At 31.2% G+C, this 143706-nt stretch overlaps 2 protein-coding genes, 1 long non-coding RNA gene and 1 pseudogene across 3 annotated transcripts; 1 reads left to right on the forward strand and 3 right to left on the reverse strand.

The window, feature by feature from the left end:
- Positions 1 to 9375: 9375 nt before the first annotated feature.
- Positions 9376 to 24431, reverse strand: LOC142332881 (protein takeout-like). Its single transcript, XM_075379572.1, has 6 exons — positions 24225 to 24431; positions 16650 to 16745; positions 15142 to 15289; positions 13633 to 13766; positions 11905 to 12054; positions 9376 to 9771 (listed from the first exon to the last, which is right to left on the reverse strand). The coding sequence occupies exons 1-6, from the start codon at positions 24310 to 24312 to the stop codon at positions 9614 to 9616; spliced, it is 774 nt and encodes a 257-aa protein (XP_075235687.1). The 5' UTR covers positions 24313 to 24431; the 3' UTR covers positions 9376 to 9613.
- Positions 24432 to 30137: 5706 nt separating this feature from the next.
- Positions 30138 to 30281, forward strand: LOC142333525 (U2 spliceosomal RNA; annotated as a pseudogene).
- A 1716-nt stretch (positions 30282 to 31997) lies between these two features.
- Positions 31998 to 47427, reverse strand: LOC142332883 (uncharacterized). Its single transcript, XR_012758430.1, has 6 exons — positions 47191 to 47427; positions 45528 to 45756; positions 43475 to 43805; positions 36617 to 37011; positions 33574 to 33739; positions 31998 to 32660 (listed from the first exon to the last, which is right to left on the reverse strand). It is a non-coding gene; the product is annotated as an uncharacterized LOC142332883 (long non-coding RNA).
- A 13084-nt stretch (positions 47428 to 60511) lies between these two features.
- LOC142332882 (protein takeout-like) lies at positions 60512 to 87829 on the reverse strand. The gene is made up of 6 exons (XM_075379573.1): positions 87661 to 87829; positions 81126 to 81218; positions 76425 to 76572; positions 74188 to 74321; positions 63832 to 63981; positions 60512 to 60878 (listed from the first exon to the last, which is right to left on the reverse strand). The coding sequence occupies exons 1-6, from the start codon at positions 87743 to 87745 to the stop codon at positions 60727 to 60729; spliced, it is 762 nt and encodes a 253-aa protein (XP_075235688.1). The 5' UTR covers positions 87746 to 87829; the 3' UTR covers positions 60512 to 60726.
- Between the last annotated feature and the right edge of the window lie 55877 nt (positions 87830 to 143706).

The raw sequence follows: 143706 nt of genomic DNA on the forward strand, positions 1-143706 counted from the left end.
TTATCTACTAAAGGAACAAAAGTCTGATGGCCAATTACATTTTTTTGATGTTAAATGAATTCTGTATTATATGAAAAACGTTAAGCCTGACTGGAATTTAAACTCAGAACATTCTAAATAAAAGCCAAAGATGCTACTATTATCCACCAGATACAGGTCAATGGAGTTCATATATATATACACATATATATAAAACAACATTATCACTTTAAAATTAAAAAAAACATATGTACTTTCTTCGCTATACTGCGTAGCTTTACTTTATATTATAAAAGTGAAAGTATGCTAATTGGCTTACCCCTCTATTTTACTTTTTATTTCATGACTTTTAATTTTTTTAAGTTTCATTTTTCTGATTATGAGGTACTATTATAAGTACCTTACAATGATTACAGTACCTGATTATAAGGTATTATTTAACATGACAATGAGAACATTGTCATGTTAAATAATTTAAAAAATGCTTTTTTTAAATATTATTCAAAATTTTGAGCAGGGATTCTGTTCCTTCATGACAATTTTTTATTTTACAACTTAAAGTTGCAGATATATTGTGGATGCATTTAACATTTCCTATTAAGGAAACAAAATTAAGACAAATAACTTATATTTAAAACATTTTCTTAGCTCTGCTGAGAGGTACCTTTCATAATAATAACAAATAAGAACTGATAGCAGGAGTAATATCAAGAAATTCAGCTAGTTATCCGACAATTCATTCTTTATTATGTAACAAAAGACATACTAAACACAATATAATAGCGCTTTAAATATACTTAGCTGTATAAATGTACTGCATAAAAAACCCACATAGACCTACACGTATTTTATAATTTGATTAACTTGAAAACTATCTCATGATTTTTATCTAAAAAAATAGTTAATAAAACAGCCAAGAATTTTATTATTTTACAGTTACCATCACTTCCAATCAACATAACGGTGATTATTCTACAAGACTTTAGCTTACATGCAAAAATATTTGATTACATATAAAAAATTATTTTTTAAAAAAGCTTTTATTTAACTAATATTAATATTAACATTAATAAAAAAAGTAAAAAAATTAGTAAAACCCTCTAAAAAGTAAAAAAATAAGAATTAAATCAAATTGAGAATTTTAAACAAAAAAATATAATATTAAAATAATTTTTGTTTCAACTCCTGTAATTGATACTAGCATAAGTTCCTCGTGAAAAAAAATTATTTGCAAAAACTGAAGAATTTGAAGTACAAGAATGTAGTAATAACAATGAATAAAATGAATAACAAAATGAATAAAGTTACATTTAAAACTTTATTCATTTTAAACTGCTACATGACTACATAATACGTACATAAATACAGAAATGATATAATGCAATGCATTATATAAAAAATAAAGCACTTAGTTAACTGATTTAGCATGCACTGATATCAACTGATAATCGATTTATTATGTCAATAAATTCAGTCCCCAGAAATTTATAGAGATAATACTATAGTTTCATATGAAAATATAGTACCTTCAAAGCAATATCTTGACTGTAGGTAACAGTATTAGATCAACAATTATATTTAGAAAAAAACATTAAAATAGAAAACTGTGATTCTCACACACATTCATTCATCACAACACAATATTTACACTGATCAGGTATGAACATAAGTAAATTAAAATCCCATTTAAATTAAAAAATTGACAACTGTTTCATTTAGACTAAATCACCATTGAATACAATGCTTTCATCTCATCAATTGTTAAGTAAAAACACCACCCTAAGTTAAATTTAAAATGATTCAGATTACAAGCACTTCTTTCACTACCAGGCAAGCAGTTAAAGAATTTAGGTACTAGAAAACAAAAAGTTCCTTGAAACAATATACAATAAGGCCTTCAAACAGTACTTTCTCTAAAAGTCTGCCTAATTATATAATAGCTTTCACTCTTAGCTATCATCATTCCAGCCTTACCATTTCTTTTGTAAAAAATTTGAAGCAACTTATAAATAAAAGAGATCTAAGGGAAACACAGACATTTTCTGAAAAAAGGGAAAGAATGAGTTCTCCTACTCAAACCACACATTACCTGTACAGTACCTTTTTGTAAAATTATAATCAGATGAAGATCTGATATAGATTGATCCCAGCAATGCAATAATTTAATTTCGAATGAACTAGAGAAATGTAGATTTAACAAAGAACATCTACTGGAAAAATCAATGGTTCTAATATATCATTGAAAAGCACTCAATGAGGGCTATTACTAGAGTTAAGAAAAAATCCAAAATTGTTTGGATTTTGGGCTTTTTTGGACAGTTTTCATCCAGTTGACTGCAATCAAAAAGAGAGATGCACAACTTGATGATACAGCAGTCCTAAATCAAAAATTTCAACATCCTAAGACTAATTATTTTTGAGTTATGTGAGATACACACATACGTATAGATGTCACGCCGAAACTAGTCAAAATGGATATTTCCATTAAAATATGAAAACCGAAATATTTTGCAATTATACCTCCTTTATTTCATACAAGGAAGTAAAAATGTGATCATTATAGAATGGTCTATCATTTTCAGTAACTCTAGTATCAATACTAACTAAGGAAAGCAAACTTTAAAAAAAATATAATAATAATAATTCTATTGCAATAATAAAATAATCATAGCTGTACCTATTCATACTAAGTACTTCTAGGTATTGTACACTATTACTATTTATTCTTTCATTAATTTTTATGTTAATATCTCCTATTGAAAAACTATTGCATGTTAAAATCTTAGGAAGAAGACCTTTCAAAATCAAAGCCTTATTTTGCTTATTCCAGCCACAAAACACTGAGAACATAAAAATGTATAAAAAACCACTGTCATTTCAGAAAAATAACATCTGCATTCAGTAACTCACAATCTAATCTTCTCAAACAGGTAAGACTCTCTACAACAGCTACAAATATAATAATCCTGGTTGGTAGCTTTAGAAAAATCACTGCACACACAAAAAGATACATATCCACAGATTATAAGAAAGAAACCTCATGAACTGATATCAATCATATCCTAGGTAGACTGATAATATTTGGTGTACTCTTCTCCAGCATTATCAACAACAAAAAAGTATCAAAATGCTTATTTAAAATCTTAATATTTTGGTGAATGATTGTTATTTTGGTTGTTGTTTTGTTGTGGTCTGATTCATTAAGAAGTTATCATTAACACTCACATCATTAATATTCTCACACAATATATTATAATTATCCCCCATTGTCAAAGCAGAATTTAAAAATACGTATCCCTGACCAATAAAAATGATTCAGCATAACACATAACACTACAAACACCTTTTTTTCACACCGACCCACACTCATAAATGCAGAATGTGTTGAGATTTAATCTTCAATAAATACAAATTGTGGAAAAAGCAAAATTATAACCAGCTCCTTTATGTTTCTACCTCATAAATAACCAAATAAGAACCAGTGAAATAACAAAAAATAAGAGGTCCGTAGAAATACATGTACAGTGATGATGTTCCCACTGAAAAGCTGGAATGCATTTAGGACATTCAAAAGTAAATGGGGTCATGTTTGAAATGGTTGCATAAAGATTGCAAAGGGAAAAACTTGATGATGGAAACTTCTATCTGTTACTGGGAGGTTGAATGATAAGGAATAAATAGCTTGCAAAATTGTTACAGTCTTGCTGATTGACGAAACCCAAACAATTTAGAAAAAATGAGAATAGATGTTCAAGCAATATTTTTACATAAAATATTCATAGATCCATAAAATATCCACAAAATTTTGATTTTAACAAAATTTCTTATCGATTTTATTGAGAAAGCCGTTATCAAGACTCCTATCATTCCCAGCCAACAAATGGCATTTTAGGTCATTAATGAATGTCTTGCTCTGCTTCTGAGAAAGATTACGTTCAAGGTTTTATTTAATTATTTTCCTTTTTCTAGATTTACTATTCATCTGACTGCATTTATATTATTAGTAGTTTATGGGAAATCATGTAAAAATTATGGAAATGCAAGGGCATTCATAAATGATTTTATTTTAATAATTGTCTATAATTAACAAGGGTACTTAGAAATACCAACAGGAATATGTATTTGTACTAACATGACAGACCTTCATATTTAATAGTAAGGTTCTGACTCCCTACGTATACTTTGAAGCATGAATGTCATAGTCTGAGAAAGGACTAGATGCTGATAACAGCTAGAAAAATGTCAGCCCATTTAAAACACTCTAACAAAGTTTTGACAGAAATTTCATCATCTTAAAAGTAGTTTTTAAGAAAAGTGTACCAAATATTAAACAATAATAATTTCTGGAAAACACAAATTAAAATTTACTTACTGTAAAATAAGCCAGGCCTATATACTGGATCATCACTGGGAAAAATTTCTGGTGCAAACGCAATAAATCCAAAATCACAGGTGAACAATACACTCTTCACCACCAGCTGTAGTTAAATTTATCAAACCAATCTTTAAGAGCTTTCAGATAGAAACTTTTTATGGAACTGTTTAAATGACAATACCCTAAATCACAATGAGTAATTCAATAGTATAATCATGAACAGACTTCTCAAAACATTTTCACTGGACTCAATGCGTTCAAAGTATGAATAATAATGCTGTCTTGTTTTTCAGTGATGGTTGTTTAAGAAGAGTATGTGTATTTAAACACCTAGGAATTGAACCTGGTCATAATGTACTAAATATCTTCAAAGAAATTGATAGAACAAGAGTAAATAAGGGTGTCTATTTCATGCAGTTAAATAAAAAATTTAATACAGTGAAAAGAAAGAGAGATGTTGAAGATGACCTTGACGATCCAGTATATGGGCCTGGCTTATTTTACAGTAAGTAAATTTTAATTTGTGTTTTCCAAAAATTATTATTTATTAATACTTGGTACACGTTTCTCAAAAACTACTTGAGGGGGAGTAAGATGATGAAATTTCTGACAAAACATTGTTACAAGTGTTTTAAATAGGCTGACATTTTTCTAGCTGTTGACCACATAACTAAAAAAGTTGACAACACAGTTGTAGGACTTTCCCGTCACGCAGCTACCGCTGTGTTCCAGAAAAGTCCTACAACTGTGGGTTGTTTCTGATGTACACCTTACACGCACACAACATAATTTAAATATTTATCATTTTATTTAAATATAATATTTTTTTGTTTATTTAATTCAATGATTCTAAGTAAAGCACGCGCATGTACCGTATTTAATTAATGCCGGTGTGGTGGTACTAGCAGTGGCAGTCGTCACTACCTAAACTAATGTAATTTCACAACTTACATAGAACAAATTTCACTTGTAAGGTCAGCAGGTTGGTGTAGCACAAGGCATAACGCATCAGGTACCGAGTCGACCAGGTAATTGAATTCGAGACCCAGCCAGACCGAGTTACTTTTTTACACTTTAAATATTATTCATTATTCATTTAATTCTTCCGCTCACCTGTGACATCATAACGTAGCAGTAGTTAAAAGCTATTTTTGAAGTCGGGGTGCAATTTTACTAAACACTTTTTTTTGCAGATATTGTTATTTTTTAATTGTTAACAAATGTGGGTAAGAAAAATATGACCTTAATTAGGCAAAATCTCGAGATACTGAGGGTGACCTTGCTCTTCAACCTTACCATCTTGACTTTTTAAGTTGAAAAAATCTGACCAAGTTTGGTCAAAATCGGTCCAGTAGTTCTGAAGGTATAAGGTGATTTAGAGGACAACACCAAACACACATGGAAATATTTTATGTTTAAAAAAAAATAAATAAAAAAAAAAACTTAATTTAATGTACAAATTAATTTTAAAATAATTATAAAATATAAATGATACAGTAATTCTGTATTAGTTTATGATATATAGATTTTTTTTTATTATACAATATATCACCTCGTTGAAATGATTCTCATTATTTTAATCCACCTGCAAATACTATTGACATAGAAACTATGTAATAGGTTTGAGTAGATAGTCTGTTATCGCAGCCTTATGTAATTTAAATTATAAATATAAATAATAAATCATAATTATTATTAATAGAATTACAGCATACATAATGTATTACAATAAAATTTTAAGTTTTAAGATGGCACATTTGTGACAAGAGATGACATCCATATTTTGTCATAATATGGCCTTGGATAAAAAAAATATAAAACAACTATTAATTTCAAATTGAGCTCTCTACGTTTGTAACTTACGTTAAAGAAAAAACAGAACTTAGTAAATGATTATATTAAAATTGATTTTTCTACCTAATAAACTATCAAATTTTCATAACGCAAAAGAATTACTTCATTATAAAAGTAGTTTCTCATTTCATAATATTGAAATTAAAAATTATACAATTATGCATTTTATAAACTTTTTTTATATAATTTGAGTAAAAAGAATGTGGGAGCATGTTTGTAAATAACAGGATAATGCAATAATCGATATTAAAGAGGAAAACCCATTTTTTTCATAGTATACTTGGTACATTTGTATCCTCTGTCAAATAATATCCACAGAATAATAAACGCATGAATTTGCATAAAATTTTTAAAAATTGTATCTATAAACAAAATAATATAATTCTGCTTAAGAAGAAAATGGAAAGAGTCTTGGGCTATGGTAAATTCAGATGAATTCTTTTTCTTAATAAAAAATATTTAAAAGAATGCTTCAAATTTAAGACAATCAATACTTTTTTATCTTTATATTCCAGCTCATTGAATGTCCGTCAAAATAAAATTACAGTAAACTTATCGTGTACATTTTAAAATAAATTTTAGAACAGCATTTTCAGAACAGTATGTTAGTGTGTTTTATCTATTATTTTATTCATCAATTATTATAAAACATGCTACATTAAGTAACTTTTATGTGAAAAATACAAAAAAAGTGGGAAGTGTAAAACGAAAAAGTAGCACATTTTTTTCTGCTAGTCATTATTTGATGTACAGATATTCTATATGCAACTAAAAACTATTTTTAAACATATGACAGTAGAAATAATTTTTTTTATTCAACCTTAGACACAAAATTGTTTCATTTAATCAGAAATTTAAAAAAAAATCGAGGCCATAAGTTTTTGATTTTAAAAATTATATAAAAAAAATAGTAATGTTACTGTAAAAGTGAAATAAGTTAATGAAGTCAAAAAAGTTTTCATTTTTCAATCAAATTCTTATTGTTTTATAAATTTTCAAGGTGTATTTTTCTTTTTTACCGTCCTACTATTACTTCTAATAGAAAATTAAATTTTAAAAATATTTAATAAAATTCAAAAATAATTTATTTCCAGTTTTAAAAATCACCGACAAAAAAATGGAATTGCATTTTTCAAAAATAGTAAATGCATTCAGAAATTATTATTTTACTGTTAACTAATCTTATATAACAATATCACAGAGTTCGTTGGAACTTATTCAGTAAGATGCGACGAAGTCAAAGAACTACATTTAAAGTTCTAAATATGATCTAACCTAACTGTGAAATGAAAATGGGAAAAAAATAATGCGTGATGGAAAAATGGGAAAACATTATATTTCATTTTAATTAAATTAGTAATAAAGAATATTTTCAAAAAATACCTTGAATTCTGTTAGACAATGGTTTTTTCCATTTGATGAACTGCGGGACTTGAATATGTCATTTTATTCATTTTTTTAATGTACCTTTATGAATCGCACCGCTAGATAGCAGTACTTTATAGTACTAGGTATCATACAAAAACTTGATAATGTACTTGAAATAATAAAATTAAAAATACACTACAGCTTGTTTTAATAGTAAATGCTGTTATGTAAATGAAAGTTCCGAAGGTGAAAAATTTTTTTTAATTCCCATCACTTCTTTAAAAAAAATAAAAGTATTAGTTTACAAGAGATTATACTAGTTTTTTAAAAAGCTCAAATTTTTTGAGCGGAAATTTATATTATAAAATAAAATATAGTATACTCCTTACTAAGAAGTTAAGCATTTTTACAACTTATATTAAAAATGTTATAGACTTTTTAACAATTACTATCATCACAAATACACAATAAACTTTAGTTATTTTATTTTGTGTGTTAACACAGTACAACAGTAACATAATAAATAATCACCACATTATTGATCATTGAGCACTGCTCACCGATCTTTGTATATAATTATCATCATCAATAAAACAATAAACAAAATGAATTACAAATCCTGTTAAAAAAAAAAATTACGTACAATTCATGTAATACGGCAATATGGAGTCACTGCTGTAGAACCACAAATTCTTGGTCCAACTTTAACATTTTTTTTTTAATGTCTGAAGATAAAAACACATTAATAAAATCTATGTATTGTGATATCCAACCTTTTGATGTCTTCACGACCATCTTGTAACTATTTGTACCCTCATAAATCCTTGGCATGAATATATGATTCTCCTCAAAAGCCTTCGCTAACATCATCACTTCACTGCATGAACTTTTTCCTATTTCTAATGCAAATCCTTTATTCCATCTTTTTCATATGAAATAAATCTCCACTGGTAATAAATTATGTCCTAATTATTTGGTTCCTGAATTTTAATTGCATCTCTACAGAACAGATTACAAGTGTGTCAGGGGAAATTTTATCCCCTACTTATCACTTAATTTGGATATTAGTACCTTGCTGCTAAATTTTTCTCACTAAATGGTGGTTATTTATGTTTATTTGATTTTTAAGGTTGATAGAATTTAGGATTGTATTCAGATCCGTTTTAGATTCTTAGTTTACTAGAATTAATCCTTGGAAGATTTGCAAAATGTATGTCCTTCTCCTGACATGATTCCCTTCCAGTAAATTTTCTGAAGGCTTTTTGGTGCTAGCTCTTTGGTCAAGCAGGAATTCACCTGATGAGGTCCTAGTTTTGTGGAGGGTGTAAGCACTCCACAAAGATAGATTCTTACAAATGGCTGGTGGTTGCCTGCCTAATTTATATTTTAATGTGAAAGAAGGAAGAGGAATTTGGGTTTTTACGCCACTAATGTGGTCGGAAATATTGGTATATATTATAGACAGTGCTGCCACCACATGAAAAAAAGACAAATTCAGATGAAAATAAGCGTGTTATATAAAAAAATTCTCTTTTTTGATCACACTTCAGAGTGATCAACTTAACTCTAATGCTTACAAATAATTCTTATTGCTATATTCTGCAAGATATGTACTGTTACAGAAATATTATAATATTTCTATCACAACAGTACCTTTGACCAGTACAGTTATTAGAAAAAACCTCATATGCCCAAATTGGACCAATTACAATACTTTCCCTTCTAGAGCTATAGCTCTGCCATAGTCCTATCTAGACAGGATAGTAAAAGGAAATTGTGAAACAAGAAGATTAATAATATTGTGTATATAATATTTTCGTTTAATGTAATCATAATAACAGAATCATGAAAATGAAAAATGAATAACAATTTGGAATGTAATGCATATGTAATAAAAATAAATATTATTCTATAAATAATACTGACTAGTTATATAATAATCGCATAAAATAATATACAATTAATTATTTACATAAATACAAAACATAATACAACAAATTCAGTAATTATAAAAAATAATTACTTATATTTGTTGAATTAATCCACATCTGGGAAAAGAGTTTTGTATTCTACTCTACTTAATGCTTTATTTCCTGATTCCATTAAAAGTCGGGCATAATTTGCTTCCATACTTGGTTTCAATATTTGAAATACCTCTTCCCAATTTTCATTCAAAAATGAATTCATTGTGTCACCTAGAAATATAAAATTAATTAAAAAAAAAATACATAAAAATAAATCAATAAAATAACAGTTAATGTAAGCATGCAACATTTTTTTTACTACAGCTGTATAAGTCCTTTATCTTTTTTATACTCTAAAACTGAACCGTATTTTTCTAGATACTTCTGGCGATATGGTTATCAGTATGGAAATTGGTACAATAGACTTTTTCTTTTTTTTTCTTGTTTAGCCTCTGGTAATTATCGTTCAGATATTACTTCAAAGGATGAATGAGGATGATGTGTATGAGTGTAAATGAAGTGTAGTCTTGTACAGTCTCAGTTCGACCATTTCTGAGATGTGTTAATTGAAACCTAATCACCAAAGAACACCGGTATTCATGATCTAGTATTCAAATTCATATAAAAATAACTGACTTTACTAGGACTTGAACGCTGGAACTCTTGACTTCCATATCAGCTGATTTGGAAAGACGCGTTCACCACTAGACCAACCTGGTGGGTTGGTACAATAGACTTAGAAACAGTTTTTCTAACGTATCACAGTATATGGAATATCCTTGTGAAGAAATTCAACTCCAAATAGTATCTGAATGTGGCAAAATGAGTCTTTAGGAATTCTCTCAAACTATGTTCATGAAATTATTTTTTTAGTTCATGTTTTTACGGTGGTTTGAATAAAATCTATAAAAAATATGAACTTTATTTCAGAACAATTTATGCTCTTTAATTTTTTAAGTTGGGAGGAAAATTTTTTAAATGCTACAAAATGTTTATGAGGAAGAATACACAATACAGAATGTTTTATGTTCACAACAAAAAAAAACACTTGAACATTGTTATTCAAAATGTACCGTTTTTATTCAAATAAAGTAAAGTTTTCTGTAACTTTTAACTTAAAGAATAGGTATATCAAAGAAGCTAAATACACTTTTATTCAGATTAAACAAAAAACAATCTTAGAATATAATAATAAAATAACATACACACACCATAAACTAACAATTATAATGAACACTTTGAAAAAAATGTATCATTTTCAGTGAAATCAGGTGATTGTGAAGTGTCAAAGGTGTGAGATTTTAGGAACTTTTTTGGAATTTTTTGAGAAAAGATCCTTAAGATGTAATGCATTGGAAAAAAATCTTTACACAGTAGTTGAAAAAAAAACCATTATTATCAATCAGTAGCTTTCGGGTAGTTTAATGATACCAATTTATTTAAAAAATATCATAACACATGATATGTAAATAAAACAAAGGTGTATGATTGTAATTTGAAAACTAAAACAAAATTACCATATTAGATGGAAAACTATAATCACAATCAAAAATATATTTGTCAAAATTTTTCCAACATTTATCTCAATTGTGGTTTTTTTTTATGGAAAAATATCGCTAATGAGGGTCCTGGTAAGTCAAACAGGTAGATAATTTTATTTATATTAAAATAATATTTGAGAGCATATGAGAAAGAAATGGAAATTTTAGCAAATTATGAAACGACAGCTGTTCCTTAGCCCCCAACTTTCCAGCATTGTTTTGTAAAAAAATTGATTCTAATTGCTGTTTTCAAACAGCAGACAATATTACATTGTTATGAATCAACACGTTATTTGGTAAACAGAATTCCACAGTGTATGGCAACATTTAAACACTGTAAGGAGAGATGCATTAACTGAACAGCAGAGTACTTTAAAAGGAGCAAACCAAGTTAAATTACCGCACACTTTTTTTTTTTAGTTTCTGTATTAATATTTCTTGTAAACTATGTTAAGAATACAATGTATTTTGTACCAGTTATTGAACTAAAACAAAAAAAAATACTAATTGAGTGTTTCAGTTGCATAAAAAAGAAATTAAGTAACATTCGACATAAATTTGAAAATAATGTGACCAACATTTTACACAATATGATTTGATATTAATAAATAATTGTATCAGAAAGAATATTAAATTACAATGTGTCTTTCAAACTATTCTGCCAAAGCTCACAAAGTCCGGGTAAAAATATACTAAAACACACACACACACACGCATGCACACACACACACACACACACACACACACACACACACACACACACACACACACACACACACACACACAAAATAAAATTAATAATTATAAATAAATAAAAACTTACCCAATTGTTTATTTCCATTGAAGAGATTATCTAATTTTACTTGCATTTTTTTAGTAGAAAGTGTTACTTTGAAGTCAGTTAATTTAGCATATTTTTTATTGTTCTTTGCAAATGGTTCACCCTTAAACTTCCATGTACCAGATATGTCATCTTAAAAAAAAACAAAAAAAAAACACGTTAACAGCAGATTTTATATTGCACACTTATTTTTAAATAATAAAAATATATATACAATTATTACAACAAATATGGCTACAGAATATCCTATTGTTCATAATTTACAGTGTCTTTGTGTATTTCACTATAAATGTTGTACATCTTCAGTACATAAAATGGGAATATTTTGGAGGAAAATTAAAATTCAAGGTTGTAATGCAAGAAGCAGAATGAATATAAAATAAAAGTGAAAATGTACTAATTCTAACAACCAAATTAAATGTTTTGAGTAATGTATAAAACAGTGCATATGTTTTTAAATAAGATTTTACGTTGTTTTATGTTAAGTTTTTTATGCTGATTAGGCCCAACCAAAGGAGGTATTATTGCTTTTCAATGAGTAGTTCAGTCTTTCTTACAGATATGACATATATAAAGCACCTAAGGTACAAGCAGCACCAGTCAATGTTGCTATCTCTGAAAGTAATGATGTTCATTATTCAGCCAGTCCCTCCAGTAAACAGAATGAAGATGCCACTAGTAATGTAACCTACATTTCAGGTGGGCTAGGCACACTATTACATAACTACATATTTGCCCTCAGTAAAAAAGAGGAACCAATAACCAAAAAAATGGAATACCACTTTATTCCCAATTTTCCCTGGTAAACCTAGCATGGAAAGCTTCTCATTCTTAAAAATGACTATGTTATTTTTGGGAAGAATTGTCTCATGTCAGATCACCTACAATCTTTAACCTTTAATGGTTTTGGGACGAAACATGCACACAAAGAGAGTGAGAGGGCTGGGGGTGACACATGTATATATATATATATATATATATATATATATACATGAGGGTTATTTTTTTTCAAGCTCGATGTCTGTGCCAAAATGTTGTCCTCCTAGCCAGCGTTTCATGTGAGCAAAGAGGTGAAAATCGTATGGAGCCAAGTCCAGGCTGTATGGTGGGTGATCAAAATACTTCCCAACGAAAATGCTGCAGGAGCTTCTTTGTTACAGCTGCAGTGTGCAGCCGAGCATTGTCATGGAGAAAGACAATGCCTGATGACAACATTCCTCTCTACTTATTCTGAATTGCCCTTCGTAGATGTTGAAGAGTCACGCAGTATGAGGCTACAGTGATGGTCGTGCTGCGTTCCATGAATTCCACCAAGAGCTGCAGACCAGCGTAGAAACATGGCTGAAAACACAGGCGGCTCCATTCTATGACGAGGGTATTGGAAAGTTGGTACCACGCTACAACAAATGTCTAAATCGGAGTGGCGACTATGTAAAGAAATAGCATAACTATGTAAATACTTGTTACAAATAAAAAATTTTTTATTTTCACTGTGGTTTTGATTTCGTGACCGATCGGACCTTGAAAAAAAAATAACCCTCGTATATAAAATATACATTCATACATCTCTTTGCCTGTAATTATAGTTAAATCTATAGTTTAATCTAATGTAGCACATATTAAAAAAAAACTGTTTTCATGAATATTCAAAGAAAATTTATTTTAAAAATTATTTTAAATTTTATTTTAAAAAAATAAATAATTACTTACTGAATCTTATATGACATGGTCCAGTACCAGCTATTGGTAACATAATAATTTTCCCAGATACATTGTACTGTCCAGTAATTTCATAATTCGGTACCAAAAGGGTCACTTCAAATTCGTATTTTTCTGGGTGAGCACTAAAAAAAAAAGGATAAATTACTACATAATTGATTTATTTTAAGTAGAATTAAGATAATTAATTCAGTGATTTGGCCGAAAAATATTTTCTTTTTTTCCATATCATCCAACTTGCGGATATGTTGAATCAATCACTGTTTGATGTTCTGTGGTTTTCTTTTAGTCTAGTATTTTTGCACTCTTTCCGATCATACTTTCTTTTTTTCTTTGAAAAATTGGATCTTACGTTTGGTTTTGACTTGGAATCTTGTTTTCTTACCCTTAGTTTTTTTTTTTTTGGCGGTTCTGTACAGGAGCATGCTTTCTGTAATTTAAGTATTATATCTTTTCTGTTTAAAACTATTCTATTATTATAAATATTGTTTTTATATTTTAAAATTACATAAAAACACAATTTTAATAAATAAAATTTGTATATTTTAAATAAATAAAATCGCATTAGTTTTACACTACCAAAATCCTCCATTGGCAGAATGATTTACAGCACCGCTGGATTTTGTTTTTATATTCTATAAAAAAATGTAAGCTTGCTTTACCAGCTTAGTGTGAACCAACCATCACACAAAGCAGAGTAGCTGGGTCAGTTTACAGGCAGCACCTCTTGCCCTAATATTCACATATACTTAGCAAAGTTTGATCTACATACGGGAAAAAGGGATCAACAATTTGAAAAAGAATAGGTGGTGACAAAGGATTCTGTGGAAGAGTTGTAGTATGAGTCAAACATCCTCTCCCAGAAGAAAGCGTAAAACCTTTCCAAGCTGACCTTATTTCTCATTCCACCATCCCTTATTTCTCAAGATATTGGAGAATTTTTTATATAGACTGGAAAAATGCAAACTTATCAACAATTTTATATTGGTGAAATACAATATATACTTAACAAAAATTGTTTTTCCTACTAAAATTAAAGATCTTTCCAAAAATCAGGTACAAGCTCCTGTAAAATCTAACTGGTCCATTCCAGAATTATGTGATATGTGAAAATACCCAACTGGACTATAAATTGTTTGGCAAGAGACCTTTACTAGAAGAGATGATCAGTTGATTACTTTTGTAAACCGTACGTTTCCACTTTGTTTATCTATCAAACAGACAAAAGGCTGGCAAAATCTATAAAAAACCAATTCTCCATGAAACCGCAAGAAAAAAACAGAAATTTGTCTTTTAAAAATCAACTACCAAAAAAATATGACACTAGTACACAGTCATTTCCCACCCCTCCCTGAAGATCAGATAAAAATCATACAGCATTATCAGCAAGCCACAAAAAAAATTATTGATATTCAAATATAAATGGGAAACCAATCAGAAAATAATGATGCATTACATAAGAATCAAAATGTTAAAATAAATTAATGAATAATTACTTACTTGACTTGTGTAATTTGTGATTTTGAAAATCCAGTATGTTTACCATCTATAATTTCCAGATTTAAACTTACTGCGCCATTACCATTATGTAAAGTCATTTTTGGTATTGTCCATGGATCCATTAATGGTATCCCAAGATTTTTATGTTCTTAAATAAAAAAAAGAAATTTTAAAAATAATATAAAAATCCCAAGATTTTTATGTTCTTAGATAAAAAAAAGAATTTTAAAAATAATATAAACTCAATTTTTTGTTTAATAAAAAAAAGACATATTGTACTGTTGTGAATGCCTATGACATTATGACATACTCAAGTGATTTTTTTTTTTATATGGGATTTAACACGTAAAAATAATATGGTGAATTCTGATAAACTACACACGCACATGCACGCATGCATATATATATATATATATATTTTTTTTATATATTCCATTCCTAATGTAGTTTATCTTAAGCTTTACTTTGAAGCTGTATTGAATCAGATTTGTTCAATATGTTTCAGTTAATGGAGAAGTAATAAATAAGCTTTTCTCTTTCTTCTTTTAGTAAAAATTTGTATTTACTGCATTTGACATTAGGTAGGTTGTGAACTTAGCAAGTCTATGAGTAAACATGATCTTATTTACAAATAGCACAAAATAAATTTTCACCAACAAAGCAGAGTTATTTATAAACAGAGAATATATATATATATATATATATATGTATGTGTGTGTGTGTGTGTGTGTGTGTGTGTGTGTGTGTGTGTGTGTGTGTGTGTGTGTGTGTGTGTGTGTGTGTGTGTGTGTGTGTGTGTGTGCATGTGTGTGTGTGTGTATTATATAATATATTTATAATAGTATTTATTTGTAAGTCAATTTTATTATTTGTATTTGTTATTTTTCTAAAATATTTATTCTTTTGTTTATGTAATTTTGTTTAAAATCTGCCACATTTCGATTTGTTTTGTTTTGAATAAACTTTGAAATTAAATTCTTATATCTGAATTTAGTTTCTGTGGACTATATTCATAACATTCTACTCAGAATCAAATTTTCTACAAGTTTTGTTTAAAACTTTTATGTGTTTATTACCTACCTATTTAACAAAGCTATTTTACGCCAAACAAAATGGTGTTTTTCGACCAAATCTTTTGTCTTTTATCCTTGATTTCTCGAAAACTAATAAAAATACAGTTCTGAGTCTTACCTACTTTTTTTCTATTTTTCAAGTTATTTTTACACAAAATTGTTAAATTTACCTTTTTGGTTTAATATCCAAAAGTATTAAACAAGGATATTAAAGAGTAATTTACAGTTTGTTTTACCAAAGGCACAGAAATCGAGGGAAAATCTTTCGCCAGCTGACACTCTCTTAACAACGCATTTCTAAATCTATGTTTATATTGTTTGTTTTCTTTATTTTCTCCAGTAAAACATGTCCTGAATGTATCGTGATGTTTAAAATTGTAAGCCCATAATATTATTTTTTTGATATTTTATGCTAAATAAATAAATAAGATTTACCTTTATTTGCTTTCTTTAATAATGCTTCACCGGCTTTCTTAACACATTCATTAATAGATGCATCTTTAGCAAGGCAGTTTGATATTTTGTTGGAATCTGAAAATAAAAACAAAATTAATATGTGCATTTTACAAAAAAGTATAGAGATTTGAGAAAGGATGTACATAGAGTCTTACACACTCTCAACAGATAATGGCAGAGGAGAGAATGTAAATGAGGGCGAAAGGTGTTAATGTACACCTACAGCCCTTACATTTATTCTGATATACACATTCTTATACTGCCTTAACAAGATGTTACATACATTTACCCAAATCTATTCTGTTTGTGTATTCTTGCACAATTTTTTAGACTGAGAATCTTGGAATATCATTATGGATGCTCTAATGTTTTCCTATTGGAGTACCGAAGGTAGGTAACCTTGGGTATTGCTGTCATAAGGAATAGTACTTTGACTTTTGCAACTTCCAACAACTGCCAACATTTTTCTACTTCCATTGTAAATGTTATAGTCATAAATATTAATTGTCCTTTTGCTCAGTAAAAGAGAACATATTGCCCTTTTATTCTAAAATAGATAGAGCAAAGAAAAAAACCTGGCTCAATTTTGTTTTAGTTTTGTAAAACGAATAAATTTTAATTGTCTTTAACTGTAATAATCATTAGCAATCAATAAATACCAATAACTTGTAATTAACTTCACTCAACATTTTTTTTAACTTCAGTGATCCATGTAAATCAGTTTATATAATATATATGGCTTTGATCAATGGCATTTTACCTTACTTGGCCGTTTTCAATTTTAACTATGTTACTCTGAAATATTTCAAATGTTCTAAAACCAAAAGGTGAAAGAAATTCAATTTTCCATTAATTATTATTGCAAACACAGCTTAAATTAAATTTTTTTCACTATTCACCTAGCAGTAACCATAAACAAGGCCCAACAGTCAGCAGTTATCCAAATAGCTGTATTAATCACTTTTTTGAAATTAATTCTTTTTTTTTTTTAATTTTTAATTATCATTGTATTAATTCAGTTTTGAACCGAATAAAAATCAAATTATTTGTTTAAATATTAGGCAAAGGATGGCATAACATTTCTGATTTGCCAATAACAATTTTTTTTATTTTAAATATGCCATAGGTGTTCGGATATTATTGCAAAATATTTATAAATACAATTGCAAAAAATCAAGATGTTCAGTAAAAAAAAAAAAAAATGAGGGTCCAATTTGATCCCTTTGATCGAAAGACATTTTTAACTTAAAAATGATACAGTGTTAAAGATATAATTAAGAACAAAAAGAACAAAATTTTAGTTAAAAGATCTTTTGTCCACAATTAACTCCCTTGACCAAATGACATTTTTATTATCAATTATATTTAAAGTATAATAGCAAAAATAAATAAATAATAAGTAAATAAAAATGTATAGTAAAAACATTTTAGCCAACATGAACTCTTTGCTCTTTATGCTATCTCTCTTTATGCTACCTGCTATCCTGTATAACATTTTTAGTACCAGAAAAGACTTGAAAACAGATAAGTATCACTATTACAAAAAAATATTTAAGATTCTGAACTTGGGTCCCATGGTAATCTTTAAAAAAAAAATGTTCCCATATCATCTACATTCATGTTTGGATTTTCAATATTGAAAATTTAATCTATATAAATGTTAATCTACCAGTTAAGCTATCAGAAAATTTAATCATAGTTAGTATCAGCAGTCAATCTCCTGTTAATCACTGAAAATATCAGAAGTTTTGTTAGCGCTTTTTCTTAACTTGGAAAACACTATAAAATGACAATGAAATGAAAGTATTTCAAGAAATTTAAAATCATTTATCAAAATTGTAAATTTTTATACCATCTGTCTGTCACAAATAACTAAACATTCCAATATATTAGTAATATATAATGACGCTGTGTCTATTACATTGTTTCCCAAATAAAGGATACATTAATTATTACCCCATATCCATACATTAATATGTATATTAAGCAATTAATTAGGCAATTGCTTTTGCTAAGCAATTATATTAGGCAATTAAATCATGTAAATCAGCTGCTAAACAAATGGCACTGGTCAAAGTTATTGCATCTATGGTGAACTGAGTGTAGATATTAATTGTAAAGCTGAATACCACCTACATTATGATGATGGACTTGGCATGCTGATTTAAACAAAAGTATATTCAGCTCAATGAAAAAAGATTTGAGAAACCACTTTATTCCTCACTTCTCTGTCAATTTGATGTGGAATGCTAATTATTCTTCAATAACCAACACAATACAGTACTTGACATATATACGATCTAGAATCTTTGTATAAATCCTAAGTTTTCATGTTCCATTTTAATGATTTAAAATTTTTTTTATTAGCATTTTATAGCTAAATCAAATAAAAACCTCTTATTCGGATCGATGTATATAAAAAGAGGTTAATACAGCATAATAAATATATTTTATAAAAAGTATAACTAGCATCTATTGTATTAAATGTAACAACATATAAAACAGGAATTGTTTATCATTATTGATTATGGAAGGATTTGCCATTCCAAAAAGTAATTTCAATATATTAAGAAAATTATAAGTATTGTTTTCAGGAAAACTGGACATTACTGACTGATGACTATCAAGGAGGCACATCATTACACATCTGTTAATGCTTTGATATATTTTTCGATTTGTTAAAAAATATGAAATGTTCAAAAAAGTTAATATTTATAAAATAATACATATAAAGACCACCTATAAACAAAAACTCAATAAGTCATAGCCAATTAATTGTCACTCTTCCACACCACTATATTTGCTGCCATATTGAAACAAAAATTTTTATCAAAAATTTCTAAATATAAATTCAGTGATTCATCTTATAGCAAGGAATCTTAAAGTAAATTAATTTTTGCCTATAACTGCATCATAAATTGACAGCATCTTAAAAGGTAAAGTTAAACCAGGATCTTTCTTTACTCAGTTAATAATAAATTTACAAAAAAATAAATTGGTTTCATGAACAAATGTTTTTTTCATCATTAAAAAATCTAACAATAAAAAAATAGCTTTTATTTTATGTAATAAACAATAAATCATCAAGTAGAAACACCTACACGTATTTCTTAAAAATTTCACACTTTTGTGTAGTGAAACCAATTTTATTATTCAGATAATAATATGATCGCAACATTACACATAAATAACTAGTATAGGATTAAAAAACAGGTAATTTAAAAAGAAGATTTTGTTTCTTCTTTTTTTATCTCCGTAATAAAATTTTGTCAAACAGCCAAATAAAAGATGCAAATTTACAAACTAATTTACATTTACAAGGAAAAGAATGAGTTTAATAAACAAAATAAAAGAATCTATTATAAAGACTTTTCCTCATTTTCATTATTATTATTATTTTAATAAATTCATAAAATATTATGATTTTTTATGATATATGATTATGATTTATGATATTTTTTATGAAATATCAGATTTTTTTTTCAATTATTACATAATAATTGAAAATCAGAAAAGTTTATTCAGAATAATTTAAAACTTACTTCTTCATTTCAGCAAAGATTGTCCTACCTTCTAACAAAATTTTTTACTTTTATACAGACTGTGTCAGAAGGTGTTAATCAAACATTAGAAACCGATTCAGGACATCTACTTAAAAACATTCATGTCAATAAATGCCTCGCTTTTTTCTCTCTTGTTCTGTTTTGTGTGTTTTCAATAAAAATATATTTCTTAAGAATGGATTGAGATATTGTAATGAAATATTAAGCCATCATTGTTAACAAAATGATACCTCATTGGTTCAAATCGGTTGATAAACAGTATTATTATTTTTAATTCAATTAATAAAAATGTAAAAACAGGAATAAAATTGTCAGACTGCATAAATTTTGCAATCTACTTTAAGTCTTATTTCAACTGATTTGAACAAATGAGATGTATTAGTTCATTTTATTTGTTCATTGTGAGATGTATTGGTTCACAATAAAAAGGCTTACCATTTAATCAAATTAAACTTAATTTGATTAAGTTTAATTTGATAAAAAACCAGTCAAATGCCTGAAGACAAAAAAAAAAAAAATATTATTTACAGAGCTATTAATGATTTAGACTGCCATTTAGAAATATCCAAATGTAAAATTTTTTAACTTATTTATTTTGCTGTAAAAAATAAACAAGAACAAAACAAAAGTAATGAAACATAATAGAAATAACGAAGATGGATCACTAAGTATAAAAATAGGAAGAGAAAAGATTATAGAGATAGAAGAATTTTATTATTTGGGAGGAAGAATTACTAAAGATGGATGAAACAGGAGCGATATAAAATGACGAATAGCACAGGTGAAACGAGCCTTCAGTCAGAAATATAATTTGTTTACATCAAAAATTAATTTAAACGTCAGGAAAAGATTTTTGAAAGTATATGTTTGGAGCATAGCTTTATATGGAAGTGAAACTTGGACGATCGGAGTACCTGAAAAGAAAAGATTAGAAGCTTTTGAAATATGGTGCTGCAGAAGAATGTTAAAAATCAGATGGGTGGATAAAGTGATAAATAAAGAGGTGTTGCGGCAAATTGATGAAGAAATAAGCATTTGGAATAAATATAGTTAAAAGAAGAGACAGATTTATAGGCCACATATTAAGGAAGGCATCCTGGAATAGTCTCTTTAATATTGGAGCGACAGGTAGGAGGGAAAAATTGTGCAGGCAGGCAACGTTTGGAATATGTAAAACAAACTGTTAGGGATGTAGGATGTAGGGGGTATATCGAAATGAAATGACTGGCACTAGGTAGGGAATCTTGGAGAGCTGCATCAAACCAGTCAAATGTCTGAAGATAAAAAAGAAAAAAATTGTGTTAGGTACGTGAACATCAAATTTTGTATATATCGCAATTCATTCTTAAGAAAAACATTTTTATTGGACAGAGGGTAAATGAAACAAATTAAGAACATATTGTCGCATAAACTCTGACATCCTGAGTCAGTCTCTTTAAGTTTGGATGACACTTCTCGGGGCACTTTTGATGTCAGATTTAAAGATCCTCATCCACTATTCAGGAAAAATATCTTTATACCTTAGAAAAATAAATGTTTCCCAAACTGACAACGTACCTAAAGCTTCTTTGAAAGAGGGCATGAAGAGTTTACTGGTGATTGTGAACCTTACTGTATAAACATAATATTTAATTAATTTAGCCTAGAGATAAGAAATCAGATGAGAATAAATTTTAAAATGCTTAGTTTTCTATTAGCATCTGTCTTTTATTCTAAAAAAATTAATAATTTCTAATTTGGGAAAGATATTGAATCCAAATTGTGTTTACATTTTTAAACACTATACTAAAATTAAAAGAAAAAAACCATCCAAAACACTTTATTTCTTAAAAACTGATTATTTAAAAAAAATTATTTAATTGAAAATAAAGAAGTTTTAATTGATAATTAAAAATTAATATTTTTACAAATAACTCAACTGATTTTTCTTATGGTGTAGAAGTAGCATCTTTATCTTTAACCCAGAAGCTTCTGGATTCAAGTCCCGTTCACTTTTCATATTCTACAAATATTTCATATCATAAACCCACCCACAAATAATAATGAATTAATTCATAGTTTTATTTATATCCATATTATGAATTAATGATTTAATAATAAGAAAAAAATTCTATTATCTAAGTGAAAAACAATGAAATAAAAGAAGCCAAACTTCATACTAAAATTTATTTTTACAAATAGACAATCATAAATTCATTTATTTCACATTAACTTATAACTAATTCTGGCTATACTTGTTACAAACAAGTAAATTAAGGTAAATGAGTGACAAGGGCATGACTGTATTATGTATGACATGAGAGATGTTTACTCTTTATGAGCAAAAATTGCAATCTACGTAAAATAAACAAATTCTAAATCAATTTATTCATTTCATTTTAAAAACTAGACTCCCAATTACAACTTCTTATGAGAAATTAAATCTGTAGCATGTGAAAAATGCCAATCCTGGTTCAGGATTCGAACCTAAGATTTTCCCATTGAAAATCACCTTAAAGTCCGACTTATTATATATATATATATATATACATATACATGACATATAAAATTATATATTGTTTTAGGTAACTGAATAAAATATTTTTACATGTTTTTACAATTATTTAAAGAAAGGCACCATTTATTGATGCTGGATTCTTGAAAATATTTTCATTTAAAAACGTCTATTTCTAATGAAAAAACCAATGAATCATGTACTGATTCACAATAAAATTTCATTTTATTGAAAATTAATCAATAAAATGAAATTTTATTGTTTCTGTTACTGCGAACCTTTTATATTCTACTAGATTTAACTGTATCCCAATCCTGTAGGGGAAAGACACCCTTGTGATGTTACCGGTCGCCACACCATCCCTCTGTTCCAAGCCCTGAGGGGCTTTACCAGAGATCATCTGTAGACTCTCTAACTGATTACATGTCAGTCATCAACCAGGCCTCGTTCGGGATGCCACCAATGTAAATTCCATACAGGTTTAACTGTATGGTAACAACAATTAAAAAAAAGAATTTTAACAAAAAAACAATGAAAAAACTTTTAATCCTTTTTTTTAATTTTTGAAGTCGGCGCCCAAAAAAAAAAAAACAATTAACAACACTAATCTAGTACTAACTTCAGAAAGTAAAACCTTTAAGAAATATTTGAAAAATTATTAAATTTATAATAAATTTTGAAGACAATATATTTTTTTTTTTTTTTTCACTGAAAATAAGGATAGGATTTTAAGAAACGCCGACTCAACGAAAAAAAATTCTTCCGTAGTTCTGCGCAAGAAGACAGACTTTTCGTTTCCCAAGTCGATTATGCCCAAGTCGATTGCAATGAAAAGGAAAGGTGCACAACTAGATGTTAAAACTGTCCTAAATCCAAAATTTCAACATTCTACGGATAAACGTTTTTGAATTATGCGTACGTACGAACGTACAGACGTCACGCCGAAACTAGTCAAAATGGATTCAGGGATGCTCAAAATGGATAATTCCGTTGAAATCTAAAAAACCGAAATTTTTCTCGATTATAATACTTCCTTTACTTCGTACAAATGCTACGATTTGAACCCAGAACCTTCTGGATGAAAGTCAGATAGGCTACCATTCTACTATGGAAGTTGTTGACGGGCATAGATAGGTTTATTAATTTTGCCTTATGAAAATGAAAATGTTTAAGGTAACAAAAATGTCACGCATTACCTGGATTTGAACCCAGGATCTCCAGATGAAAGGCCGAGACATTAAAACAAAAAAAAAAATGTATCGTTTCAAATCAAAAACTTTTTAAAAATATTTTTCCGAAGCCACTTAACAAAAAGCGGGAATGCTCAAAGAAAAGAGAAATATTTCGCAACTTGCCCTATTTAAAAAACATATTGTACAGTCAGTTTTTATAACAAATTACCGTACATCATAGATAAAAAAATTCACTTTTTTTTAAAATCCTTTTTATAAATTATATTAATAATTTAAAAAAAAAATTAAATTAAATTTTACTAACCTGCTGGTGCAGCATTGTTTTCAATTAAACAATAAAATATATATAATAAAACATTAAAAAAATATGCGTTAACTCGTATAGACATCATGTTGAGAACAGTCGGTTACAACATAAGTTTCAGTTAAAGCAGTACCATATATATATATACACTGCATATCTGCATATTCAAGTACTTGAGGAAAAAAAAAATATATATATATGAAGAAAAAGCCATTCCTTTCTTGTTAATCCTTTTAATAAAAAATGTTGACCCTCAAGATTCTTTTACGCCAAGTGTATATATATATATATATATATTTATTTATTTATTTATATAATAAAAGAGATAGATGTTATTTTCTGGTTAGCCTTGTATGACCGGAAGCAGATGCTGTTGTGTACGGTAGTAACCGTAAAAATTAATGCAACTCATACCGATAAAACAAGACTGTTTGATGCAGTTAAACAGAAAGGGAAAATATAAAATAAATTACTTCCATGTCTTCTCTGTCTTTTTATTTATAATATTTAAATTAATAATTATATTTCTGCTAACAAATATTTGTTTATATACGCACGTATCCTTGGAGGTGATACAAGACCAATAAGATTTAAACTAAGTGGAACATCGATCATTTTTTAATTACTAAAGGATCGATAATCATAAAAAAAACAAGCCCTTTATCGATTTATCGTTACTGTGTTTTTTAAATTACTTTTCCGTCTAGATAGCGCTATAGCAAAGAAGGAAAAGTATTGTAATCGATTCAATTTGGGCACAAGCGGTTTTCACCGGAAGTTGAAGTTTTGACACCTAGGGGACCACAAAATCCACCGGGTTGATCTAGTGGTGACGCGTCTTTCCAAATCAGCTGATTTGGAAGTCAAAAGTTGCAGCGTTCAAAGTCCTAGTAGTTACTTTTATACGGATTTGAATGCTAGATCGTGGATATCGGTGCTCTTTGGTGGTTGGGTTTCAATTAACCAAGCATCTCAGGGACGGTCGAATTGAGACTGTACATGACTACACTTCATTGATACATATCATCCTCTGAAGTATTATCTGAACGGTAATTACCGGAGGCTAAACAGGAAAAAAAAGAACAGGACCACAAAAAACCAGATGGAAGTTTTCCAGATGTTTCTATATACGTGTGTGTTCAGTGTCTCACAGATTATATCTCCAGAACTGCTGGACTGATTTTGACTAAACTTGGTTAGATTATTTATATATATATGGGCATAGAATTTTCCATTGAATTTTTACGCATGCCGTTGAATTTTCAACTTAAAACTCAAGGGTGGGGGGGGGGGGTGAAACTGTACAGCAAGATCACCCTCAATATCTCGAGATTTCACTTAATTAAGGTCATATTTTTCTTAGGCGCTTTGTTAACGATTGAAAAATTATATTTACAAAAGAACTTTTTTTCAAAATCACAACCCCATCCCAATAAATGCTCTAAACTACCGGCTAAGTGGGAATACTGCGTCAATAGTACCCCTTGTAACTACAAGGAGCACTAATATAGCACTGACGTACACCTGTTGTAGAAAAATATTATATTTAAATAAATTGATAAGTATTTTAAATTAAGTCGCGTGTGTATGCCGTGCATCAAAAAAGCCGTGTGACGGGAAACTGTGTTGACAGCTTTTTTTTATTCCTAATGTGTAGATTGCAATCAACTAGTGAACAATAAGCAACCCTCCTTTGCCCAGTGAGATGAGAACGACATGTAAACGAGGTATAGTCTTGTACAGTCTCAGGCCGACCATTCCTGAGACGTGTGGTTAATTGAACCCCGACCACCAAAGTATACTGGTAACCGCAATCTAGTATTCAAATCCTTTTCAATATAAATGTAATTAAGTTTTACTAGGATTTGAACCTTAGAACCTTCGACTTTGAAAATTAGGAGTTAAACAAGCGATTTGCAACGACGAGTTAACCGCTATAACAAGCGAATGCGCTATTATTGTAATTCGAAATATTTCCTGTAAATCCTGGCACGTGAGTAGAATTTTTTTCTTAATGAAATATAAAGCTATAGCAAAGTTTATCTGTGAGGAATACGTTATGAAAATATTTGTAGCTTATAAAAAATAATATTCCTGACCGAAGGATTTGCACCTAAAATCATTCGAATATAATAAAAACAATTATAAAAATTTTAAAAACACGACTGCCAAAAAATGAACTAAAAAATACGACAAAAAATCAAACTAAAAAAAAAGGTATGCAAATAAAGAACTAAAGATTGTTATGCAGAATTTAATTAAATAAAACAATGAATGTTCAGTCAACTTTCAGACACTTTTTAATTTGTTAAAATATATTTTTCATGTAGTAAAAATAGGCTTTTAAGGTTGTTTAATGATTAAATTCTCACCACGTCTTACATTGATAAAAAAAAAAAAAAAAACATTGGTTTGTGTGGAACTACGTTTCGCACGAGATTTGAGCGTGACAACGTCTTGCAAAGACCGACAATGCAAATCGACCCCAAAGAGCTGAATGCATACTAGACGATTATCAATAAATTTCGTCATAAACATAACGTTGTAGCAAACTTAAGGAGTTCGATAAAATTCACAATAGCGAAATTATAAATTTATAATATTTATTAAAAAAAAATGTTGATTTATTATGTTTTTTAATCAAAGCTATTATTATTTCTAAAACTAACGCTGACAGATTTTAATTTAAACTATTAAAAAGAACGATTTAAAAAAAACTGTAGGTAATTGTTTTTAAACCACACAACACAAATATACTGTAGAAATTTAATAATAAATCAGGCTTTTGTTGAAAAATTACTGAACTGGGACAGAGGTACTGTTTTTTAAACGGAAGTAACATATTTACTTCCGCAATTTTATATAATCACTATCAATAAGCAAATAGAAGGGTTTTTAATTTTGTGATCATCGGAAGTGGGTACTTTTCAAAAAAAGAAAAGAAGCAGTATCGGGAACAAATACTATTATATATATATATATATATATAATGAAAAATTGTTATAAAATCTCGAAATTTCTTTTATAATGTATAAGCCCTAGAATACATATAACGCCAACCGGATAATCTGAAGAACTCTAAACTGAAAGAAAGCAATTTGACCTTAAATACTTTTCTTAAATTTTAACTTCAGATGCTAAACACATTTGAAAAATTTACTTTTTTTCGTATAAAAAATTTTTTAAAATGTTATCAAAATCTTATAAACTTTTTTTAAGACGTTCATTTTAATATTTAGTATTTTCATGGAATGTATTCTGATAATTTTTTTTTTAAATCGTTTACTGGAACTAAAAAATAAGTTTGAAAAAAAACTCTTATATTCAACAAAATTAAAAATTTCTGAACCTTTTACAATATAATCCCTCTATCTACTGGCTTTGACTGTACAACGTATTTGAACTTTTAATCTGACTGACCTGTTTATTGAACTACTAGCTGCAGGGCGTGCCTATGGCACGGTTCCGCAGCTAGGTCCTCTGAGCGGGTTGCCCTGGCGGGCGACATCTAGGAATGGGATTATTAGGTATCCAAAATTGATTACCTCTTGAGTAAATTTTTTTTTTTGGAATGATGAAAATTGGTCGAGGAAAAGCGAAAAAATAGCAGCAAATCTTTCCAATTAAATTTGGTTAAGATCGGTTTAGGCATCTTTTAAAGATTGCATACTCTCAACATTTTCATTAAGATCTATAATATCCATGTATAAATTCACTCGATACGAGAGCTGGAAGCTTAAATAAATTATATTAATTTATTTATTAGTTATATATTATATCCAGTTTACGAAACAAATTATCGTCATATGAAACTAACCTTCCTTGACACAATAACAAAAGTGAAGTTAGTAGCTTCAAAATCAATAAATCGCTAACGAGGAAATATAGGATTCAAAATTCTTCTAATTTTGACCGTTATTGTTTCTTCTAATTTTGACCTTTATTGTTTACCATTTGATTTGACTCACGTGTTTTGCCTATATGTATGTTTAGTTGTAATTACAAGGCCGAAAAAAAATCATGTTTACGATTCTAAATGAAAGCAAGCCTTCAAAAGAATAAATAATGAAAAAAATATAAAAGTAAAGTAATTGAATAATGAAAAGTATAAATAATGAGGATTTTAAACCCTCATTATTTATACTTTTGTTATTTTCTATTGTGTTTTATTTATTATTATTAGGGTATTAGTGAATCCATAGTATTTTCAGTATCGATTTATTTGCATCAAGAATAGTTGTTTTAAGATCTGCTACGATATTGAATCAATGAATTACGATAGTAAAATTTATTAATTTATTTTGCAATTATTATTACTGTTGTTATTTATTGTTTATAAATATTTAAGAAAACCTTTTATGATTTTTTGACAGGCAGTATGTTCAACCATGTAAATATGTTCTTTCTTTTTTCTCATATTTGCTTTTCTTTTTTCCTGTTTAGCCTCCGGTAACTACCGTTTAGATAATACTTCAGAGGATGAATGAGGATGATATGTATGAGTGTGAATGAAGTGTAGTGTTGTACATTCTCAGTTCGACCGTTCCTGAGATGTGTGGTTAATTGAAACCCAACCACCAAAAGAACACCGGTATCCACGATCTAATATTCAAGTCCGTGTAAAAATAGCTGGCTTTACTAGAACTTGAACGCTGGAACTCTCGACTTCCAAATCAGTTGATTTGAGAAGACGCGTTAACCACTAGACCAACCCGGTGGGTTTTCTCTTATTTGCTGGTGTTGCTTCTTCTTACTTATTGTTTATAAACATTTAAGAAAAAAAACATGATTTTTTGACAGGCAGTATGTTCGATAATGAAAGCATGTTCTCAGTTAAGAGGAAAGCATACACAGACAGATACACATACAAGTGCCTTTAGTAGGGTAGGACTTAAATGCAATTTTAAGTAAAACTCATTTTTTTTATATTGTCCATTATCCTTATGACAGATTACATGTGAAATTTTTAAAGAAAGTTAATAATTCGTCGACCTTTGATTGTAATCTCGCAAAAAAAAAACTTATCCTTATGAAGTAAACACATGTTTTTTTGAGAAACTGGCGATGGACTAGATGAAAATACCAATTAATTAAATTCATCCATGATTTGAATGTTTTAAAAAATTACTTGTTTAAACAAACAAATTGAATCGAAGTGATTGTTTAATTAGCTAATGAAACACGTTAATATTCCATTTTTCATTTCATTTAATAATAATAATAATTAATACTAATAATTTTTGCAAGTTTAAATTGAATGATTTTTTCAAAAATAATTATGAACAATTTGTTATAGAAATAAACTTTAATCAAATCAATGTTGATAAAGTGTCAATTTAAAACGATGAAATTGAAATCATAAATCAAATTCATGAAATTGGTGTTTTTGAAAAGCCCGCCAAAACCTACTTGACATGATAGTATATTCCATTGCACGACGGTTCGGCTCAGGCGGAACGAGACTATTTTTCGTGCGTACTGCCGGCGTTCATCGATTTATAAGACGTTGTCACGTCAAAAATTGTTATTCTCTATCGAAAATATATTTAAACACAGTCAGGGAGTTCTGAATAGTAATTGTTTTTATATTAAAGAGCTCTTTTAAATATTAAATAACTGTATTTAAATATTTTCGTTAGATCTGGTGAGAAGTTTTAATAATTAAATGCCTGCTATTTCTACAACAAAAAAAATATATATATTTAAAAATTAAAACTTTCTGAAAGATGATCGGTCACCCATTACTTTATTTAATTAAATACTACAAAAACATGTTTAGTTCTTTATTTCCATACTTTTTTTTTCTTTTTTGGCTGTCGTGTTTTAATTTTTATAACTGTTTTTATTATTTAATACTTTTTACTGATCATCGAGAAAATTCATGATATGAAATCTTATGGATATGACGTATTTATCGCTTCTCGGCCTCTTGGCTAAGATCAAAGTGTAGGTAGATATTACGTATTTAACGTACTGAGCCGAATGAGAAAATTATTTATTTATTTAATCGGCATATATCGATCAAAACTTACAGATTTCTCAAGCGATTGAGTTCCATGAGAGACTTTTTATCGTGCGGATCATACAGCAATTTTCTGGGATCCAATCAACTATTGGGGCTAACTCTACGATTATCTCTCACGCGACTCGGTGCTACGTAGGTCTGTGGCTCTTGGCAAATATGAGACTGCTCAGATCTTCAAACAGCTCTACCTAACATAGTCCCTCTTAGTTTATGCACCGTCACAGCCCAGCGCATTATTAATGGCAGCATACACCGTTCCGCTTTGCCCTGTCCCTCTAAAGCATCAAATTCTATAATAGCGGGTTCGATCCTCAATCCGATATCTACAGCATTACCTCTAATCGTAATATCATCAAATTATACAAAAAACGTTTGTGGGAGTTCACTGGTCTTGGCGTAGCGCAAGCCAGATTTTTCTGAGTATATCAGTTAATTTTTATTTTAGTTTAATCTATCGTGATTTTGTATTATACTAGTAAATACCTCGTTTGAATTTTGAAAATAGGAAGATCGGTTGCTAAGATATAACAGATATCTGATATTATCTGGATAACCGTGATCTCATTTCTTTTTTTTCCTGTTTAGCCTCCGGGAATTACCGTTCAGATACTTCTAGAGGATGATATGTATGAGTGTAGTCTTGTACATTCCCGGTTCGACCGTTCCTGAGATGTGTGGTTAATTGAAACCCAACCACCAAAGAACACTGGTATCCACGATCTAGTATTCAAATCCATGTAAAAATAACTGGCTTTAGAGCTCCCCAATTCACCTCCCAAAACAGCACCGCAGGGGTCCCCGTTTTGTTACCCGTTGATGGTGATAACTGATCTAGCCTCGCACGAGGTTCTCGCTTCACCTTACCTATCTAGCCTTACACACAGTCTCCACAAAAAACTCATTCATTATTATTAAATAGAAATTTTTTAAATTTATTGAATATTATTTTATTTTATTTAACATAAATTTAATTAAATAATTTTTGTAATATTATTTATTCTATTGAGTTGAATAATTCAGTTCAAATCCAGCTAACATAGTGATAGAAGGTTCATTAAGTTTGTGCTTCAACCGACAAATCTTCAAAATTACATATATATATATATATATATATATATATATATATATATATATAAATGTTAAGTTCGTTTGTGTACGGCTTCAAAAACTCAAAATGTTCTGCACCGATTGAGCTCAAATTTTGGCACGATATATAACCCGCATCAAAGATTGTTTTCATCTATTTTTAATAAATCTATCTATCTATTTTTAATTTGGAAATGTAAACAAAGGAAAACCAATAAGATCAATGCAAGATGGCCGCTGTCAAACACAACGACCAAATTTCTTTGAATTATATTTAACAGCTAAAACATCTGTATTCTATTAAAAAAAAAAAAACACGATAAAAAAAATTTAGCACGATATATAACCCGCATCAAAGATTGTTTTCATCTATTTTTAATAAATCTATCTATCTATTTTTAATTAGTACAGTTTTTTAATAAATAAAGAGGCTAATAAATCAGATGGAAATGTAAACAAAGGAAAACCAATCAGATCAATGCAAGATGGCCGCTGTCAAACACAACGACCAATCACAAAGAGCCCGTATGGCCGTTGCCAATGTAAACAAAATCACAACTGATTAAGTAACAAATTTCTTTGAATTATATTTAACAGCTAAAACATCTTACAGCCCAGATAGACTTATATATATATATATATATATATATATAGCCTATGGCATTACCAGTGACGTAAGGATTCCAACGCGGGGTCGTACATCTTAATCGGTTCGGTCGTTGAGCTGCTGCAGTGGAACAAACATACACACGTCCTAAATACACTACACTTCTTTTTGGGCAGTCATGTTCAAAGACTATCATTCTATCATTCAGCCACGTTGTAACAAATCGTAAACTGGAGTTTTATCAGTGGGCGGCTCGCATATAGGCACTGTGGAACTGCAGTGCCCCCTATCTATTTCCACTCGATATTATCGATGACATTTAATATAAGTCCTTTTTTTTCTTTATACTTGTACAATATATAATCCTTAAGTTTAATGTCAGTAGCCATCCCACAGCTTATGAAAAAGATACAAAAATCTTTATATGGAACTGTGCACTTCACAGTTCCAGTGGCGTGGTGTTGGTTGTTGTGTGTATGAGCACATAGGAGGCTGTAAAGGAGAGACAGCACTGTCGTTTCCATAGTGCTGATCCTGGCGTGCTGGTACAAGGTAGTTCTTTTTTACTCCGCGTGTATAAAGAACGTTCCTTGTTCGATCCCGTTTCTACTTTAGTCGGTCCAAGGAATATGAAAACGGTTTAGTTTTTTTTTCAACAGTAATTAAAAGATGGCGGAAAGCAAGGGCTCTTTGATCGCCAAATATGTCCAAAATCACGCTGTAAATGCGAAAGAGAAGGTAATTAGTAAAAAATAATTACGTATTTGTTTCTGTGTACATAGAAATTTAAATTAAGCATCATTTGATTATAGTGTTTTTAACCGGACATTTTATTAAGTTATCTAATAATACTAAAAAATATTATCTGTATTGACATTTTATTACTTATTCGGTTAAACCGAATACGGTTTTTAAGCACAATGTGCTTAAAATCCGTGTACCATATTCTTGAATGTGATAAAGTGTAGAATTAGATTATTATCCTGCTTCCAGATATTCTATTTGATTCATTTCTTGTTTGCGATTCTTTTATTTTACAGAATACTTTAACCATCGCCTTGAAAAGGCCTAGAAAAACAATTTTTGGAGCAGCATCCCCACTAATTTTAGCTATGAGTCGCTACTGGGGTTTTATAGCATTAAAAATAGTTTGCCTTGTAAAACGAGTTCGTAACTTTTATTATGAAATATATATATACATCTAATTGAAGTTTAAAAATAAATATGCTGATAATTAAAGTAAATAATAACAGTTCGCCATTTAATTTGTTGTGGCGTTGAGAATTATTAGTTATTGTATATTATTAGTGTTATTTATTATTGTGAAGGCTATTATTATTCGCATTTAGGCCATTAATTCTAATATTAACTGTTTAAAGGTTTGTTATTAGATGTAATTTTGAAGGTAATAGGAAATAAATAAAGTTACTGCTGGCGTTTCACTTTTTTTTTACGTATTACAACCGCGATTTTTCCATTTTAGCAAATCTGATTACTTATAACTCGAAAACAAAGGCATTTATCCAGAAATTGTTTTTGCCATAGTTTTTTCTCTTAAAAGTTTATGCTTCTATCTTTCTACCTTTTAGTATTCTTAAATTTTTAAATATGAAACCGTTTCCATACATTACCTTGTGTATATATATATTCGAGCCTCCGTAGTGTGAGTGGTAGCGTCTCGGTCTTTCATCCAGAGGTTCCGGGTTCGAGTCCCGGTTAGGCACGGCATTTTCACACACTACAAAATTGCTATTTCATCACATCCTCTAAAGCAATACCCAACAGTGGTCCCGGAGGCTAAAAAAAAACATATATACATATGAAATAATACTGATTACTAATAAAACATATCTGAATTAGCTGTTTTATCAACTTGCTAGCAATCTATAAAATTATAACTAATTTTGATCCTTATTTTTTCTATTTACCCTCCGGTAATTACCTTTCAGATAATACTTCAGAAGATGATATTATATGAGTGTAAATGAAGTGTAGTCTTGTACAGTCTCTCAGTTCGACCATTCCTAAGATGTGTGGTTAATTAAAACCCAACCACAAAAGAACACCGGTATCCACGATCTAGTATTCAAATCCGTGTAAAAATAACTGACTTTACTAAGACTTGAAGGCTGGAACTCTCGACTTCCAAATCAGCTGATTTGGGAATACGCGTTCACCACTAGACCAACCCGGTGGGTTAAATAATTTTAATCTAGATTAACAAAACATGTTGTAATTATTTTTACTTCCTTGAACAAAGTAAAGAAAGTATTGTGATCAAGAAAAATTTCGGTTTTCTTGATTTCCACGAAAATATCCATTTTGACTAGTTTCGGGGTGACGTACTTACGTACATATCTCGCATAACTCAAAAACGATTAGGATGTTGAAATTTTGGATTTAGGATTGTTGTAACATCTAGTTGTGCAGCTCCCCTTTTGATTGCAATCGATTGGACCAAAAGTGTCCAGAAAAGTCCAAAATCCAAATATTTTGGAATAACTGGAATTCTTAACTGCAGTAATAAGCCCTCATTTAGATCTTTTCAACGGTTATCATAAGTGGTAATTATTTTCATTGGTTCCAGAGTTATGGCCAAATAAAGTTTTAATTAATGAAATATTTGGATCTTACAAGGGAAAGGCACATCGGTTCGAATCAGACTTCATTTCCTTTTTCTATCAACTTTTTTTTTTAAATATATTGATTTATTAATAATTATTAACCTCCAATTGTAAAAAAAAATTACAATAAATAATAATTCAATAATAAAAATTAAAAGAAAGATAAAATATCACATAAATTTGAAGTAGTTTTCATTTAAAAACAAATGTGTATATGTAATTTAATAGACGTACAAGGAAGTCATGTGGTGTACACATCAATTTTTTTTAGTCTAACAATGCTATTTTTCTACGAAAAATTTGTACACAATTCATGAAACAACTGATATTCATTTGATGTAAGAAAAATAAATAGATCTCGCTACAGAAGTCTTTTACCACACAAAGATTTTTCACATCGTAGATATCTAACCTAAAATGTTCATCGAAATCTATTGGCGGTTGCATGAGATTTTTCAACTGAGCCTTGACAGATGGTTATGGTAAATCTGTCTTCACAACTAAAATAAAGGAAAAGGTTTTAGACAAAACTGAGGAGGAAAACCGAGTCTGTCATACAGAAGAACGGTCCATGAGGAAGGTATTCGCGGCCAACACAATATATAATATTATTCAAAATCAGTAGCTGTATTCACATCAGCATCAGCGTATAGTAATTCTTATACAGCCTGATTACCAAAGAGCTGACTTCTGTTACTGATTAATGAAGAAACGAGTTTATAATTCTATGTTTCTAAGTTTTTCTTTATGTATGCAACGACACACTTTTGTTTAACCTCCATTGATCTCAATGAGTCTACTGTCAGTGTATTTTAGCTGTCATAGAGTGCGGATACCGACAGTTCATTATTTTTGAGCTTAAAAGTATATTCAAACAGAATATTGCTCTCATACTGGTCCGTGCCGTGACACTGATAATTTATTCAACCGTTCACACACATCAATACATTTGCAATGGAGTATTAAACAGATTGTTTCAAGATTCCTCGTTCAAAACATATTTGATGAAACCGTAACCTGGGCAATGACAAGCGCAATTATCCTTTATATCGCGTTAGAAGAGACGATGAAAATGTTCTCGGAATACTGAGGGAAAAAATTCAAAATTTATAACCACTAAATTCAGTTTAAACCAGAAAATGTGGTCAACGTGTAGGTTTGACAATTTTTTAATGCATTATTTTAGAACACAAGTATTTAGTGGAATCCCACACAAGCCCGAAAAGCTAGCTAATGAAAACAATGATACCAGCAAAAAATAACTCAAAATGTTCCGTTGTAGGGATAATTCATCACTTGATCCTTTTCGTAAACGATAGATTTAAAAAAAATACTTTACTTCATTAGTTTTACGTGTATCGTGGCAAGAACATTATGTTTATAAATCAATTATTTATTAGAGATTGTAAACAAATTACTCTGGAAAATAATCTTACGAACCTGTATTATTCTAAATTAGTTACACTAAGAAAAGACGATGGTTGTGAACCATTTCGCTATCGACACAAACCCTCATAGATGTGGTATTACTGGATATTTACCACACGGTTGTGAATAAAAAAGATTAAAGACGATAAAGAAATGAAAAAGTTAATTAAAAGTGAAATCTGTTCGCTGGCCCATTGATGCGTCCAACCTCCACCGTCGGGCCACTATGATACAACCAGAATCAGCCGTTTTTTAACGGCTAAATTTTTCATGTTTTCAACATTTTTTTACTGTAACATTTCAATCACTATACTTACTTTTCCTCTATTCATAAATAAATTAATATTGCAGTCAACGGGAATTGTTTTTATTTTTATAAAATTTTTAACCAGTCTGTCGCATCAAACTCGAAGTTACATAAACTAAATAGAGAACGGAACGCAAAGACAGCGGGAGAGTTATGTAGCTACCTATTAAACACAGAGCTTGGACAAAAGGCCCTCGCTACTGTGTCATTCTTATTATCGTTATTTATTTGGCGGTTATACATTAGTTTCGTTATTTACGGACAGATTGCGTTCCTGTTCTGCAAGACCAGACTGAAATCATTACTCGGACTGACCTTGACTGCTCAACCGTGTATGTGCTTCGTTCTTCCGGCGATATTCCCCTTTAGGTCCGTCCGGTGAAGGGGGCTGTCGGTGCTACCGTCTTTCGACGTAGCAGGATGCTCCTGTTGGGGGCTCTAGTCGTTGGAGAATGCAATGCACTCTTCACGCTGCGCCGGAAGGAGTCGTATGTGCTGATAATAACCAAAATTTTAACGATTAGGAAATAAAATTATGAATTTTAGTAAACCTTACATCAGTGCATCTGAATCAACTTTATAGCTTAAACCGTTACTGCGTAATGATTATTACAAAATTTTCATTTTATCGGCCATTTTGAGCTGAACCCAACGGCCGATGGTGGTCATTTGCGTATTTTAATAATCCTCTAACGATGATTAATTCGAATCTGAAATCAAAATCATAATTCGTAACAAAAAGTGTTCAAACAAAGATTGATTCCAATAACGAACTGTTCGTTCGTTGAAAATGATTGAAACCGGTTCTCATATAGCAAAGAATATTTTAAAGTACATTAGAAAAAAAAAATACAAACCAGTTCAACTAAAGACCTGTTTAGATTTATTTTTATTTTTTAAATGATTAAATATAAAGGAAAAAATATAAAATATTTAAAATTAAAATAAAGTAACAATTTACATTTAATTAATGTATTTTTCTAAAAAAAATAAAAAATAAAATGGTTATTTGGGTATTACAGTAAACCAACCCATTAAATTTCATCTATCATTGAAACCTGAGAAACCAGTTCAAACTTTTTCATAATAACATAAATAAAAATTTAAAAAAGTGAAGAAAAATAATATTACAAAAGTAAAACATATAAAAGAGATGATAAAATGAACACAAAAATCTCCAATTATAAAAGAAATAATAAATAAATTACTGGAATTGTTTTTTTTTTTTTTGGAGAAAAAAGGAGAACCATAAACAAGAAAGAGGATTGAAGAAAGAGAGAGGATTGTACATAAAACTTGAACAAAGAAAAGAAAAAAATGACTCCTATCACAACAAAGTTAAATGATTCACACAATACAAGCTATATATTAAAATCAATGCTAAAAGTATCGGGTGTCAAAATCTAACCATGCACCTAAAAAAAATTATCGGGATCTCTTTCAATGAAATACAATTTAACTTGTGTTTTGATATTTTCATCACTAAAATTAATATTTCAATCTGTTTACTATTGATTTTCATGTTTAATTGTTGAAAACACTTTTACTTCTCATAACCAATTAAGTTTTGACATATTTTTACTTACATTTTGACATATGTTTATTTACAACACTTAAAACTTACATTTTGACATATGTTTATTTACAACACTTAAAACTCACATTTTTACTTTTTCTTGTACGAAGTAAAGGAAGTATTGTGATCGCGAAAAATTTTGGTTTTCAAATTTCAAAGGAAATATCCATTTTGATCATCCCTGAAACCATTTTGACTAGTTTCAGCATGACCTTTGTACGTATGTATGTACCTCGCATAACTCAAAAATGATTAGCCATAGGATATTGAAATTTTGGATTTAGGACTGTTGTAACATCTAGTTGTGCACTTCCACTTTTGAATGCAATCGACTGAACCAAAAGGTCCAAAAAAAACCAAAATTCAAAAAAATACTTGGATTTTGGACTTCTTAACTACAGTATAATCTCTCGTTCAGAGCTTTTCAACGATGTATAATAACTGGTACTTATTTTCATTGGTTTCAGAGTTATAACCAAATGAAATTTTAATTAAAGAAATATTTAGATTTTTCAAGGAGAAGGCATTCTCCTTATAAGATCCAAATATCAGTTCGAATCATACTTCATCTCACTTTTTTAACTTTTTTTTAATTTAAATATATTGATTTATTAATAATTATTAACCTCTGATTGTAAAAAAGTTTTACGATAAATAATAATTCAATAAAAAAACAAATAAAAAAATACTACAAGTTATTAATGAAATAAAATTTTATGTTCTTTTAAAAATGCGTATATATAATTTAATAGGCGTACAAGGAAGTCATTTAGTGTCCACAACAGATTTTTTTTAGCTTAAAATGTGTTTTATTTTGGCAATGATTATATGGAATACGTGAAGGAAATGTTTCATCGTGGTGTTCCAAAAATCAATGTTCTACATCGCAATACTGAACAAAGTTGATCGCTAAATTTTGTGAAATTGGATTTATACAAAATATGTCCGATTTCATAAGACCATCTATCCTGAGCGAAGAAAAGTCTAATGATATTTCTGATCACATAGCTTAAAGTTTAATAAGATATATCAGATAACTGGTACAAGCAGAAATTTAAAGAAATAGTATATACAGAGCTATGACTAAATTATTTAAAACTACACCAATACAAAATAACTGAAGTGCATCTGTTACACGATATTAGATTTTCTACACTTTTTGAATATTGCATTTTTTTTTTGCCACAACAGACAAGTGTGATTTACGACAAATTGTTTGGTGATCTTCAAACGACCATTACATGACAAAAAAAAACTTTAATGTGCAGTAATGCAAAAACAGTTCAAACCCTAGTAAAAGCAGTTACTTTTATACGGATCTGAATACTACATCGTGGATACCGGTGATTTTTAGTGGTTGGATGTCAATTAACCACGTGTCTCAGGAATAGTCGACCTAAGACTATACAAGACTAGATTTCATTTACATTCATAAATATCATCCTCATTCATCCTCTGAAGTAGTACCTTACGTTGGTTCTGGAGGCTAAACAGAAAAAGAGAGAGAGAGAAAGATAGTCATTCAGTTTTTCCAGAACACAGTAAAACTCCAGAACCTTATTACAATGAAATCATTTTCATCAGCCAACTAAATGAGCAATAAATGATGGAACAATGGCGTACACCACCAATATTTTGCTAAATTTGCTATGGAGATTATATTCATTTCAAAACTCATTTGACTATCCAGATGCTCAGATCTTTTACCTAAATTTTTTTTATTTATAAGGAGCAATTAAAGGATTTATTAACAAGAACAATCATACCCTATTTTTTTCCTTTTTCCTGTTTAGCCTCCAGGAATTACCGTTCAGGTATTACTTCAGAGGATGATATGTGAATGTAAATGAAGTGTAGTCTTGTACAGTCTTAGTTCAACCACTCCTGAGATGTGTGGTTAATTGAAATCCAACCACCAAAGAACATGGGTATCCACGATCTAGTATTGAAATCCGTATAAAAGTAACTGCCTTTACCAGGACTTGAACACTGGAACTCTCGACTTCAAAATCGGCTGATTTTCGAAGACATGTTAACCACTACACCAACATGGTAGGTTAAAAATCATACCCTGGATGAACTGAACAAACAACATAAATGAATTTTTAAATGTGACGCTTCTTTGGTCCTTAAACATGTATTTTCAAACATGTTGAATGTGTTCAGGTATATTACAGGCACATGGTAGCTGTAGAGAGCATTTCCTGGATACAAAAATTCATTATATTAATAACTATTCCTATTTCGGCTTAACTTTAGAGGTGCCCTTCCAGTTTCAAATCTACAAAAAAGTACTTAAAACATTAAAAATTGTTAGAAAAAGCACTTAATGTTAGGTTAGGTTATTGGTTTGCTTGACATTTCTCCCGCTACTTCCCCATTCGGTCGCCCTAAAGCATAAGCCCTAATGTCTGTGCCACAAACAGCTACTGAGCCTAGAAACAGTTTACTAAGCAGTGTCCTAAATAACTCCTACAGCGTGAGCAGACTAAGCGCGGTGCTATACACCATCGTTTTACATGTTCCAGATGCTCACTTGTCATATATTTATTAAAACGGGTAGGCGCACCCTGTCAACTACTAAAAATATATATGACATCCATAAATTAAAAATTTACTTTGTCTAGACAGCAATCTGCTGCCACGCCTAGTTCCCTGAATGCCAGCAAGTACCTGTCCACCATATTATAGTGTTTGGAGCCACGCGGTCTGACAATGCGCTTTAGCCACATTGACTTGCTGCTTGTGAGTGGCTAATTTTCCCCTTGTCCTCAAAGTTCCAGGGTGGCTCGGTCTCTGCCCCCCCCCCCCCCAAGGGCAGGGCAGTCAAACATCAGGTGTTCGTTTGACTGGACCACCCCGTAGATGCAAAAGGACATCATTCATTAGCTGCCACACGGAAGTGAAACAAATATTTATTTTTTTTTTTTTTTGAGGGCGAAAAACGCTTGCGCGTTATTATCGCCCGGAATATTTTTTAATACAAAAACTTAAAGGATTTAAAACTAATCTAAAAGATGAATAAAACTTACAACTTACAACACAGGTAAAAACTAATATAAAACCAAGAGTAAACAGAATTTTACAAAGTCCGAGATGGGTGTAAAGGGCCCATTCTCGGATAACAAAAAGACTAGAAAAAACTAAAAACCATAGAGGATCTAACATAAAACTTAAAACTAGGTTAAAAACTAAAATAACAAAATTAAATAAAACTTAGAACTAACACAAATTATATAATTAAAACTAGGTTAAAAATAAAAATTAAAAAGGTGAAATAAAACTTAAAACTAACATTACTAAAATCTTACAACTAATATCACAGACAGTCTTTAAAACATAAAAAAAAAAAATAACTATATAACATTTAACAAATTCCGATAGGGAGTGTAAAAGGCTCCTTAATCGGATAAAAAAATCAAAAACACAGAACAAAAAAAAATTAAATATAAAAAAAAACAAACAGATATTGGTTCAAATTAATGTGGTAAAATTCAAATTAACATTAGATTAGGTTAGGTCACCTCTCACTCACCTTCAGAACTTTGATACTATTTGCAAGACGGCAAGGTTTCGTTGCTTGAGGAGCATGGTAGTTGTACAGCATGGCGAATTGGTGCATTGGATGTGATATTTCTGCGTTGAGCTTCACTGAATTATATAATAATGAAGAGGATATATTTAATTTCTGTGAGGCAGACAGATTACTGAATTTGAGAACACAGTGTACAAAGGGTGGGAAGAAAGTGAAAATCAACAAGCATAGAGGAACTTATCGTTTCTGTTTCTGCAATGCAAGAGTACGGGGTGTAAAATGTATGTGAAAAAATGTGGCAACAAAGGAAACATTTTTCAAAATGTCAATGTTACCTGTGGAGAAAGTGTTGTTGTTTGTAGTATTATGATGCCTTCTTAATCAAAACAAACATCCATTTATAGAGCATGAATTGAAGTTGACCTCACCAACAGTGATTGATTGGAGTAATTATTGTAGGGAAGTGTATGTTGACCGGGTAATAGGGAAGTCATCGAAAATCGATGGTCCTGGTAAAGTTGTTGAAATAGACGAAGCTAAATTTGGGAATAGGAAGTTCAATAGAAGTAGACGATCAGTGGGTATTTGGTGATGTGGAACGTGGTCCGGAGGGAAAGTTTTTTGTGTTACCAGTATCAAGAAGAGGCAAACAAATGTTACTTAGTGTAAGGAATCAAATATTACTGGGAACAACATCATCTCAGACTGTTTTAAGTCGTATGACTGTCTCAACGATGAAGGTTTCAGGTACCTTAAAGTGAACAACAGTGTGTTTGTACGTACAGAAGCTAGTGGAGAAGTACTCAGGAAAAATCAGGAGATTTTAGATAGGGTACAGCTATCTGTTCACAACCAGGGAATCCAGACTTGTTGGAAAAATATACGGTATTGCATACCTGTGATGGGAAAAAATCTGAATACTTTGAAGGTTATTTGTCAGAATATTTGTTTAAAGAGAGGAGGCCATATCATCAACTAGTACACGATTCCCTCCTGGAAGTAACAGATCTGTACAAGCCAAAGTTCTGAGGGTAGGTAAAAGGTAACCTAACCAACATTTTTTAATGTTTCAAGTGCTTTTTTGTGGGTTTGAAACTGGAGGGACACCTCCTCTAAAGTTAAGTTTCTATCATCGTTATTTGAATATATAAAATTAGATATTTCTAAACACTGGTGCACAGTTTTATTTCAGATGTCTGATATAATAAATGTTCTTGGCTGTAAACTTATCACTGGAACAGATAATAAAACATCATGTATAAAAAACAACAGCAAGTTGCATAAATTAACTCAATTTTATGGAGGAATCCACCACCACCCCACAAAAAGTATTTTTAAATTAGAGATTTATTGGTATCAATGTCTAATGTACAGAAGTCTGTTACTATATTTCAAGTTTCTAAGTCAACAAAGTTTGGAGATAAAAGCAATAACTAAAATCTATTACGTTTTTCACTTCTTTTTGAAATATTCATCAAATTAAGACTTTCACATCCATTAATCATATTTAACCAAATAATTAACTATTAAATTGGAGTAAAATTTATGATAAAAGCCATGAAATATTTGAGAGAACAAGTGGTTTTCAAAAAAAATTTTGATTGACTACTTTGTTTTTAAATAAAGCTGTAGCTGCGGTGGCGTTAATAAGTAAGAACCAAAAATTGTTCCTTTGCGTATTTTTATCAAGTTATGATAATTTCTACCCATGTAGCCCACCACTTCAGAGATTAATTTTTTAAAATTTAATAAAATCAATGTCAAGTATATAAGTCATCCTACAAAATTTTCACTTCGATCTAGTCTTATACTATTAAGTAAAACAGAAGCTGACATACATACACACAATTTTGGAAGTGGTCGTTTTGCCTTATTCCAACATTTCATGATTCCCAACATCAAAAGACAAAATCAATTATATAATATATATTACACAATAATAATACTTCCCCAACTCTATTTTAATCTACAGTTTATTTATTTTACAAAAGGTTGACATCCAACAACACTTACTGATGGATGAAAATAGATTTTTTACCATGTATAAAATGCCATGACTGACCACGATTCAAATCCAGAACCTCCAGATGAAAAACAGAGATGTTACTACTCCACTATAGAGATCTAATAGTCAGGAAAATGATACAGTATACTATCAAATATATTTTCAACTTTATATGTTATGTTAGATTAAGGAGCAAATTCATAAGCCCAGTTTAACCTGATACGCAAATTAACTATACGGGTTATTGTGCAAGCACTGCATAAAAGATATGAGTCTCCAAGTCAGTTCACAGATGGCCTCCTACCATATCACAAGGAAACGTATGTGCTCTTTAGATCTTAGCATCCTCCGCATGTGAAACCAAGAAGTCAGATTTGCACCAATAGATCTAATAAAGAGAAATAAGCAATTAAAGGTAAGGAAAATGGATTTGTTACATAAATGTGTAATGAAATTACATAATATTACCAGTTAATTTTCACTAAGTGTACGTTAGAATGGTTTAGAAGATTGGTTAACAAACATTATGTTGACATGAATGTATAATAAGTATTCTGATCTGACAATTATTTATTAAACTACTTATAACAAATGCGTTTTATTTTTCTTCATAAAAAAAAATTAAAATGATCTTTTATCAAGGTTAACTACCCGCATGAATTTTTTTTATATAACTTAAAACCAGTTCATAAAATCTGCAACGTATTATAATACGATATAATATATGATTATATCGCACCTATAATTTTAAATATAATTTCAAAATATTGAAAATTAAACGTCATGTAAAGATAAATAGACTGATCTAGTTAATAATATACACCTAATAAGCATTTTTACGTAAAATATTTTTATTTTATTTTTTGTATTAATATGACTTCCATGTACTGCTGAAAATATTTTAATTTCTAGGCACTTACCGGTAATCAAACCTGAGACTTATCTGATTTAGAAAATAGTACACCAACTGACCACACAATTGGTAACTATCCAACAAACATAACCTGGCAAATGCTTTCAAGGGAAAGAAAAAATTAAAAAGAAAATGTTTTTTTTTTAAATAAAAAATATTTCTCCATTTATGAATATATTTATGAATAATATATATATATATATATATATATAAATATATTTAAAGCTCAGGGTGCATTTTAACAAAATATTAAAAAAATTCAAAAAACTCAAAAATCCTTGACTTTTTATCCTTGACTAAAGTCAAGGATAAAAAGGATTATAAATTAAGAAAGTGACTCCATAATTAACTGCACATTGCAAAATTTTGTAATCTACCTCGTAAAATAACAAAGGAGGTCAAAATAAGATACAGAACAAAATCAAATTGGACAAGCAAGAAGAGTTATAATTAAAGAAAAGTCTTAATATTACGAAATGTGGATCTAAAGATACCTTTTTAATTTTATGAGCACATTAATTAATTAAATTTATGAGAAAATTGTAACAACTCTAAATAATTTAGGGCTTTAAGGACAAGTAATAATAAAACATAAGATTTTATAATCTCAAAATATGGGTAATAGCAAACGTAGAAAGAAATTAACAGAAGCTTTTAGAGAAATATGATGTTTGTAAATAATGCGAATTGATAAAATTATGAAACAAATTGTGGAAGAATCAAAGAGATAAATTAAATTTGGAACTATACACATTCAGACATCTAGATTTAGTTAGCATATGGGATCAGTGTATCCACTGATTGATCCTGGACCATTAAAGATGGAAGCATGCTAAAAGGAATTCGGCATGCTTTTCCTGGATAACATCATGGGGGAATATGCAACAGACTGAACTGACATGGCATGTGGCATACAAAACTCTTACTGGCCCGATTTCAATTATACGCAATCCGTATAACATTTACAGAAATAATGCATTTCTTACGATTATTTGTTGTTTAATAAATGAAATTGGGCCGATAAAGAGTTTTGTAACAAATTTTCCTATTTTTTGTTTATTATATGGAACACTTAAACGTTGTTTATTATCTGTTATTGTACATCTATTGTCTATTACATATATTTAACATTTATTTTCTTTTAAACAAAATTCTAAATTAATAACAGATTTTGATAATAGAAATATAGTGTCTTACCTTTTTTGATATCAATATCATTTTGTTAAAAACAATTTTATTTATATTACAGAAATCTTTGTTTTTTTCAGCGGAAGAAATGATATCGGCAAGACTCTTACCATACGGTTTACAATTTCATTGTATTTTTTCTGGATATCACTATGTTTTGTTAGATTATTCTTTTATTTTTTTTTTATGAAATACTGACTGTTATCTTATGGATTTATAATTAAAATTTATTGCCTTTCTAGAACAAACAAAAATACATTCTTTGAATTTCATTTTTTTTTGTTGATGGTCATATCATTCACTTCATACCATATTTTTGCTTTTTTAATAAAACTAGTATCATGACCTTCACCAATCGAAGATCTGTGATATAATATTGCAGTTATTACTTTGTAAGTGTAAACCTTGATTTTTATTATATCTGTGGACACACTTTTTATACTGTTATTTGCTGACCCGGCAATGCTTCGGTATTTCTAATTTGAGAATATACATAGCTTAAATGAACACAAATAAAAGTTTGGTAAAACATTAAATAACTGAACATTATGAATATCACAAAATTTAACCATTCCTTTTCCTCCTCTTCATCACTCTTCCTCTTACCCTTTTTGGCAAAAATATTTCTTTTCACGTAATTAATTTATATTCTGAATATGAGCCAATTCGGACCATAAATACAATTTTTTTAAATATCTCGACCCCAGCACCACCTAACAGGTACAAACTAATTCAGAAACCTTTGAGGACGTGGGCACAACTGATGAAAGTTTCATCTCAATCAGATGAATGATATACGAACGCATACTGGCCAAATATACAAACATGTATATATATATATATATATATATTATCATTTACTTTTTTATTAATTAAAAAAGGTCATTCTGAATTCACAGAAAATTGTCAATTTTCAATCATTTCTCTCTCTCTCTCTCTCTCTATATATATATATATATATTGACAATTTTCTGTGAATTCAGAACGACCTTTTTTTAATTAATAAAAAAGTAAATGATAACCAATATTATTTATGTTGATCAAATTAAAAAACAATTTTTACTTGTCATTATAACAAATAATTTTTTTAAAGTAATGCACTACTGTTTTTGGGATGTTTGACGATATCGTCTGGATTTCTAACCGTTCATTGTTTGGTTATTACCAAAACAGAATATCCACTTTATTAACTAAATTAACATTGATTAAAATATGCTCAACTAGAAATAGCTTAAAAATACATCTGCCTTTAAAACCGATTAACATAAATTCATACAGTTAAAAATTAATGTTACCCGCAACAGATTTCATTAAACAAAATAAACAATTTAAAATGTTTTTAGATATTTCAAATTTGTCATTTTAATAGTATGATGCAGGCTGAATCGACTGTATAAATACTGAATATATATATATATATATATATATATGTGTGTGTGTATTTCTTGGAAAGCTAAGTAAAGAAGTACAAATTTTATAAGTTTGTTGATCTAGAAAGAAATATACAGAATTATATATTTATGTAAATAATAAACAGAATCTATGATATGGCTAATAATTTTATAACCAAATGTTCGAATTATTACGTTATTCTTTAAAAACACAACACATCTAAATAAGCCTTCCAGATGGATATTGGCAAAAAGTAAAAAAAAAAATACTTTTCCATTACCTGTCAAAACTCTAAGATCAAAATTATGTACGGATACATTTTCTAATTACAATCAGTATTTTCGTTACATATTTCACAAATACGTTACGTTGAATTATAAGTTTTATTGCATCAGATTTTTCCTTAGTTCAATTTATAATCAACAAAGGTTTACCAAACTATATACCATCATCGCTAACATACTTATCAAAAATCCATTTTTCACCTCTCACAAAGTTACAACCTCAATTAGGCGGTTATTAGACACCATGGCGTGGGTTAATTCCACACGTGTGCTGCCAATTAATTTATGATTTTTCCGATAGATAGCATTAGTTTTTGTTTGTATCAGTATTCAAATAAAAAAATTGTATTTTTTGTTTCAAGTGGAGTATGTAATTTTAAAAAATCGCACAAACTTAACACTTTCCGTACCAAATTTTTAAATTTATTCACGCCCCTTTGTTTTTAAATAAAGCTGTAGCTGCGGTGGCGTTAATACGCAAGTACCTTAAATTTATTTGTAATTTATTTTTTCACTAATAATAAGCGTCTAGATAATGAGATAGCATATTTCATAAAAATAACTAAAATTTCATTAGATGTGAAATAAATTTATATAATTCAAAATTAACAAAAGCTTCCTTAAAAAAATATTTAGGCTAACATAAATGCTTAATTTAGAAATTTGTTATCGGTTTTATGTTAATGTAATGAAGACTTATTTATTAAGTAATAAAACATTTAATTAAACAATCATTTTTATAACAAATGCATAAAAAAATTTTCTTTATTAAAAATTATACCAATATCAATAAATTTTTGTTTTAGAATAATATTATTATTATTTCAAATTTAATGTTAGTTCATAATCTTAAAAAAGGTAAAAGTAATTTTAGGAAATCACTTCAATAAATATAAGTATTTTTTTAATTTTCATCATCTTCAGATTTTTTTGATTTTTTTTTGTCTTCAGTCATTTGACTGGTTTGATGCAGCTCTCCAAGATTCCCTATCTAGTGCTAGTCATATCATTTCAGTATACCCCCTACATCCTACATCCCTAACAATTCGTTTTACATATTCCAAACATTGCCTGCGTGCAACATTTTTTCCTTCTACCTGTCCCTCCAATATTTAAAGCGATTATTCCAGTATGCCTTAATATGTGGCCTATAAGTCTGTCCCTTCTTTTAACTATATTTTTTCAAATGCTTCTTTCTTCATCGACTTGCTGCAACACCTCTTCACTTTATCCACCCATCTGATTTTTAACATTCTCCTTTAGCACCACATTTCAAAAGCTTCTAATTGTTTCTTCTCAGGTACTCTGATCGTCCAAGTTTCACTTCTATATAAAGCTACGCTGCAAACATATACTTTCAAAAATCTTTTCCTGACGTTTAAATTAATTTTTGATGTAAACAAATTATATTTCTGACTGAAGACTTGTTTCACCTGTGCTAATCTGCATTTTATATCGTTCCTGCTTCATCCATATTTAGTAAGTAAATATTAATTACTTAAAATTTAAACCATATATACTTAAAGATACCAAATATAAAAATATAACTACAGAGTAATTCAGAAAGCATTAACGAAAATTGTTTGAGCACATATTTATGTACATGTTGAATGAAATGCAAAAAGTATGTTTTTTGAAATTATATTTTTAAAAATTCATATACAAAGTAATGTTATTTCCATTAAAGAAAATCATTTAATTGCATTTTAAAAACTCAAATACTTAGTGTTTTATTAAGGTGTTTTAAAAAAAAAAACATTACGTTTTGATTTGTTGAAAAATGATACTGATCATAGATTAATAAAAACATTTGATTTGCAACATAACATCTGTGGAATAAGGGTGGACTAAGACCTAAAATATTATTGTTTCTAACTGACAACACTTCATTTGAAAATAATTTTTCTTGTTTTTAATATGAAATAAAAAAACATTGGAAATGGAAACATTTTGTAAAAATAACATCAAAAATGATGTTTTAAAAAAATTTCATTGAGTACAAAAAAAATTATTCATTTTCTGTTACATTGGTTTTATTTTCCCATTTTGTTTTATCAAACTTCTTAATAGTAAATAAAATGTTTTTACCAAAAAAAGTTTAATTTCTTCTTTATATAATAAAATGAACAAACTGAATAGCTCTGAAATAAATACAATATATTTGATAATATTTAAACAAGTGACTTTTTAGTGCAAGATTTACATCATTATAGATGTAGATCAGCATAGACATTTACATCAGTATAGATTCTTTATTATATTATCTTACGTAGCATAATAAGTTTTTGAGTTGTAATGTTGAAAATGAACATTAATTTTTCTTTTGTTACTTATTCAAAAAAATGGAATTATCAGTTAATTTTCTCCTTACACTAACTTGCATTATAAATTAAATGCAATCACAATGCATTATCAAAATGAGTAATAGATAAAAAAAAGAAGAATCAAATCTGCTATTAATACTGGCTTTTTTTAACTATTTTCCATTTTATATGTTAATTAAGAATGTTACTGTTAAAAGTAAGGACATCACAGGAACAGCTAATTCCTTTTTTCATGTTATAGTAACATTGGCCAAGATCAAATATCTTGTATTATTCTTCCCAGTAGGGATAGAGATATATATTACAATTATAAACATAATCTTTACGTAGAAAAAAGCAGTTAATGATGTTAAAGAACAATTTAGATCCAGAGTAACATTACAAGGTGAAAAGATAAAGATGCTACGATTTGCTGATGATATAGTAATTCTAGCTGGGAGTAAAAAAGATTTAGAAGAAACAATGAACAGCATGGATGAAGTCGTACGCAAGATCTACTGCATGAAAATAAACAAGAACAAAACGAAAGAAATGAAATTTAGTAGAAATAATGAAGATGGACCACTGAATGTAAAAAAAGGAAGAGAAAAGATTACGAAGGTAGAAGAATTTTATTATTTAGGAAGTACAATTACTAAAGATAGATGAAGCAGGAGCGATGTAAAATGCCAAATAGTACAAAATTTAGGTGCTCGTTGTAGGTGAAATGAGTCTTCAGTCAGAAATATATTTTTTTTACATCAAAAATTAATTTAAACATCAGTAAAAGATTTTTGAAAGTATATGTTTGCAGCATCACTTTATATGGAAGTGAAACTTGGACGATCGGAGTACCTGAGAAGAAAAGGTTAGAAGCTTTTAAAATACGGTGCTACAGGAGAATGTTAAAAATCAGATGGGTGGATAAAGTGACAAATGAAGAGGTACTGCGGCAAATTGATGAAGAAAGAAGCATTTGGAAAAATATAGTTAAAAGAAGAAACATACTAAAAGGCCACATATTACAGCATCCTGGAATAGTCGTTTTAATATTGGAGGGACTGGTAGAAGGAAAAAATGGTGCAGGCAGGCAACGTTTAGAATATGTAAAACAAATTGTTAGGGATGTAGGATATAGTGGGTATATTTAAATGAAACGACTAGCACTAGATAGGGAATCTTGGAGAGCTGCTACAAATCAGTCAAATGACTGAAGACAAAAAAAAATATGTACTTTACTCACCTAATTTTATTTTTTTTTATTATTAACTGTATGACACTGCTCTGATTAAAGTTTTACCACACTTTCCGTTGATCCATCCAGGCAAATGCTGGAGCAACTCCTTTTTTATCCTTAGAGTAACATATTCCTAGTGGTTTATTATTATGCGTTTATCAGAATAAATTATTTATTTATTTCATTAGTAACAAAATACTTTTATTTATAGCCATTGCTTCCATATACATTTTTTCCTTTGTAAATAATTCAATAGTCAGTCAAATTCAAAGCCAATGAAATAATTTAAAATTGTCATTCCTCTCTACCAAAATTCTGATTGAAATAGATATGTATTTGAACATATATATATATGAAGTATGTTCAAAAAGTAATGTCCCAACATTTTATAAAAATAAAAAATGCAGGTTTAATAAAAAAAACTTATATGACATTACACAATTACACTAACATTTTTCTACATATCTGCGACTCAGTTCTAAGCATTTGGTCAGCCAGGTTATCAATTTTCATAATGCTTAGTCACATATTTCTGCTGCCATCTCCTTTGATCATTCACACACAACATTCTTCACCTCTTCATCAGTAAAAATGTGTTTTCTGCCCATATGATCTTTCAAACGGGTAAAAGGAAAAAATCACTTTGTGCCAGGACAGGAAAATAAGCAGGATGGTTCAGAATATCCCAACCAAAATTGTTGAGGAAATCGACCGTTTTGCGTGCAATGCGGGGCCGAGCATTATCGTGCAATAGACACACTCTCTTTGTTAGCTACCCTTTTCTGTAGTTTTGAATGGCTCGACGAAGCTTTTTAAGGGTCACTGTCGGAATTTATGGACTGACCTAGAGTCAAAAAATCAATAAATAAAATTCCTTTTCGATTCCAGAAAAATGTCATGATTTTTTTCGCAGACTGTTGAAGCTTTGAATTTTTTTACCGACGAGGAACCAGTATGCCGCCACTGTATAGATTCCCTTTTATCCGTCCGTTTTTTTCGGTGTGTAATCAGCCACCCAAATTTCATCCCCAGCTAAAACAGAGTCTAGAAATTCTTCATTCTCGAGTTTATAACAGTCGAGAAACTCCCGAGCATTTTGAGTTTAGATTTTTTTGTGTTCATATGTTAACATTTTAGGTACCAACCGCGCGCGCAGGTTGTTACCGTTTCATAGAGCACAGTTTTACCGATTTTTGCACACATTATATGAAGTTCCTTTTATCCACAGTCAAATGCCGATCTTCGTAATCAGCCATTTAAGTCTGCCAACAAGTTTATCTATCGTAACCGACAATCTTCCATTCCTCTGTTAATCGTAAACATCTCTACACAATATTGTTATTTTATCATGTGTCATCACATAATCGTAAACAGAAACAATTTCGCGGTGAATGTCGGCGGATATTTGATTTAGCGAAAATGAAATATCGGATGAGAGCTCGCATTTCACACTTTGCGGGATCGGGAATCCGGCTTCATGTTAAGACACGATTCTGACGTAACCGATCAAATTACAGACTTCCATCTAGGAATATTCTCTTCACTTTTCTTTTTCCTGTTTATCCTTCGGGATTACTGTTCAGGTATTATTTCAGAGGATGATATGTATGAGTATAAATGAAGTGTAGTCTTGTACAGTCTCAGTTCGACCATTCCTGAGATGTGTGGTTAATTGAAACCCAACCACCAAAGAACACCGGTATCCACGATCTAGTATTCAAATCCGTATAAAAACAACTGCCTTTACTAGGACTTGAATGCTATAACTCTCGACTTCACCACTAGACCAAGCCGGTGGGTTATTCTATTCACTTAAACCTCCCTTTCAAGAAGGAATGCTGACTTTGAAACGAAAAACTTCCCTAGACAGTCACGGTGTAACCTTACTTTCCAAACATACCTCGTGTGTATTGTCGTATTATGTTATGACGATTTTAATAACTATTTATAAAATATATTTTGTCAGCTTGTATAAATTAAAAAAAAAAAAAATCTACTCTAAAACCTTATAATTACATGAAACCTTTAATGGCAAATTTGTAACGTAAACAATTTTTAAATTAAAATTTTTAACTTGAGTCATGCATATTGTTTAAGGCCCTTTAAAAATTAACATGTTTTAGACCTTGATATGTAGAATAGTAATAATAGTGTACAATGGTTACGAATATATAATAGTAATTGATGTTTTGGTACCAGGAAAGAGGATACAGTTATTTTATAAAATACTATTTGTTATTACATTTAAATAAAATGAACATAATATTTAAATTAATAACAGTAATGATGAAGCGGATGGCAAGACAGTGTAGTAATGGTGAAATTTTGTTTTATTAAGTGTAAGTAGCATTTTGTACTTGCTCTCAACCTGCAATAATTATGATATTGCGTAACTACTACACAATTCTAAGCAACATAGATCAGGGCTACTAGTGTTGTGATAAGCAATTCGTTTATAGGATTTATTTCGATAAAAAGGATTCGTAAAAAATAATCGTTTGTTCGATTCAACGATTCTTTTCCTTTCCACCATTACCAGAAATGTAAACTTTATTGTGCATGCTCTATGTCTATTTTTCACCTATAGCGGTTATCTCTCTTCATACTCCAGTTCGACTCAACTAATGCATACCTATAAAATGTATTCGATTCTTCTCTTTTCAACAATTATTCGACTCCTTAAGAAAGACTACTATGAATCGAATTGTAACTTAGAAAGATTTGATTCCTATCGCCTACCCAATTCATTTTTGAGAATCGTAAACAGAATCAGTTTCTCCCTTAAACCGATTCTCTATTCTTTCGTTCAGTATAAAGAATCGAATCGAAGGAATTACTCGTTCACGAAACTTTTCACTACTAAGGGCTACTATCATGACTCATCCACAATAACAGAACAACATGACAATGTTCTGTTATTATCACAATGATGTCATTACAACCCACAACAATTACAATATGTACTATCTATAATACCTATTGCATTTTATTAATCTTCCTGCAAGACACAGTATTTCCCTTGCACAACCCAAAGGAAGATAGCATTCTAATGAAAAATAAACCATTCTTCAAATATCATAAAAAATCATCCATTTATACATAGTTGTACATTTGTATAAAATTATTTAGGTCTCTTGGAAACAAATTTCTATATGTATACATAAAAACTGAATACTTAAATAACTATTCAACAGTTAAACAAAACAATTTAACAACTACTCCTACCTCAAAACAATCTACCTTTTTTCTTCTTCTTTTTTTGGTATGAAACCACCTCAACCCAAGCCCCCTAGGGTAGAATTTGATCATTTTAAATGGAAATAATTATTTCAAAAAATCTTTAAAACAAAAAAATTTGATGTAAAAAACTTCAGCCTATGACAACTCTAACCAGAATGGTGGATATTTAATACTTTTCACACAGCTAATTTCAAAAGTGTAATAATTTAATAATAATTGGTGAAGTACATTTATTTCTCTTACACTTTTGTGCAGTTATAGTATCATTGCCTTGTAGTGTACGAGTTAACTTCTTAGGTCAACAGGATCATCTTAGTTAATAATTTTAATAGAGATGTTAAATAGTGTATAAACTCAATTCTGCAACTTAACATGATTAGATCACATAAGCTGATAAATTTCAAGTACATATAAAGATAGCAGGGATAATATCTCAATGTTTCATCTGGAAGGTTCTGGATTCAAATCCCATTAGGGCTGGCAGTTTTTTACATGCTACAATTTCTTATAGTTAAAAAACGATTGTGTAGGGTTATTGTAATTGGGTATAGACCAATAATTATCAAGAGAAAATAAATAAATATCAAAACACAGGTTCCTGGACAAGACTGTAATTAATTCGATCAGACTGAATCCATTTATGAGTTGATTAACTCTTTATCTTTCCTATTTCATTTATTTTAATTTTATTTTATTTGTTCTGTTTTTATCCATGATGGTCAGCAACAAAGATTACTAAAAACTGTAAAGTTCTTAGATAATAAACTAAACCAAGTTTAATAAATACATTATATTTAAAAAATTATATCAATATGCTTTGTCACTCAAGTGACCATCTTACTATAGCATCTTTTTGTGCATTTTTATAATAGTTGATTTTGTGCATTTTTTCGTTTATAATGTTTGAATGTTTTACAATGTAATCCTTTCTTTTATATTATAAAATATAGAGATTGTAGTAGATGTAAATAAATTTGCGATTTGAATCTGTAAGATTTGCGGTTAGAAAATTAACACTATTTCAGTAAGTAGAACCTTTTAACCACCTAAAAGCCCATCTGATAACAAAGAGCTCATACTGGGAAAAATAGTATTATATAAAAGTATAAGTATCTTAAATATTTAAGCTGGTGCTGATAATATAGAAACCCCACAATTAGTAATATAATTTTTATTAAAGGGATCTTGCAACATTTTTTCATCTTCAGTATAATATTTATAACCTGTACTGAACCAAGGCCTGCAATCCAGTATAAGCAATAATAAAACAATTTATGTTACTTTTATAGGGTTGTATTGTAATCCTAAACCAAGAAAGCATATCTCAATATACAGTACTTTTGAGTTATGCACATTTTTTAAATTCTTTTATCAAACTTTTTAATGATTTTATTTGAATCCTTTCTTATAAAACAATTTATTAATTAATATTTTATTGTTTACATAAACGTTAGATCTTTAAAGAATTCTATTTGAAAAAAAAACTGATATATGTCCATTTGGTTTAAAAAATTCTTAAACTGTTATGCATTTACTTAATTCAGCTCTCTGGTGTTTAGTTTGTTACAAACTTGACAAAAAATTAATGAAATTAAATATGATTGATACCCAGTGTTTTATATTTTATTTTATATACACATTTTTATTTAATAAGATAAGATAAATTATTTAACATTTTTTTTTTTATCTGAGGATAAAACAATTGAATACAACAATTCCAACTCACAAAACCTAATTTCTCAAAAACCTTTGAGGTGGGCTACATGTGGCTCATGGACCACGTATTAATGATCAATACCTTTATTGAACACAGTGTTTGCTAAATCATTTCTACTAAGCAATAGAGTAAGCATTATGTTCAAATGTTTAATAAAAGATTAAATATTAAACACAGTAGTGTGGCCATTCTGACCCTATGGGTAGACAGTTTTGGTTGCAACGCCACCCCCTCCTAGCCCTTATGGGCTTTACTGGAGGCCATCTTCTGTACCTTGGCCATCTTTTACCTTTGACATCTCTCAGTCAAGCCTCGGCCAGGATGTCACCAATGGGAATGCCACAAGCAACATTCCCGTCAGTGTACTACTAACATAAACTCCAAACAAAACACATCTACTAAGTCTCAAACAAGATTGAATAACTTTCTAAGAACAAAGGAACTGAACTCTACCTACCTGAAAGATACAAATGAGTTCAGCACACAATGAATCATAAAACAACACAAAAACGCTAATAAGAGATAACAATAATAATAAATAATGTAACATAATTATAACATAAAACATAACTAACGAAAAACAAACAAATTTATAACCAAACAGAAACAAAAAAAGTAACAAACTATAAAATAAAATAACAACAAAACCAAACATAGACACAAAGAAGAAAAGTCCAAGCAGAACATTACACACCTTCAGCGATCCTTTCTTTTGCCAAATATGCAATAAAACCTTCTAAAATCATCCATTCAGCTCGGCTTTTCCAATTAACATGGAGATCAACTGTCAACTATTTTGTTTTGGTTTTCATGGTATTTCTCCTGCCACTACCCCATTCGGTCACCCTAAAGTATAAGACCGAATGTCTGTGCCACAAACAGTTTCGAGCTACTAAACCTCGAAAGTTTAGCAACCAGTGTACTAAATAGTTCCTAGAGCTTACCTAACAGCATGAGCAGACTAAGCACAGTGCCATACACCATCAGCTTATGTGTCCCAACCACTCATTTGTCATATATTTACAAAAATGGATAGGCACACCCCGTCAACTACTAAAAATATATATGACATCCATAAATTTAAATTTACTTCATCTAGGTCGCAGAATGCCAGCAAGTACCTGTCCACCATATTAAAGCACTTGGAGCCTTAATTGGCTGGTGGTCAACCATACATCTCTAGGTTAGCTTTTCACAGCAGTGCAGTAGGAGTCTTTCCCTTAAGTAAACTACTGATGTCGGTTGAACAAAGCAACCGCATCAAGGAACTCCCACACGGTCCAACAATGCGGCTCTCGCCACATTGACTCGCTACTTGTGAGTGGCCAATTTTCCCTTTGATTTTTAAGTTCCAGGATGGCCCAGTCTCTGGCACCCCCCAAGAGCAGTCCTGCATGCATGAGTGGCTCAGAATTCAATCCACCTCCGTGAACCTCCTTCGACCAGCAGGAGCCCATTGTAAGCATAAGCCACGATGCAACACCTGCTGGGCAACCTCAGCCGCAGAAGTGAATCAAACTACACCACCTACAATAAGGAACCCAACTCACTGACTTGCGAACAACCCTTGGACAGTATCTTCCTCAGTTCATGGCTGCCCTCTCAGAGCAGTACATCCCAAAGACTGAAGTAACTTTGCATAACCTTCTCACTCACACTACAATCTCTCATCTGTAATTGGTATATAGCAGAAGGATACCATAGGTTATTAAATGACCCAGAAATTTCCAGGAAACTTCCAGGGACATATTCCTCCCAACTGGAGGAACGCCACCATACAAAGTATGGCGTCCTCAATACCTTTTCTGGGATGAAACCCATACTGATTATTCATTAATAAACCGCGCAAGGTCAACCCCTCATTAATAACTGGCAGTAATGTCAAAAACCTATATGAAAAAGCAACAGTGGAATTCTTGTCGCTGCCACCTTTAAGCAATAATTTGACAATCCCCTTCTTCGAACACATCAGGAAGAACCCTCCAAACAAGAATTTATTAAAACCTGTGCGATAATTATCACACCCCTACTGAACAAACAAGGAGCTCTGCTTTTATCCCATCAAAGCCAGGAACTTTACCTCTACCTAGACTACAGATAGCTTGATACACCTGGGCCTCAGAAATCTCCAAGGAGACTGCACCCCGTGAAACTAAGCAACCTCGCGCCTCCCCTGCTGATGGTTTCCAAACCCGGAGGGGGAAGAGATCCACCTTGTGACATTACTGGTTGCCACACCACCCCCTCCATTTCAAGTCCTGAGGGGCTTTACTGGAGATCGTCTAACTGATTACATCTCAAAGTCATCAGCCAGCCGCTAACTGTATGCAGTCTCACCTACTTCAGTATCATCAGGCAGTAAATCATCAAGTAGTCTGCAAAATTTCAAATATGTCTGAAATTACACCGAGCCGAGTCGAGAGAGTGGACAGAAAAACATCCATTCGATATTTGTGTCCTAGGACCCTTCACACAACTCCCTACGGATCCTTGTTCAAGAGAATCATAGGATTTTATCCCAGACCTCAAGATCATGATCAACAGGATCTCTATATTGAAAATACGAACTTGCAACATACAGATAGATGTAAGTTCTGAATGTCCACATGGACAACAACATTATGATCGTTAGAGAGCTGTCAAATGAAGACACAGTCAAGTTCCCTTCCTGACACAAGTCGGGTCCATTGACTTCTTAGGACACTGCTCTCGCTTGTGTCCCCCATCCCCACAGAGGGAGCACACTAACACCAGATGTTTTCACAGTTTAGCTGTGCATTCAAATTGGCAGCACTTGAAATGATGTTGAACATCTACGCATTCTTTGACTTTACATGAAAATCAGTCAATAAACAACTTGCCCTCAGATACAAGACCTTTAAATAGTTCAGGACTCACCTTGAAGACACTATGATAATGCTCTGCCTTGCGCCTACCCAATTTGAATAACAACTGACAGTCAGCCTTGAAGGCTGCTTCCGCCATCTAAGTATTATGTTCCTGTATGAGAGTCATTAACTCCTCCTCAGATAAACATTGATGAATATCATACATGATGACCTTAGGACACCTCTTCCTTTTAGGGGCGACTTTCATGTCGGTTTTACCGACCTCGAGGAAGTCAGAAATAACCTTAATTGTCTCTTTGTTGTTGGTAACAACTAGCCCCTTTTTTGTTTCACATATATTTTGAATTCTCAAGCTCGACGTCTTCTGTTGAAAGACTACCTGAAATTCGTCCTTCATTTCCTTGCTAGATTTTGCCGATACCACTTCCTTTAAATTAATGATAACATTAATTTCAATAACCTCAAAAGTAGCTTCAGGCTGCTTTCGAGACAGACTAGCCTCTCATTTCTCCTTCAATACCTGAGAATAAGAATTGAGGCACCACGACTGGAACAGAAACCTTTCCCTTTACAATTACCTCGTGCATCTCTGGAGGCCTTTTAGCCAACTTACCATAGATCCTTCCTAAGGCAGAAATAATTGATTTCATTTTCTCATTCTGGGGATAACCTTTTTGTGTACCTTACCTGAACTGCTCCTGGGACTTTCTAAGAACTGCATAAGTGTTTCATGTTACTCATTAAATTTCCTGAAAGCAGAGCAGAACTCCTCACATGCCCTGTCGCTTGAACAAAATTCTGCACTAAATCCTTAACCCGGGGAGAGATAACTGATACCCCAGCTGGGCTCATCATCTCCTGATGAGGAGGAATCATCAGGGTGCACTTCAACTATTACTTCACCAGAAACACATATTGCCCGCCTCTCTTTTTTCCTGTTTAGCCTCCGGTAACTACTGTTTAAATAATTCTTTAGAGGATGATATGTATGAGTGTAAATGAAGTGTAGTCTTGTACATTCTCAGTTCGACCATTCCTGAGATGTGTGGTTAATTGAAACCCAACCACCAAAGAACACCGGTGTCCACGATCTAGTATTCAAATCAGTGTAAAAATAACTGGCTTTACTAGGACTTGAATGCTGGAACTCTCGAATTCCAAATCAGCTGATTTTAGAAGATGCGTTCACCAGTAGACCAACCTGATGGGTCACATATTGCCCACCTGGACTTACCTTTCTTAACCCTTTATTAGACATACTCAATATTAATTGAATAAAAACAAACAAAGAGCATTAAATTAATTTAAAGTTGTTCACTGTCAATAAAAAGTCCAATAAATCAGATGGCAATGTAAATAAAGCAAAGACCAACAAGATCAATGCAAAATGCCCGCTGCCAAACACAACGAGACCAATCACAAAGAACCAATATGGCTGTTGCCAATGTAAACAAAATCACAACTGCCAGTTACTACTGTACTTAAAAATACAAAAAGAAATTAAATCAGGTGCTGCTGCTTTTTTTTATTCTTTGATTTCCTATTAGAATTAAGCACCCATCTAAAATAAATACCATTTATCCAACCAGGCTTGTTTTCACTGTTCCATTTATGGTTTAATGATGTTATTTCCTAGTAATTCCTTTCAGCACTTTTTTGTGTTTATGAAATCTCTGATTCGTGTATGGGGATTGTACAAATGTCTAAATTAGCGTATGAGATGCCTACTACTAGATAGTCAGGCTTACTCCTCATAAAATTTAATTTTATCTTATGGTAAAAAAATTCAATCTAAAATAAATTTTATAATAGTTTCTTTTCTTTTATGAGAGAATAAAAAAAGTAGAAAAGAAGATTATTAAAATTTTTTTTACAAAAACATTAAAAAAATAAACAACAAAATTATAAAAAAAAAAAAAATATATAAATAAAATGATTCCAAACAAAATACTATTTCAAAAACATTTATATATTTTTAAAATTATTTATATAAAATTATCATTTATCTAATTTATATAACAAATCTTTTTTTCATTTATGAAATGCATCTTTTAAATGTATACATGAAAATATTAATTATAAAACTACAAATTTATAAATAAAATATGATAAGTTTAAATTAATGAAAAGCGATCAATGTAAAAGTATACAGCTGTTATAAGTGCAATTAAAACAGGTTTTTTTTTTTATACTGGAAAAACTGAATCATATGGTATACTATTCAAAACGTTTTTAGTTACTTGTGCAAACACTTCTTCTAAACCTTTAGTTATGGCTGGAGCAACATCATTTGTAACCTCTTTCCAGTTCTCATTAAGAAAAGCATTCATACTGTCACCTGTAATTAAATTAAATAATAAAAAAATAAATGTAAAAAATATTCATCTTCTATATTTATGTCTACGATATTAATTTAAAAATATCAATTTCTGTAATGACAAAACAAATCAAATTTTATAAAACATCTTTAAAAACACAAAATATTTTCAGACTTCTTTGTTGACCATCCTCAGTAGCTAGTGCTACTGTTGTTTTCACTCTGACATAATCTGATGTTACTATGTGTTAAAGTGTATTTAGGATTTTATTTTTTGTGTATGTGTAGAATATCACAGCTGTCAATGTTGATATTTGTGTCTATGAGACAGTTGACAAATGTTGACTCCTATGTTGCTGTGGAGGGCTTTTAAACATTTGTTTAAAACTGAATCTTGTTTGACCAATGTAAAACATCACGCAGCTGAAAGAGTTTAATTTATATATTCCACAGGCATTGTGTTTTTTTGGTGATCGTATTTTATACATAATGACTTTTTTTTTAACATTCTGAAGGTCCCATTATATTTAGTTTTTACTTTCCCATCTAGCGCTATAGCAGAGCTGTAGCTTTATAAGAGAAAGTATTATAATTGGTCCAATTTGGGCATATGTGGTTTCACCGGATTTTGAGGTTATGACATCTAAAAAACACCAAAAAAAAACAACTGGAACACTAAAAAAAAACAAAAACTGGATGGAAATGTTCGCATGTACATGTGGATGATCGGTGTTTCATACATTACATCCCCAGAACTACTCGAACAATTTTGACCAAACTTGGTCAGATTACTTCTATATATCGGGAATTGATGTCATTTATCTTTCAATTTAAAAGGTCAAGGGGGTGAGGCTGTACAGCAAGAACACCGCAGTATCTCGACACTTTACCTAATCAAGGTCTTATTTTTCTTAAGCACAATTGTTTACAATTAAAAAATAATTATGTTTCCAACAAAAAAAACAGGATTGAAATTTTTCAGATGTGTGCGTGTGTGTTTGTGTTTGGTGTTGGCCTTTAAATCACCTTATATCTCCAGAACTACTGGACCGATTTTGACCAAACCTGATTAGATTACTTCTATATATGGGAAATTGATGCCATTAAATTTTTAACGTATTAGGTCAACGGGATGAGGGTGTACAGCAATGTCATCTGTACAAAAAGATCATCATCTTGAGATTTCGCCTAATTAAGGTCTTATTTTTGTTAGGCATATTTGTTAACAATTAAAAAATAATATTTACAAAAAATTTTTCTGCAGAATCGCACCCCCACTCCAAAAAATGCTCAAAATAAACTAGTAGGTATGCTGAGTCAAAAGTACCCCCTCTCCCAAGAAGGAGCACTAGAGTAGCACTAACATACAGCTGCTGTAGTTGTCATCTATTATGTTGTGACATCACAGTTCAGCGACAGAATTAAATAAATGAATAATATTTAAAGCGTAAAAAAGTATCTAAAGAGGCTGGTAGTACCCCGCCACACTTGCACGAATGAATCTCCCACTTTACTTAGAATAATTCAATTAAATAAACAAAAAATATTATATTTAAATAAAATTGATAAATATTTTTAATTTGTATGTGTGTGTCAGGTGTCTTCTTTTACCAAGAAGGTTCTGGATTCAAATTCCACTCTAAAATTGGAATTTTTTTACAAAAGTTATCCAGTAGGAGGTAAGTTTTATAGGTCTAATAAAAAAAATCAAGAACACAGTCATATAATATTGTATTGCTCTTTCAAATTTAAATCTACTCTATCTTTCTATATCGTTTCCACCATTTGTTGAGGGATTTAACACAGTGGGGCTCCAGAAGTTATATTCATTTATCATAAATGATACACTTATGACGCAAGCCATAAGGTTAACGATTTGTTTGTCCTCATCATTACAGAACTGTCGGCCATCTCTTTGGTGGTAAACAGTCCCATGCAGATTTTTGAAACACAAGAATAAATGATACTCACTAGGTGGAAGGTCTAGGCTAAACAGGGGATAATCAAACTGTTTCACAATAAACATCACTATTAATTGTGCAGCATAAAAACAAGAATCTGATGAGCAAAACTTCTTTTTTGTTCCAAAAAATTGAATACATGATCTTTTGAGTCAAAAACTTTGGCTTGCATTCAGTCTTTCTGGATGAAAGGTGTCGCTATTCCATTGATTGTTGATCCATTTCAAATATAACATGCAACATCCATATTTCATCCCCACTAATTGTATGGCTCAAGAAGCTGTTTTCTGTACTGAATAAAAAATTCCAACCCGCTACCCGACAATGTCATTTTATAATTTTCTGTAAGCATCTTGGACACCTAGCGTTCATACAATTTATGATAATTCAATTTTTCAGAAACAATTTCATGTAGGAGCAACTGAATTTCTGGGTAAAACATGGAAATAGATGGGATGGTGAATTATCTGTTCTCTTTAATCTTATCATTAATTGCAAATACCAAATCATCAGTAATAAAAGACCTGCTTCACTCATCATCGTGAATGTTATTGTGTCCATTAAATAATTCCACCTCTCTCTTTATCATATATTTTTCTATAAAATCGCAGATCTAACAGTGAATTTTAACTGGTTTAATTTTCCTTGCATTTAAGAAACAGATCCATCGATCGAATTTCACATGCAGTGGGTATTTCGATTTTCCTAAACGTTATAAACTCAACTAAGAAGCAAACAGACTAGACAAGTGAATAAAAATGACATCAGTCCCTTTCTGACATACCAGACGATTCAGCACACATGATTAGAAGAAACATGATCGCAGTACTGTAGAGGCACTATTTAGAAATTGGATACACTTTTTATATATAAATACTATATATAACATTTCCATTTTCATGAGTTGAGCTTAGATTATAAACTAATAATTTAATAAAAAAATAACTCGTACCTAAATAAATATTACAAATGAATTGAACATTTATAATCTAAAAAAAAAATAAACCACTTACCAAGAGTTTTATCCCCATTGAATAGATTCTCTAACTTAAAGAATGCTTGGCCATTTGTCATTTTAATTTCATACTTAGTAACACTTAAATAATCTTTACCATTTTTCTTGACAATATCCCATCTTTGATCCATTACAATATTTACATCAGCTAAAAGAAAAAAAATATTCAAGATAATTAAAATCAATTGTTAAGATCACATTTTTTGCTTTTAAGGTAATTTAATTATTATTCCATTACTCTTCAGCAACCTACCTATCAACAACTTCCTCAGAAAAATTTCTGATAGTGCTTAAGTTACTTAAAAGAGAATGCTGCTAGTTATTAGGTCTCAAAACCCTTTACAAGAATAATTCCATTAATTGAAATGAATCATTTATATGAGTAATTTTCAATTATTAAATAGTATTGTAACTTGATTGAGTAGTATATGCAGGTTAAGTTTAATGAACAAATGTCAAGTAAGTTACTATTTTAATGCATACAAATAACAGGCAGCACACTGAGCCGGTCTAGTGGTAAACTGATCATCACAAATCCCTTGTACAGCTGATTTTAGAAGTTGAAGTTTCTGAGATTCAAATACTAGTAAACATTAGTTGCTTCTATATGGATTTGAATACTAGACAGTGAATACTGGTGTACTTTAGTGTTAAGAGTTCAAATAATCACATCTCAGGTATGGGCGGTCGGATTCTGTACAAAACTACATCTCATTTACAATGTTTTAATATCCACACACTGGTAAATGGGAGGGGGGTAGCTTACCTCATCAGACTGTGGGGTTGCTTAATGTTTACAAGCTAAAGAAATTACAACATAGATATTAGGAATAGAGAATAAGAATGAATGTATATTTCAATGTGAAATATATCATATTTTGCAGTTCCTTCACAAAACAGAATGAGATTATAAAATTCAAAAGTGGGCTGTTAGGTATAATTGTTTGGTTTTTACAAATATGAATTATATAGACTGATATAATACATCAGAATGATATAATAAGAAAAAATTGTCCTTCATCAACAGCTTGTCAACATCTGGATCAAAGAAGAACTACCAGAACAATGGATACAGCCCTCATCCATCTGCTACACAAAAAAGGGGACAAAACAGACAGTAACAATTACAGGGGAATTTCACTACTAGACACAATATACAAAATTCTTTCAAGAATCATCCATCCTCAACAGGATTGGTTCACAACTCGACAAGGAACTAGGAGAATACCATGGAGGTTTCAGATCCTGGAGGAGCTATCCAAACCAGATCATGAGTCTCAAGCTAACAAGGGATTACAACAGGAAAAGAAACAGAGATATGGTGCTAACATTTGTAGATTTCAAGAAAGCTTACAATTGCATCCACAGAGAATCCCTACTAAAAATTCTTAGACACCTTGGACAACATACCAAATTAATAAACATGATAAAACTGATCCTCACAAACATTAAGTCAAAGGTAAAATTCAGAGGCAAACTCTCAAAACCATTTGAGATCAAAAGACGATTGTGCCAAGGTGATGGATTCGCATTGCTATTATTCGACTGTGCTCCAAAAATGGTAATGAGAGAATGGCTCAAAAAATATCTCCCTCATATAAAAATAGACCGAAAGATCAAAACAAACTGTCTTAGTTTCACTGATGATTTGGCACTGCTAGCAAATGACATCGATGAAGATAAATCACAGATATTAGAACTTCAAAACATCGCAAATAGGCCTCAAACTATCAAAAAGATAGAAATTATGCCCAAAACATGATTAAAAGTAGTAAACATAAACAGTAATAAAATGAAAATAGTAACCCAATTTAATACCTCACAGAAATAATAGCAAACAACCTAAATGAAAAAACCTCAATCCAAATAAGAAGAAATAAACTAGCTGAAGCTCAAAAATTAACCTCGTACACTTACAATAAAAAATGCTTATCAGTAAATGCAAAAATAAAACACTACAACACAGTTATAAAACAAGAAGTTATTTATGCAGAAACACTTTTCCTCTTGAACTATCAATCAAAGACAGACAGACTCCAGAAAATCAAAAGAAGAATTGGAAGAACCTACGTCAATAAAAAGTACCAAAAACACGGGCAATGGTGGATTGTATCCAACAAAGTCGTGTACAAATAATTAAAATCCATCACTGATACTATACACAACAGGAGACTAGGTTTCTTTGGACATATTATAACGATTCAAGATTCTGAAACAACTAGTACAGTACAATTCCAATTCAAAAAACACAGACAGGATGCGGATGGATCAGAGGAATAAGAGAAAATCTGAAGGAAATTGACCTTACAGAAAAAATAAAATTAAACAAGAAAATCAAGAATAAAAACACCTATTTCACACTTACAAAAAAAAACTCACAAGAACATTTTCAACATTAGAAAAGGTACAAAGATCAGAATATATGAAAAAGTACTGGGTGGACTGCAAACAGTCTTTTCAAAGAAATTTGCAAAATGGATGACTAAAGTGATCCTATGTGGTCATAAAAGATAATAATAATAATACTCTGGTATTTAGTAAATTAGAATGGTTAATTTATCTATGCATTTATATTAATGAATATACAATCTTTGCTAAAAAAAAATCACTTATTCCTAAAAAAAATATTAAACAAAGCAACAGGATTTTTTTTTGTAATGTATCATATATTTTGTTTCCATAGAAATTTTTAATAAATTGCCTACTCCTTTAAAGATTTTCCCCTAGTTTAATTAAATTTAAATTAAAAGAATTTGTTTTATATAAACATATATTATCTGAGGAAAATTAAAAATAATAGTAATAAAGAAAAAATTTAATTAAAAAATAGCATTTTCTGCTTCTTCGTCTAGTGTGTACAAATAATTTTCATTATTCCCTCATGAACTGTTATTTACTTTGTATTTATTTTATTTATTTACTACCTTCAGATATTTAATTTACCCCTTATTTCATGGGTTTATTATTTTTAAGCAAAATATTAATGCAAACTTTAACATCATATTTTTTTATTTTATAATTAACGGCATACAGTAATTTATGACACTGATGTGATCAAAGTTTTACTATGGTTCCATAATCCATCAAGGCAATTTTTTTTATTTATGGAGCTGCACACCTACCCATCTTTAACATAATATCTTATTATATAACACTCAGAATAAATAATAATTTATTTATTATAACTAACCAGTCAAGGTTTGTTTGCTTCGCTCACCCTTGCTGTCTAGCCAGGTGGACTTCTACTGTGTACGTTATCCTAAGCTTATGAGAATAATACTGATAAATCACACTCAATAACAGTCAACAATACAGTCTAATATAGCATATTAGTACACACTATGTATATACGAGGGTTATTTGTTTTTCAAGGTCCAATTGGTCACGAAATTACAACCATAGTGAAAATAAAAAATCTTTTATTTGTAAAAGATACATAGTTACGCTATTTCTCTACATAGTCGCCACTCTGATTTATACAATAGTTGTAGCGTGGTACCAACTTTACAATACCCTCGTCACAGAACGGAGCTGCCTGTGTTTTCAGCCATGTTTCTACACTGGTCTGCAGCTCTTGGTGGAATTCATGGAACGTGGCACGACCATCACTGCAGCCTCATACTGCATGACTCTTCAACTTCTACGAAGGGCAATTCAGAATAAGCGGAGAGGAATGTTGTCATTAGGCATCGTCTTTCTCCACGACAATGCTCGGTCGCACACTGTAGCTGTAACAAAGAACTCATGCAGCGTTTTCATTGGGAAGTGTTTGATCACCCATCATACATCTCGATTCCCCCCCCCCCCCCGAGGGGAGAAGATCCCACCTCATAGCGTGTCCGGTCGCTACACCACCCCCTTCGTTCCTAGCCAGTAGTGGCTTTAACGGAGGACATCTTCTCGCCCTCAAACTGATTGCGCACCACAGCTTTCAGTCCAGACCGCACAGAGATGCCACCGATGCAGATGTCCCTCGGGGCATCTGCATCGGTAAAGTTCACCCCGAGATAGTTTTACGTGTTTATGCCTTCAGAAAAAAGACAACGGACACCTGCAGCTACCACGTCGCCCTCAGGAACTAAGCTAGAAGCCTAACCGCGGAATGAAGACCCCGCGCCTAGTCCTAACTATTAAAGAGCCAATCACTGAATGTCTCAGATCCGTACTAACAGCCTCTGTAACAAACTTTCCCACTAAAGTTTAACACAGCGAAATTTAGACCTAGTTCCCTTAAGAACTCCGCTTATTACTCAAAGTGAGTTTCTATCTGACTCCGCTCCGGTCCGCCCGGGAGAGGAGAATAAACGCCTACTCCCGGACAGTTCCATCGCGGAGTACCGCGTGACATTCACCATCTATCGTTACCGCCGCCGACTGTGTCGTTAGCTCACAAAATGCCCTCGTTGAAGCGCGACCGCACCCCCCGGGACAAGGATAACCATGCCCGTTGGCAGCGGCCGCAACTCGGCCGACAGCTTTACTCCACCAAAATAACACCAATTATTCTAACCGAGGCACGCTGCCTTAAGCGCCTACCTTCGGCCAGTCAACTGCCCAGACGGTCCCTAGCCACCCAGGTCCCTATCACCTACTAAATCCTTTCGGCGGTCCTGCTCAGGGCGAGGAAGCCAGCAACTATTGTCCACTCTCTACGAGTCCTCCAGTTGACTTGTACATCCAAAACAGAGTTTACTTTCTCGAGTTTCCTAGAAACTCTGGTACGCTCAGCTTCGTACCGAAGACATATGTGAAGGACATGGTCCACGGTGTCATCGACCCTACAGTCCGGACAGAAGCCGGAATCAACCAACCTAAACCTAGCCAATTTATCCCTAAAGGCACCATGTCCAGAAAGGAACTGTGTCGTGTGCCGATTGGGGGATACCCAGCTAACCGCTCCCAACTCTCTAACATTGGGGAATATACCATGCGTATAACGACCTGTTAAAGAAGTGTTCCACCTATCTTGCCAAGAGTCAAAACCTTGGTCTTCGATCTCACGCATACGCCCAGAAGTGAGAAGGCCTCCCTTCTTTGCAACATACCGCTGGCTACGTTCCGTAGCCGAAATATCCACAGGTTTGATGCCCGCGATCACAGTTACTGCCTCTCGCGAGACAGTCCTGTAACCGCCGACAACCGCTAATAAAAGAAGACGCTGGGCTCGTAATAGAATGTCCCTATAACATTGGTACCGCAAACGATGAGCCCAGACGGGCGCAGCGTACAACATAATGGCCTCGCAAACACCTTTGTAAAGAATCCGCATGGTACGGAAATTCAACCCCCAATCGCGATGGACCACTCTACGGACACCGAAGAAAGCATCAACTGCTTTCTTCGCCACATACTGCAGGTGCTCCTTGAAGAGAAGCCTCTCATCAAGGATAACACCCAGATACTTTTGAAGGGTGACATACCTAATTGAACGACCGTCCATCACAACCCGCGGATGGCGAGTCGCGGCTAGACGGCCCTTCAAAAACATCATAGTGGTTTTCTCCGCACTGAAAACCATCTTATGCTGAAGACTCCACAACCGCAAAACCCTACATGCCTGTGCCGCTCTAAGCTCAATCTCAGCACGCGAACCACCCTCAACCAGCAGCAGCCCGTCGTCGGCATAAGCCACAACACGACAGCCACCGGGCAAACGTAGCCGCATGAGAGAGTCAAACTCGATGGTCCAGACGAGTGGACCTAATACACTGCCCTGTGGACATCCTTTTGACAGGGTCTTTCCTACTTGCGAACTGCCGTCACGAAGGACAACAGTTCTGTTGCTGAAGTAACTCGAGAAAGTCCTAATTTCATCCCACGTGCAACCACACTTCTGCAATTGAAACAAGGCAGAGAGCCACCACAAGTTATTAAATGCCCCGGATATGTCCAAGAAGACACCGAGTACATATTTGTACTCGCTGCCTGAAGCCAGATCCAGGACCCTAAGAATCGCGTACTCTGTACTCTTACCGGGTCTAAAGCCATACTGGTCGTCCATCAGCATGCGATTCGAAGCCAGCCTACCATTGATGCGGGGGTAAAGTACCTTCTCGAAGACTTTTCCAGCAACTGGCAAGAGTGTCAGAGAACGGTAAGAAGAACTGACGGTGGGGTCCTTGTCGCCACCTTTGAACAATAACTTCAAAATACCACACTTCCAGCAAGCCGGGAAATACCCGGCGAATAAACACCTATTGAACACCCTAGTCAATGGGCCAAGAATTACAGGCAGGGTGCGAACAAGGAGCTCCACCGTAATACCATCATATCCGGGGGCTTTGTTCCTAGCCAGGCTACAGATTACTTGGCGGACTTCCACCTCAGTAATCTCCGAAGACACAGAGTCCGTGACGAAATCCACAACCGCCGCTCGAACTCTCCGGTGATACGAGGTCTCACCAACATCGGTATCATCGGGGAGCAGATCGTTCATCAGAAGAGATAGAACACGATCTTTCTCAACTACAACGCCGTCTTGGGTCGAGAGAGCCGACAGAAGACTGTCCTTTTTACGCTTATGACCAAGTACTCGATAAACAACACCCCAAGGGTCCTTATTCCCTTGCTCCTGAACATAAGAGCGCCAGAAATCTCGCTTAGAAGTCTTAATTCTATGAAAATACTCGTTCCTTTTCTGACGATACTCCGCAAACAAGGCCTCGCGCCGGTCAGGATCACGCGCACGCTGTGCGGCTCTCCTGAGTCGGCCCACGGCCTGCTTTATCGCAGTCAAGTCCCGAGACCACCAACCAGCTACTCTCTCTCGACCCGTACTCCGAGGGATTGAGAGTTCTGCGGCTTCAACCACCGCAGAAGAGAAATTCTCTGCCAGGTTATCTAGAGGGATCTCGTCCAGGGTACGAGTGAACACCCGCATCCTGGCCGCAAGAATGTTAGAAAACTTGGGCCAATCCGCCCGCCTGTGCAAGAAGCGCCCCTGCTGAACAGGGGCGTCCGCCCTAAAGACATCACGCAGCCCACCTATCCAATCAAAACCTATGAGCCAATGATCGCTTTCGCAATCATCGACTTCAGACCAGTTCAGAACAACATCAATGTTGGTACCAAGGAAGGTCCTCCGCAATCCCCCCTCACCGGCGAAGGTAGCCAACTCGCCGGCGACATTGAACACCTCAAAACGATGCTGCGCGATGAAGCCTTCTAGCAGGTCATCTGTGATCCCACTGTGCCAAAGAAGCGATTTGGCGTTCGCATCAACTCCTATAAGAATAGGACCACCCGCTATCAGCCTGATAATTCTATCCCATCTTTCCAAGTGTAAATCAGTGGGATCTCGGTACTGAAAGTACGAACTAACCACAACTAGGTCGAAACCATCCACAGCAAGCTTAACAACGACGTGATGCGTGTCAGAGGCTTGCCGTATAAAGACACTATCTATAGACTTCCTGCACAGCACGGCGGATTTACTTTCACCAACATAAAACTTATTCCAGCCTGAAAAACCTGGCAGGTCACCCTTGACAACGTACGGGTGTTGCAGAAGTAAAACATCGAGGCTCCGCTTTTCAACGACGTTACCTAACTCTACTTGGACCGCATAGGCACCCTGGGCATTGAATTGACCGAACCTAACCATCAAGCGAATTGAAGTAGACCTCAACCGCTCTCAAATAACTACCACACTCCCTATTATTGATGGAGTGCCTATGATTCTTGCGTAACCGCTTGCAGTTAACGCAAGTCGGAGCCTCCTTCTTTTGCGGACAATCGTCACGGTTGTGGCCCTCCTCACCACAATGCGCGCAGACCGACGCATACTTACAAAACTTGGCCCTGTGGCCAAACCTACAACATTTGAAGCACCTCTGCACGTCAAGGTATTCCTTGACGCGATAAGAGGCAAAATCAACGAAGACCAAAACTCGGACAAAAACTTCTGGTGGAGACCAGCACCTAATTCGAAAACTCCGTGATACCGAGAGGCAACACGCTTTCCAGTCTTGAAGACTAGCCTACACTGCTCTTTGAACGTGGCCGCATCCAAATCAGTGTTCTGCTCCCGAATGAGAGACAGAACTTCCTTATCAGAGAGACTCCGTTCGATGTCATATATTATGACTCGGGGCTTTCTCAACCGCTTGGGGTCCACCTTAACCTCAAGCTTCTGCACCGCTGGAGAGTCCTTGATGACTTGGACCGTCTCCTTATTATCCGCAACGACGACTAGAACTTTGGTGGTCTCCCGTATATCTCCAATCCTAAGCCGATTCCGGTCACCACGAAGGGCTACCCGGAAATCGCGCTTCAATTCCTGACTCGTGGTCTTAGAGCCCTCTGCCTTGTTTACGAAGATTACCTCCGGCTTCTTCACCGCTTTGCTGGCCTCACGTTTGGTTTTCAGGACCTCAGTGTAGCGCCTGGGCTGCACTGGGGCCTGAACAACCACCTTGGGAGCCTTGACCTCTTGGGGCTTGGAGGCCAAGGCCACGAAACTCTCACTCACCGCCGTAAAAGCTTCCCTCAACTTACCTAGCCGAGGGAGAATAGTTTTCGTCGCACCCGAACTGACCCCGCCGGGAAGCGAAAGAAAATCTACCAAGTAGTCCAGGTCCTCCTGGACCACTTTCAAAAGCGGGGCAGAACTACCAGGTCTGCCCTTGGAATTCTTAAATGCTTCTACTACAGGGGAGGACCGCACCTGGGTGGGTGCCCCTGTATCCATCGCGTCGCTGACCTCGTCCTCTGAGGAGCTAGTCGATGGTACCGGCGCTGGTTTTCTCTTCCGCCTGGACTTCTTTACAACTTGGAATTCTGACATGGCCGAAGATTCCCTAACGCACTGAAAAACTGACGAAATTCTCGCTGTCTCCCTATTAACTGGTTTGGGCAAGCCCACAAAGTGACAACTACCCGCAGCGAGTACGGGCAGCCGGAGACCCTTGCGTTCTCCTGTCACACTTCGTACCTCTTCGCCGCTGCTGGAACGATCGATTGGTGCACTAGACGTACAACAATGAACCACAGATTACGGCCCTCGCTCTGACAAGAGCACGGAAGAACTAAAAGGCAAGGCCTTTTTTCTGTCACGGGGACTAACGACCAGCAGTCGTTGCCACCCTTTCGCCACGTTGAGGCGAGTACGCGTCGCACAAATCCACGCCAAGCACACCGCAGCAAAGCTACAAATGTCGAGTCTAACCTAAAATGCGTAAATAGTGAATACAGCCTTAAGACCAGCTAACCTCGATACTGTCGGAAGGTACACACACGACCGACAGCCAAACACTGATAATACTGATAATAAGATATACCACGCGATACTCTGAGACGCACTAGGGACCAGAGTATCATCACCCATCATACAGCCCGGACTTGGCTCCATCTGATTTTCACCTCTTTGCTCACATGAAATACTGGCTAGGAGGACAACATTTTGGCACAGACATCGAGCTGCAGACCGGCATAGAAATATGGCTGAAAACACAGGCGGCTCGTTCTATGACGAGGGTATTGCAAAGTTGGTACCACGCTACGACAATTGTCTAAATCGGAGTGACAACTATGTAGAGAAATAGCGTAACTATGTAAGTACTTGTAAAAAAAAAAAAAGTTTTTATTTTCACTGTGGTTTTAATTTGGTGACCGAACGGACCTTGAAAAAAAAATAACCCTCGTAGCATACATACAGTTGCTTCGCACACATAGTAACAGTAGTAGTGGCTGAGTTGGTTGAGTCACTACACCATACACCATCACACCTTTAAAGCTACTTTCTTGATAAGTGTAAGAAATAATGCAAAAGACAGACTGTTTTTGCAGAAAATTTAATTTTAAATACAAGTGATCTTAATAAATTTGTTTTAACCAAAGTAAAGTTGAATATCAGCAAGGAATCTGGTTGTTATCACAACCAATAAAATGGCAACCATCTTGAAACGATGAATTATCTCACAACAGCTATAAAAATTATTTTCATACAAAATTTCAACTCAATCGGTTGAGTATTCTTTACGTGAATGGGTAACAGACTCACAGAAACTGCTAGATTTTTATTCATAAATCAGATTGTTAATAGATTATGTATTCAACTGTTCTAGATATATTGCGTAAAATATATCCTAGTAGACATAAATACATGCACAATTCCATTCTAGGTTTGTTTTTGACTCAGAAGACACTGAATTTTCATGTAATCAAAAAACAAACAGAAAACTAAAAATTTTGACATAATGTTTTAATATTTCCTTTATACTATATTCTATTAAATAACTACAGAAATAAAAAATGTTATTTAAAACTTTAATATAAATGCTATTACTTTATTTTATTTGTAAAGCGAATAATTATAAATAATATTGATAATAATAGTAATAACAATAATACTTACTGATAGTAATGTTACATTTTCCTTCCCCTTTAATTGGTAGAACTAAAATTTTGCCATCAACAACGTAATTACCTAACAATTCAATTCTTTTATGAAATATTTCATAAATGGCAATTCTCTTCTTCAAATCAGTGCTGTAATTAAAAATATTAATTTATATTAAGAATCGTAGGTATATATAATACATTACTCATCATTATTATCTACAAGAGTAATATATTTATTATTTATTTATTTTATTTCTGAAGTTGCATAACATCTTAGGTTCCAAAGAGCAATAGACAACATGTCAAATACATATACAAATCACTAGGATATGTTAGATTTAAATACAATACAATAACAATAAAATAAACAAAATCAAGTGAATAGAAAAAATATTTCAAAATACGGTCATTTTTAATAATTAAATATGATGAAGTATCAAGTGTTTCATCAGTAAATAACAATATCAAAAGCCACAGCAGGGAACATCAAACTCAATAAAATTTTCTACAAGTAATTCACTTAAATATATTTCTACATTTAATCAGCAACTATAACTGCTGTTGTCAATCAAAAATTCATTTATTATATAAATAAATTTTTTCTTGAAAAAATTTCAATAGATGATTTTTGATATTGTTAATGGATCAATTTTTCTGCCATTTAGAAGAAATTTATTTTAATATTTTATACCTGCATAATGAGAGAGTTTTTTAAAAGCAGCAATTCAGTGTAGTGGAAATGGAAATTAATCTCTATGGCAGGTATTGTAATTGTGATTTTCAGATAAAGATATAAATTTAGTTGGATTGGATCAATAAAATATAATTATATTATACAAATTAGTACTGAGAAATGTTAATTAACACTTTTAATTATCAAAAGCTGGGAGTGGATAAATGTTGTGGATGGATAAGATGAATATGAATTTCTTTTTGTATTTTTAATGCTTTCTGACTATCAATGAATGAATCCCAAAAAAATTATTTCATAAGTCAATAATTAATGAACATGGAGGTAATACCTAAATAATGGGACAAGGATAAATTTACAAAATAAGCCTTATTCAGTCTCTTTTATAAGTTTAACAAGATGTTTTTTTTTCCTTGTCAGTCCTTTATCTACAACAATATCGAGGAGAAGATCTCTGATACTAAATCCAGAAAGATTCCTACTGCTACAGAGGAGTCCAAAAAAATATACTTACTATTTGTAATTAAATAATATCTAAACAAAAGACTTACACTCACTAATCCAATGTGTAGTGTAGGGTAAGTTATTAAATTTGTCATGGAAGGCGGGAGCTGGCAATTTATGCCAGCTCCAACACTGTTACATGCGATGAATGAGGACGACTCAGATCGAAGGATGGAGTACTGTGAATCATTTCAGCACATGGTTGGCGAGGATGAGGAATTTGCAGGCAAGTTTGTATGGACTGATGAGGCATAATTCAAACTTAATGGTGCTGTGAACTGCCACAATTGTGTCTACTGGGCTCCTGAAAATCCTCACACTCATGTGCACAGGGCAGTGAATCTATCGGGGGTTGCTGTGTGGTGTGATCTATCAGTGCGTAGTTTTAGGTCCCTTCTTCTTCGAGAGTACTGTACCTGGTGAAGTGTATCTTGATATGCTTCAGACAAGGATTTTGCCTGCCATCCAAAACCTGTATTGTGATGAACGTTTTACGTTCAGTAAGACGAAGACCCGCCTCACTACTATCAAGATGTCAGGTTGTACCTCGATAAAACTCTACCCAGATGGTGGGTGGGTTGAAGAGGTGCTGTTGAGTACCAATCTCGGTCTCTCCTGTTCTGACACCTCTGGGAGACTGTCAAGAATAATGTGCATCGACAAAAACCAGCAACAATCGATGAGCTATGTGAAAAAAGTCGTAGTCATGTGGTGTCATTACGCCAGAATACACTAACAGCCATATTTCAATGCGCAGTTCGGCACCATGGGCATTGTATATGGGCTGCTGGTGGTCATTTCAAACACATACCATAACCTTCTCTCAGTGCTAAAAATTGTCATGTCAAGTCAAATTTGTCACAAGATACTACTAGCAAACAATGAGTACATTTTTTTGGACCCCTCCGTATTATGACTGAAAATTTATTAAATTTGTTTTGTTTGATTTTTGTTTTTTGTTGTTGTTCTTTTTATATTAATATTAATAAATAGGGCATTAAAAAACAATACAGTTTAAAAATGTACAAAAAATCAAACGATAAAAAAATACTCACTTTGATTTAACAAATTTAGCGTTTTTCAATCCATATAATTTAATATTTTTTAATGTTAATGATAAACCAATTTGCTTATTTCCTTGATCAACTTTAAGTTCTGTTATATCCATAGGATCTAACGATGGAATTCCAAGTTTTGTATCACCTGAAATTATAAAGTAAAGAATCAAAACGAATAGTTTTTGTTGAAATATATATATAAAAGTTATCAACATAAAAATTGATTTGGTCTTCTGTACAGTATAATAAACAACTTTATACAAAAATATGGCAGGAGAAGAAGAAAGATTGTATATAAGTCTAAAGTTACAAGCTTGTGAGATCAGTTCCTTTCCTTCTCAAAAGTTATATATATACAAGATAAACATTTATCTCATAGAAAAAAATCAAAAATTAGTACACTTTCAAAATAAGTATACTTTTTAAATAAGTTTAACTACCAGTTAACAACCAGCTACCAAGATTTAAGAATGAAAAATGATGGATGGAAACAAATAAACATTATATAATTTCAACCAGTGTACAGAATTTTAATGACACTATCTTTAATTTACACATTTAAATAGGAAAAGTTGTCTGTAATTTCAATAAAAGATGTCTTAAGTAACAATCAATGTAATTTATTTTATTGTTGCATTGTACTAAATAGAAACACTGAGTTTTTATTTGAATCACTACAGTATCCTTGAATATCTCATAAGCATCTGCTTTAGCCATCTTACTGTTTTGATGACAAAAATAATGGATGGTTACTAAAGGATCCATTTATATTCATTTTAAGACTAATTATAGCCAACAACTAGATTACGCTTAAACATTTTGTTTTACCTTTTTTTATCAAAAATGAAAGGAATAATAGTCATCTTTCAACAAGAATATGCATCACCTCATTGTAATGTTCTAATATACAGTGATAATTAGGAAGAAGCCTGGATCAAACCTTTCTAGTTTTCTTTTTTTTTCTTTTTTATTATTTAAGATGAACAAATGAAAAGATTGTTAGTATCCTTAAAGGAAAAAACAGAATAATAGGCTATTGCAAACTATAATAACTGTTAACACATTTTTAACAAAAAAATATAAAGAACATTAAAAAACACTTAAAAATGTAATTACAAAAACACACAATTTGAAATTTAAAAAAATTTAAGCAAATACATTAAAGTTACTTAGTTCAATGTAAATGTACGGACTAGACTGCAAGTAAATAACATAGGAGTCATAATTAGGTACTGCATAAACAGAAAGGATTAGACAATTAAATTGATATGGAAATCCAATTTGCAAAAAATTAAATGCAGAGTATATAGTCAGAAAAAAATAATAAATAAATAAAATACATAATACAAATACTGATGTATAAAGACAGAACACATTTAACTCCCCGCAAAAATTAAAACTAATAGCAAATTATTTCACACTCTGCTAAAAATTTAAACTGAACTCAAAAATCTTTAATTTTTTTCAATTTCAGCCAAGTTATCAACCAATAAAATCCCAGTTCAGTGTGGTAGTTTAAACTGATGACGCTATGTCGCATAATATACACAATCAAATACAATATAACATACAGTTACATGGCTGTTATCTGTAACTGGAGCATCACAAAATGAGGATTAACCTAATGTGCCCCAATTGCAGATAACAAAGGACATGTTCTTCATATTAACTTGCCTAACAAATTTCTAGGCAGTACACTAGATTTAATGTTATACAGTTCTTTACTGATAAACCATCCACTTACCTGCACAATCTACTTTTAGCTGACATTTGACAAAGTATATATAATCAGAATAATATGAATTTTAAAAATCGATTTTAAAAATTCTTATGTTCTTCAACTATTACTGTTGCTGTTTGGTTCCTGTAAATGTTAGCAATCGTTCTTCTATCTCTGTATTTGAATCCTAATTTTTTTTAAATGCTGAACATTTTATTCCAGTCTACATCATCAAATACCTTTTCTAGGTCTATATATTACATAAAAATGTAATCTATGCAAAAAGGTTAAAGATCTATTGAGGAAGAGAGAATCATCACTGATTTCAGTAATTGTAACATATAGAATAATCAACTGCACTTGGAGGTAAGTATTTTAACTCAAATTTTGCTGAGTAACAATCTGTGCTCAAATTGAAATATAATATGGTGTAACAATAAAATTCCAATAACTCTGTAAGACACTCTATCAACAAGTCAATATCAATTTTTAAATTGATATGTAATGAAAGAACCATAATACAACAGTAACTATTACAGTGAATGAAAGCTTGTTCTTCTTTATTATTATTTTACAAGTCGAAAATGTCTCAAATGCTTAGTGTAAAAGATCAAACAAAAGTTGCTGCGACATACAAAGAATGGAAACTGGTAATTCAAGTTCAGCATTGGTGGAAAGCTGAAAATGATAGAAATCAAAATTCAACCCCCAAAAATATCACAAATTGTCACACTAAATTACTGAGAACTAGTTCTTTTCTGAAACTGTCATGTTCTAGTTGACCACCAACATCACACTCTGAAGAACTGTTGTCTTAAAAATGTTTGAAAAATCCTGACATCTGGACGCCTGACATCTGTCTCGCATCCAGTATACTACTACAGTTGAAAAGTATACTACAGTTTTGAAAAAGATTTGCACTTCCAACCACAAAAGTCTCATTATATTCACCAAATCTTTCCTGACAAATGTAACCACCATATGAAATTTCCAGAGATCATCCATATGAAAAAATTATAATCCCAATCAGAGTGATAACATCATATGATCTGATGAAGCAGTTTTTCACATGGGTGGTTTTGTTAACAGATACAACTGTCATTAACAGAATATTACTGATTCAGGTGCTACAATGAAAAAATGGAGACATATCTACTGACAGTCTGATGAGGTATTATGTTCACTGAAGCAGTAGATCTTTCTATGATATATAAACCTTCCACAGGATAGAATGAATGATGAAAGCTATTTCAATGTGCTTCAGTACTTTATATTGCCTATTATTATAAGAAGAACACTGCAGAGCTCACATTAATAGAAAACAATGCACCTCCACATTTTCCTGCTCAAGTTCACAGCCAGGTAAACACATTCATTCCAGGATGATGATGGGTAAGTTGTAACAGACTAATTTAGTGGCCTTCTAAAAGCCTTGATTTGATACTTTATTTTCTCTTGTAGGGCTGAACCAAAGAAGAAGTTAGTAAAACTCGATCAAAGAATATGAAATGTTTTTAATGAGGTTCACCATTGATTTCTTGAGAAGACAGGTGGATCATGTACCTAAATGTTAACAGAAGTCAATTGAAAATTCTCATGCATACTGAATTAGATAGCTTAAAATAGTAACAAATGCACTACAGTTTATATAATTAAATGTTAAAATGTATAATGATATATGTACTGTTCTTAATGTATTTTAAACTAGGTATGATACAGCAGACATTCTGTATAACTAAATGTATAACATTTAATTAGATAATTTATTATTCACTCATGGTACTGAGGAACCCTTTTTTTGATAACCTGTACTTTGGTTTATGTACATTAACCATCTGGTCAATACCACTGTCATACTTAGAATGAAATTTTTTGAAATCATACATCTTGGTTACATAACTGCATTGACAGAATTATAGAATTCTTATTCTTACACAAGCATGGGAACAGTTTGCATTACCTGTAAACTGAGTTATTTAAAAAAAAAACTTATGCACTTTGATAAAGAAGTTCTGATTAAATCTGTTTTATAAAATCCTGAATTCAAAAATGAGAACTATAATAAAACCATACATCTTTTGCACCTCAAAAAAGCAATAAATGGTAAAATAATGTTAAAACAGATTTTGATAGCAACGAAAAGAATTTAAATTCAAACTGCCACAATTAAATGGACCACGTACAAAGAAGTACTCTTAAAAGGAAAAAACTTACATTTGCCAATCATTTATAACATTATTAAAAATGATTAACAACAATCCCCTTTTTCTTTTTCCTGTTTAGCCTCCGGTAATTACCTTTCAGAGAATACTTCAGAGGATGAATGAGGAATATGTATGAATGTAAATGAAGTCTTGTACAGTCTCAGTTTGACCATTCCTGAGATGTGTGGTTAATTGAAACCAACCGCCCAAAGAACACCGGTATCCACGATCTAGTATTCAAATCTGTGTAAAAATGACTGGCTTTACTAGGACTTGAATGCTGGAACTCTCGACTTCCAAATCAGCTGATTTGGGAAGACATGTTCACCACTAGACCAAGCCAGTGGGCTAACAACAATGCCCTATTAATAGTATTAACAATAATACTGTAAAGCATCACTGAAAAGCTGCATAATTATCTCTAATAAACAAACAATTTCCATGTAATTTTAAAGTAATTAAAATTATAATTAATATTTTAAAGTAATTAAAATTGTAATTAATATTTTAAAGTAATTAAAATTATAAGTAATATTTTAAAAGTAATTAACTTTTAAGTAGTACCTGTTTTTTCACACCTCTAATGAATTTTCTTTTTTTAGAATGTTCAGATTAAGACTACAGTAATGACTAGCAATTTAAATAATTAATATCATTAAAAAAAACTTACATGAAATAAAAAAATACAAATTTTTTTAAAGATTATTTTGACAAGACACTGATTGATCAAGGCAAAAGTAAAAAAAAATAATAGTTATAATATCAAGTTGTTACCTAGAGCAAATCTAGGGATGGCTTTTTGTCCATGATCAACAATACATTTATCCAATTCAGGATCATTCCTTTTACAGGGTGAAATATAATTGGCTGTAAAAAAAAATAAATAAATAAATAAAAATAAGCAAAATAAAATCTTAGTACTGAAAAATTAAGAAAAAAGGAGGATATAAGTCTTTTATAAGGTGTACACACACACACACACACACACACACACACACACACACACATACATATATATATATATATATATATATATATATATATATACTATTTTTTGGAGTAATAGTTCATCAAATCAGTTTGACTGGTTTGATGCTTTTCTGTATTCATTTCTGTTCTTTGCTAATGTTCTTAACTTCAATATGTTTATTACATACTTATCTTTAGTTACTTTTTTTTATATAAATATTCAAATTTTTGTTTTAAGAGTTTACAACAAACAAATTTCTCTCCTAACCTCTTCATTTCATTATCAACTCATCTAATTTTCAATTGCCTCCTGAAATATTAATTTTTCAATGCCTATATTGTTTTCTGTTTATCCTCGACAACGGTTTTTCTTTTTTTTTTACGTTATGTATTACACATTGGGGATTTATCAAGTTTAAACATGTCTGGCTACTTATCACAACATTGGACAATATTCCTAGATATTGGTTTTGCTGCCTGTATCAGTTTGTGTCGATTTTATTCAAACATGAATCTTCCAAATGTACCTGAGAGAGATCCAATATAAGGATTATTCCTTATAAATAGAATTTAACCAAACTTAACCTACGAGCGTTAAGCTAAACTACCGAGCGTAGTTTAAGTTCGGTTAGGTTATATTTACAATTTATCAGGTTTAAACGTGATCAATTAAAAGTACGTAACGTAAGAAAAATCATTGTGGAAGAAGATAGAAAAGACCCTTTTCTTTATGCTATGCCTATTATCATACTAACATACTTCAACAACATACTTTACAGAACTATTTAAAATATAAATTATTAATTTTTAAATATATATTTCATACACTTCAAACTTCCTAATGAAAATTCTTCTTGCTTGTACAAGTCTGCTTTTAATAAATATATTGTTTTACTCAACCTTTTTAATTTTGCGACTCAAATAATAAAAATTTTCTACTTCTGGTATATTGAGTTTCCCTACCTTTGTACTTAATTCCTCATTACCCACTTTCCTATTAAACTTCATCACCAATTACTACTTTTGTTTTACTCTTATTTGGTATTCTAACTAAATTATCTTTCTACTAGTAAATTCACGCCATTCATAATTTCTTCTAACCTATTCATAAATTAGTTTTACTCGTACAACGTAATTTTTCATTGCAAAATACTCATACCATTAAGAAGTTGATTTTCATTATTTTGACAATTATTAAACAATAATTATTTAAAAATAAATTATTATTGTTTAAATAATTATTTTTAAACAATAAATTCTGACATTAAAACTAGTATTTCCAAGCAGGGATTATTTTATATCCAAAATTTTATAAATATAACGGAACGGAACGCAAGAATAGCGGGAGTTTCAATATTTCTCCCTACAGATCGCAGAGCCTGAACAAAGCCCCTTGCTGCTGAATCTTTCTTTTTCGGGCGGGTTTCATGGGTTATTTAGTGGCAGTTATAAATTTTAAGTTTATTTAGGACGGATTAGGTAATTTGCGTTCCTATCCGTATTGACCATCGTGAAATTTATTTTCTGGATCTGACCGTGGAAGACTACGCTTTTGAGCCTAGTAATCCCGGCGTGATTTCCCTTCAGTCCGTCCGCTGAAGTCCTTTCGGTACTAGCACCTTATGGGCTAGCAGGAATACGTCTACCGGGACCCTAGTTATTTGGAGGGAACAAGCAATGCACCCGCTTCTACGCACGGAAGTCGCACATGCTGACTGAATTAAATTGTGGTCTCTTCGTGGGACGGTATGGTGTGTTGTCTAGGTTTTTATAATTTTAACAAAATTTAATTGTGAAAACGATCACTTTCGTGGCCGGAATTTTCACGCGGTTTCTATTTATAGGTTACGCCATATAGAGGCTCCTAAGCCTGGTTTGCATTTTTTGGCTCCGATACCGCTTCTTCAAAGTGGTTCGTCTAATACGGCATAAGGCCGTTTTCTTATACCTTGCGGAGTAGGGTCCTTTCGGCAGATGTCCCGGAGATGCCTTGTTCTTACACGGTTGCTCTCCCGAACAGTCTGCGTGCCTACCCCACCACCGTCTAACGGATACGGTGTGTAGTCCCGCATCGTGGCGAAGAGTGGCGTTTCTGACGAAATAAATATAAAAAAATTTAGTTATTTTTTGTTATTAACATCATTATAGTTCATTTTTATATCAGTAACTAAATTTTTGAGAGAAAGTAAATTTTATTTTTTGTGATAATATTCTTTTACTTTGAATAATTTTTCAAATTAACCGACTTCAATAAAATAGGAAGCCATCAATTCGAGTGTACTTTTTTAATGTATGTTACGCTATATCTCCGATGTTAGTAAACCGATTTTGATAATTCTTTTTTTAATTGAAAAAGTATACTTTCGGAGTGTAAATTTATCTTTTAATTTTTCATTAAAAAATGAAGATACCAACTTAATTTTTGGTATGTGTAATTTTTATGTGAATATCTAAAAAGTAATTTCTAGATTTTTTTAAATTCGACCTTGAAAGAATGAAGAAAGGTAAAATAAAAATCTGAACACAGATTGCAAATTTTCCCCATTTCTGACTATACTAAATAAGATTATACCAGATTTGAAATAGCAAATACTCTTCAGATCTAAAAACCAATTTCCGTTTTCTTTTTTAATTTCGATTTTTTAGGGAATGCAAAGGTATATGAAGTGGCAGTTCAACTAACACAACCACTATTATATGTTCGATGCGACTGGCTGCATCTGTCACCGGTTACTTGACTAAAAACATAACGTAAAAATAATTTAAAAAAAAGATGAACGAAATACGTTACCTTGTAGTGGTGTTTGTCGAGTAACGATAAGAACTGAGCAAAATTCATTTTTACACGTACATCGTCCGAGTAATCAGCTATAACTAACTACTCTCTTTAAAATGGAGGCTGACTATTTTGAAACCCATATTCATAAATCACTCGTTTCGGACCTCTACTGACCGAACTGTAGCTCTAATAAATAACAATAAACTGATATATTTTTATAAACTTAAGAGCCTCTAATTTTTATTTATCACTATTATTCTCACAACCACGCGTTGGATGTGAACACAGAGGGGCCCAAGGGACAGAGTCCTCTGGTTAGACGGGAAAGGCGAGCGAAGCGAACCATGACAAGCTAAATATCCACTAACCGCGACGGAAAACGCAAGTAAACATATAGCGCAGTGATGTTAGTTAGTATATATACAGAGTGTTTCTAAAATGGTGGGCTGACTATACTTTTTCGAATTCTACTTGTAAAACTAAACAAAAAATATCCTTAGTCAAAATGGCAATTTCTCCTTCGTTCTCCCACTGTACACCATTTTGTTATTTTTATATAATAATCTATATCTCAAGTTCGGATAGACGAATCATATTAATATTTGGTAAACGTTTTTGTAATAAAGTTTTAAAATTAAAAAAAATCAGGGCTTAAAATACCTTCGAAAATTACAAAATGGCGGCCATGGTTATTTTTCAATCCGTTATATCTCTATCAATATTAGTTTTATCAATTTATGTTATTTACTAAACTATTAAGCCTTTTATTTTGAACCCACCGGGTTGGTCTAGTGGTTAACGCGTCTTCCCAAATCAGCTGATTTGGAAGTCGAAAATTACAGCGTTCAAGTCCTAATAAAGCCAGATATTTTTACACGGATTTGAATACTAGATCGTGGATACCGGTCTTCTTTGGTGGTTGGGTTTCAATTAACCACACATCTCAGGAATGGTCGAACTGAGAATGTACAAGACTAACACTTCATTTACACTCATACATATCATCCTCATTCATCCTCTGAAGAATTATCTAAACGGTAGTTACCGGAGGCTAAACAGGAAAAAGAAGAAGCCTTTTATTTTGAAAAAAAAGATATTTTATTTTTTTTAATCAGTTAACAAATAGCCGAGTTATGGCTATTAATTGTAATTTTGTGTCTGTTTTCATGTCCTCCACTTTACGTTCAATTCGATTAAATATTAACTGTTTTTATTTATTGTTATATAGTATCAAATTAATACTTTTCTCACAATAATAGATCTAATAATTAGAAAAATAAAACAAATACCTCTGATAATCTTACGTTAATTATTCTAGAACATTAGGTATAGTTTTTTTTTTAAATGAACAGTTAATTGTTAAAAGTTATAAGAGAAGTTCAAAGCGTCCACTATTAGAGAATACACAACAACAGTCTTTTTTTGAGAGATTGTATTAACCGTCAAAAATTCCGGGAGAATTCCTAATTTCTTGAAATTCATTTTGGATCCTTTGTTGAAGATCCTCGATGTTGAGTATTGGAGTCGAATAAACAATATGTTTCAAATGATCTAAAAGGTAAAAGTCAAGAGGGTTTAAGTCAGATGATCGGGCTGGCCAGGTTACTGGCTCTCCACGGCCTATCCGGTTTTTCATGGAAAGTTTCACGCAGGAAATCTGATACCGATTGATTGAAATATGCTGCTGCTCCATTGTGGTGAAACCACATAATTGTAGAGATTCCAAAAAATGTGGAAGATTTTCGGCAAATGAGCAAAATAATTTTCTCAATTTAAATGATTTGGTAGAATGACAAAACCCAAAAGATAGTCATTAAAAATACCTGCTCGTATGTACAGGAAAAATCTTTCTTGATGGCTACTTTGGAAAATACCATGAGGATTCTAGTCGCTCCAGATTGATAGTTTTGAACACCATTCCTGTTGAAATCTTCATTTTTACATTGTTAACATGATCAACAGTAATGGTCGCCGTGTAAAATTATTCAAAAGCGAAAAATTAATATCAATTGCTTTATTATTATGTAATGTTAAATTTTTATGGTGAAAAAATTATTACTTAATTCTATACTAATTTACAATATTTGAATTAATAATTAATCGAATTAAACGTAAAGTGGAGGACATGAAAACAGACAAAAAATTACAATTAATAGCCATAACTCGGTTATTTGTTAACCGATATTAAAAAATAAAATGTCATTTCGTTCAAAATAGAAGGTTTAATATTTTAGTAATGACATAAATTTTGATAAAACTTATATTTATGGAGATATAACGGATTGAAAAATAAAAATGACCGCCAGTTTGTAATTTGCGAAGATATTTAAGTGTTGATTATTTGCTAATTTTAAAACTTTATTACCAAGACGCTTATGAAATATTAATGTGATTCGCCTATCCGAACTTGAGATATAAATTATTATATAAAAATAACAAAATGGTTGGACAGGGGGAAACGAAGGAGAAATTCCCATTTTTTCTAAGGATATTTTTTGTTTAGTTTTACAAGTAGATCCAAAAACGTATAGCCAGCTCACCATTTTAGAAACACTCTGTATATAAACTATTATAAAAAAACTCCAAATTAAGTGAATGGTATTTTCGTACACCTCATACCGCAAAACGTAAAGAAAAATCTTTTTCACCCCCACTTCCACCGTACGGGCAAACGTAATACGATACTTTCCTTCGAAAATTAAGCAAAAGAGTCAAACATCTTGTAATCCTAAATTAACACTGTAATTAATTATACATTAAAAACGCGTATTTTAATTATTTATGAATAAATAAAGAAAAGAGTGTCTACAGTGTTTATCAGTAATATTTGTATACTAATGATGTATTTAATTTTGTATTATTTTTAGAGTAGTATTTATCTTTATTATTACTAGTTTTTGTACAACAGATTTTCTAAAATTATAAAATTCATGCTGTAAATCCATTATTATTATTTATATATTTTTTATTTGTCTGCTCTGCTGTAAATTATTAATTAAAGTTTTAATTTTTTTAACTCTAGTTTTAATTTAATAACTTTAGTTTTAACTCTTCATTAACTCAATTACTTATTTTTAAGCGTCATGGTAGATAATCTTGATACAGGCAATCCCTAAATAAGGTACCTAGTTCTTTTAAACCATTTAAAGTTAATTAAACATTTTTTTAATGTACATATTTAATTTTAATTTTTGCTTTTTTACTGTTTTTATTATTAATTTATTTTTTAATATGTATATTGTCTAATAAAGTTTACTGTTTTTATAAAAATGTTATGTACTGTACATTTTAATGGTTGAATAAAAATGATTTGATTTATAAAATAAACTAACAACGGCAGGGAACCAGAAAAGTTTTCGCTAAAAAAAAAAAAAATAATAAAATAAAATTATAACTATGAACTCGGTCTTTTGATGTTCGAATAATATAAACTAACTATATTTTCGAACGTATTATAAATGACACCCTCAAAATACGTATCAAACCAGTCAAATGAAAAACATAAAATAAAATTAAAATTACACAAAATATTTTATAAAAATTAATTTTTTATTTACTGACGTAATTTAGCTGCATTTATTCCAGCCAATACAGTGCTAATTACAATTACACTAATATAAAACACTGTATTCTGCTGCATCAACATGATGACGGCTCGCTTCTCTAGTCCCGAATGTTTCACAACAACGAATAAAACTAGCTCTTCGTTGATATTGAATAAGAGGGTCGAATTCCCACTAAAACTTGTTTACTGTAATAATTAAAATATATCTTAAATATTAAAGTTATTTTTATAAAACCAGTTTACCCTGAATAGTAATAATAATATTTAAACTATGCGTATGAAGTTAAAAACTACTACTTTTCCTAAGGTAACTATTTCTCTCTCTTTTTCTTTTTTTAAATGCTGTATATAAACCTATCATCATTTATATACAAGAATAAAACCACGATTTTTTATTTTTAAATCCCTGCCTGTTTTAAAAGTTATAATTAATGAAATTATTCCCTTAGGTGTACATATATATATATATATATATATATATATATATATATACAAGGGTCCCATATAAAACGCAACCCAATCTTATATTGGTAGGTATTGAAATAATAAAAAGGCATGTGTAAATGTAAATGTAATTTTTATTATTACCATCCATTACCTTATATTTAGAGTAAATGTTGGAAGTGGCCGCCATCTTCTTGAATACAAGCTTCAATTCTTTTTACAGCGTTTCTTGCAACTTTTTTCAAAGTTTGTGGCCGGATATTTAATACAGCTTGTTCAATATTGACTTTCAATCGTTCAAGTGTTCGTGGTTTGTCGCCGTAGGCTTTTTCTTTATGGTAACCCCGTAGAAAAAAATCCGCCGCAGTCAAATCTGGATATCTTGGTGGCCACAAGCCTCGATCGATAACACGATTACCAAAGAATTCCTCAACGAAATCAGAAGTTGAACCTGCGTAGTGCGATGTCGCACCGTCATCTTGTAGCCGGCAGCGTCTGTCTGTCTTCCTCTTCCAAGAGTGCGATGAACTGAAATAAAATATCCTGATATCGTTCTGCATTAATGGTGTAATCGAAAAAAATAGGACCGATTATTTTCTTCCGTGATATCGCGCACCACACGCCAGACTTCTGCGGGTGTAATTGTTTTTCGTGATAAACGTGGGGATTTTCAGCGCTCCAAATTCTACTGTTTTGGCTGTTTACGTAGCCGTCCGAATGAAACCGTGCTTCATCTGTGTAAAATAACGAATCCATAACGTTAATTCTCTCGCGCAGAAATCGACGGAACCGTTGACAATATTGTAGCCGTTTTTCTTTGTCGGGCTCAAGAAGTCGATGAACCGTTTGAATGCGATAAGGTCGTAATTGTAATCGTTTGGTCGTCCGATGAACAGTCGATTTAGACAAATTAATTTCAGCAGACAAACGTCTAATCGATTTATTTGGCGAGGCGAGTAATCGGTCTTTGATTTCAGCTACTGTATCTGTATTCAACACTGACGCAGATCTTTTGTGTTTGTTGTTATTAACAGAACCGGTCTCTCTAAATTTTGCGAATAACCTTAATGCCGATGTTTTGTTAGGAGCTGGTTTATCCGGGTACTTATGGTGAAACAAATCTTGCACTGCAACCACTGATTTCGTACTAAGTACGACTCGACAATGAAAACACGTTCATCTAGCGAAAACACCACCTTGTCTCTAGCGATACACTGAACGTTATGATTGCATTGTTGTTACTATCGGTAGTATTCTACTGCTTCGCCTCGATGTTCAGATGTTGGACGAGTCCATTTCAGTAACGAGTAAGGGAGTAAGCTTGACTTTTGAAATTTCATGGATGAGTGATTGATGGGCTACGTTTTATAGGAGACACCCGTATATATATATACACACACATATATTTTATAAGACTATATATTTAATAAATTATTTAAAGAATCTTTAATAACCTATAGAAATTACCATGATTTTTTATCATTAATTACGTACGATTCTTACAAGTCTATGAAAAGCAGAGATGCTACGTATCCTATACGGTTCAAATCATTCAATGAATTTAAATAGCTCCAATAGAATAATGATTCTATTGGAGCTATTTTTTTAAAGCTTGACAATAACTTTTGTTATTTGTCAAGCTTTAAAAATAGAGTATCCAACCAGGAAACCGACATATTTCACAGGTGTATTTTTCCCATCGAATTAATGAAATAATTTCACATAAACATAGATCTGAAAACGCTTCATTAGCGAGTTACAACTAGCAAAAGATTTCGTCCGGAATTCAGCTCCCTCGGTTAAATGAGATCGTACTGAAACTTTTAGGATGTTAATTGAGGAGCGAAATTAATGGTTCCTTATGATTTATAAGCTGAAAAATTGAATAAGATATGTTCAAAAATTGTATTTCCAGTAATTTTATGGTATCCGAAGTAAACTGAAAAATTGTCTGAAAACCCTTTTTCAATTCTTTATATGAATTAAAGGAAGTTATGAGATCGCTAAAAATTTCGTTTTTCAGATTTCAACGGAAATATCCATTTTTGATCATTCCTGAATTCATTTTGATTAGTTTCGACGTGCCGTCTGAACGTACGTACCTCGCATAACTCAAAAACGATTAGCCGTAGAATGTTGAAATTTTGGATTTAGGACTGTTATAACACTTAGTTGTGGACCAAAAGTGTCCAAAAAAAGCCCAAAATTCAAAAAAATGTTAATTTTGGGAGGTTTACAAACTGAAAAAATCTGATGTGGACACCATATGACTTCCTTGTACACCTATTAAATTACATTTACCCATTTTTTGCTGCACTTCATTTAAACTTATTTCATTTGATATTGAGATACGATCATAAATAGAAGATATACTCCTCAGAGAAACAAATCCTAAGTAAGAAAAATCTCTCTTTTCCTGTTTAGCCGCCGGTAACTACCGTTTAGATAATTCTTCAGAGGATGAATGAGGATGATATGTATGAGTTTAAATGAAGTGTAGTCTTGTACATTCTCAGTTCGACCGTTCCTGAGATGTGTGGTTAATTGAAACCCAACCACCAAAGAACACCGGTATCCACGATCTAGTATTCAAATCCGTGTAAAAATAACCGGCTTTACTAGGACTTGAACGCTGTAACTCTCGACTTCCAAATCAGCTGATTTGGGAAGACGCGTTAACCACTAGACCAACCCGGTGGGTTAAGTAAGAAAAACCTGAGGTATGAATTAGAAGCCCTTCCTATTGAGTATGGATTATTTAAAGATTTATTATGATTATGATTTATTTTATTTATGATTATGGATTTATTTAATCCTGAGTATGGATTAAATAAAGTTGTCAGCCCATCCGGTAAGTGTCATTGGGAGCTTTTCAACGATATATCATAAGTGGTGATTATTTTCATCGTTCCAGAGTTATAGTCAAATAAAATTTTAATTAATGAAATATTTGGATCTTACAAGGAGAAGGCACATCGGTTCAAATCCGACTTCATCTCCTTTTTTTAACTATTTTTTTTTTAAATTTAAATATATTGATTTATTAATAATTATTAACCTCTGATTGAAAAAAATCAGAAGTTATTATTGAAATAAAAGTTTACGTAATTTTCATTTTAATTAAAAAATGTTTGCAGAAGTTAATAATTATTAATAAATCAATATATTTAAATTAAAAAAAAAAGTTAAAAAAAAAGGAGTTAAAGTCGGATTTGAACCGACGTGTTACGGATCCGACACGTTCTCACTTACACTACATAATTACTTGAGTGACGTGAAACAAAATTAATATATAAACTAATAACGCATCTTCCCAAATCAGTTGATTTGGAAGCCTAGAGTTCCAGCGTTCAAGTCCTAGTAAAGTCAGTGATTTTTACACGGATTTGAATATTAGATCGTGGATACCGGTGTTCTTTGGTGGTTGGGTTTCAATTAACCACACATCTCAGGAATAGTCGAACTGAGAATGTACAAGATTACACTTCATTTACACTCATACATATCATCCTCTGAAGTATTATCTAAACGGTAGTTAACGGAGGCTAAACAGGAAAAAAGTGAACATATAAACTAATATAAAATGCTGATACGGACACCACAAAAGAATATGATGCGATGTGGTGTCTACCACAATGCAATTGTGTAACTATCCACTTTATTAAAGAATTGGAGGATGGTATCTCACTTTCAAATAAATGAAGTGCAACAAAAAATATGTAAATGTAATTTAATAGGCGTACAAGGAAGTCATGTGGTGTCCACATCAAATTTTTTCGGTTTGTAAAACAATAACTTTCTTAAATGACTAATAAATGGGTGAAATTTATTAAAAAAAAAAAAACTTCTAAAAATAGTGATGTAAATAAACGTAATAAAAATCAAATAAACGTTTTAAAAAATCTAATTTTTCTTAAGAAGAAACAGAACAAAAAATAAATAAATAGACATAAAAAATTATCATATTTAATTTTTTAAATTTCAGTTTTCATACATTACAGATACTGTTCAAAATAATCTCTTTGATATTTTATCCAAAATCTAGTGCGATGTTCTTTAACATCATGATGTTAAAGAACAATTTAGATTCGGCGTAACAGTACAAGGTGAAAAGATAAAGATGCTACGATTTGCTGATGATATAGTAATTCTAGCCGAGAGTAAAAAGGATTTAGAAGAAACAATGAACGGCATAGATGAAATCCTACGCAAGAACTATCGCATGAAAATAAGCAAGAAGAAAACAAAAGTAATGAAATGTAGTAGAAATAACAAAGATGGACCACTGAATGTGAAAATAGGAGGAGAAAAGATTATGGAGGAAGAAGGATTTTGTTATTTGGGAAGTACAATTGCTAAAGATGGACAAAGCAGGAACGATATAAAATGCCGAACAGCACGGGCGAAACGAGCCTTCAGTAAGAAATATAATTTGTTTACATCAAAAATTAATTTAAATGAAAGGAAAAGATTTTTGAAAGTGTATGTTTGGAGTATCGCTTTATATGGAAGTGAAACTTGGACGATCGGAGTATCTGAGAAGAAAAGATTAGAAGCTTTTGAAATGTGATGCTATAAGAGAATGTTAAAAATCAGTTGGGTGGATAAAGTGACAAATGAAGAGGTATTGCGGCAAATAGATGAAGAAAGAAGCATTTGGAAAAATATAGTTAAAAGAAGAGACAGACTTATACGCCACATACTAAGGCATCATGGAATAGTCGCTTTAATATTAGAAGGACAGGTAGAAGGAAAAAATTGTGTAGGCAGGCCACGTTTGGAATATGTAAAACAAATTGTTAGGGATGTAGGATGTAGAGGGTATACTGAAATGAAACGACTAGCACTAGATAGGGAATCTTGGAGAGCTGCATCAAACCGGTCAAATGACTGAAGACAAAAAAAAAAAAGAAGTGCGATGTATAACTTCAAAGGAAGATTTTCTAATGATGTCACAGTGTTTTTAAGATGTTCAAAAGCGTTTAATAATTTTTCTTTAGAATTAACTTTTTCTGCGTAAATAAGTCCCTTTAAATGACCCTCAAAGGTAATAAACCAATGAATTTAAATCAGGGGATTTAGGAATCCAATAAATTGGCCCACCTCGATCGATTTATCTGCTCGGAAAACTTAATTTTAAATGATGTATGAAGTCTTGTGAATAATGAAAATTTGCTGTCATTTTCCAAGATGTACATCTTCTAGCAAAACTAGCAACTGATTTTGCAAAAAATCTTTGTATTCGATACCAGAAAGGCGATTTTGGAAAAAAAATGGTCCGATTAACCGGTTCATAATTATATCATACCATAAATTTATCGAAAATCGGATTTGAAAATTTGACTCTTTAATTGTATTGGATTTTCAGTTGACCATCTGTTTCTATTCTTCTAATTTTGTATTCCATTTCTTGTAGGTGAAAAAAAAAAAAATGTAATGAGTAATATTTCGATTTTCTTGTACTTATCGATAAAAATTTAATCTTAATTCACTATCCCGTGGTTGAAGATTTTGAACGGTTTGCTAACAATAACGATAAAAGTTCTTTTTCTTTAGCGTTCTCCAGACAGTACTACGAGATATGCATGTTCGATTTGAAATTCGGTGAGTGCTGAGTCGAAGACTACGCTGTATTATTTGAATTATATTTTCTTGTTTAAGTACAGGCTGTTCTATAGGAAGTTCAATGGAACAAGCGACCGTTGGAAAAGATACATTAGTTCGTAAATTACTGAAAAGTAAGGAAAATGTTTCTAGAATGGGTATTCTTTTATTCGGAAATCTTTGTTCATATTCATGTTTTGCAGCCCGGCTGTTTCCATTAGTAAAACCGAAAAACGAAAACAATATAAGAATATTTTTGCTTTTGAAAATTTGAATGACACCTCACTTTTTTAAAAACACGAATATGCATTATACAAATCATAAAAGGCGTACGTACGTACACTACACAAATCACAGATAAGAGACTAGTTATTAATAATAAATTAATTGTTGAACAGCTGTACAAAATAACCTCGATTCAAATTTTGTTTCCGAGAAATACAGTGTTGCCAACTTTAGGATTTCAATAAACTTAAAAAACTTTAATTAATACATTATTATTGAAATCCTGTTTTTCTAAAATGTTTTAAACCTGTTTTGTAAGTATTTAATTAACTAAATTCTATAGTGATTGATTACTATTAACTTTCTTTTTACTTTCTTATCCAAATTAAAGGAAGTATTCTGATAGTGAAAAATTTCGGTTTTCAGATTTCAACGGAAATATCCATTTTGACTATTTTCGGCGTGACAACTGTATCTCAAAAACGATTACCCGTAGGATGTTAAAATTTTGGATTTAAGACTGTTGTAACATCTACTTGTGCGCCTCCCCTTTTGATTGCAATCGACTAAACCAAAAGTGTCAAAAAAAAAAGCTCAAAATCCAAACAAAATTGGATTTTTTACTTTTTCTTAACTACAGTAATAAGCCCTCATTGAGAAATTTTCAACGATATATCACAACTGGTAGTTATTTTCATCGGTTCCAAAGTTATAACCAAATGAAATTTTAATTAATGATATATTTAGATCTTACAAGAGGAAGGCACATCGGTTCGAATCACACTTCATCTTCTTTTTTTAACTTTTTTTAATTTAAATATATTGATTTATTAATAATTATATGATTGTAAAAATAATTTACGATAAATAATAATTCAATAATAATAAAAATTAAAAAAATATCAGAATTTATTAATGAAATAAAATTTTATGTACTTTTCATTTAAAAAAAAACAATGTGTATATGTAATTTAATAGTCGTACAAGGAAGTCATGTGGTGTCCACATCAGATTTTTTAAACAAGCAAATGAATGGATTGTAAAAATTTCCAGAATAAGTCAGTCATTTCATTTATTTTTTTTCTGTTTCTTCTTCAATAAAATTACATTTTTATTACGTTTATTTGATTTTTATTGGACGAAATTTTTAGAATTAAATTCTCTACAAGTTTTGTTAATAGATTTTACGCATTTATTACTCATTTAACAAATTTATTGTATTGCAAACTGAAAAACAATGTTTTTAGACAACAAATTTTTCAGTTCACTTCGGATACCATGGAAACTGCTGGAGAAACAGTTTTGGAATCTATTTTATTCAATTTTTCAGGTCAAAAACCACAGGAAACTATTAATTTAGCTCCTCAATTAACGTCCTGAAAATTTCATTCAGTACACATCATTTCACGGGGAAGCTGAAATCCGGGAGAAATCTTTCGCTAGCCGTAACTCGCTAACGAAGCTTTTCCATGCCTATGTTTATGTAAAATTTTTTCATTATTTTGATAAGCGGAATACACCTGTGAAGTATGTCGGTTTCCTCGTGGGACACCTGTGTGTGTGTGTGTGTGTATATATATATATATATATATATATATAGGGTGATTCAGGAAGATAGGGCGATACTTTGACAACTCATTCTAGAGGCTAAAAATAAGAAAAAAGTTCATATAAACATATGTCCGAAAACGCTTCGTTAGCGAGTTATACAGGGTGAAAGATTTCGCCCGAGTTTCAGTTCCTCCGGGTAAATTAAGGCTTTCTGAAATTCTGGGAAGGTCAATTAAAGGGCAAATTCAATTGTTTCTTATGGTTTTTGAGCTGGGAAATCGAAAAAAATAGGTCCCAGAACTGTATCTCTCTTAGTTTCTAAGATAACTCACGTAAAACGCCAAAAATAGGGTCAAGAAACACATTTTTTTACGTTTGACGTACAATAACGTTGTTAAATTGGCAGTAAATCATACATTTTTTATACATAAATTGTAGAGAATTTAATTATAAGAAGATTGATGAAAATAATGTCAACAAAAAAGAAATCAAATTTTAAACATGTCGACTTTTATTAACAACAAAACCGACGAAAACTTAGAAGAAAATGTTATAAAAAAGGAAAATGGATGTGTCTAGATAATAAGTTTTAATATTTTTTTCCAATCGGTTATAGTTTTGTTTGATATCTTTAAAGTGAATTAACCTATTTTTATGAAATTTTGTATGATTTCTGAATCTAGGTCGATGATATCAGTTAGTATTTTATTACAATCGATCAAGAGAATTGGTAAATACAATCACCATGGTTTTCCTATCTCAAAATATTATTCAAAGACAGTGACAGCTCGCGTATAGGCACTGTGGATCTGCAGCACCCCTATTTCCACTTGATATTACCGATAAAATTTAAATATAATGAGTCCTTTTTTCTTTAATTCTTTCTTTATACTTGTACAATATAAAATCCTTAAGTTTAATGTCAGTAGCCATCCCAAATTTATGAAAAAGATAGAAAAATCTTTGTGTGGAACTGTGCGCTTCACAGTTCCAGCGGCGTGGTGTTTGGCGTTGTGCGCCTACGCGCATAGGAAGCTGCACGCAAGGCTGCGAGAGAGTGAGAAAGAGAGCGCGCGCACTGTCGATCCCACAATGCCGTCCCTGGCGTGCTGTGGAAGGTAGTTATTTTTTACTCCACCTGTGTACGGAACGTTCCTTGTTCGTTCCCTTTTCTAGTTTAGTCGGTGGAAGGAATATGAATGCGGTTTAGTTGTTTTTTCAGTAGCGATCAGAAGATGGCGGAAAGCAAGGGCTCTTTGATTGCCAAATCTGTTCAAAAACACGCTGGAAGAGCGAAAGAGAAGGTATTTAGTAAAAACTAATTATGCATTTGTTTCTGTGTATATAGAAATTTAAATTAAGCTCCGTTGGACTATAATGTTTTTAAGCAGGAATTTTATTAAGTTATCTAATAATATTAAAAAAATATCATCTGTATTGCCTTTATTTATTCGGTTAAACCGAAAACTACTACTTTGGCGGTGGGGGAGCCGAACAAAATTTAAAAATATTGATTTTTTTTAATCTCTCAGGAACGTTTTAGGTTTATTTAAACTTTTAATGCTATTAAAATAATAAAATTTTATTAATAATATTACAATAAAATTTCATCATAATTCACCCCTCCCAAAAAAAAAAAAATCAATCAAAAAGAAATCTTAGCTAAATCTTTTATTGGTTGTACATTTTTTAGTGATTCTTTTTTAGTTTCTTTCATTTAACGTAGTAAACGTAGACAAATAAAAAAATTTTCTTGGAAGCTGATTTTGGAGGTGGGGGAGCAAAAAAAAGAATACCAATTTTTTTTTAATTTTTAAAACTTTTTTCATTTTTTTAAACGAATGATAGTTTAAAAATAAAACGTTATCGTCATAAATTACCCCCTCCAAAAAAAAAAAAAATCTTAGGTAACGTTTTTCATGGATAATTATTTTTCTACTATATAAGTATGAATAAACTACTCAGGAAATTATTACAACTTTACGGTCAGCTTTTTTTTAATATCTATTTTCATAGCATTTATAAATCCTATCCTGCTAAACGGCATTTGTATGTGTGTCTGTGTATGCGTCCGCTGTAGTTTAGCACCGGAATGTCCCGATCACTAGCGGAAAATTACGATTCGTTAGTACATGTCTCGTGGAGTTCAGGTGTATACTTGTTATATTATTATATATCGATATGCCGTATTCATATAGATATATGCGTAATATATATCGATATATCGAAGTTTTGGGAAAATGTTGTACTTTTTAACCGGATCCATATTTTCGGATGAAAATCGCAAATATCTCGAAAACGGTCGATCCTAGCGCTCTGAAAATGTTTTTCGAATCCCATACACGACAAGTCTATATATTCGCAGTGATGCCCGTCGGATGATAATATTTTCAAGTTTCCCCGGGGCGTTGTTTGGAAATTGGAGAGGGGGTACGATGGGGTGGTGCCACCGTTATCTCGGCAACCGCTCGTCCGATTTTCACGAATCAAACGGCGTATGTATCAGCAAGTCGAGCGATAACTATTTAACGCATCTGTTACACTCTTGATCGACCGGATCTTGGTTATCCGGATATTAAATCGTTTAGCCCTATCTTTTGATTGCACTCGCCCACAGTAAAACGTACTGATCCGATCTTTCGCTAAATACGCTCAAACCTGTGCGCTAGCGCAGCTGTAAAGTATAAACTTATGATGACTAAAAAGTAGAAAATAAAAAATATATAAAAATAATTTTAAAAACTACTCCTATATTAAATGCACTAAAAACAAAAATAGAAAATAAAGAATATGTAATTTTTTTTTAACGACCACTCTTAAATTAAACGCACTAAAATATAAAAAAATAATTTTTGGACGTTATCTCAGCTTTGATTATGATATGTAAGATTTTGTGAAAATCAGCTTCAAATTAAAAATTTGATGTTTTGCCAATTTTTTTATATGCGTGATGAATTGGGTGCCCTTTCAAATAATTTAACGTATCACCATGAAAGCTCGTTATCAAATCCATTCTGAGATAATATCCTAAAATTATTTTTTATCTTTTAGTGTGTTTAATTTAAGTGGTGATTTAAAAACTTTTTTTACATATTTTTATTTATTTATGTGATTGTTTTTCTTTATAAAATAATGAAATATAACCAAAACGTGGGTATCGGAATATACCGATCACTAGCGGAAAATCCCGATTCGTTAGTAACAAATTTAATTAATTTAATTCTCATTATATCAATTTTCATCATTAAAAAAACAAATATTTTTACACAAGAGATAATCAATTTTGAACCACCTAATAATTCCACGCCATCTATCAGGACAACCAGCCCGGAGGGCGTAACTGAGGAGGCGTGCCATAGGCACGCCCTGCAGCTAGTAATTTCATAAGCCACATCTAATACTCTATCTAAAAAACGAATAAAAACAAAACATATTTCCATCTCATATGGCAGTGGTGTGAGACCAACAATTTTCATTGTATTACAATAAACTGGAATTTTTTTTAACTACATTTAATTGTAATTTATTTTTAATTAAATCAGAAATTCTGCGTGGATGTTATTTATTTTTTAATAGGGGAATATATAAATAGTTTACGTTAGTAAACAACTCGTCTTTCATTCAAATAAATTAATAAAATGTAAAAATACATATAATAATATTTTAATTTCTAATTTAAATATGACATAGTCATCTAATAATAACAAAGGCTATTAAAAATAATTCCTACACATAAACAAGGTCAGAAATTGAAATATTAAAGCACATGATAACTAGTTGATCATGAAGATCCAGTAATAGCATATGAACTAAGTGGTTTTCCTTAAATTATCTACTAACACACACACACACACACACACACACACACACACACACACAGACACAGATACTGATTAATTTATTACTGTTAACCTTTTTACTACCACTTGTTATACGTGAATGCAAAATGGTTGTTTTTTTTTTAAATAATAAAATAGTTTATTAAAATCTGTACTACATAATTTTATAAAATACTAGCATATCCGGCAATGCTTCCATATTGCTAAATACATTTTTTTTTTTTTTATCTTCAGTCATTTGACTGGTTTGATGCAGCTCTCCAAGATTCCCTATCTAGTGCTAGTCGTTTCATTTCAGTATACCCTCTACATCCCTAACAATTTGTTTTACATATTCCAAACGTGGCCTGCCTACACAATTTTTTCCTTCTACCTGTCCTTCCAATATTAAAGCGACATGATGCCTTAGTATGTGGCCTATAAGTCTGTCTCTTCTTTTAACTATATTTTTCCGAATGCTTCTTTCTTCATCTATTTGCCGCAATACCTCTTCATTTGTCACTTTATCCACCCGTCTTGATTTTTAACATTCTCCTATAGCACCGCATTTCAAAAGCTTCTATTCTTTTCTTCTCAGATACTCCGATCGTCCAAGTTTCACTTCCGTATAAAGCGACACTCCAAACATATACTTTCAAAAATCTTTTCCTGACATTTAAATTAATTTTTGATGTAAACAAATTATATTTCTTACTGAAGGCTCGTTTCGCCCGTGCTATTCGGCATTTTATATCGTTCCTGCTTTGTCCATCTTTAGCAATTGTACTTCCCAAATAACAAAATCCTTCTTCCTCCATAATCTTTTCTCCTCCTATTTTCACATTCAGTGGTCCATCTTTGTTATTTCTACTACATTTCATTACTTTTGTTTTCTTCTTGCTTATTTTCATGCGATATCATCAGCAAATCGTAGCATCTTTATCTTTTCACCTTGTACTGTTACTCCGAATCTAAATTGTTCTTTAACTGCTAGTTCCATGTAAAGATTAAAAAGCAACGGAGATAGGGAACATCCTTGTTGGACTCCCTTTCTTATTACGGCTTCTTTCTTATGTTCTTCAATTATTACTGTTGCTGTTTGGTACCGGTACATGTTAGCAATTGTTCTTCTATCTCTGTATTTGAACCCTAATTTTTTTAAAATGCTGAACATTTTATTCAAGTCTACGTTATCGAATGCCTTTTCTAGGTCTATAAAATAGGTACGTCGGTTTGTTTTTCTTTAATCTTCCTTCTACTATTAATCTGAGGCCTAAAATTGCTTCCCTTGTCCCTACACCTTTCCTGAAACCAAATTGGTCTTCTCCTAACACTTCTTCCACTCTCCTCTCAATTCTTCTGTATAGAATTCTAGTTAAGATTTTTGATGCATGACTAGTTAAACTAATTCTTCTGTATTCTTCACATTTATCTGCCCCTGCTTTCTTTGGTATCATGACTATAACACTTTTTTTGAAGCCTGACGGAATTTATGAAATTCCCCTTTTTCATAAATATTACACACCAGTTTGTATATATATATATATATATATATATATAGAGAGAGAGAGAGAGAGAGAGAGTTTAAATGAACACAATTGAAAATTTGATAAAAAAATAAAAAACTGAACTTCACAAATTTTACCTTTCACTTATTCTCTTTTCCCTTTCCAACTTCTCCCTTTCACTCCCTTTCTTCTCTCTCATCCCTCTCCCAGTTTCCTTTTTACCCTTTCCCGTTTTCCCCTTTTTTCCGCGCATAAATCGATCCATTAGTTTTTTGGTCTTTAGCGGACACAATACGAACATGCCTTTTATATATATATATATTTATTATATATAGAATAAAAAAGTCTGTTTGTATATTTTTTTGTTTGTTTCGTAAATATCTCGACACCGGCCCCACCTACCGGGTATAGTTTTTACAAAAATATTTCTTTTCACATAACTAATATTCATATTATGAATATGAACCAAATAGGTCCGTAAATATAATATTTCTAAATATCTCAACCCCAGCGCCATCTAGCGGGTTCACTTTTTGCAGAGATAATTCTTTCCATGTAAGTAACACGTATTCTGAATACGAGGCAATGCAATACAATTTTTTTAAATATCTCGACGCTAGCGCCACCTAGCGGGTCCAAACTAATTCAGAAACTCTTACTGTAAGATTTAAAGTAACGTCCAAGGCTTCCTTGCCTTTTAAGTTTGTTTTGTATTTAATGAATCAGACTATTAATTTAAAAAAAAAATTATTTTTAATAACCAATTTTTGTTTCTAAATATTATCCAAAACTGAAACAAGAATTTTTTCAGTTTAAAGTTACATATAATAGTTTACTTTTCTGTCGTGTTTTGATTTGTTTTGTTTTAAATAAAAGTCAAATTTCTTAACTTACACTTTATGTTCGGTTGATGTTAATTAAGCAAATTTTCTCAGAATTAAATCCTCTAGCTTTTGGCATAGAATATTATTTGTTTATTGGCAGTTTAACAAAATTACTACATGTCAAACAAAGTTAATTTAAGTCTTTTATAATATTTTCTTAAAAATCAAATAGAAATATAATTCAGGGGCAGATTTTATTTAATATCTAAGAAAATATCCATGAAATGTAGCCCTTAATAATTTAACTTCCAAGAATTTCAGTGTGCCTTCACCTTACCCTTCCAGTAGAAACCCTTGAAGTAGAGAGAAATCTTTTGCAAGCTATAATTAAAAAATTAAGCATTTCTAAATCCGTGGTTCTCTGAAAACCTTTCGTCATCTGCACTTGTAGAACGTGCTCAGAAATTATTTCTGTTAATTTGTGACACCTGTCACAAATTAACATTGTTTAAGGATGTAAACAATTAGTGTGGTGATTACAGAAAAAAATATATAAATGTTCAGTCTGTTATGCAAACCGATCACGATAAATACTCAGGATAAGTTAGTAATAAAAATAAAATAATCTTAAGAGAATTTATTATGTAACATAAGGAACGTGGTTTCAATTTAACTAACAACAGTTAGAAAGGTTAAACCTTCGAGCAGTTAAGATTCTTTTCAGTTCATCGGGATTTTATTAAAAATTAAATATACTCCAAATATTAGTTTAAATATAACATGTTAGTTTATGGTAACATGATATATTTTTATTAATCCAATATCATGAAATATAATTCAATGCTATTTTATTGAGAAAATACTGAATTTTCCAATTAATGTTCCTGATAATAATTTATTCTTACAAAACTATTTCTATCTTTCATCTTTCTGGATATTCTTTCATCAGTCAAACCACTCAAGATTTATTAAACGATGTCTACAGTTACCGTTAACTGAGTTCATCTAGGTTATACTCACTATATAATTTGAAAGAATAAGAAGGTTTACTGCACTTTATCGCAGGGTATCCAATATTGAGGGAATTTAACAGATAATTTTTCAGTAAGGAAAGGTTATCGCACGAGTTAATAAATGATTTCAATGAATAAGATTGGAGTTTAATAGGAAAATATTATATTAAAGCACAGTAATATAGATATACAAATTGAAAATAGAAGCAAAATAATAATTTTTTTTAAATAGTTTAAAATTTCCCTTGAGTTTTGTTGTAAAGATTAAACTGTCTTTTTATTTTAATTTGATTTTTGTTTTCTATTAGTTCTTTCTATAAAGAAAGATTTGTAATATAACCAATCAGAAGAGAATAGTTTTTTACATGTTTCATTACATATTTTTATGTACAATATATAGAATATTTTTCTTTTTATTTTTAATTCATAGTAAATCATTCAATCTCCCAAACAGTCTTTGACCAAGAACATTGTCTACCTCATTTAAGTATTTTGATATGTTCTACGTATTGTAATACATTTCTGCTAAATAAATACTTTTAATTATTTCATTATTTTAGCTGAAAACATAGAAAATCGTCATAAAAAATATGAAAGAATATCCAATTTAATAATTAAGATTGTCACCCGTTTAAAAAGACTATGATAAAAATAATAGCTAAAAACTTGAAACAATTTGATAATGGATCGACTAAGGTAACTAAGGTAACTTACCTTAGTTAGTTGGTATCTAATGGATCGATATAATTTATAAGAAATATAATTTGTTTACATCAAAAATTAATTTAAATGTCAGGAAAAGATTTTTGAAAGTGTATGTTTGGAGTGTCGCTTTATATGGAAGTGAAACTTGGACGATCGGAGTATCTGAGAAGAAAAGATTAGAAGCTTTTGAAATGGTGTGCTATAGGAGAATTTTAAAAATCAGATGGGTGGATAAAGTGACAAATGAAGAGGTGTTGCGGCAAATAGATGAAGAAAGAAGCATTTGGAAAAATATAGTTAAAAGAAGAGACAGACTTATAGGCCACATACTAAGGCATCCTGGAATAGTCGCTTTAATATTGGAAGGACAGGTAGAAGGAAAAAATTGTGTAGGCAGGCCACGTTTGGAATATTAAAACAAATTGTTAGGGATGTAGGATGTAGAGGGTATACTGAAATGAAACGACTAGCACTAGATAGGGAATCTTGAAGAGCTGCATCAAACCAGTCAAATGACTGAAGACAAAAAAAAAAATCTAATGGATCGACTAAGGTATCTTCTAAAACAGAGCTCTATAAGCAAACTTTTATCTCATTCATAGACAGTAATAAACCCATACTTACTTTACTTTTTCGTGTCCGAGCGATGAGATATTAAAACCTTTGCGACCAGTATTGTGCCACCGAAACACCAGAAGCATTTCTTTGCCACAGTTCTTCTAGTGTGCATTTGGTTGGGCAGAGGGTGCATTTTAGGAGATGTTCAGAGTCCTAAATCTCACCGCACTCGCAGTTCAGTTCGTTAGGCTCTATTTGACGCCATCTAGAGCGGTTAACTCTGGTTGGTGCAACCCCAGTTCGAAGCCGGTTTAAAGTCACCCACGTTTGCCGATCCAGGTCATGTCCTGGAGATGTTGGAGCTCTTTTTCGGAACCATGGAGGGGGCTCGAGTTCAAAAATCCCTTTCTCGATTTCAGTCTCGGAGGGGGTGGTCGCTCTAAAATAAGGTAAACCTCTTAAATAGATTTATCTAAAAATATAAAAATGTATTAAAAACGCAAAAATGAACATGCTAAATTTTTTGCGTAAAATTTCAGACATTTAATTTCAAATCTAGTAATAATGTTTAATAATAAATATAATTGTCCTCTGAATAAAAAGAAAAATGGTTGGTGTGGTAATGTTTTATGGTATCAAGGATCAGTCAAACTGATTGTAAAACAAAAACAGAAATAGCAAGGAAGGAGAACTGCATCAAACCAGTCAAATAATTAATGATGACAAGATAATCATTATACAGAATAAAATTGATGAAGAAAATATATTAACAGAAGTAAAACAGTATAATTTATGAATATACATAGAAACAACTACAAGAAATACCACTAATTTATTAATGAGAGAAAGTTTATTAACTTACAATTATAACATATTCCATAACATTATATAATATAAAAACGGATGACCGGAAAGTAATACCTCCTCTTTCATAATTATTACAAGTTTTAACGTTTTTAAAATAAAACTCCATTAATATATACTATGATATCTTAACATTACGGAAAAGTTTTTTTTTGGATCTGTAGATAAAGAAGATGAATGATAAAATTTAAGAAAATTGATTAAATTCCTAAAAAGAAGTGATGTCAGATTCCAGATACAACTTGTGGTATTGTAATAACTGAACATAGATGAAGAAGTTTCAAGAGAGGAAAACTTAATGTCAAACAACAGAGTAGCCCACAAATGCAGTGAGATGTGAAAAGATGATTGAAGGGCTTTATTAAAGCGTGACATCATGAGATCATCTAGGAGTTGTGTAATCACATTCAGTACAACGATAATATTATAGAAACATTAATTAATAAACAATTAGAAAAATTGTTTAAAATGGACCTCTCAGACGACTAACCCGTGAAAAATGTGAATAGTAAATGATGGATATGTGAGAATTATTTTTCCCTAATTTGTGATGGCGGTTGAAATTCGGATGATCCTGTATGATCCAGAAAAAAATCATGTACCAATTGAATGGAATTACAAAGGAAGAAAAGCATTTATCCCTCATGGAAACTCCCACATTTGACAATTTCAATGATTTGCTTGAACAAACTGCAACAATGTGCTAAGTATTGGCAGATATTGAAGAAAGTTAAGGTAATTTCCTGAAAAAAATTTCACATTTAACTGTTCTGTTACACCATTACAAGTGGACCTGAATGGTAACTTTACATTCTACCATCAAAATGAAGTGGATTCTGATTTCCTACCTCCTATGTAGACAAGATTTTGAAAAAAAATTCACACTTTTCCCCGTATGCCTCTTTAAAAAACACCCATTGTAAGTAACATTTTAATGATATGGATGATATTAACCGGATGTAAAGTTATAAATGAGATAACAACCACGTGAATTTTTAAAAAATCAATTTTACAAGAGGAAGGGAAATGTGCAGAAAGCAATAGACAATACTTTGAATTGGTTGGATTATTCACAGTATTTTTAAGTACTTTGTCATAAAGTATCATAATTTTGCAATTAAACATTTTTATGAAAAAAGAGATATTACTTTCAGGATACCGTTTAAAAAATTCAAAATTCAAAAAAAGGAAAAAAGACAGCATTTTACAATTTATATTTTACACAAATACCATAGAAATAACATCACTTAATATATCTTAAAATAGAATACACATACAATAACATATCAATTAAACAGTGTTATAATTTTACAATAATCAAGAAAACAGTATATAAAACAGGATGGATCAGAAATTTAGTCAATATAATATAAGTATTCTTATACTTTGAAATATTTTAAGTATACAACATTATCGAAAAAAGTAGAAGTAACATTTTAAAAATAATAATAATATTTTAATGTTTTACAGTTACTTTTTAAAGTAAATTATTCAATTACTTATTTACAGTAATCAGTCAGAAAGCTGTTTTATATTTATCTAATTCTATTATTAATATCTACACAAAATCTTAACAGTATTAAAGAAGTGTACTAGGCCAATTACTATTAAATGAAAAAGATTGCCAGTTTTTTTTTTACTATCGGTAGCATACACATGTTTCAACAATTGACACAGTAGTCATGAAAATAAGTGTTAAAGATATAACACAGAGAAATAAGATAAACCACTATAAATTAGTAAATTAAACTGATATTTGTTACTTCTTAGTTTTTCTTTGGGTGATTTTTATAATTTTTAAGGAATTAATTTTTGTTTTAATCAATTTCCGGTTTTTTATGATAAAATATTCTTTAAAATTTTAACTATAAATTTTATAAAAAATTGGAGAAGTATTTAAAAAGAATTAGCTACGAAAGAGGTACTTGACTGGTCCTTATATTAATTTTTAAACCAGTTATATTGATGCAGATGTTAACTTCTGTCTGGCACTCGTGTAAATCACAGCACCGCTGTAATATAATTTCATTTATGGTCCTATGCAAATAATCTATTCACCAGTAAAATACCATTCTGTTAAAACAGCATGACAGTTGTTTCTTCAGAGTTTGGCAAATATCAAATATTCTTTTTCAACCGTTTACATATTCAAAGTTAACAACCAGGTGAAATGATTATATAGAACAGAATAAGCAAACGCATGTACAATTTTGGATTTGAAATTTGAAAAAAAAAAAACAGTCAATGTTTAGCAATGGTTCTTTTGATGCTGATATTACAATCAGTTTTATTATCATTGTATTCTTTTAATTTACAATAGGCCAAGATTAAGAACCAGAAAAAGATTGGTACATTGTAATTTTAAGAAGATAATGAAAAAACTGCTGTTAATATAATGCAGAAAAGAATGCACCAGCTATCACAGTAAATAACAAATAGCTCTGCGTAGTTATGAAGGGCTAGTTGTTGTTTACAGCAATTATTTTTATCATAATCCACTTCATTTTGGTGGTAGAATGTAAAGTTACCATTCAGGTCCACTTGTAATGGTGTAACAGAACAGTTAAAACAAGTACCAAAAATTATTATTGAAACAAGGGTCAATGGTTTCGACTGATAACTTGGTGGAAGTTTGTACAAGAGTGTTTAAAGAACAACTTAATCAACCTAGAATAACGATGAAGTATACAAATAAGTCGTTACAATAGATAACTGATCACAGAATTTTAGAAATCATGTTTTGTCAATCAAAACAAAAAATCCTAATAAAAAACTGAACATTTTTATTTGGTTTATTGTTCAGAAAACATTATAGTTTAATGTTTTTCAAGCTATCAAGTAATTTCAAGATGATGAGTGAAAAGCAGGTTAAGAATCAGATAAGAACCACAAACAACGAAAATAACCTTGATCCATCTCTTCCTTACATTCCTCTCTTTTTCTTTACCTTTCTTCTTATCTGTGGAAATGAACTTGAACTCTTCCAAGAAATAGAATTAAAACACTCCACAAACTGTGGAATGCGAACAATGAAAAATTTACTGAAGTGTACCAATAGATATTAAGTATGATATAATTAATGAGGAAGAGTCTGGTAGATAATAATGAAGAAGAGAAAAGGTAAGACTAAATTTTATGCACACCGAACATTCCTTAGATATAAGTAAACGTTATCATTTTCATTTATAATTCGCTTCCAGTAAATTCTGTATCATTCACTTTACAAAAAACCAAAAATCTTTTTATTTATTTTTTCATGAAACCTCCAACAGATATTTTAAGGAAATTTTATCAGCATGTTTACTCATATTATGTAGAAATAACAGTTTTCACATATTTGAGTATATAAGTATTAAGAAATACTTTACCTTTTAGCAAAAAAGTTTTTTTTAAATTTCTATAGGAGTAAATTTTAATAAAAAAGAAAAATCATGCATTAAAATATAAATAGTACCCTAATTATAAAAGAAAAATATATATAGCCAAAATATTTCAACCATGTAGCAATCAGTAAAAAAATACAAACGTCAGTGCACATTTAAACAGAACGTTTTTTACCAATATCATTTCTTGATAATGATATATTGTTAAAATAAACATCCCAAACTGTTTTTATGACAAGACTATTAAACGTTGAAAAATAAATCAAATGATGTATAATCTATAATTACTAGCTAACTGTTTTTAATTTCTAAATGCACATATGAGGTTTAATCAAAACTTAACAAAAATTTCTAACTTTCTCCAAAACGTGTGAAAATTTATTATTAAATCTTCATTGTTCATACCCTCCCTTTCAAAGAAGTCTCCTGTGATATACGGTGTTTAACTTTAAAAGACGCTCAGTCACTCAGGTTACATTACTCATTTAGTTTATACTAAATATATATTTTAGTTAAAATGCTTATATTAGTGTGAATGGGGTAAAATACTGAGGAAGATTTGGTATGACTGGTGAGTGGGGAGGACTGTTTACTGCCTGCATATTTCAGTATTGCCATCTGTGTTGAGCATTGACTTTTGAACAAGGTTGTTTAATCATATGTTGCTGTTTGTTGAAACACAGTTAACCGTTAAACAACATCTAATCAGTGATGGAAACTTATTTAGAGACAAAATCTCCTGTTGTGAGTCAGCAACGATTAAGGGAAAAATTTGAAAGGAAGCACCAGTAGTACAAAGTGTTAGTTAAAAAGTTTATAAAACAATTTTAGTAATCAACCAGAAACGTGTCAGATACAAAATCTCCTCGTAAACCTTTGTGGAGACTAAGTCAGAAAAAGAAAATTTCACTAGGTTCAGCCCACACTGTAATGAGGATAATGCTGAAATATTATCTGTACAAAGTACAGAATCTTCATCAACTAAATAATGTTGATTATGCTAAAAGGGTTCACTACTGACAATGATTAAAGAAAAGGCAACATTAGCATTTTTGTTGAAGTGTGGTTTCACCCTGGTGATTATGTTAGTAATCAGAATTACTGAACCTCGGGTACTGAAAACCTGCTCAGTTTCTTTGAATCTCCCCTACACCCACAAAAAATAGGCATATGGTGTGTGGTTTCAAGGTGACGAATAATAGGACCAAGATTTTTTTTTTTAAATCGTGGTTGATGCCTTCTACCAAGAAATTATCCAATAATTCTTAGCCTTAGTAATAAATTTTGTTGTTAGAAAGCAGTTACAGGTAATGAAAAGCAAGGCAATTATTACTACTACGAATTTGAGTACTAGATCGTGACTACCGGTGTTCTTTGGTATTGGGTTTCAATTAATCACACATCTCAGGAATGGTCTACCTGAGACTGCACAAGACAACACTTCATTCACTTTCATACATATCATCCTCATTCATCCTCTGAAGTAATACCTTACAGTGGTTCAGGAAGCTAAACAAAAAAAGTAAATGGGAATTACTATAAGATGAAATTGATATTGTACTGGACTTGATTGGCACAACACTGCAATTAACACCAATCTGTAACACAATAAACTTAACTTCATATGCAGGAAAAATGTAAATTAACAGGTTACAACTTAAGTAGATAAAATAAACTACCTGTTTTTTTTCTCTTTGTCACAGTACTTAACATTTTTACCTAAGATTTGAACATATGGTTTTTTTCATATTTGAGGAGTCGCTTACAGTTTAAATCATTGCAAAATGAATACTAAAAAGATAATGAGATAGACGGTAAAATAATAAAGGAATAAGAAGACTAAATTTAATGATAATCAAAAATCCCGTAAACAAATAATGTAAAATTAAATATTAATATCTATACAGAGTATAAATAGTAATAATAACAATAAAAATGTGTTTTGTCTATTAGCAATAATAATAAAAAAGAAAATAACATTTTTTAATCTAAAATACAAGAACACCTGTAATAGACATTTTCAATAAGTTTGTACTTTTATCAGGAGGTAAAGCCCCCTCAATCGGATCTCCAGGAGGGGAGGTACTATAGAGTTTCATGCATATGAAGACGTTCCACGGAAGAAAGGACAGACAAAGAAAATCTATAGAAGGAAGATAAAAGAAGTCATGAAGAAAGATAAAGAACCATTAAGAATCAGAACATGGAATGTCTTAACACTATACAAAGTGGAAAACTTGAGAATGCAAAGAATGAGATGGTCGAAAAAACTTAGACATTCTCGGTACAAGTGAAGTGAGATGGAAAGAAAATGAAGAGATATCAAGTGGGGATTTTCCAGTTTTACTTTTCCGGGACAGAAAGGTGTGGTAGTAATGGAATAAATGTACTGATAAATGAGAAACTTGTAGGAAAAGTATTAAAGGTTAAAATGTTGATAAAAGGGTGATGATAAAAGAAGATAAAGATGTTGTAATAATTCAAGTGCACATGCCAACCACTAATCACATAGATGCGGACGTTAACCAGTCATCACACAGATAACAAAAAGGTTTGAGTTAATTGGGGAAAAAAAGGATGGGGGCATGTGTAATGATACTAGGTGATTGGAATGCTGCAGTTGGAGAGAGAAGGGAAAACAATGCAGTGGGAAAATATGGTCTAGGAATTAGAAATGAAAAAGAAAGATTAGTTAGAGTCTGCAAGGAGAAGGAATTAGTGTTGGGAAACACCCTGTTTGAAAATCATAAAAGAAGAACATGCATGTGGGTATCATGAATGAACAGAGAAAAATACCAAATTGGTTATATTATGATACAACAAAGATTTAGAGATGGTTTAAAGATTGGTAAGGCTTATCCAGGTGCAGATATAAATTCAGTCTCAGTCTAGTTATGGCGCAAGTGAACAATAGGCTCAAGAAAGTTGGGGGTGACAGATGAAGAGATTATTATGATCTGGAGAAGTTAAAGAAACATGACACAATACAGGAAATGGAAAAAGTGATGCTGAAAAAATGAGAGTGGGAGATAAACCAAACAATGGAAATGACAAGTGGTTAAAAATGAAGAAGAGTTTAAAGGAAACAGCAAAAGAAATTATAGGGTTTAAAAATAGGACCAGAGTACGAAAAGCATGGGTTACAAGTGAAATGTTAGACAAGATGAATGAAAGGAGAAAGTGGAAAACTGTACAAACAGAAGAAGGTAGAAGGAAATATAGAAGACTGAATAATGTATTATGAAGGGAAATTGCAAAAGCTACGGAAAAGTGGCTTGAGCAAAAATGTACTATGATAGAAAATTTGGAAAAGGAAAAGTAGATAAGAGGTAATCTATAAAGAAGCTTTAAAAACTGTATCAAAATGTATCAGATAGAAGCAAATGATGGGGACACACTTAATGAGAAGGAGGAGATAAATAGGAGATTGGAAGAATACAATGTGAATTTATATGTGTTACGATTAAAGCCAAGAAAAATAGACATGGAACAGAAGAAGAGTACAAAGTTCATGAAAATTAAAAAGGGTACAGTATATTAAAAAAAGAAATAAATGACACAATTAAAATGATGAGAAAAGGAAAAGCCAAGGAATGTGATGAAATACCAATTGAACAGTTTAGAGGCAGGAGAGTTGTTACTACTAGTTCTATGCAAAAGAATACTTGAAAAAGGAAAGCTATTGTTAATGGTAACAATAGAAAGGAAAAGAAATACATAGAAGTGTAAAGAACAGAACAATTAGCCTAATATCACATGCATCTAAGGCACTACTATGGGTACTAAATAAAAGGATATAAAATAAATTGGATGGCAGTATTGAGGATGAACAGTATGAGTTCAGAAGAGCTGTTGGAACAAGAAATGCTACAGGGCTGCTAAGAGTAATACGTGAGATAGAATGGTTGAAAGGAGGTGGAGATTTTATATTGCATTTGTCGATATAGAAAAGGCATTTAGTTAGACCCTGGGATAAATTGCTGTTAATTTTGACAAAAAAGGGAGTTGATTGGAAAAAGGGGTGCCTAATTAAAGAGCTGTACTATAACCAGAGAATACATATGGCATACAAATAATAGAGAATACACATCCGTAGAAGAGAATACAAATAACATCCACAGAAGGAAAATGATCACCTCTTAAGAGGTGTTAGAGGTGCTGCTGGAGTTGGACAGCAGCTGGGATCTGGTATCCCGATTCACAGAAGCAGTAATGGAAGATCTGCTAGTCTGGGAGGAGTCCCGCAGGAGTGCGAGGTGACGGAGGGCATGGGGGTGGACAGGCCATCGGCTGAGCGACTGGGGGACCCCTGTATGTGTGAGGGTTGCCTGGCCACAATGAGGCCGTGGGCACTCTGCTTGCAAGTTTGATGGCACCTTGTGGCAAGTATGATGTAGGTATACTTGTGTGTGTTTGCTTCATCTGGATGGAAGTGTCTGCTATAAATTGCTGGGTTGTGTGTAAATATACACTATAATAAATATATATATATATATATATGTGTGTGTGTGTGTGTGTGTGTGTGTGTGGGCCTTGTGAATGTTCTCCACTGCAGCGATGCTGGATTTTGTTGTGTGTGAGTGGTGATGTTGCTGCCTGTTAGTTCTTTGTTTTCTTTCGTGTGCGAGGACAGATGATAGCTGTCTGTGGTGTCTGACTAAGTGTGAGGGCATAGTACCCCCCATTCCTGATGAAATGCTATACCAGCAGTACCAGGGAGGATAGGTAACTAGGGGTGGAAGTTTAGTCGGTAGTGCACAGGAATAAATATGGGTCTAATTACATCTTACAGAACCTGTTAGCAACCCCAACACTGCTTCGGTGTCTGTAAAAGCAAATCCTCCACAACTACAAAAAAAAAAAGATGAAATGTCAGGAAGAAGAAGGATTGGAAGTGGAGTGAGGCAGGGATGCAGCAAGTCACCAACACTGTTTAGTATATATCTGAAAGAAATAAACAGACATCAAACGAATCAAAGCATTTGAGATGGGTGTAGTGCAGAATGATAAATGTCAGATGGCAAGACCATGTAACAAATGAGGAAGTATTAAGGAGAATCAGAGAGAACAGGAAAGTGCTAAATATGTAGCAAAGGAAATTGCTATAGGAAAGGAAATTGGCTAGGACACTGTATGAGAAGATGTTTATTAGTGGATGAGACAGAAAGCTTGATGAATGGAAGGAAAGGAAGAGATTTCAATTGATGGATGGGATTATGGAAAAGAGAAACTATGCTGAGGCAAAGAGGTTAGCAAAGGATAGAATAAAACAGAGAGCAAACAGCCATGACAGGACCTGCCCTAATGGCAGAACACAATGAATGAATAAATGTAACCATATGACTATTGAGTCAACTGATGAATAAGAAATCTCGAATTCACATTTTTTCCAACGTTAAATTGATCATGCTGTGTATATCTTTCATGAAATTAAAACTGGAAAATTACATTTTTACTGATAGGTTTTAAACTTAATAACCTAATAAATAATAATAAATAAAAATCACAGATTGTCTTATTTTAATTCATCAATCACTTTTAATTAAATCTATGCAATTTCATTATTGAATTTTTCTCAACAAAAAAAAAGAAGCTTTTTTCTAGTTCTTCACCCAATTTTGGTATATTTTGAAAACAGTTCTCCAATTATACACAATTTTTTAGGAAATAATTATTTCAATCTATAGATTGAAAATAATCTAAGATTGAGATATATCTTTTTATACATTTTTTTTTCTGTTTAGCCTCTAAACCACCGTAAGGTATTTCTTTGGAGGATGAATGAGGATGATCTATATGAATGTAAATGAAGTGCTGTAGTCTCAGATTGAGCATTTCTGAGATGTGTGGTTAATTGAAACCCAACCACCAAATAACATTGGTATCCATAATCTAGTATTCAAATCCATATAAAAGTAACTGCGTTTCAAGGATTTCAACGTTGGAACTCTCAACTTTGAAATCAGTTGATTTGTGAAGATGCATTCACCAGTAGACCAACCCGGCGGGTTAAGTACAGATCTAAAGCTGAATTTAATAACACTCATTGACCATCAAAGAACTGTATGGAATTTGTTAAATATCCAACTAAATTAAACACCACTCAATCAGATCCCCACTATAGGCTTTTATAGTACAAGTAAATTCATTACATGGATGGACCAACACAACTTATAAACAGAATGACTAACAAATTTAAACCATTTTTTTTTTTAAATCCAATGTTACCCAACATTCTTTAAAATGGGCATCTTAGGCCATTGGAGTAAGTATACTCCAATCCACATTGTTGTTATTATTATTATACTTGTTCAATACAACAATAAATATTTATTAAAGTAATACAATACTTTACAATATTTTGAAGTTAAAACACACATCACTGCATAAGTTGGTAAACATAAATTTCAGTAGATGTAATTTTCACAACAGGCACTAAACGAATTCATTGTTCAGGAATAATATTTGCTATATGAAATTAATTTAACACCAGGAGCTTTGATTAACAATTTTCATCTATTTTTAAGTGATGTCTGCATTTAACTTTGTAAAACAACAGATTTATTTTAGATCCAGATATGGTTCTAACCTAGAGTTTAGTATTATCAATTATACATCATTAGCAAATATCAGTTTGTTACAAAGTTTATTTATTGCCTTCTCTATCTAGTAACCAAACATTTACACCTATTACAGTTACCATACCTTTCTTTTTCTATTATAAGAAATAAATTATGCAGTCTGAAAAAATGCCAAACCTGAACATTATTTGAACCCATAATCTTTTAAATGAAATATAGATATGCTACCATTCCACCATGTTAGCATGTGAAATGTGTTATCTGAGTTATAAATGTAAGGTTAAAAGATTAGTTTTTAATGCAGTTAACAAATAAGTTTGCTTTCCTAACCACTACTTGTTAATAATAATTAACAAAGAATCATGGGCAGATAAGACTAGGATGTAATACAGTTAAATACACACCAAATAATTCATGATTAAGTGATGCATTTATATATACGGATTAATTAAATACGGCCAAACCAAATGACCTGAAACTCACTTAAATTCCAATGCCTTTATAAAAGCAATATAAAAAAGCATGCATTGCCTCCTGAATATATAGTACTTAAAGGGCGATATGGTTATATCTGAATACAGGCATATTCCATAACTCTGATAAATGGATTATCCATTTCAGAGAATATGAAATGGAATATTCATTTATGAAAGTATTTCATACTCTGATAAATGTAAATAGCCTGCTGGCAGTATAAATTTGCTTTCTCTTAATTTCAATTGAAAATTTTTATATCGTAAATTACCAAATAAAATTAAAGATTCCTTTTTATATGCAAAGTTACTTTACATCTATGTACAAAAATAAGCTAACATATTATATTAAATCGTTAACCATGAGATCTGATAATCTTGATTAAAAAAAAAAAGAAAATGTCTAAAATACCCTGATATACCCCTAATAAATTAATTTTTCACCAATCTTAACTTGAGCTATTTTAATTGATCTAATTTGAAGACAAAGGCAAATTATTATTTTTTTTAATTGATAACTTGTTATTAATGAATTAAATTTTATTATATTCAAAAAAAAATAATAATATTAATAACATATAAAATGCAAAAATGTACTTCAATTTTTTTTCATTAAAGCAGAATATGCATTTAACTGGTAGTTAAACTGAAATTGGTAAAATTTATAATATAAAGTTACATAATTGTGTCATGGTTTATTGCATTATTAAAAAAGCAACATATACTATTGGGATCAAACGCTTCTCATATAATTAGCTCCGTTATCAAATTAAATAACACAGGATAATCATTATTTATATAAATATTTATGTAAAAATTATAATTTAAAACGTTTGAGATTTTTTTATTTCATGTATTCTACCTTCTCTGAACCAATTGAGTGATCTGTCTTCATGATTTTCGGCTTGACTGTCAAACTTTATATCCGTCAGTCACTACAAACTAATAATTTTTTCAAACTTTGAATCACATAATTTCAATCCGTACCATTCGAAAACCTAACATTTACATTCATTTTTAATGAACAAACTATAATCAAATAAACAATAATTATGTGAACTACACACATAACCTCTGAACAACAAACACGAGACTGAACAAACCACATGTTACTAAATAGAAATACAAACAATACCTGAACAATCGACGTTTACTTTCGATAGTAAATACATCGACACTTCAATGAAGAACTGTGATAAAATATACGTCATACAGAAACTCTCTGTATGTTCATGGGTAGGCACTATAAGATTTAAGGAGTATTAAAGTGAAACAAACAAAAAAATTAAATAAGTAGTTTTAGACTAAAGAAAAAAAGGGATCTGGGTTTGGAGAAATCACCGTTTGGAATTAGAATATAAGAAAATTATATTAGGATTATAGTTTATAATCTTTCTTTCATTCATTCAAGAAAGTAAAATGAATATTATAATATAAAGAAAGTAATATAATATATAAAATCGCCACTCCGCCGATCTGCGTGGAAGAGTGGGAGCATCTTCGTCCTTCATCGGGAGATCCCGGACAGGCATGGCATTTTTCATATGCTACAAAAATACCGTTCCATATCCCACGCACAAACTTCAAACTTACGTGGTAATATCAAGCAAAAAAAAATTATTACTGTACCCCTTTCTGTTGTACATACCGAAAATATTATGCATATTTATTCGTTAAAAGGTATATATGCTAACCTTAGCTCAATATTATTATAGTTAGGAACTTTGATCCACATATTGGTAAACTAAATCGCACTGGCATCTCTCAAAATAATCAGACCTTCAACACATTAAGTAGAAGTGGAAGTACAATAAACAAGATCCTTCTGCTTTATAATAAGCTCAACCAAATGATACTTTTTACTACTTTTGAGGAGTTTTTGAACGACACGTAAGAGAAAGACGCTTTACATTAATATGAAATTACATATAATGAGTACGGGATAGTGAAAAATTAGTTTATAGACTTTTTTGCATAAAACGAGAAAATTTCGATAAACCGTAATTTGTAATCAGTCGGTGCGTTACTTCCACGTGTTTAACAAACGTAACCGATTTAATTTTAGAGAAATGCTAGATTTCATTTTATGATTTGATTTTAGAGAACCTATGACGATTGTAGAATTATTTCCTGATCAGGATTCTCGATCGCAATTAATTTTCTAAATCCGTAAAATGGATTTTAACTTGACATTCTTTCAAAAGTGATACTTCATCACTTTTATTTAATTTGAGTGTGAAGTTAAGTTTGTTAGGTTATATTTACAAATTAATAACCTCTAAACATGATAAAATAGGTTCAATTAACGAATTTTCCATGTTTATTATACTGTTTATATTTATTTAAAGTTTAGCATTACTTTTTGTTGTGTCGAGGAAAAAACTCCGAAACAAATAAACAAAAAATATTACTCTATATTATATTATAATATAAATATTAATATCACAATTAATTTCATTTATTATTAAATATACTGTGTGTTTTAAAGATACTGCATTTATATAAATTTTTAAAACTTCCTAGTATACATTATATGCTATTATTATTAAACAGTCTTATATTTTCCTTTTTATACTTATAATATGTATTTTATTTTATATTTATTTATACTTTAAAAAAATATATTTAATTTAAAATATATATATTATTACTATAATAGTATTTGTTAATTTGATGTTTTATAGTGGATGGATTATTTTATTAGGTAATTAAAAATATTTTTCAAATAACATAAATTCTACATCTACAACAATTCAATAAACATAGTTTTCTAACATCCATTTTTTTGTTTGTTTTTTTACGGACATCAACTGCTACGGTCTTTAGTCCGATTATTATTATACAGTCATTAAAACATTTTAGCAAAAAAGTAAGAAAAATTAATATTTTCTTAAGAAACACACAGGTTACACCATAATCGCACACGTACACATATACTTAATACTAATATGTATTTAATATTTATACTTAAATATGTACTGAAAATGAAATGTTTTACAGTAAGTACAATTTTGTAATGAATAAATTTTTTGCGACAAAAACCAGTAAGTATAATGACTAGAATGTTATAAAACAGTATTAAGTAGAAATTTAACCAGTACAACGAAAGTCAAAGAAAAGATTAAATCATAAACTCTCTGTATTACAATTTACCAAATTATTAATTATGACAATATAAATAAATTCATAATAGTAAAACTTTCGTACACATAACAATCATCTGATAGAAATGAAATAATTAAAGGTAATTTTACTGAACACCGGCGGCACTGATTATTCGTTTAAATTCAAAATTTATTTCCTTTTAACAATAATAAAATGCTAGTTAAAGATTAAATGCCTCGAACGGAAAGGTTTCCTTTTCGTAATGATGTAAATTCAATTCAATATCTGAATCTAATTTATTACAACCGATTACCTTAAGAGTTGGTTCTGTACATTTATAGTGAAAGCAGTTTAATTTTGTTATCGACGTTTAACATGAATTTTTGGAATTTTCCGACTAATAAGCACGATACCATTGAGTTCTTGCAACCGCGTGGCATTTTACCGGGAACGAAGACAGTCGCAACGGAAATTCTATGCGTTTTTACGAAACTAACGTGTTAAGACATTGCAACAAACGTATTTGCCGGTCGTCAATATGCGTTTCGGTAGTTGGCTGAAAAATTAGGATCTCAATTTCATGACTGTCATACGTTATCAATATAGTTCAGCGTTCGAACTATCGAGTGTTCCCGGTATCACCCTGATTGATGAATGTGTCCGAATATAGTAGTCGACTTGAATAATTTCATTAGAGAGGTACTACTGAATATCACAAACAAGGTAAAATTGGAAGAAACGGTACGATCGACAAATCGATGAGACGCTGTTTTCGAGACGAAAAAATTACGTTGATCGTGTCTACCCTTAACAATGAAGGGTTATCGGCGACATCTGTCGTAAAAACGGCGAGTGTTTCATTGTAAAAATCGATAGATCGATTCAAACCCTGGTGAATACTAAAGAAGACAATATTAATGACGGGAGTATATTTTGCTCGGATTCCTGACGTTCCTATCAGACCTTCTTCGTTAGAAATGGAAGGGTTCTGTCATTATATTGTGAATCATCGGCACTGTTTCGTTGATCTACACAGTGTGGTGCTCACAGCGCAATCCAATGAATGTTTGAGGGAATGACTGAAATGGGAGAATAAAAAATAAAGGGGAATTGCCAAGCATCACGTGAAATTTTACAACGCCGACATGTGGCGTCTCATGATAAAAACGTGAACCCATTCCAGAAAATACTCGATAAAAAAATACTTTGGTATCTAGTTGCCGGACCATATAGCATTCTGACCCCACAGGGGAAGACACCTTCCGTGTGACGGATTTGGGTGTCACACCACCCCCACCGTACCTAGGCCTAATGGGCTTTACCGGAGGTCATTTTCGGCAAAAGGCAACTTTCAGCTTGTTCTTGCCTCAGTCTGGATGTCACATGTGACATTACCATCGGTGTATTACTGTTTAATGAACCAAAAACGAAACACAACTCCAAGTCTTTAATAAGACTGAATAAACAACTGGAAGGAACTGAAATCACAACTACCTATCCGAAATAGGAAAAAGTTGAATTCAACACGCAACATTAGTGTAAAATATAACACGAAAACAAGAAACAGTAACAAAAAATAAAACAAAAAACAACAATAAAAATATGTAAGATAAGGCAAATCCAAGCGGAACGCTAAACTTCTTCAGCAATCCTTTCTCTTGTCAAGTAAATGATGAAATTCTCAACGATCGCCCACTCGGCCCGGTCCATCCAATTAACAAGGATATCTAACGCCGACCCGATAATATCGAGCCGGAAAATAGTCTCCGAACGCATTAGCTCGTACTTAGGGCATACGTAAAGAACACGACAGGCATCGTCCAACTTTCCACATTGTGGACACATGCCGGAGTTTACCAGGACGAGTCTCTGCAATGTGTATCTGAAAGCGCCATGCCCAGAAAGAAATTACGTCACATTCTTGTTAAGGTATACCCAAGTGTCGCCTCGCAAACCAAAAACATCAGAAGGAGATCATGCGTATAACACCCACTCTGTTTCATCCCATCTGACCTGCCACAAAGCATTACCGTGTTATTCAATTTCCCGCACTTTCTTTGAAGTCAACTCACCGGACTTCTTAGCAACATAAAGCTGTTGCTTCTCAGACGCAATCAAATCTTATCGGTTTCACACCTGCAATCACCAAGATCAGGTAACCACCAGTTACCATTAATAATATAAGTCGTGTTGAGCCCTCAATAATATATCCCGATAGCAGCCGCCTTATATAGCATAATAATCTTGCATACATCCTGACCCCGTGGGGGGAGACATCCTCCGCCACCCCTTCCGTTCCAAGTCCTTACGGGTTTTACCGGAGATTATCTTCGAAACCTCGGTTTTTTACATATTGCAGTCCACCTCGACCAGAATGCCATACTACAGATCACCTGGCACACCTCCGCCTCAATGATTTCAGAAGATTGTAAGTCGATCTCGAAAATGGCGATTTCCCGCATGACAGGCCTTTCTTTTTCCTGTTTAGCCTCCGGTAACTACCGCTTAGATAATTCTTCAGAGGATGAATGAGGATGATTTGTATGATTGTAAATGAAGTGTTGTTAGTCTTGTACGTTCTCAGTGATGTGTGGTTAATTGAAACCCAACCACCAAAGAACACCGGTATCCACGATCTAGTATTCAAATCCATGTAAAAATATCTGCCTTTACTAGGACTTGAACGCTGTAACTCTCGACTTCCAAATCAGCTGATTTGGGAAGACGCGTTAACCACTAGACCAACCCGGTGGGTTAACCCGCATGACAGGCCGGTGTTACGAAACCTCACACACACCATAGTGTCATCCGGGAGCAAATCATCCTGAATGATTTGCTCCCGGATGACAAATCGCCTGGTTGCTACCGATACGAATTCCACGAGTGACCTTCCCATCGGTCTACTTAATGAGCTCGAAATAATGAACTCGAAACAAAACACATCTCACCGAGTCTTAAGCAAGACTGAAAATATCTAACAAACAAAGGAATTGAACTACCTACCCGTAGAAGGTAAAACTGAGTTCAACACACAATACAAAAGATAAAAATATTACACGGAACAATAACAAAACAAAATAAAGGACAAGAACAACAGAAACATAATTTATAAAACAAAAATAGAATAAAAGAGAAATCCAAGCAGAGCTCTAGATCCCCTCAGCAATCCTTTCCTTTGCTAAGTACACTACAAAACTCTCCACTATTGCCCATTCGGCCTGGTTCCTCCAGTTTACACGGAGATCCGATAAGATCAAGCCGACGGACGGTCTCCGTACGTATTAACTGGTATTTCGAGCACTCATAAAGAACACGGCAGATGTCGTTCAACTGTCCACACTGAGGACACACCTTAAAAACTACCAGGCCGAATTTCTGCAGTCTGTCCCAAAACCACCATGGCCGGAAAATATTGCGTTACATATTTATTAGGGTTCACCTGAGAGACGTCCCGCAAACTAACAACATTTGGAGAGAGATCATGCGTATAACACCCACCATCTGTCTCATCCCTTTTGGCCTGCCACAAGACATTGCCATGTTGTTCAATTTCTCGAACTTTATCCGAAGTCAACTCACCGGACTTCATAAGGCTGCTTCTTCTCAAACGCAGTCAAGGCTATCGGTTTCACGCTTGTAATCACCAAGAATGTCTCCCGTGGTATAGTACGGTAACCACCCGTTATCGTTAAAAATATTAAACACTGAGCTCTTAATATGTCCCGATAACTTTTATATTTTAGCTTATCCGACCAAACAGGCGCCGCGTATAGCATAATAGCTTCGCACACGCTTTTATACAGAATGCTCATGGTTTTAAAGTTAAGACCCCTATCAGGATTGGCCACACGTCGAATACCGAAGAAGGAATTGCAAGCCCACTCCGCCACGTATTACAGGTGCTTCTTAAATTGCAATTTGCCATACAGTTCTTTGCATACATAAGTAAATTTTCCGTGATTTTTAATTTGAAATAACTGAGAAGCGGGTAAATTAATAAAGAATATTTTTTTTAAAGTTTACACTTTTAAAGAGAATAAATGGTTACGCCGGTATTTCATAAATTACCTAATTAAATTATCACATTTATGTATACTAGAATTGTTCTGCCAACTTGATAAATGAGTTACTGTTTAATCTTTATTTAAACTTTCATTTTTTTAAGTTTTCAACCTTAATAATTAAAACATAGTAACAATATATTTTAGAAAATAATTTTACAGACAAAAGTTGTTTCATTTTGAAGAAGAAAAAAAGAGATAATATATTAATTTTTTGTTTGATGTGTTAATTTTCTTGGTTTATCAAGATCAAACTTTTTTTTTTTTTTTTTTTTTTTTAATAAAACCTTTTATTTTTTAAAAATAGTTATTTATTCTATTCAAAAAAACACAATTTTTGTCTTTAAATATTAATTAATATTGTGTTATTGATTCACAAATTTTAATTTAATAAACTTACAGGACATGTACTACTGATAAAAATAAAGAAGGAAGTCAGTATAAATATATATAAGGTAACGGAAATGTCTTGACGGCTGTGTGAGTGAGTGTATAATGCGTGGGTGTTAGTAGTATGTCCTGTTTTCTGCAGGTTCTTGTCGGTGTATGTATTTGACGTGCTGTATGTGTTGCTTCCAGTAGTGTTGTTTGTGTGGTGTGTGACATTGTTGGATTGTTATGACTGTGTGTGTGTGTGTGCGGTTCCCCCTTCTTCTGATGAAATGTTTTTATAAGCTGTCCCAGGAAGGGGGAAACCAGGGGTGTAGGTTTAGTCGGTAGTGCGCAGGTATAGTGTATATAGTGTAGGTATATGTGTATAGTGTACAGTAGGTATATAGTGCGCAGGGCGTCGGTACGCCCTTGGTTATAACTGGCGGAACCTGTTAGCGAGCCCGACACTGCTTAGGCGCCCGTAAATAGGGTTCCTCCACCTCTTTAAAAAAAAAAAAAGGTAACGGAAATGTTTCGTCAACGAATATCAGTTAATGAAAGATTTCGCCCTGATTTCTATACCTTCGATAAAATTAAACTAAACTATAATTCTTGGTAGTTAAATTAAGATGTGAATTCAGTAGATTTATGTGAGATCTGATCTGAAAAATTAAAAAAAAAGAAATAATAATTTCCAGAAAAGTATTTTTGCCGGGCTCCGTGGCGCGAGCGGTAGCGTCTTGGTCTTTCATCCGGAGGTCCCGGGTTCGAATCCCGGTCTGGCATGACATTTTTACACACGCAACAAATCATTCATCTCACTCTCTGACGCAATGGTTGTCCTGGAGTTTAAAAAAAAACAAAACTGTATTTTAAGTAGTTTTCCAGAAATCTGGAGTTAAAGATAAAAATATTGGTTGAAAAACATATACTATTTTATGTTTGGGCGTAAAATAACCTTGTTAAACGTATAATAAACAAACAAAGGTAGAAAATTCGATTCCGAGTAAAACTGTATTAATAACGTCCACAAAAACTAAATATAAACGTAAGAATTTCGAAGATCATTAAAAACAAAATATTTCAAAACGTAACAGATTTTAACCACATATTAAACGAAAAAAAATGTTCAATATTACAAAAGAATAAAATATTTTTAAAAAATAATAATAATTTAAGACACCATTAAAAATAAATTATTAGATATCTTTAAAGCTAATTAAAAATTAATTTTATATAAATTTCTTTGAAATAATTTATTTCATAAGTTGGCAATACTAACAGCTGATTTCAACGATTAAGTTTTTTGTATTGCATTTGAACTTCCCCCCACCCAAATAGAGTCCATCTTGTGACGATTCCGTACGTCACCCCCCCCCCCGCCATCGACGGTCAATAGCGCTGATGGGCTTTAACGGAGGTCGTCTTTTTGACCCTCTAACTGATTACATCTCACCGTAATTAGTCAGACCTCGTTGGGATGCCAACGGTGTAAATGCCTCGGTAGAAGTTTACATCACTGAATTTATGACTCGGCCTTCGCTGTAGGCTTCTTTCGGACAGTTGCATTTGAAGAGCAACAAACATTAAAGTAATTGAATGTAATAATGTTTGTCAGTTATTGTGTTATAGATTTTCTAATAAAGAATACTCAAACAACATTTTTGTTTATGTATTCTGCAATGGAAACGGCGAAAATATCATCAAAGATTTCCGAATAGGAAGATTCCAGGGACAGAAATCTTTGCTTCGGTAATTCCGTGCTTACGTACCACTGGATAATTACCGTTTTCTTAATATACCTCTGAACGGCAAGAACAAAATCCTGTCGGAGAAGAAGAAAGCGAAATTAAGCACGTTGAACTTAGCTCGGCACTGGATTAACACAAAGTAAGACATGGTGAATACCTCAAAAAGATGAATCCATCCTTTTAATTTATAAAAGGTTCAAAATTTACTTCCTGTACGTTTAAATTGTTGTCACTGGATTCTGAACAATGTTTATTCCATTTTTATTTTTTTATCGATGGAGCCAAATTTACTCGAAGTAGAATTTTTAATTTAAAAAACAGTTACATATGGAATAACGAAAATTCACATGACATCGTCGAAACTGGACACCAACGCAGTTCCACATTAACATGTGCTGCGATAATATAAGTGACATAATATTGGAGCCAATTATTTTCAATGGGAATGTTTGTAGTACTTCATATTCAAACTTTTCGTATAATAATTTGCCACATCTGATAGACGTTGTTTCTCTGATAATCAGTGGAGAGTCGCAGCTAAAATTAGTGGGGATGCTCCAGAAAATTTGTTTTTCTGGGCCTTTTCAAGACCATGGTTAAAATTTTCTGTAAAATAAAAGAACCGAAAAAAGAGGACAGTTAATTCTGAAATGAATTAACTGAATTTATTTTTGAAGTGAAAACTTCTTTAGGCGCGTTGTGTTAGAATTTTTTTATCTCTATGTTTTCGTACACGTAATTTTGTTAATTCTTTTTAGTGTTTTTTTTTCATCGGATATTTCTGATTGTAAAGAATTGCTCTTTTGCCTTTCTCTATATCGCTGAACACGCAATCTTGTTAATTTATTAGAATGTTTTTATTTTTTTAAGAAAATTTTCTGTCATGCCTTTCTCTATACCGATGGTTACGAAATCTTCTTAATTCTTTTGAATGTTCATTTTTAGCCGTTACTTCATCACTATGTTTTTTATTATTTTCTTCACTGTTACTGTTATTCTCTTCATGTTTTCCTTTTTTAAATATTTTGTAAGTAAAATTTTCATCTTTGTTTTCATCGTCAGTATCTCTTTTGCGGCTGTTTATTGAACTATAACATCTATCTTCATTTCCCTCCATAACTGATCCTAATAAAATATTATTTAAAATTATTATAAAACTCGGTCAAATATATATACTATAACCTATTATAATATTTTTCATGGGCAATTCTACATGAATTAAATGTATACAAAGGAATTTTTTATTATGTATTAATTTTTTTAATTTAAAAATACGCGGAGTATAAAGAAAATATTTGAATCTGCTGAATTTTAGAATGTACAATATACATAGTGCTGGTCTTGGTTAGTTCTCTTAAAATGCAAGAGATGGCGTTGATTGACGTGAGATTATTTGAATAGAGTTAAAAATTATTAAGTAGGTATTTATTTAATTAAAATAAATTATTACTGCTAAAAATAAATATTTTATCGATTCAAATTTTATCGATCGGCACTGCGGGAACGGCAATGCTCTCTCTCCCTCACAGCCTCGCGTGCAGCTTCCTATGTGCGCATGCACACCACGCCGCTGGAATTGTGAAGCGCACAGTTCCGTACAAATATTTGTGTATCTTTCTCATAAACTGGAGAATGGCTACTGACATTAAGCTTAAAGATTATATATTGTACAAGTATAAAGAAAGAATGAAAGCATAAAGGACTGATTGTATTAAATGTTATCGATAATATCAAATGGAAATAGGGAGAGCTGCAGTTCTACAGTGCCTAAACGCAAGCCGCTACTACTGATAAAAGAAAGCAGATGATTTAACAGTGCGATGGCACACTCCACGCTTTTCTTTAACAATTAATCAACACTTATGCGACTTTTTTAAACAAAAAAAAGACGTAGTAGACCTATCAACTGGATTACTACCTGTGACGTCACTTGAAATCATTCGAATTTCAACAACAGTGTAATAAAAGAGAAGAGTTAGCGAGTGGAATTCTCATGGGGTACAACTAATTTAAAACAACCCTGTTGAAATCGTAAAGCCATCAAAAACATTTTTCGTCGGGAAAAATGCTATATCCACTGCAGCGGAGAAGATTCAGCAACTTATTTGATTGTTTGTAAGTTGTTTTTATTGTTTGTATTTGTATCTTTTATTCTTCTAAAACATTTTTTTTTTTTTGTAATATTGAAATTTGTTTCGTTTAATACCCGGTTAAAATTTGTCACATTTTAATATGTTTTATTTTTAATAAATTTCAAAATTCTTACGTTTATATGTTATTTCTATGGACGTTATTTTTGACTCAGAATCAAATTCTCTACAAGTTTTGTTTAAAATATTTACGTGTATATTATTCATTTAACAAAGTTATTTTACGCCAAATATAAAATACTATGTGTTTTTCAACCCCATTCTTTTTTGTCTTTTATTCTAGATTTCTGGAAAATGACTTAAAATACAGTTTTGGGAATTAGTGTATATATATATATATATATATATATATATATATATACTAAGTCCTGAAAAATTAAAAAAAATATATATATTTTTTTTTTTTTAATTTTTCAGGACAAATTTAATGTAAAACTACTTAATTTAGGTCTCAATAATTATTACAGGTTGCCTTAATTTTAGCGAAGACATAAAAAGCAGGACGAAATCTTTCACTAACCGAAACTCGCTAACGAAATATTTCCGTATCTATATTTGTATGAACTTTCATCTTTATTCTCGCCAGTAGAACATATGTTACATTCTTCACGAATTTTTTTTATTTTCTACACATAACCTAAAAAATTAAAAAAGAACAAATTGAAAAAAGTTTTAATATTATTAAAAATTCAATATTTTGAAATATTGAACTTTTTTCTTAAAATATAAAATTTCAGAAAAATATTTTATATAAAATAATAATTACTTACTACTTTTAGTATATTATTCTTACACCTCCTGCATAAGATATATATATATATATATATATATATATATATATATATATATATATATATATATATGTCGCAGGGAGATGATAAAAACGGAGATTTGATCAAATCACTAAGGTAGATGATCAGTTCACGGAAGATGTTAAAATTATGTACAAATCAGGATTCAATGAAGCTGTCTACTTGGCATTTAAATAGGTAAAATATATATAAAATTTGTATATTTAACGTTAATTAGACGAAGTTAGCGACCGTAGGTTATGTTTGGTTAGGTTATATTTTTATAGTGCGCGATACATCATTACAAGGAATCAACATAATCTAATTAAACAACCTACGCTCGCTTCGTTCTCTAACCTCGTTTGATTAACGAGGTTCTTTATCATGCCGCTTGTTCAAAATCACTTACTTTCTTTAGAGAAATCACCCACAGAGTTTAATTTTAACATCATCCGTGAATTGATCATCTACCTTAGGGATTTGATCAAATCTCCGTTTTCATATATATATATATATATATATATATACGTTAAAGCTTTGATACAATTATATTAAAAGATGAGAATTTATAGTTATTACACATATATCACAGTAATATTACAAAAGTCATTTTTCTTTAAAACATTTTTACAGAACGAGATAAAATTATTACTCTTTAAAACGTCTTAGCCTATTAAACATATTATCAGATATAAGATAAAACCACAAGAAACATGTATAAATATCACACAAATAATAACATAATACTAATATTACTTCTATGTTTAGTACTGCCAACCTTTCTTAGCTTCATTCTTTTATCTCTTGTTGACGCGTTTCGAAACCACTCCATTGTAAAAGTAATGATACTTTATATTTCCATTAATACAATAACATTATATATATATATGTACACCGTTACCATTTATATATTTTATTTCAAAATAAAACGTAAATACAATGCAAAATACATTGGACAAACGGGAAGAAAATTAAAAACAAGGTATAAGGAACACATGAGATGTTAAAAAAATAAAATAAATGATTCTAATTACGCAACGCATTTAATAAAAGAAGTTCATACCCCGAAGAAAATGGAAGAATCAACAAAATTAATTCAAAAATTGTTAAAGGAAGAAGAATGAACATTTTATAAATCTTTAAATTAAAAAAATAACAATAAAACAATCATAAATGAACGACTAAACAATCAAGCGGATGTCCTTTTCAAGAATTTCAATTTATAAAAGCAGGAAATCCTACCCAACTAAACGGCATTTGTATGTGTGTCTGTGTGTGCGTCTCTCTTAGCTTAACACCGGAATGTACCGATCATTAGCGGAAAATCCCGATTCGTTAATACATGTCTCGTGGTGGTCAGGTATAAAGTAATGAGACTGATTTTTCTTTGCAAGATGTGGCAACCCTGCAGCTTGCGTAGGCACACCATCTTTGACCTTGGTCTATAAGCTACTTCTAGTCCAAGCGGCACATGGATGCAACTGCTCAGTCGTGAGTTGTGCTGTAATAAGCGAACACGTGTTTGTGTCTCTCGTCAGAGAAATGAAACCGCAAAATATTGCGCAACGGTATGCCATTTCTTTTTGCGTTAAATCGGGTGAAAACGCGACGACAACTTACGGTAAGCTTCAGAAGGCTTGGAGAGGAGGTTATGTCAAGAGCTCAAGTTTTTCGGTGGCATAAAACTTTTAGTGAAGGCAGAACGAATGTTGAAGATGAAGACCGCAGTGGACGACCATCAACCTCACGGACAGATGTCAACTTGACCAGGGTGCGTGAAATCGTACGATCTGATCGAAGATTATCCGTGAAAATGATTGCAGAAAAACTCAACATCGATCGAGAAACGGTTCGTCTAATATTAACTGAAGATCTTGGTATGAGAAAGATTTGTGCAAAAATGGTCCCCAAAAATCTCACACAACAGCGAGAAACACGGAAAAATTTGGCAGCCGATCTGTTAGAGCAAACGGAAATCAATCCAGATTTGTTGAGCCGCGTTATAACTGGTGATGAAGGTTGGTTTTTTCAATACGATCCAGAGACAAAACGCCAAAGTTCGCAATGGTGCTCAAAGGAATCATCCAGACCAAAAAAAGCTCGCATGTCAAAGTCAAAAGTGAAACGCATGCTCGTGTGCTTCTTCGATTCCAAGGGAATTGTTCATAAAGAGTGGGTGCCTCCTGGACAAACGGTTTACCGATATTTTTACAAAGAAATTTTAGAAAGACTTTGTCAACGAGTTCTTCGTGTCCGTGCCAACATTGTTGATAATTGGATTCTGCATCACGATAATGCGCCATCCCATACTGCTCTGTCAGTACAGCAATTTTTAACCTCAAAACAAATTTCAGTACTACCACAGCCACCTTATTCACCACATATCGCTCCGTGCGACTTTTTTCTATTTCCAAGAGTCAAAATGGCGGTCAAGGGACACCGTTTTCAAACAACACAAGATGTCCAAAAAGCTGTGACGAGGGTCTTGGAGAATATTACAGAAGATGAGTTCCAGAAATGTTACCATCAATGTCAGAAGCGATGGAATAAGTATGTGCAATCAGAGGGGAACTACTTTGAAGGAAACAACACTAAACATGACTAAAACGGTAAGCAACATTTTTTTACACATCAGTCTCATTACTTTATTGTCGCACTTCGTATATATATATATATAAAATATATATCGAAGTTTTGGAAAATTTATTACTTTTTAACCGGATCCGAATTTTCGGAAGAATATCGCAAATATCTCGAAAACGGTCGGTTCTAGCGCTTTGAAAAATTTCTTCGAACCCTGAGATGAACAACCCTATCCGCTCCCAGTGGTACCCGTCGGATGATATTATTTTCAAGTCCCCGGGGTGCCGTTCGGAAATTGGTGACGAGTGCCACCGTTATCTCGGCAACGGCTCGTACGATTTTCACGATTCAAATGGTGTAAATTTGATGTTTTTGCCAATTTTTTCTTATGCGTGATGAATGGCTTAAACAGTCGGGTGCAAACACGCATAATAAAAATGTGGCAAAAACATCAAATTTTTAATTTGAACTGACTTTCACATAATCTTACATATCAAAGCTTGTTATCAAATCCAATCTGAGATACCGTTCTAAAATTATTTTTTACCTTTTAATGCGTTTAATTTAAGTGGTGTTTTAAAAACTTTTTTACATATTTTTTATTTATTTATGTGATAGTTTTTCTTCATAAAATAATGAATTATAACCAAAAAGTAGGCACCGGTATGTACCAATTATTAGCGGAAAATCCCGATTAATTAGTATTAATTTCTAGAGTTAAATTTCTAATTTAACTTTCGTTATATTAATTTTCATTATTCAAAAAAAAAATATTTTTACACAAAAGGAAATCAATTTTGGACACCTAATAATTCCATTCCGAGACGCCGACCGCCAGGCCAATCCGCTCGGAGGGCCTGGATGCGGAAACACGTCCCGCAGCTAGTAGATAAATAAAATTAAAAGATAAGTATTAATCGTTAATAACAAATAAACCAAATAAATCATGATGTTAAATATAGGAAGGGGCGCTTACTAAACACTGAATAAATATTAACAAAAATATAAAGTATCAGTACAATAAGTTCTGATAATGGAGTGGTTCCGAAACGCGTCAACAAGAAATAAAATAACGAAGCTAAGAAAGGTAGGCGGTACTAAACATAGAAACTATAGTGATCTTAAAAGATAACAGTAATTATTATTTTAACAACAACTGTATCCAAATTATTGGTATCATAAAATTCTACCGATCAATATACATGGAAAATCCTCTACTTAATGAAAATTAAGTATTACTAAGCCGTACTTAACAACAGAATTTCTGGAATCCTTACAACAATAATATAAACATTTTACTTAGTATTTTTACACTAGTATACACTTATTTTATCTAGCATCGGTAAAGTTTTACTTTACCGGCGAAAGTAGCCAAAATAGTTATATTAAAGGAGAAAGTATGGTGATCATGTCGAAAATAACGTTCTGGTTTTTTTGCGAAATCTTTACGTTTTAGAGCCCAATATTTAGACCAAAAAAAAACATATCTATTTATGTGTGTGTGTGTGTGTACGTATTTATTTTTCACTACTTTCGGCGCCTTATATTTTAGGATTGACCGAACCGAGTTTCTTCAAATTTTGCTCAAATATCTCTACGTACATTGATCGTATTAATTTTTTTTGGAGATGGGAGATATCACGAAAAAACAAATCTTAATTTTCTTCAGAGATATTTTAGAGAAAATTTTATTAAAACAAATTGTTATCTACAGTACATATATAAATAATTTAAAAAAAGTTTTTTTTTTCAAAAAATTACTCCCTATCTCTTAAAACTGAAATTATGGTTTTTTTCTTTATCTCCCTTCGGTTTCAATATTTAAACATTTTTTTTTTGTAATTTATACATCAATCATATATATAGGGCTTCCAAAAGGAGTCTACAATTTTCCAAAATTATAAATCCCGGATAGTTTGTTTACTTCTTTGTACCAAGTAAAGGAAGTATTGCGATCGCGAAAAATTTCGGTTTTCAGATTTCACGGAAATATCCATTTTGATCATCTCTGAATCCATTTTCACTAGTTTCGACGTGACATCTGTATGTACGTATGTACCATAACTCAAAAACGATTAGCTGTAGTATATTGAAATTTTGGATTTAGGACTGTTATAACATCTAGTAATGCAGCTCCCCTTTTGATTGCAATCGATTGGACTAAAAGTGTCCAAAAAAGCCGAAAACACAAAAAATTTGGATTTTGGATTTTTTCTTAACTGCAGTAATAAGCCCTCATTGACAACTTTTCATTGGTTCCAGAGATATAGCCAAATAAAATATTAATTAATGAAATATTTGGATCTTACAAAGGAAGGGACATCGGTTTGAATTCGATTTAATTTACTTTTTTTTTCTTTTTTTTTACTTTAAATATATTGATTTATTAATGATTATTAAACTGTGATTGTAAAAAATGTTTACAAGAAATAATAATTCAATAATAAAAATTAAAAAAAGTATCAGAAGTTATTAGTGAAATAAAATTTTATGTTCTTTTCATTAAAAAAAAAAGAAAAGGTATATATATATAGCAGACCCTGCAATGCTTCGCTACTATTGTTAGTTTTGAGTGTACATATATATATATATATATAGAGAGAGAGATTAAATGAACACAATTGAAAATTTGATAAAACATTTAAAAAATGAACATTACAGAACATCACAAAATTTAACCTTTCACTTTATCTCCTTTTCCCCTTTGTTCCTATTTCCCTTTTTCCTTCTTCACTTTATCGACCCCAGCGCCACCTAGCGGGTTAAAAATTATTCAGAAACCTTCGCAGGCGTGCCCACAACAATTCACCAGTTTCATTGCAATCGGATGAACGGTTTAGGAAGCATAAGAGACATACAGACAAACATTCATTTATATATGTTCATTTATTAATATATATATATATAGAGAGAGAGAGAGAGAGAGAGTTTAAATGAACACAATTGAAAATTTGATAAAAAAATTTAAAAACTGAACTTCACAAATTTTACCTTTCACTTATTCTCCTTCGCCTTTTCCCTTTTTTTGGACACTTTTGGTCCAATCGATTGCAATCAAAAGGGGAGGTGCACAAGTAGATGATACAACAGTCCTATATCCAAAATTTCAATATCCTACGGTTAATTGTTTTTAAGTTTTGCGAGATATACGTACATGTCAAGATGAAATTAGTCAAAATGGCTTCAAAATGGATATTTCCGTTGAAATCTGAAATTTTTCGCGATCACAATATTTCCTTTATTTGGTACAAAGAAGTAATATTTATAATTTTATTTAAATATAATATTTTTTGTATATTTAATTCAATGAGTCTAACTAAAGCGCGCGCGCCTACCGTAGTACATTCGCGCGGGTGTAGCGGTATTAGCGGCCACTTTAAATATTATTAATTTAATTAATTCTACCGCTCACCTATGTTGTCACAACATAGCAGATGACTACAGCAGCTGTACGTCAGTGCTACACTAGCGCTCCTTGTGGAAAGGAGATATTATTGACGCAATATACCCACTTATAGTTTATTTAGAGCATTTTTTGGGGGTAAGAGTGCGATTTTGTAAAGATTTTTTGCAAATATTATTATATTTTATTTGTTAACAAATGTACTTAAGAAAAATAAGACTTTAATAAGCAAATTCTCGAGAAGATGACTTTGCCCCTTGATCTTTATAGTTGAAAATGTAATGACATCAATTCCCCCATATACATAGAAATAATCTGACCAAGTTTGGTCAAAATCGATTCAGTAGTTCTAGTGATAAAAGAAGCGGGTTCGACATCGAAAACAGACAGGTACATACGGACGGAAAATTTCCATCCGGGTTTTTTTATTGGTTTTTTTTTGAGTCCCTTAGGTGTCAAAACGTCAAGATTCGGTGAAAACCGCATATCCCTAAATTGGACCGATTACAATACTTTCCCCCTGGTAGAGTTACAGCGCTATCTAGACGAGAAAGTAAAAATAATAATTAAATAAAGTAAAATAAATTTATGAACTAAAAAAAATATGCTTAGAAAAAAATTGTTAAAAAAAATTATTTTCCATATTTATAAGATAAAATATTTGGATTAAATGGAGAAAAAAATAAGAATTGAAACTGCAGATGAAAAGTTTACACTATAAATAACTTATTTGCTAATTATTTTTTTCACCTTGGATTGTCAACATTTTTTACAAAATAAAAAGTACTTAAAAAGATTTAAAATACACATTTACGTTTTTTCTTTGACAGTAACGAACATATTATTATTTTTTTTTATTTTTAGTAATTTGTTTTCATGTTAATTATTATTAGAAAATGCATACATTAAATATACATCAATCAACTAGTCATACAACTTTTTTTTTTCAGGAGAAAAATAGTCTTGGTTAAAAAATAATATATACCGTCAAATATAATAATGCTGGTAAATAAAAATAAAATTACAAAGATTGTACTAAATAAAATACACTACATGTAGCTGGGTGTACATTTACTTACAGTTAACAAAACATTTCACACCCAGTAAGATATCTTACCATCAACAACTTCTATACATTACATTATAAACAGGAAAAATTTACAAAATATACAATTTTTATATTCATCACATAAAAAAAATTAAAACAGTTTGAATAGAGAAAACATTAAATTTAACAAAAATTATGTATTAAATCAACAAAAAATATGAATTTTTTTAAGATGGATGCCATTAACCACTCGCACTATTAGAAACTACACTAAGCAGTTAATTAATAACTATTAATTAAATAACTATTCCTCCAAAAGTTTTTGGAGGAATAGTTTTACTAATTTGTGAGATATTTATAATTTTTAATAATTTTAAAACGTTAACTTTTTTATAATGTCCAAATAAATTAATAATTTATAATTTTTGTTCTGTTATCTAATTAACAGAATATATATAAATACAATAATATTTTTCAAATGAGAGTTTTAATTAACATGAAGAAAATAATATTTTACATCTACGTCACAGCTTTTGATGAAATCAGTAAATACCGCTGAAACAGGAATAAAGAAAATGTGGGAGATATTCTGATAAAAAAAAACATAAATTACTTTCATAATAACTCCAACAACTTTATCCTAATTTGAATATATATATATTCTATGAAGGTTAAAAGAAAAGATTGAATATGTTGTTAGAGAAATCAGCACTTCCTGATTATCCAAGAAGAGAAACATCGATAAAATCTTTAAAAAAATTATACGAAAACATATATATATATATATATATATATATATATAGTTCCTATAAGGAAGAAAATAAATATTGCAGTATATTTTCAATCTGAGTTCTATCCAAGTTCATTCAAGGTGAATAATATAACTAAACGCCCTTGAATATTAAAAAATATGTCATTTATATGATTGTATTGTACATAATAAAACAATTACAAATTTTTTTTTGTTTTAATTTCACTACAGAAGTAATCTGAGTGAACGAAGTGGACTACTGTAGTATATTACTTTTGCATCTTTTATTCAGAATTAAATTAGTTTTATACGATATAAAAAAGAAGTTATCAAAAAATTAAAAAAGTTTTTAAATTAACTTTAGTGGCTTTTAGCAAATGGCCTGTAAATCACGATGGAGTTTGGACCAGTAATAACGTTTTTGATCAATCATTTTTCCTTTTGTTTTAGAAATCATGGTCAGTAGTTTGAAAATACATCATTAAAAAATTCACAATCCTAAAATGCAACAAAATCATTCAGTTTTATTTTGAAAAATGAACACTTCAAACCTCCAGATTGACCACAATGACTGAATTATGCAAACCCATTTCAGAAATTGGCAAGGGAAGCAAACGGGTTCATTAAGAGTAATAGCATCGCAAAATCCTTCAGGAAAAATCCTTTCATTCATAAAAATGTTCACATTACACAAGTCTCTGGTTCTGTGGATTCTATTCTTGTCTACGATTAAAGTCAGATAGATATTTTATTGGACAGATTCTACACTTTACCAAATGCACTGTGGAAGATTACAACATATAAAATAACATATCAAAACGAATATTCATAAAATACAGATCAATGAACTGAATGTTGCAGAATATTAGCAATTTTTATATAACAAATATGATAATTTTCTCAAAAAATAGTTCTTAGTAAAATATTATTTAGGATTAATAATTTAAAAGGCATGAAAATGTATGTTAAACACTTCAAAAGTTTTAGTACAGTATATTTTTCTTATTACCCTTAACATAAAAAGAATCTCATTTCCTGGTGAATTTCTTTGAGATAAATCTCTGTAAGAAGAAGAGTGAATATACATAAAACAAACTTCTGTGGCTGAATAGGTAGCATCTCAGCATTTTATGTGAAAGTTCAGGATTTTATCCTGGTCAGCCACTATCAATTTCCACTGGACTAATGACCAAAGGATTGATGCCGAATCTTTTATAACAAGATAAAATATACATAAATATATATATATATATATATATATAATGAATTGCTTTAAGATACCCTGATCAAAAATCCAAGTCAATATTTATTATAATTGCAAAATAAACTTTATTTAATTAATTTAGAATAGAGGATCAGATTAGTTTTTCTAGTCAGACTACCGCCATTTGCTTGAAACCAACTGTTCATCTTTGAAATCAGTAGTATTTTTACTGAATGTTATGGAAGAATAAGAAAAATTATTCCTTAAAAATCAATGTATTTATTATACACTTGTCATAGTAATAACAGTAAAAATATGGAAGGAGAATTTTTATTCTAATTTTACTTATAACAATATTTACAGATTTTCCTGTTATCCCACATTACTTTTTGAATATGCTATGCTAAAAGATTTAGATTCAACTTATCTGAAAATATATTTTAAGGTTTCCCTTGAATGATCTTCCTCATAATTAAAGTGACTGGGTAAACCAATTACTTTAATTAAATTACTGTTTAAAGAAACAGATGTTATCTATTGTGTTAAAAATGTACTAAATCTGTTAGAAATTTAGGGTAAATATAGTATTAAATTACAATATTTTTTTTTTTAGTCTCTGGGACCACCACCTGCTACAGAGGATGAAATAAAATGACGATTTTGTAGCATGAGAAATATCCTGGATTCGAACCTGGGAATTACAATTAGATAAATTTATTACAGAATAATTTTTCAACTTGCTGTGACCAGTAATTTTTATTTATTTTTATCTTAATAGTAAAATATATCTTTAAAAAAAAAAATAAACCGATAAAATATATTTTTTCGAGCAATAAAGATTAAAAACAATTATTTACTTTTACTTCTGTTTATAGCAATATATATATGCTGGTATAGCTATAATGGAAAAGTACATGAACAATATCGGTAAAAAACAACTGGTTTTTTTAAGTTTTCTGCTTAAGGAGGTACTTTTAAAAAAGTTTAACAAAAGATTTAGATAGATTATAATAAGCTGTGAAAAAATTTAAATTCCAATGTTAGCAAGTCCAAAAAATTTATTTTTGTCATTTTTTTGTGCATATATACATGTTTACCTGTATTTAGTCTTATAACTCTGATCTCCACAGATCAATTTTTTTCAAATTTGGTAGAGAAATACTTTGGGAGGGAAAGAATATTAAATTTTAGCAAAAAATTGGAAAATGGGGGTGGGGGTGTTTCGCCAAAATAAAATTTCAAATCTTTACTGGGGCACTTCAACAAAAAATTTTCATACAAAAGTTGAAGTTTTTTTAAATCAAAATCACAAATTACAAAAAAAATTTATATTGTATTTACTCCTTCCCCAAAAAATGGCTATATATTTTTTTAGCTATATATTGCTTCAGAAAACAAGTTAATGGGAGTTTTTTCAATCTATATTTTCTACATTGATAGACCTTCAAATGACTACAAAAGTTTTTGACCATCCCACTCACTCCAATGGTCTATGTAACAAAGAATATATTTTTAATTAAAAAAAAGTAATAATTTAAATCCATCTTAAAAGTTACCAATTGTATTTAAATAGTAAAAACTTAATTTTTTTATAGTCCGTACTCTTTAGTATTTCTTATAAAAAAAGATTAGCCAAAACGTTTACCCTTCCTAGAAAATTACAACTTTGTTTATTTAGAATTATGCTTTGTATTATTTAAACAATTTTAAAAGTTTTCTTTTTTAAACCGAATGCTTGCCTTGAGTACAAGAGCCTGTAAAATGACATTTTTTTGCAATCTCAAATTTTTAATAAAGTTTGCACACTTTTCACACAATAAAGACTCTTCAATCTGCTGTCAGAGGAAGCCACATCATTCAATTTGTCCTTAAGCAGTGTATATACAGTTGCATCATTTGAAAATTCAAAGTATATCGTTACAGGTTTATAGAAGTAGCAGATCTTCATGAACTTAATCAGCAACTGATTAACCAGGAATTTAAACACAATGATTACACTGATAAACATAACTTTTGTTTCCTAACATGTGGTACATGATTTTAATCTCTTTTTTGATACTGAAAATGAATATGAAATCAGAATCTTTCTATCAGCCACCATTTTTGAAAAAATGTTTTCATTTTTCAACGTATAATTAACATTTTAAGCTCCTATATTGTATTTTGTTAGCTCATTTTTTATTATCTAACTTTATTAACATAATTTGTAAGCTATAAATAAACAATACTACATAAAGAATAAAATCATATCATAATCAAATATTATGACGTCATATCTAATACTGAAAACTGAGCCTTCATGGACAACATTAATCATGTATGAGCAGGTCAAAACATATAGCTGAGAACACAGCTGTGTTATTTGTATTAAGCACTGGATTTAGGAATGAATTAATTTTGTTAACAGTGTAGTGTCATACTGCCTTGAAATTGTGTAAATGATGTATATGCCTTTAGTTATGTGTGTGGTGAGTTTACCGTAAAATCAAATAGAAAGAACATTATTTCCACTCCAGTTTCTGTAGACATATTAGTCTGACTGCGGCCTTCGTTTGGATAACAAAGTTTTTTTATTTTGCCGAAAAAATAAGTGTTTTATTAGAGCAAAGAATTGTTGTGAAATTTTATATGTAACTTGGAAAAACCACTACTTATCTTTTATTAAAAATGTATATGGCAATGAATGTTTATCATGTGTACGGATTTTTGAGTGGTTTAAGCGTTTCAAAGATGGCCAAGTAAAGCTCAAATGAGCAAATCAAAATTCAAAGCAATGATGATTGTGTTTTTTTACATTCATGGGATTGTGTACCTTCACTGGGTTCCTGAAGGTCAAACTACTAATTAACATTACTACCTGAAGGTCCTTGCTCAACTCCGTGGAAAAATAAGAAAAAACTACCTGAATTGTGGAAGAACAAGTCATGAGTTCTTCATCAGGACAATGTACCGGCTAACGCTGCATTGTCTGCCAAGAAGTTTCTAGCCAAGTATAACATCCCAGTGTTAGACCATCCACCTTATTCACCTGACCTGGCACCATGTGACTTTTATCTGCTCCCCAAGGTCAAATCTGTATTAAAAGGAACAAAATTTCAAACCGTTGAAGCTGTGAAAGAAAAAGCGGCACACATCATAAAAGAGCTTACAGAAGACGTCCAGCACTGTTTTGAACAGTGGAGCATTGAAGGGAAGGAAGAGGGGTATATATGGAAGGTTATTATAATTAAATATGTATAAATTTAAAATAAAATATTTTACAGCATTAGCATTCAATTAGTCTTGTTATTTAATAGCCACACCTCGTACATCCTTTCTTTGTGATGGTAGAATTTTGATCAAAACTTTAAATCTCTTGCCAACAGAGTATTTTTTTATACAGGAATCATTTAAGGTACATAAAATTTTAATGTTATACTTTAATTTTAGAAAAATAATAAATTCACATTTTTTCAGTTCATTAAATTTTGATTCTGGGACTAAGATAAGTTTTTATAAGTTTTCATAATTTTTTACTTTTAGTTTGACTTTATACATAAGTCTAGTATATATATTTATATATATACAAGACTATACACTTCATTTACATTCATACATATCACTCTCTGAAGAAATACCTTACGGTGGTTCCAGAGGCTGAACAGAAAATGAGAGAACTTACACAGTGAAAGAGACTCACAGTTCATTAATTCAATTCATTAAAGTTTTGCTTCAACCGTCAAATCTCCACTACTATATATATATATATTTTTTTTTTTTCAAGATGAAATATATCTAAAAACCTTCTCAGTTATGCCAAGAAACAAGGGTAAAAATTTTGATTACGACTGATCGAGTAATTTTTTCTTTATCCCGAATAAACAAAAACTTTCTTCCTCTTTTTATAATAATATAAGTACACTTTAAAGCTAATTTTAATGCTAGGAATTATTTACAATTTATTTATTACCTTGTATAATAATTTAAACCATATTTACAAAAGAACATTTTCTATGGGAATTTTATAACCAATACAATCGGACCTAATTCGGTCATGGTCACATGAAGCTCGTGAAAAAAATATATTGTTACATACAATTTCTATAGGTATTTATTTTATTATATAATAGAAACACAGAATCAGATTAAATAACATCAATTCTAAAGAACGCAGTCAAAACGCATAGTGAACAAAATTAAAAAATTCCCATAATTTTTTTATTTCCCTTTGAGTAATCCAATTTTATGTACAGAAGTATTTTGAATACTGATAGTTGAATTAATAATTAATGGCACCATATTAAAAATGTTCTATCTGAAATAGTAAAAAAAGAAAAAAAAAAATAATTATCTGAAAAATTATAAATGGGCTAATACAAATAAATAAATAATAATCTAATGAAAATGGTAGCAAGCAGAGGTGCACAAATAAATTTTTCATTACTGGAATGCTTGTTTTGTATTATGGCAGACCGCAAGAATATGATTCCATCGTCACAAGCAGCTGGCTAAATGACAAGGTAATGAAAAATGCATATTCATTTTGATGCTTATATTGAAAAGAACCAAAACTTATCTTTTACATCTCAAATGTTTATTTTTTTCATGGATTAGATTTTTAGCGACTTATTTTTTTATTATTTTTTGCCTATTCATATCACCATTTTCGTGTAGTCTGATTTTTATAATTTACGTTATACTTTTATGTTAAAATAAAACTAGGCTGGACTTTAAATTAAAAAAAAATTATGTGAAAGGACAATTTTTTATTTCTCCCAAAAAAAGAGTATCAAAATAGCATTCTCAGACCAGTGCGACCCCTGGTAGTAAGCAAATGTAGAAATGAGAAAGCAATTGGCAGGGTACATTTTAAAAAATAAAAAAAAAAAAAAAATAGAACATAATAAATGTATTAACAAGATACAAAAAAAGAGTATATACACAAAAATAATAATTAAGAAATAACAGAATTAATTCTATAGTATATACAGTATAAAATTATACAGAAATAGAAATACATGTTTAAAATTTTACATATATTTTACTACAGTCTGTTGTTTTTAACAACATTTTATAAATATTATTTTTAAAATAAACAATTAGAAATTAAATTAAAATAAATTAAGACATACATTTTATGCACATGATATAAAAATTATAAATATAGTTATATAAAATATACATTATATATACATAATATTATTAATAAACTATTAAAAAATATATATATAAATACAAATAAATAAACTTATATACAATATTTATATTATTAAATTTACAAATTTTATATGTGTATATATTTATAAGTCGGATGTTAATAACAACCTGAAGAGTTTTTAGTTTTTCTAAGTTATATTATTATTTTATAAAAAATAAACATAAAGTAGGCCAAATAATTTTTTCTCATATATATTTATAACGTGTGATAAAAATGGAAGAATTAATTTAAAAAAATCTAAAAAATATATATAAATATAGAAATAAAAAATCCATAAACATTTAATTAATCTATTATTATTTGTTAAATGAGATTTTTATTTAAAGGATTTACAATTTTTTCTGATATAAATCAACATGAATTTTAATAATTATTTTTTTAATCAAAGTATCTGTGTAATATTAAAATTTTACAAGAAGAGGAAGTGTTGGATAATCCATAAAAATATAATAAAAGAAACTAATAAAAACAAGGAAAAAAATTACTTTGCCCTTATGATTATAATTTTTACAAAATTAAATTTGACAATTATTTAAAATTATCATTGTATTACAATAATAGCCCCTCTTTATCATTAATACGGTGATTAGAGAATATAACTAGATTATATGCTCGATTAGATATCTATAGAATTGATAAATATGGAAGAAGGAATAAAAATACAGAAAACAGAGAATAAAATAACAATTTGTCTTTCAAACTAATGGCAGTACAAAACAAAGAACTTCATGCAGAATATACCTTTCCAACCACTGGGAATTCATTACACTCACAATTTTTTGGAAGATCAGGTTACTTTTATTCGCATTGAAAAAAATAGCACATTACTATTAATGATTTTGCATTAATCAACTAATACATTTGTACAAATAAAACTATTCTTCTCTAGGAAGACAACTTATGAACTTGTACATTATTCATATCATCCAGAATTATCTAATTTATGGAAGAATTAAACTATAAATTGTTCAATCGGACCCCAATTAACAGTTAGATTAATTATATGCATAAGATATATTCCCTGACAAAAAAAAATCATTTTTTTTTTCATTCTATAATGCATACGTAGGTTTTTGTTTCAAATTTTGCAATAAAATTCAAAACCTTTAGTCCAGTTATCAGACCTAGAATGTTTTGATGTAGTGACAAGTAGTATGGTTATCACATCCTCAATTGATGATGTGCTACAACGAAGTATTTAGACGATCATTCTGGTAAACTAAACACTTTTGAAAGTAGCAGTCTGTTCAAATTGAACAGTTAATATTATGAGAATAAATACTTGTCGGTTGAGAATATTATTATAGGAGTAAAGGTTATACTATAATCTAAAAGGTATTTTGAAAATAAATGAATAAAATAAACAAATTTATTGAACAAGTTTCATGAATTTTGTTATGACGGTTGGAATTTTGTGAAATTTCATACGGTATTAATGTTGTCATAGATTATAAAAATTTGTTCAAATAAATACTGATATAAATTGTTTACTAGCCTAATTTAACTTAGCATAACTCTACATTTCAAAAGCTGTATAAGGCTTCTTTTATTGAACATGCTTTGAACACCTTAACTAGACAAAGTTACCTTTTTTTTATAACCCGAGAATACAAAAATTAAGTTTCAGCCAGTCACCAATCTGTCAAACTGTAATAAAGGAACAGCTATCTAAGCAGTTATTAGAAAGTCATTGTGACATCACAGAATTAAGGCATACAAATAGTTTAATGATAATGGAAGTGAGGATTAAGAATATGGAAAGGAGAAATATACGGTGACTTTCTCTAACTGACGATAATTATAATTTTACGATTACTATCGTGTTAAAAGCTTTTTCCTTTTTATTTGTTCACATGAATTTTTTGCTCACATTAATATACATAAGAAAGATCTAAAACTAAAAATTATATTTTTAGCTCATTAAATTGTACAAACAGGAAGATTTTATAACTAACATTACATTTAAAAAAAATAATTATAAAAATAAATAACAAATTATAATAATAATTAAAAAATTTGATCATCTAGACTGTTATAGAAGACAATCCATATATTCTAGACAGTACAGACAATCC

This window comes from Lycorma delicatula, chromosome 12 (assembly GCF_047948215.1).
Source record: "Lycorma delicatula isolate Av1 chromosome 12, ASM4794821v1, whole genome shotgun sequence".
NCBI classification, from domain to species: domain Eukaryota; kingdom Metazoa; phylum Arthropoda; class Insecta; order Hemiptera; family Fulgoridae; genus Lycorma; species Lycorma delicatula.

What these genes read in the sequence shown, in the direction of transcription:
- LOC142332882 (XM_075379573.1), bottom strand. Translation starts at nt 87,745, where the DNA reads ATGTTGATGCAGCAGAATACAGTGTTTTATATTAGTGTAATTGTAATT. An exon ending in GCTAAATTTGTTAAATCAAA is followed by an intron (nt 74,322 to 76,424) that starts GTGAGTATTTTT and finishes TTTTAATTACAG; the next exon opens with CACTGATTTGAAGAAGAGAA. An exon ending in AAAATGTAACATTACTATCA is followed by an intron (nt 63,982 to 74,187) that starts GTAAGTATTATT and finishes TTTTTCTTTTAG; the next exon opens with CTGATGTAAATATTGTAATG.
- LOC142332881 (XM_075379572.1), bottom strand. Translation starts at nt 24,312, where the DNA reads ATGATGTCTATACGAGTTAACGCATATTTTTTTAATGTTTTATTATAT. An exon ending in TCACAAATTACACAAGTCAA is followed by an intron (nt 13,767 to 15,141) that starts GTAAGTAATTAT and finishes TTTTTTTTTTAG; the next exon opens with TGCTCACCCAGAAAAATACG. An exon ending in CAATGGAAATAAACAATTGG is followed by an intron (nt 9,772 to 11,904) that starts GTAAGTTTTTAT and finishes TTATATTTCTAG; the next exon opens with GTGACACAATGAATTCATTT.